Raw genomic sequence first — 144,179 nt, 5'->3', positions numbered from 1 at the left:
GCACTAATGAAAACAATCCTATATTTGCCAGGAATACTAAAAAATAGAATCAGCAGGCTTACCAATATTTTCTTCTTTTCGGAAGAATGAAAATACAGCTAAATTCAGTAATATATATTATTGCTGGGGAAAGAATTTCCTTTTTAGCTTTTTAAACATTGTCATAAATCTTAAGATACGGTTTTCAGAGTTGCACAGGGTACTTGGCTATTTGCTTTTTATTTCAATGGGAAATGAACATATAAATCCCATAGGCCTGGATTTTCAAAGCACCTTGAGGGAATGCTGATTTTATTCAGGTTTCTTCTTCACATTTAGGGAAGAAAATATTTTACGTGAGTAGGCCAGCAGTGGTGCCCACAAATACCACCATTTTGAAAGTATTTTTCTCTCTGTGAGAGAGAACGACACCATAAAATTAGAGAGTGGTGACTAAAAAGGCTCATATATAAATGAAACAGGTGGTCACTAGATTGCCAAAGTTACTATAGCCCATAACCGTGATTAGGACCCCACTACACTAGGTACTATACATACAGTACAAAATAATCCATATCCAAAAAAACCCCATAAAATCCACATGGAAATGAAGCATGAATGCAAGCATTACCATACTAACCTTATATGTGGGAAACTGAATGAACTGATGTGGAGGCTTTTAAAGTGCTACACGTTAAAAAAACCTTATTATGGCTTCATCCTTCGTTTCAATATTTAATTTATTTGGGAATTTAAGTGTCATGTTAAAAAAATTATTTACTGCAAGATCTTCAAAAATAATTAGCCATTTTATTTCTATTGAATAGGAGTCTAATAACTTTGAAGATCAGACTTCAGACTCTGTTGAACCTAAATCCATTTGATTTTCAGTTAGTCTGAGAGACTATAGTGGCAAGGGGACCTTGGTCTCGTAATGCCACACCTGGCAGATCCTAACTCATTTGCTTTGTCACTGCGTGGAAACCACAGCCAAAGTCCCTCGGGCCTGGCACGACACAAGAAAAGTCAGGCTTAGTGACAATATGCTGTGCAAAGGCTAGAGAACTGACCAAGGAACTGTAAAATGCCTAGAGGAAATCACAATGAGAAAGGCATAGCTTGAACTCATCTCCTTTCCAGGAATTAAAAGGCTGCCAGGCATGCTGATGAGTTACTTTTCTCAGTTCAGTCCTGAACTCTCCCTGGGAATCAAGCATTTCAGCTTTTTTCTGAGGTGAGGCCAATCGTCTTTCAAAAGATAGCAGAAACAGGTGCTCCAAAATCTATCTAATAACTCGGTAGTACATGGACTAATATGGGCTACAGACTTGAATTCAGTTCCCTCTTTTGTCTAACAAATGTTAATTTCTTCCCTCCTCCCTTCTCCCGCTCCCTTCTCTTTCTTTTCCCTCTCTTCCCACTTCCCCCTCCTTTTCCCCCCCTTCCTTCAACTTCTCTCTCCCTCCCTTCCTTCTGGTTTTAGTCATCAGCCAGTAAAATACTTTAGAATAATATATGGTCAGTCCCTCCCGCCTGAAGCTGCCCCACACTGAGTTGAACAATTAAATATTTATGGAGGTCTGCAAGAGAGAGAAGGCATGTTTGAAACAAGGGAGAGAGCCTACGGCCTAGTGATAGCATTAAGTTAGGAAGGGTGAGATATGCTTCTTATTTCCAATCAATAAGTAATATAAAAATTTAATTATTTAGTGGAGTAGGTATTAGGAATCTGATCTCTCTTTTCCATGTGACACTGATTGTGTTACTATTTCTGGTTCTCATTTCTCAAGTAAATTATTTATACTCTCGTGGTTTAACCCCAGCCGGCAACTAAGCACCACACAGCGGCTCGCTCACTCCCCCCACGGTGGGATGGGGGAGAGAAGCGGAAGGGTACATGTGAGAAAACTCGTGGGTTGAGATAAAGGCAGTTTAATAGGGAAAGCAAAAGCTGTGCACGCAAGCAAAGCAAAACAAGGAATTCATTCACTCCTTCCCATGGGCAGGCAGGCCTGCTCGCTGGTGGGGTGGGGTGAGAAGCAGAAAAGGCCTTGACTCTGTGTCAGCACTGCTCAGCAATAACCAAAACACCCCTGTGTTGTCAACACTGTTTTGAGCACAAATCCAAAACACAGCCCCATACCAGATGCTGTGAAGAAAATTAACTCTATCCCAGCCAAAACCAGCACATATATAATATATGTATGAGAATTTGGGTTTATTTATGTGTAAAGTGTTGCATGTGGGGAAGATTGTCCTACCTTCCTATATAATATAATGGGCTCTGAGGTGACCATTGCCATTTAGGAACAAGGCATTGGAATCATAGTATAGAGACGCATGCTATGCCCAGTGCTCAGCAAAGGTCAAAAAGAAAATCAAACATTAGGAATTACTTGAACAGGTTAAGATAATGAAGGGAAAACTTCATTAAACCACTGAATACATCCATGGTTTGCTGACACCAGAAATCTCGTGGACAGTTATGGTCCTCTGACCTCACAAAATATGTAGTAGAACTGGAAAAGTTTCAGAGAGAAGGAATTCAAAAGAATAAAATGACTTCCACACAGAGGATGACTGTGTAGGCTAGTGATCTTCAACATGGAAATTAAGACAACTTAATCAAGACAGAAGTCTTCAAAATCATGAGTAGCATGGTGAGCTGTCGTTTGTCTTTTCCAGCACAAGAAATCAGGACCATCAAATTAGGGCAGTAGGGGCTGACAAAAAAAAAAACAAAACAAAAACTCCCCCCCAAAAAAAGCAAAACAAGAAGGAAGTTGCATTAGACCTGTGAAATTCTTTGCTTTAGGACATTTTGGATGAGAAAATATATTGTGTCAAGAGGGGACTAATAAGTATTTGGAAGAGAGATTCATTGAAGATTACTTAGTAGACAAATACCAACAGGCTTTGGGAATTTTCCAAGCCGAAAATTATTGGAGGCTGGGAGAGTATTAATAGGGGAAATATTGCATATGCCTGCCTTGTTTGTACTCTTCCAGAGGTGCTCACTTTTGTTTATTGTTGGAGTCAAAGCAGTAAGCTGTGGTCTGAACAAGTATGGCTATTCTTCTGTTCTTCTGTAATCCTTCCTTGCACATGGAACTGCTTCAGCAGTAAAGATGGGTTAAAAGATTGTGCCCAAACCAAACCTTATTCCCTGATGACTAGACAACTGTTCTGAGACAACTGGAAACAAATCCCCTCATATAGAGGAGAAAGCATAGATTTTCTGCATCACGTTTGAATGACCTTAGTAACATGCACGAGATCACACAGGAAGCCTAGATCCTAACACAGGGCTCAATTTAAATCTTCCAGATCTCAGAATAATTCTTTAGTGATTGCCTGGCAGATTTTGTTAGTGAAGATTCTGTGGAATCAATGACATAATTTTGTTACCTGATAATTTTGTAGCCTGAAAGTTAACAGTAGTAAGGGTAAAACATTCTGATGTCCACCCACATGTTCACTGAAATATGTGTGTGTCAAATGAGTCAGCTTGATCCTCACAGACTTTTTGATATTCTTGAAAGTTAGAAGATGCATTTGGTTATTTAGAGAATAAAAAATTTTTTTAATGACCAGAAAACATACGGGGGAAAAAGAGAACAGATAAAGTTGTACCTGTCAGTCTGAAACAGCAGTTATGGAAAACTGCCTGGTATTGCCATACTTGGTCTAGACCCGAAAGGCAAATAGAGATGCATATGTTAGTGCCAAAGCACTAGCAGGCCCAGTTAACAGCATTATACTAATCACTTGGTCAGTAACATTTGGAGCAACCCTTATTCAGCCTAATGATTAATTCTTAGCAATTCTGCCTCAGGAATTCAGTGTAAAAGAAAACCAAGGACTGTTATCTCTATAACAGAATCCAGCTTACTAAAAAAAAAAAATAGTAATAGCATCATGTTGTGGAGGTGAAGTGATATTTATAGGTCTGCATTAAGAATATTTCCCATAGGTACTTTTTGGTCCTTTAAAAATAATCCTACATGTTGCAAGGACTAGAGATAAACTTGTGAATCCTCATATGTACTCTGCTGCCATTCAGACAACCACGTTGCGTACACACTTCCATAAAATGATCAAGCTTCATCTTAAAAGTATTAAGTTTTCTTCTCCTCAACATCCGTGCAGAAAGGTGTTCCAGGATCTCATTGGTCAGATGGTTAGACAATTGATATTCTAACTTTTATAAATTATAAATTAGTTTGTACTTTAGTCTTATCTTATACTGTCCCAGAGTCAGCCACTCTCCAGATTCCTGTTACCACTGAAGGATATTGAGATAAGTCAGATTTGCAGATTTCTACAACTACAGAATATATTCATAAACATCAGTAAGTGATGGATGGAGGGTCCCATTTACCCTCATTTTTAACAGAAATATTTCATCACTTTCTCCCCACAGTCATTGGTACCTTAATGTTCACCGTGACTCATTTTAAAGTCCTAATATGATATAATAATATTTTATAATCTAAAGTGTCTTTGGAATCTCTGTGGAGATTCTCAGATATATCTGTCTAGGGGTCTGGCTGATAGGTGATTTTTTCCATTCTTTTAAGAATTAATTTTGCTCTATGTGTAAACCAATTGCTGTCAACATACAGAAGGAACAGGCAATTTAAATAAAATATTTTAAACTTGCTGACATGCCTTCTGTTATTTTTTATCACTTGCCCACTAGCTCCTAGTTTAATCATAACCTTATTTTTTATTCTGGTAAGTTGTGGCTCTCTATCTTTCCAAGCGCTAGAACAAAGTCCATTGTACTGATTATATCTAACTGACAGATCAGTGGCATTTCCTCTTTCTTCGGGGTTCTCAGTGTTGGAGTTCATATTAGAGGACCTCAAAACCTTCTTTTCTAGACTCTACTCAGGTTTTGGATCCATCATATATTCTAATATTCTCAAAATTATCCTTGAACATCACGTTACGATAATATATAGTTTATTCTTTCTTCATCAATGTCATTATACTCCATTTCTTTCACAATCTGCTTTATGGTAAAGAAAGAAAAGGGGTAAGGTCCCAGTGGTTCATTTTTGGTGTTTTTCAAGAGTAAAGCTGTTTTTCCACCTTGTCAGCCAGCACTGACATTATGCAATGCTTTAGGAGGTGTTCTTTTTATGGACAACACCCTGGTGACACAAACCAGAGCAGCAGTGGCAGCAGCAGAAGCAGCTGAGGTGGTAGCATGTTTTTTAGTGGATGAAACAGAAGAACTTGCCGAACCTGTGAGAATGTGACCCATAGGAGAACTTGTGGCCAACTTTCTCTCTTTTATAACTTTTCCTCTTTCTTTTTCATTATATTTGACATTTTCCTGAGACTAAGTTTTGCTAACTGTAAGTAGCTTATGGCAATGAAGAGGAGAAATAGGGTCTGCTCTGATATGGAAAGTAGACAAAGAGAATATGCAAAAAAAACCCCAAACTTTTCAAAAGTTGGAAAAAGCATTTGTGAAGTGCTTATGACCCCTCCTTCTCTTCAGATGCTGGTAGAAGCTGAAGTTCTCCATTCCTTGCACGGTTGCTTATACACAGAATCAAATGTCATTAATTTCTATCCCTGATTAGAGCTGTTTTATTTTTCTCTCTCTACCTTCACTTGACAAAGAGTACCAGTCTTGGCTTTCAAGTTAGAAATTACCCACACTCTCTCAGCTGGACTCCACTACTATGTCTACAATCCATTTTGTGTGGTTTTTTCCTTAAAATTAACTAAAAATTGAGGAAAAGTGAAAAATTAGTTACTCAGCAGTGCTTTCACACTAAACCTATTAAACCTGCATTCATCACACATGCCGGCTTAAATCCAGATGCTAACTTTCACTTATGTGAAGAGTCAAAAGCAGGGTGTCTAGCAGACTACTTATGTAATATTGGTTCCACTTAGAGAGAAAAGCAAAGTTTTCCTAGGCTTTTATGGTGATGGGATCTCATCACCATTGTTCTTAACCAGGTGATGTGGGGTAAGTACTGACAACAGCAGTAGATTCCTGTGGAATGCACAAATGCAGTGTATAGGGCTGTGGGTGACTGTGTAAGAATTTAGTAGCTTTTAAAACAATTTTAATAATTTTCCTGTTTAAAATACATTCAAAGTTGCTATAGAGATGCTACTGGACCTTGAGAGGTCTAGGATGCAGATTTCAGAGATGGATTCAAACATCAGATGTAGAGACATGAGGTAAATTTAGTTAATTTGGCTGAGGAGCCAACGTCTTAGGGATTAAAAGGCAACCACTGGATCATCAGGAGAAATCCACCAGATTACTTCCATTTTCAGTACTTTTACATTTGCGATAAATTCTGATGGTAGACAGTAGCGGTAATATTACTTCAGTTTTTTGTATTGAATTGTTTCTGTATGGTTGGTAAGGGAGAAGAGGCCAGGCTTTTGTACCAAGCCCATCTTTCTACTCTTTATTGTATGTCTGGCTCAATGTGCAGAAAGATTCTGTGAAAAATCACTGTCGCAGGTTGTAATTGATGTGAAATAGAAAAAGAAGAAGCCCTGTTTGCCTCTATTGTGCAGAGAACAGCAACAAGGCTGCCTAATGAGCTTTGCTGCTCTACATGTTGCGAGCCACACAAAAACTCAGTAGTTGCATTAGCAAAACAGGAAAAGTGACGAGATAGGTACACTACCTCCTCCATCTCTTCTCCTTGCTACCCCCACATACATAAACAAACATCTTTTAATGAAGCATTTTGTATTTCATCCATCCTTTCATGACCTTCCCTAGTCACACACCAGGCATTGCTTTAGATCAACCTAAATGAGAACTTTAGAGAGAGGAGTTTTCTGATGAGAGAGAGATTGCTTCACAGTTAAAGACAAACTGCTTCAAAGCAAAAAGAGCTCTGCTCTCAGATGTAGAAGCTAAGGCACGGGCATACTCCTAAGCTTGAAATGCTTTCTTCTGTTTGATTAACTGGGATATTTTCTTTAGGCATTGGTGTTTAGGTTGTGACCAAAGACTAAACCACATGCTTAACTAATGGAGGTTGTTACTTCCATATTTGAAAAAAAAAACCACCAGAATTTCAAAGTCAGATTCATTCTGCTGTTTCTGTGTGACTGCATGAGTTTAATTTGAGGCATACAGATACCTTCTTAGCATATCTATCAAGTGCTTTCAGGACTATTTTACAAAGGAAATAATCAGTTATTTTTGTTATGATTATTTATGAAGTATATGCAATACTGTTTGCACTGTACAAGAAAGTAATGCAACTTCTGTCCTAAGGTTTTAAAATCTAATCAATCATTTGTGCACACTGAGCTAGTTACAAGCAAATGTGTTTTCAGTTATAGTCTAGATTGGGAAGTCTTGACGTGATCTTCCCTGTGCTAATGTTTTCACACCTAATCTAATTTAAGATGTACTGAACAAGGAAGTTCATCTAAAATTTATTATGTTATCTATGTGCATCTATTCATGCTTCTTTAAGAAGATGCTCTATATCTCTGCAACAGCTTATGATTATCATGTGATGCAGGAATTACCATGGTAACTACCTGTATGCATTTTTTACTGAACAACACAATGAGAAGGTAAGAAAAGCTGGATAAGTTGTTGGCAACACAAGTTACAGCTGCCCTTGGTTTGTGTAGCTCAGTCACTCACTGTGATAAAAACACTGTCATTGTCTTAGGATAGAATGATTATATTTTATACATTAAATCCAAAGGAGGCATATTTTATTGGAAAATTGGTTGGACTTCTTATATATTTGTGATTTATGGCACATAAGAATATACTTGCTTACCCTTAGGAAAGAGAAAGAAAAGAGCTATTTTGCTCATATATCTCAATGATAAACTATTAGACATTCTGTATTCTTCTGTAACATTTGTGCAGAAATGAACATATTTCTCAAAGAAAGGAATTCACAGACTGATATTCCTTGAGGAAAAAATATAAGTAGTGTTTAAAACTTTTTCAGAAATAAGAATGCAGAAAATTCAGTAAAATTTAATTTCCTCACTTAAGATTACTGTGCTTGCTCATGCATTTTTCTTTGAAATGCTACATTTTGAGAGGTGTAGAACCTGAAATGCAGATGTTGGGTTTTAGGGGATAATAGTTGTATTTAGAAATGTATATGCCCCTAGTAATATAATTCTAATATCTTCCTTGAGAGTTCCTATGTGTGAATGCTGCCATAGACAGCAGCAGGATGTGGCATGTAATCTCGTTCACTGGCAATTGCTCTGATCCTTCAAGGAGCATTTATTACTCATTCACTGCATGTCTGTAAAGCCAAGAAGCTCAGAGTGGTTTACTGAAGTGCCCAGTAAAATTTTGTTTCTTGCAATTCACTGCTTAAAGGAGAACAACAGAAATTTTATAAGTGGAAAAACAAGTCTGTGCCCTTGAAGGGAGCCTCCAAAAGAAGATAGAGAAATATTTTTCCCCGTCAAATTATTTAGAGCTCAACATGATGGTTTAGTTTTAAATCCTGTGAGCTGCTGAACGTCTTCAGTGCCCACAGCCTCATATTACAGAAGTCCCGTTTACAGAAATGAGATTAAGAATTGTTAAGTGTCATTCCCAGCAGGTCAGCCACAATTTCCAGACTCTCATGAGTCAATGCTGTGTCGGAATCAAGAATTAAATTGTGCTGAAATTAATTGAAGTCCAATCCAACTAATCCAAGTATATCTGTATGTGTCTATTTTTTTCTTCTTCACCAAAAAAGGTAGCATAGTTCAATAGTACATTAGAGCTGGCAACTGGGTTCTGTTCCTAGCTCTGCCAGTAGCCTACTGAGTGAACGTGTCCTGGTCCTTTCAGTTTGCTGTACTTGGATTTTCCTACCTGTAAGAGAGCATAATGCTTCCTTCTTTCTGTGAAGATCTCTTTGAGATCACTCAGGTAACACATAAACAATCAGTAGCTTTGCTGTCATCATCATGAAACAAAATACTAGACCAGTTGTACTGTAGCCACATCTTTCTTCTTTGCTATCTGCTCTTCCCACCATCACGGACCCAGACAAGTGAATCAGCCATTCTGCATGATCACAGAAGTGAGATCACTGGACCAGGACCTTTCCTGATCTCTCAGCCCGGCACATTCCACATCCTATCTCCAAAATGCGTGCCGAGTGACTGGCCATTTCACATAACAGAGCAACTTCCATAATGGAAAAGATCCCCAAGGAACATTTTCCAAAAGCAGTATAAAGAAATAAGGACTACTTACATTTTTCTCAAATATTCCTTTGAGGAAAAACATTATGATAAATGCTGCACTCACCGTGATTTGTGCTTGTATTAGTGTTTTGTATCAGGATTATCACAATTTCACATCTGCAACTAGAAAGAAATTATAATAATAAAATTTAAATTGCCCAGGTTCCAGAGTTGCCACACCGGAACCTAGAACAATTACCTCCGTGTAAATTACAAACTGGCAGAGGGCAAAGAAAAGGAAAAAGAAAAAATATTAGATCTCTCCCGACTTTGAACAGAGAATTCTGACTTTAAAAATAAAATAGCTCTTGCTTCTAGTCTTTCTCCTTGTCAACACCACAGTCTGCCAGCTGCCAGATTTAAAAGCCCCACAAGGCTGCATTATTTTCCAGTACGGAGACATGGGCTGACGTCACTCCTTATATAAGACCACAATTAACTGAGTTTTTTCTTGAGTTAGTTCCAGTGATTAAATTAGTTATATTGACAGTGTCTGCTGTACACAGTAACTGGCTCTACTCAAGTGTCTCTAATACTTACCAACGTGTATTTCTTTTTCCAAACGTGTACTGAATTTTATTTAGAGAAAAAGATATTACTATTAATCTACTAATATTTATTTTCTCCTCCCACTCAAGTAGCCTTTCATATAGCTTTTGAAAGTTGCCAGATATGACACTGAATTGTCAGGGGTCGTGACATTATGCAAAGTTTTTGAGCATCAGGTTACATACGCTACGTGCTAATGCTTTAAGGAGAAAAAGGAAGTTGGATGTGTCTGATGTTTTCTACAGTATTGACCATTCTCTGAGTGCTGCAGGGACCTCTTGGCAGGTTCAGAGTGGTAAAAGAATGTTCCTCTGGATGTAAAAGCTTTTACTGACTGTCAGTATAAAATACTGCAAAAACTCATGCAAAAATGTATTAAAAATCCTGTTTAAGTAGCAAATAAGTTAGGACTTCAAATATTTGAAAAAGCAAAATTTAGAATAGCTTTAGAGCTCTTAGCAATGTTGTCCTTGTGTACATTGGGTGTGCAAAATGAGTGCAAAATGTGTCAAATGATCCTTGAAAAATGTTATCGTACATGTACAGAAAGATACACAAACTGAAATTTCAGAAGCATCTATAACCCATGTATTTCCCAGATGTCAAGTGCTTAATTAAAATGTTCTTTTAAGAATAATTTTGTATCTATTTACTCGGTATCAGGTATCTTTAAAAGGAAAAAGTAAAACTAAATTATATTGTGTGAGATTTTAGCAGACCTCTCCTTGTATGGGGTCAATGGTGTGTAAATCCTTAGACAGTACGTAGCTGCCACTAAAAATTATATGGTAGCATATACTATACGTTGTCATCCTAAAAGGGGCTCAGCCCAAACAAAGAGGTGCTCAGCTTTCTTCTTCTGTTAGTGAAGGAACTGTGTTCTGCTAGGCTAGGTAAGAAATGGGCTGCTTTGCATATGTGCTGCATCAGACGATGAAACAATAGAAATGTTTCTTGATGATCTCATAGCATATCCTATTTCCCAGTCTTGATAGCTGCTCCCAGCAGTTTCCACAGGTTCTCTGTACAATATCTGATGCTGCTGGGACGACGGTGCGTGTCTATTCCTAGACTGTCCATGTAGTAAAATCAGTTGGCTAATTATTACTGGTAGTTGTCAGTATTTGTTCCTGAATAGCAAACACTACAGCAGAAAAATTAAGATTCGGTACCAGTGCATGCTTTGGGTAAATATGAAAATAATATATGAAAGAAAGAAAAAAAATTGGTCTAAGATTTTCCTCTCCATGTAATTAATGCACTGCCTAATGATAATACATCATATTCATAAAGTTTTCTTTATGATTATGATTCATAATCTTTTCTACAGATTGCTAAATGCTATTTCAGGTATATCACGTGTATAAAGACTACATAATCTATATTTTTACATATACTCTATTTTAAAGAGCACCCAAACAAAACTAAAAATGTGATGCAAATATAACAGCATAGCTATGTGGTGAAGATCTGTAAGATACATTTTGGAGACACATGTCTCAAGCTAATAACCTTTCACCTCTCCCCATTTCATCTGCACTTTGGCCTCTAATCTGCCTCCACTGGGACTAGTATTCATATTCCAAACCACAGAGCAGCTGTCAGAGAGGTCCCATTATTATAATTTTATTTTTAAAAAGGCAACTTGCCATAAAACATGCCAAGTATTTTTGAATTCTCACGTGAAGGGAGTGATGAGTAGCAGACACACGGTTTGAAGGCACTTCTTTTGTAAGGAATCCTTAGTTCTCCTTTGCTGCTCCAGTGACTAATCCCTTCCCCTCCAAATGCTGAATTTGTCAGCAAAGCATATGACCGGGGGGAGGGGGAGGAAGCCACGCGTGCACACTTATTTTTGGTGGTGCAGATTAAAAATTAGGTTGCTATGGATTTGCAAGATCTTTTTATGCCAGAGTCCTGAAAGTAAGATTTTGAAACAGAGAAAAGGGAGAAAGATTTGGTTTAATAAGCTTTTAGGATACAGGGGGAACGTGTGCTTGTGAGAGAATACAAGTGAAACTCAACACATTTGCGATATTTGATGTTGAATTGTGTTTAAAATTTTAGGTCAGGCAATTATTTCTCTTCATACCAATGTAGTCTATCTGAAAATTGAAAGGAATTCAGCTTGCTGAAAGGAAAATCATAATAGTTGTCATGTCAAGCTCCTGTCCTTAGTGTATATGATTCTATACCTAATCAACTCGACATAGAGTGGGTAGACTGGCAGCTTCCAGGAATCAGAAATGAAGGTTGCGAGACACATGTCAGAAGTATGCAAAAGTAGGAGTAGTTGGAAGTATGCAACTACACTTTGAGAGTTTGACCTTTGGCACATCGTGTTGCCAGCTCTTTTTTGCTGTTTTCTGATATAGTAACCACACTGCTGGTTTTGGTATACTCAAAAAATGTAGCTAATGGCATTTTTTCCTCTTCAAAAATAGCTGTTTAGAGAAACAGATATTACTAACTAAAAGATGGGGAGGCAACTCAGAAATACCAGAGACAGATAGATGACATAATTCATGCCTCTGGCATTTCATTCTTTATGTAAATAAAGGACAACATCTTCAAACTATATACTTCACCACCAGATTGGCAGCTTTGAGATAGAAAAATGTTTTCATATTGTCAGTTACTATTTATTTTATATTCAGTATTTTTCTCAGTATTTGGATGCCGAAATGTTCTTTGTCAGTTGTACAGGATGTACAGTTTTCCCCCTTTGCTCAGAACCATTCATAATTCATTGTCTGTATTTGACTAACTATATTTCTCATGAATTTACAAATAAGTGAAATTTCTTATACTCTAGTGGCTCCTTGTGGAGTTGCCTTTTTTAGACTGAACTCCTGCACATGATTCACTGTTTGTTGAAGGGGGTTTTTTCTACATTTACTTTAATGTACATACAGGTTTTGATTCTTGAGCAAATAGCTATGAAAAATAAGCCTGATATCTGAAGACAGAATCCCTTTATAAAGTAGTTCAGGAGTTTAATTATATTCACTTTCAAACTGATTTGTTTCTCGGAATTTTGCCTAACTTTTTTTTCAATGTGCGTTAACTCATAGAAAATGCACATAATGAAGCCCTCCAAAATTTAAACAGCAGATGTACAGGAGATGCTCTTACTCTTATTGAACTGGCCTGAATCATCTGAAGACAGTAGAGCTACTCTACCAAAGTTGAATGACTGTCCCATTGCAACCCTGTTGCTTTGTTACTATCAACATATCCCATCTACTTCTGTCCGTTTCTGCAATATACATGACAAAATGAAAACATTCTTTCACAGCAAACCTTCCAGAAATTGATAATTACTTACTTAGACAATTAAATCAATATGCAATACTTTAAACTTTGAAATTTTTGAAAGCATGCTTTCAGATATTTGGGCTCCACAGTAGCATGTACAATCATTGTATTTGTCCACTGAAATTTAGCAAAAGATGCGCCACTTCATCGTACTCAAATGCACAAATATTTATTTGCAGGCACTGAAATAAATTCCATATGGGGTTCCAGCTCATGGAGAATCCCTGTGAAAAGGATTCCACGGGTGATGTAGACCATTATGGCTGCTCTTATCAACCGCATAAAAGGGTTGGCATATGAGTAGATGAGATACAACAATTTTGCTATCCAAATGGTCCTCTGGACTAAGGAATCAAAGGAATTTAAGATTATGGGTTGGGACTGGTAATTGCAGTTTGCAGATTTGGGCTGATGGAGAGTGAGGCAAGGAACACAGGCCGGGGATTGGGCACTACTGTTCTCACCAGATTATCAACTAATTCATTACACAGAAAACAGTTTCTATAGATGAATAAAAGTGGCTTGTCGCATTAGTTGAAAAATGTGTGGTGACTAAGGCAGAAGACTGCTAGCAAATTACTAGCAAAAGGAGATGGTGTTTTATTTGAGACTGTTGAATGCTGTCCCAATGAACCGATTTCCTTTTTTCTTGTTCCAAAACTTCTAGACTGAAGCTAAACAAGTTATTAAACAAAACAAACAAAACTTCTCACAGTTATTAAATAATTGCATTTCTTATTTCCAGGAGGATAGTGTGAGATGATACAGTCTGGTTATGGTCAGATGATACATCTGATTGACAGCATTAGAGCATTTCTAACTGCAGCCGATATGGGAGGCTATATTATAAACTTATGTAGTTTTATTTATCACCAATTGTTCTGAAAAATCAGGATTAAAAACTCTCAGATTAGTGCCCTATAAATTAGTTATCATTTTTATTTTTTGATCTAGTTCTCTACCTAAGCATGCAATCAAGGCCCTCTTATATTACATAGGTGCTGAGGAAATGTGGATCAATGTCTGAAGCACTAGGACACTGTAGTAATGAGTATTACTGAAGAGTAAATAAGGAAATTAATCATTCTGTCTTCAAATCAGGATTTAAATGGGGTGATAACATTGAACAAGGAGGAGAAAATGACATATTCAATAGCTGCTCATTAGTTTATGTTATTCATTTGTGTAGTGAGTGACACGGAGGTCTCATGGAAAAATACATTAGTTCATCGTGCATTGTTTCAGAATATACGTGGAAAAGGAGCTGATTAGGGTTGTACATGCAAATTTTAATTCTGATGTCTCCTAACTGTTAATACTTGTCTTTGCAATCTTAAATCTTTTTACACACACTCATATGTATATACACACAAACATACAGTGTAGCAACCAGAATTTTTAGCAAGTGTATGTTGCGCATGCTCGGTTTGATGTCTGAGCATCATCTGGAGGCGGTAGAAGGCAGGAGGCATTACAAGGAGTATTTATTCTTCTGTCTGTGGACTTAAACCTGCTTTTAAGCCTCAAGACAAAAAGGAGAAATGATTTTCTGTTCTTTAAGGTACAATAAATCTAACAATACTAAGTAGTGATGTAATTGTCAATGTTAATGCAAAAAAACATAATGTGGACTTAATTAGCATTAATAAAGTTTTTAAAGTAACAAAGATAAACAAATTAGAACTGTTATTTCATGTAGACTTCTTCATTTCTCCCATTTAATATTCAGATTATGTCACATTTTTTGTGTCCTATCAAAATGGAGAATCATCTAAAACATGTCGCCTTTATAAACAATGTAAAAATGAATTAGTAAGAGAGGATCCTGCTGAAAGATGATGCTTGGTAAAGTCTGGTTTGGCTTACCTGGAAGCGATACCTAATGATAAAGTGTGACATGAAATTTGTGCTGGCAGCACAGGCAATCAGGCTCCTTATTTTAAATTGTCTATGGCCAAAGCTGTTCTTTGAAACTGTTGTTTCTCATGCCAAAGGGAAGAAAGGAGCACTGCTGCAGTAACGCTGCCCACACAGCTAACAGCAGCACGGTCTCAGAGGAAGCTTTCAATGGAGCTTCAGCTTTGCTACCATATGAGAGTGAATGTCATATCACAGGCTCAGAGAGGTGAGGGAGGAGAAAGGAAAAGGAGAAAGACATTGTCAGTATATAATCATATGCTAAATTACTATTTTACTACTATAAAATGTCCGGTTTTTTTCATTTTTACTATATTTTCTTAGTAAAGCATTTTATCTGCTGCAAATCAAATATTAGCATACAGCTAAATTTACCCCAAGCCCTGCCTTCTGTCAAAGTTGTTACTGACAGTCTCTGTTCTTGCTACAATTATAGAATAAGGAGAATGATGTCTGCAAACCAAAATGTTCACTCGCAAATGCCTTATTAGGAATATAATGCTGATTTGTTTTCATACGTTCAATTAATCACAAGAACAACAGAGGACAAATTAAATTTGTTTTTCTTTTTATTGCATATGAGATAAAGAGTGCTTTAGAGATTAACTGTAAACCTGTTCTAATTAGTGCCCAAAAGCAGATCAATAATTCATCTGTATATATCTTCCTGTACTTTGCTAGTAATCACAAATTAAATTAATGGCCACACACAGCAAATGAAATGAGGGACTCCAGCATTTTTCCCCGGGAGATCAACACCGTTTCACTACAGATGACACACAGTCTCAGTGGGTCCTACACTGTTTATTCAGGCAACAGAAGTCACACTTAATGGGATGTCAGGCTTCAAGCTACTCTATAAACACTTTTTGTTCGTATAAACACTAACATATGCACATCAAAAACATTTTTAAAAGAAAGTTTAGATGCTAATAAAAATTGCATAGACCTTTTAGTTTGGAAGCGATTGAGGTTTCCCAAAAGTGTTTGAATACATAACATGTCTATACTCTGTTATTAAGACAGTTAACTTTCAAACATCAACAATGCAATTTTGCTAATTGATTTTATTGTCTTTTCTGATGCTTGGTTTTGCAGCCTGTTTTGATGGTGACCTTTAAATCTCTCCCCTTAGTCAGCTGGAGGATTCTTTTCCATCTCATTCTTTCTCACACTTTCCTTTTTCTGTATGCCTTTTTGATTATTTTTATGAGATTATTCCAGGATGAATCACATGATTTATGATTTCATTGCAGAAAAAGAAAGCCAAAGTTGCTTGAAATGAAAGGAACAAGAAAGGAAATAGTAATCCCACAGGGAATGATTAAGTCATGCTACCAACATGTTGCTGTTAATCAACTTACATATGATCCACTATTTCGTTTTTATAACATAATTGAAAGTGATAGATTCACAAGATTAAATGAATCAATAACAAAAGAGAAAATAAACATTTCCAAGCAGTGCCTTCAGGTTCACTTACTAGTCAAATAGGGTTTTTCTTCTGATGACATAATGCCTCTAGGTTGTTTCATTTGTTATTTTATGGGATTGTCTTTCTTGTGTGACTAACCATTGTCACTACTGACAGAAACTTAGGTGTGCATTAAGGTGTATTACCTAGCTGATGCTGGAATCAGAACATCTGGAACATCTGCCCTTTGGGTGCCATGGCAGGCGGACACGGATACATCGCTTGGTGACCAGGAGCTGTACCTTCCCCAGTTCTACCCTGTGTCAAAGACATCATTTCTCTTTGCTTCAAATACCGTTACCAACTCATGCTAAGTAAACAGAAGAGATCAGGAGATTACAGAAGATCAGTTCAGTGACAGAAGGATTTGAACATTTGCCTGGAATATGAGAGGCTTATGTTTGAGGCTCTGATCCACTGCTGCAGCAGCCGTAGCCCAGGACTACTCTGGAGCTGATCCGCTTTCGTGGCGAAGTCCTGTGAAGATAAAGCTTTCATTCTGACAGAGAACTAACATACCAGGAGCTTTGAATGTGAGGAAAATATAGTTAGGGCATTGTCTCTGTTTCAGTTCTTCCATTCTGTTAAATGGGAACATAGGCTGAAATCTAGTGAGAAGAAGCACTGCAGATAATCTCCTACCTGGTGGTGGCTATGGCAGAACAGAATTTCAGTGCTTATAGTGTGGCTGTTACATAGTGCAGGGTTCAGTCACGGGCACGACAGTGGCAATTTTGAGAAACTTGATTTCTTTTCCTCGTATTGAAGTCAATGTCTTCAAAACACATTGCCTCCATAGGGAGCAGAACTGGGTATTTTGATAGAGGATAGGGCCCAATTCTCCAAAGTTTCGCGGTCTGTGCATTAAAGTATCAGTTAGGGAATAGATCTTAAATGAGTGCCAATAGTTAAATGCCAAATAGTGCTGGTATTCCAACTCCACAGCAATTATTTCAGCTCGTATGTTTTCTGCTAAGTAGCTTTTGTGTCCTCTCACATCAAATTAATGCACAAGAACAAATAAAACACTGATGGCCCAAAGGATTTTATTCTAAATAAAACATGAAGTATTTACATTTAGTAATATAAACAGTAAATGACGGTTGTAATAAGGCTGGCATTGTATGAACAAGTTTCTAGGCTAATAAAGACACTCTAAGACAAGAAAATAAATGAACTAGAAAATGCTTTTTAAACATATACCCTTTCTTTTTACTCATATGAAACACACACACACACACACACACACACACAAATGGCCTTTGAAATAATGGGCCTAAAGAGGTAATTCTGGTTTCTTAGTTTTTCATTTCTGTCTCATTCATTACTGAATGTGTTGAGTATATAAAAATGATTATTTGATTTGACAAGAAAGGTGTATTGATTTAAGAAAAAGTCAGATTTTAAGCTTCTCAGCGTGACCCAGACCATATCTGAAAAAGAAAGAGAGGTCTGGTTTTAATTGGGTAGGTATGATTATGGGGAAAATAAATAATAGATTATTCTACATCGGTGACCTGGAAAATGTAATGGTGGAAGTGTCAAGCAATACACCACCAAGTGTTTCCTGCCAATATCCCCATCCAGTTTTACAGACCTTTTTTAGGTTGCTGTTCTGAAGTTCCCTCAAGCTATCAGACTTCAAGATCTTCTCAGAGAGAACAAAGACAACCAGACTTCTTATGAATGATTTAAAATTTTTGTTACTTGTTGCTGATGTCCATGTTTATTGTAGATTGTAATGGTTTTGAGAGGAGACTTATGTAAGTGCTATTTGAACTTGCTGAGGATACATTAGGATTTTGATCAGGTCAAAAGAGAACTAAAATCTTTCTGTGTACACTAAGATTTCTCTCCTCTTACTGCTCCAAATATCTGTGTATTATGTACATATATATGTGCATATTGTATGTACATGTATGTGTATGTATATACAAACCTAGAATAATACTCTAATGTGGTTCATGTTAAATTTTAAGTGAAGTTTTACAATTGGATTAATTTTAATAACCATCTTTTTTGTGGACGGCTGCTATCTTTCTCATATAAGGTATGTTTACCATTTGAAATAAAATTCTTCCTGTTGCTGATTAAGTTAACCAGTTTATTTTGTTAGGTTGCTAATGACATATGTAATCTCCGTATTTTCTGAAAGAAAAGCAGTAGAGGAAGTAAATTTGCACATGTATAAATTATATATTGAGTGTTCAAGGTATCACAGTCAGAGTAGATGTGAATGAATTCATACTGCTTAGTATGAATTGGGATCTTGCTAAACCAAATATAGCTGTACTGTTTGTCCATGTCAAATGTTCATCTCATTCACTCTTCTTTGTGCACAGAACCTGCCATTTGATCCTCAGGGTACAAGCAACACCTCATCATCAACTCCTTGTCAGTCGTACAAGGTTGTGTGACTCTTTATAATGCCTTGATCGCCAGTTTTGCAAACCGTCAGTTTTAACTGCTGACCCTAGTTAGTGCAAAGATCAAGAACATCATTTGCATGCAAACTTTTGTGAGCAGACAGTATGCCATCGTGCAACAGTGCCCAGCCAGAAGCAGTGTAAAGATATATCGGTTTTGAAAAGCTAGTTAAAGTGCAAGCAAATGCTGATCATCCCCAGCAGAAGGACTGAGGATAGTAATAGCAGCTTCCTGTATGCAGTGAAGAAAGCTGGTAGTGGGTGCAAGGATGAAAACTTGATTCAGTTCCATCAAGACACACTGATGAATGAAACATAGCTCCTCCTGGAAAAGGAAACTGGCACCATGAGTGTATCCATGATGGCAGAGTGCATCTGTGAGAGAGACAGACTTTAAGTAGGAATCCAAAACCTACTACTAATGAAGCAGTATGCTCTGGCATCTGGCAGGTTAAATCTCCTGTCCGACATGTCAGTATGTTTCATTGTATTTTAAGAAAATAATAAGATCATTATGCACATTTCTGCTTCTTCAGGGACTGACAAAGGTGCTTAATCTCAGCATTGTGAATTGACCATATGTGAAGTTTAGCAAGTCTCCTTGGACTATCACCGGCACAACATGGGAAGTGTCCAACAGGGAGCAGGAAGAGCGGGAAGGACAGCTCACTAGGGAAATGAGCCACGAGCTGAGGGTGACCCAGCTGCTGGCTGTGCCATTATTGACCAGGGTGCAGTCCTACAGGGTCTGAGCAGCATGGGCAGAGCAGGGTGCTAGCTCCACCGACGGTCCCAGAGACAGCAAGGAATGAATCAGGTCCAGGGTCCATCCAGAAAGCCCTCTCAGGAGCAACAGGAGCCGAGCCAGAGGCAGGACTGCAGACAAGGACACAACATAAATCCAACTTCTATTCAGGAGACAGACCAGAGACAGGGAAGCCCAGGCCTGAGCTGAAATGGTGCTCCTGGGTCATGGATGGGGGTGCAAGTGGGGGTCCCAAGGGCAGGATGCTCAGGGCAATTAAGGTCTATAAGTGCCCTCATGGCCCTGACAGAGAAAGGTGTTAGAAACTATGGTAGGACAAGGTAGGGTGCAGCCAGAATGCGGTAATCAGCTTCTGAGCCGATTTTTGATCATACCTTAGACTCAGGATAGGGTGGACCAGATATTTAGGACTTCATGTTCAGTTTTTTTCTTCTCACTACTTCCATGACCAAAAGTGAGAAAATTTGGCAGCTCTTCTATAAGCTTTTCCTTAAATTTCCTACAACACTTTATTTCCTGTAATTTCTGACTTATCCCTATATTTTATGTGTGACATTACACCTGCCTTTCATACTTATTCTCTACTTACTTTCTTATAGATAAGAGCCTGCCAGAGGTTGGACTCGCTCAAAATCTTATTTTGTATTGTTTTCTAATGCCTCACCCATGGCAGTTGAGAGAATGTGGCTTCACCTAAAGTGAAAATTGCAAGGATTATGTGTTTCTGATGTTAAAAGCCTTACTGAGGAGGCATTTGCCAACAATCATTTTGTAACATTAATTCTCAAACGTGGAAGATACTGTCTAAGCACTTGACCTCAGTATAACTAAATACACAGGCTTCAGTAGTTGTACATATGTAAATATATAATACGTTTCATTCTTTGCCGTGCTTTGGGTTACAACAGAGTGAAAATGTGTTAAGCAAGGCCAGAATAGCAACATCAGACACATTAGCTGGATCAGAGAGGATATACGTAGATATCTAATTAAAATATCTGACTGTAGTTCTAGGTCCTTTGATTATTTACTCTTAAATCTCCCAGTGCATTGAAAATTATTCAAGCAAAAAACACAGACAAATTCAAAATAAGTACAAAAGCAGCTGCTGTTAAGTAGTTAATCTAACTTAGACTAGCCTTCAAACTCCTTCACAGCTTATCCTGAAAGGAACAAAACATTTCATCTTTCAGAGGCAGCAACTAAGACTGTGATGTTATCTTTCTAACAGTACGGCTTTGAACTGTGACATTTATTCTGACTTCCACATTCATTCCTATTCCTAGCTTCATGCTGAAAGAGGACTTCATTCATATTTGCAGATATTCTTTTGTCACTGTTATTCAACCTTTACCTTGAGGCTTTCTTTTCCCCCATAGAAAAGTGTTTTTATGAAATTTGGTCCATTGAATTTCATGATCACTTCTGAAAGCAAAGAGCACTTTATGATAGCTTTATCTCTGCAACAAAGAGTGTGTGTTAACAGAAGGGATCTGACCAATGCAGATTCAAATATTTTAAAAATTGTCGCTGGTTGAGAGATACTATCTATATGAAATCATTTGAGGACATAAAGGTCAACATTTGAGGTGATATTCTAGCCCATCTAAACTCAAAGCTTTTCTAATGATTTTAATGGAGCCTGGATTCTGCCCCTTCCTTTTACTTATTGTTCTTCACTGAAAAGATAACTAACTGATAAATAAAAATGTGAGTAACAATTCCTTTCCTTTTTTTTAACATAGTAAGTGAGCAGAGAGTACCAGATAGGGGAACAGAACAGAAATAGGTGACAGGACAAAATGATCAAGTGACTGTGAACACAGTCTGATTGATAAACGGGGCTGATTTGAGCTGCTAAGGGTTCCAAAAGAGGAACACTGCGCCATACAAGCGCAATGTGTCTGCAGAGCTAGTCTTTGAATCTGAGTGCAGAAGAGAAATCTCTGGGCAGAAAGGGCACAGTTCAGAAGAAGCTGAAGAGGTGTATGTTAGCAATGCTACTTTATAAAAATGAAGTAGCAAGGGAGAAACATAAACGTATTTACTGAGAAGAAATATAGGAGTTTAGATGAAGGGTCATGTCCCCTCAACTCTCCTTTTCCCTAAATCAGATCCAGCTGTTGCTGCTCGTCTTCACTTAATCATCCTTTGCAAGAACCCAATTATTTTCTCCATTTCCCCTTCTTCTTTGTTAGTCGTGTTCCTGATGATTGGTTCCTGTATTTTTCTGTGAATAGGAGTCTGTGAAGAAGTAAAAATCTTAAAACCTGTCATGCTCCTTTTCCTTCCCAGAAGAACGGATTCCTCTGCACTGCCATTTAAAGAGGAAGTAAAGGAGTCAAAGCAGAAGCAGAGAGCTAGAAAGAGAATTGTGGAGCATCTTAGAGTGGTGTAGCGTTTAAAGGCAATTGTTGAGTTCCCACTGAGTTGTGCATGGCTGAATGGTGCAATGTCTAATGCCTGGATGAAAGTCTCTCCTTTGTTCTAAGTAATTAAAAGGTGTCAGGCTAATAAGGAGAAAAAATTACCTGTATTTAATGAAAGAAAATTAATGAAAGAAAATTATTGAAACAATTTTGAAAGACAGAGAATCTGTAAGATTAGACTGAAAACTAAGAATTGATTTTGATTTTGTTAATTAGTTTTCATTTTCTCAGCTGTCCACTTACCATGATAAATACCGCTGTACTTTTATAGCCCCTATTTATCCCACTTTCCATGTTTTCCCAGTTTCCATGGCAACATCACACCAGTCCATCAAAATAATTAGCAGTAACTTTGTGTGTTACCTGACTCAGCATCTCGTGACAGCTAGTCTATTGGTAAGAAACACTGGGCCCATTACTGCTCTATCTAGTGTTTTGCAGCCTTTTGTTGAGCTTGGTGTTTCTACATTCTTCTACTTGGTGCAAGAAAATTATTGAAGAGTAAAAATTTTGTTAGAAAAAGTCTTACTTTTAATATATGATTTGTTGAATTTACTGATTCCTCTAGGGTCTGTCCAAAGATGGATGGAAAGTAACATTATGTTTCAGTTAAGGAGTCTTGTTGCAGGAGCAAGAAAGGAAACAAATTCCAAGAACAGCAGTCTGTGATGCCTTTCACTTTCTTTCGAGAATGCTGATCCATGCCAGCTCTTTAGCTAACACAGATTAGTCTGCCTTTCCCAGTTTCGCTGCATTGGCTGGCACATTGATCCTCCTGCTCCTTTCTTTTCTACGCCTACTCCAGCCAACCTTATGAGAGGAGGAACAGCAATCTAGAGTTAGATGCCTCTCCCGCCACACATTTGTGTGTGGTCAGAGGAGAGAGTAGACAATGCAGGACATTGGGTATTCAGCATACCTCCCAGCTGGGGCATAAGATATTATCTCCATGTCGATAGCAGAATTTGTCCTGCAGTGACTATAGTCATCTATATTAAAGTGCATCTAAAAAAATGACAAGAAACTACAATCGTCCTTTTTTATATAAAAGGATAAATAGAGCATTTTATTAACACTTTTTGCAGCAACAAAAGTGACACAGTCCACATCTTTTTCATTAAACACAGCAAAAGCTATGATCACATTTTACATCACTTTGAGGCACAAAGCAAAATATTTTTTTCTTAAGGTCAAGGTATGATTTGCATTAAAAAAAAGGAGAAGAAACAATCCTCAAGTTGTATATTGCGGTAGCAGGGTTTCCAATCACTAGCACAATACAATGAACAGACCAAGAATCCAGAATGGATTATTACATACAATAATAATCATTTGATTGAATTAAGAAATGGATCATTGTTGTCATTTTAGAGTATTAAGAAGTGGTCTGGTGTTGCTAACTTCAGTTTGGTTCAGTTTGGTTTAATCCCAACAACCCCAAATATATACAACAAGCTAAATGAAGGTTAATATATAGTCTAGAAGATTATGCACTTCGTAATGCATTGCACTTATTGCTTGGTACACTAATGTTGCAGTCACTGTTGAGTTATGCTAAAAAGACAAGCGTGATGCTTGTTGGCTTCTTTCAACCCAACACTAGTTATTTGCCACTTTGGTTTATTGTGAGTTTATATGTTACTCATATTCAGTGTCCATTATTATTAGGTTTAATCGAAAGACAAATACATTTTTTATTTCAGGGATTTCTAAAATAGCAACATTTTCTATAATTACAGTATCTTCAATAAACATATCTATGTATACAACTGTGGCACGATGTGTAAAAATATGAAAGCTATTAAGGGAAGAATAAGGGTTAAATTATTCTCTGTTTTTTCTATTGGCTTCAAAATATTCTGCAAAACAAATACATCCTTTTTCATAGGGCTACTTGCTCATAGTAAATTTCTCTTTGGAATTTTGTAAAAGACTATATCTTTTTCTAGGTTATATTGTTTTTTTCTCTCTCTCTAAAGACACCAGTACAAAGTTGGAGTATACTGTAAAGAAAAGAATAATAAAGCTTGTTTTCTGATAAAGGGATTTGACAGTCTGCATGAAAAGTCAGGCTTAGCATTATGTATTGTTTTTTTATTAGTTGATAAATGCAGGGAAGAACATGATAATGCCTATAATTTCATAAGATTCTGTAAAGAATAGAAATAAGAATTTGTGCCCAAACATTCAGTATAAAACTCCTAAATAATTCCTTTATTCATCACAGAGTAGCCTGCAGCATGTAATCACGATAAACATACAATATGCCCTATTTGTTCTTTGGGCTTGATACAATTACCATTAAAGGAACTGGATCAATCCTCTGTAAATGCCTAGGACTCAACCTTTCTTCTTTAAGAAAACTCTTGTCTTAGACTAAACACACAATTCTTACATTGCACTGAGTAAACGTGTGTATTTAACACAATCTCTTTCAATACAGTGTAACAAATATATAAGTGCATTTTTAATGATCAAGTAATTTTGGCTTTCTAAAAAGAGCATTAGATGTGCCAACTTGGTTGCTTAGTTGTGCTTTAATCCTTAGTTACGAGTTTTAGCTCTTGTATACTGTAAGTATCTAATTGCCTCTATAGTTTTGACCAGTAAACCCTTAAAACTCTAATGTTTATAGAACGAATATAACCTAATGAAAGTGATGACATGTCACAACTCATACAGATTGCACTTTAATGGATTTTTTTTACAGTAAGACCTTCCTGTTTGATATGTGTTTACATGTTTATACCACATTTTATTTCTGTGTGCAAACAATCACAATGAATTTAATCACAAACACTACAAAATATACCCAATATTTAGGTTTGTTATGAATAATCTCCTTCCTTGTAGTTGTATGAGTCTTGTACTTCCTCTTGTACAAATTCCTCTTTTTTCTCCCAACCATTAGGCCAGCCACCGTTGACCTGGGTTGTAGCACCATAAGACTTGGTGGTACCATAATTTACATAATTCTGAGTAATGTCCCCTGTCTCTTCAGCAAGTTCATCTTCATGAATAAAGCCACATTTCTCTTCACTTGTCTGTTCAGGGTCTGCCCAGGGTTGTTTCTCTCCTGAAGCAAATATGCCATAGAATATAACACCTCCATAATGAACTAAAGCAGCAATGAGGAAGACATACTGCCACTCTTCACGTGTCTGTAAAGAAGAAATTTGCTAAATCAGAGTAGTGTGTAGACTTATCTAACTCTTCTGAGCAGAAAGATTTAAATTAGGGATTCAGGCAGTGACAGTCAGCACAACTAGAACATTTAAGTGTCCAGTTTCTAATTATTTCTTCCTTTGAACAATCACTATTCATTAGCCTACAAAAGGATTGACCTAGTGAACATATAGTGAAGCATGCTTCAAATTTACAAGTTCCCGGATGCTATCCCCTAGAGGTCCCAGACTCTAATATGGATATTCTGGCAAGTTGTGCTATGGAAAGGTCTTTTTCTTGAAACCAATGGTATTAAACTGGAAGATTTGAAAACCGTATTGCCGTTTACCTTGTTCTTTGTCATTGCTCCGACAATTATAGGGCAAACCATTCCAGACAAGGTCCCGACTCCATTAGAAATCCCCATTAAGATGCTGGCATACCTCGGGGCAATGTCTAAATGGTTGACATTGAATCCTGCAATACAAAGGTCAGCAAACATTCATACCAAAAGCAGAGCATTACTTCAGTTCTGAAAAGTAAGGCTATCACTTGACAATTTTACTATGACATATTTGGGCTGTTTAATAACATTTCTTTTTCTCTAAAAGGCTTATAATGGTTAAATATTCCTAGAGAGACTCTGGGGTTTCATTTTCTTTTAAAAATATATTATAAAAGGATACCAAATGTATTTTCTTCCCAAAATTGCAGGTTTTAGAAAAATCCCAGTAGTGACTGTGTGGAGTAGAGAACCCAGAAGATATTTAGGCAGGGAGAAAGTTTATATTTTCGTAGTGTCATTCATGACCATTTCATGCTGTCAATAACACATCATTTCTTCTTCCAGCTGGTACCACTTTCCTCTCCTATTGCCCACATTTTTCTTTTTGTCACACAGACCAGCAGAAGGGAGTTCCCTTCTGTTCTTGAGTGGTAAAATGAAGGAAGTAAAAAGACAGTATGTATAAATGATTTATGAATTATTTTTATAAATATTTCTTTGTTCTTTTGCATTTCGAGCAGCTTAATTCTGTTCAAATTTATGCAGTAGCTATTTAAATAATCTTAGAAAAAACACATGCTTCTCTGAAGTGACAGAACTCATTGTCCCCAAAATAAGCACTTAAGTAAGTGAAAACAGAAACCAAATCTTTGGATACAGAAAGATAATAAAAGGGAAAAGGCAGGCAGTATGATATGGATAACTGTTAGAGAAAGTGCAATACACTTTTCAAGTTGTACAAAACAGGTATAATACCTTGCAGAATACGTGGGATTAAGGACAGATTTGATTAAGGAGAGTTTAGATGTTTGGCACAAAAGAAAAGAGAGCCTGTTTTAGACATAAGGAACCAGCATGGGAGAGGATGCGAAGATCACAGTGGGAAAACAAGGGAAGGCCAGGTGACTTGTGTTTGGGAGAGGCAAAGGCAAAGGGGTTATATATATCAGCAGGAAAGGGGAAGAGCTGAACTTTAAATCAGAAAAAAATTGCTAGTAATTAGGTCCCAAAGTAATAAAAAAATGCAACACTAACAAAGCATTAACTAATATACAGTGGGAAAAAATAGTAAAAAGCCTATATTTAAACAAAGACGTGTAAATTTAGGTATCATTGTATAATATCAGTCCATTTGTGTTATGTGTTTGATTTCAAGAAAAATCTATGGTGTACATTAACACCTTACTGAAAAGAAAGTCTAATTTGCTGCAATGAATATGGAAAAGATTGAAGCATTTCAACAAAAATAATCTAATATAGAAGATGTGGTACTGATTGTACTTTCCTTTGTAATGATCAGAAATCATGTCAGTTGGAATTCTGAGGATTGTTTAAATTACTGTCAATGAATAAAAACCCAATGAGATATTCTATCTCTTAAGATAAAATAATTTACTAATAACACTAATATAATCTTACCAGATATGGCAAATCCACTAAAGCCTACAGCAAGCACTAAGAATGAGATAGCCACTCCTTTACTGTGAGAATATCCCACCACGAGAAGAAGAGTTGCTTCCATACCAAAACCTGGGGAAATCATAAAGAAAACCAGGCATCAGATTTAATTCCCTCTCAAATATTGCAGGCCTTAGGATATGGTAATATTTCATGGGAAGACAGCAGCAAAATATTACCTCAGAGTGGAATATAATCAGGTATTTCTTTCATCCCTAAAAAACACATGTTCTTGCTATCTCACATAATCCTTATTTTATTCTTCGGATGCTAATTTATTGTTTCTTCCTGTCAGTTTTAAGATGAAAAGAAATACTTGTGATTTGGTCAGGTCATTCCAGCCAACCCTAATGGGAATATACGCTTAACCTGCCTATGAATTTTACAACCCTTATCACAGTGTCCTGGTTTCGGCTGGGATAGAGTTAATTTTCTTCCTGGCAGCTGGTACAGTGCTGTGTTTTGGATTTAGGATGAGAATAATGTTGATAACACACCGATGGTTTAGTTGTTGCTGAGCAGTGCTTACACTAGCCAAGGACTTTTCAGCTTCCCATGCTCTACCGACTAAGAAGGCTGGAGGTGCACAAGAAGCTGGGAGGGGGCACAGCCAGGACAGCTGACCCAAACTGGCCAAAGGGACATTCCATACCATGTGACGTCATGCTCAGTACAGAAACTGGGGAAAGCTGGCCGGGGGGGCCGCTGCTCGGGGACTGGATGGGCATCGGTCGGGAGGTGGTGAACAATTGCACTGTGCATCACTTGCTTTGTATATTATTATTATTATTACTACTATTATTATTACTATTATTATTATTAGGATTTTATTTTATTTCAATTATTAAACTGTTTTTATCTCAACCCACGAGTTTTCTCACTTTTACTCTTCCAGTTCTCTCCCCCATCCCACCGGGGGGGGAGTGAGCGAGCAGCTGGGTGGTGCTCAGTTGCCCACTGAGGTTAAACTGCGACACACAGCCAGGATTCAGCTCATGTGACTTTAACCTCTCGGAAGTCAGATATGTAATCTCAGGTAGTTGTCTGGGCTCTCTTAGTGCAGAGGGTGTTTAGATGAAGAGCTCAGATTCAGTAAGTAGCTAAGGGTAGGCAAATTACCCCCAAAAAGCCCATCTGTTTCTTTAACAGTCTGAATGCTTTTTCAAATACCAAACATCTATATTGAAACTGAGAACAGGAACAATCGTGTTTACTTTTATTTAGTAACCACATCTGTAATACACAAAAAATGCACAAAGTATTGATTCATAAGTACATAAAACCGCACAGTTTGTTTGTTTACTGTATACAGCATACTATATGGACATTGAACCTGTACAAGAAGCTTTTTAATAAAATAGGAAGACTTACCTCCACAGTTCATTATCTTTCTCACAGTAGTGGTTGAAAGAATCTGCCTGCTTCTTAAAAAGTCTGCAATTTGTCCCCCAATAGGAACAATAATTGTCATCACTAAATGCGGCACAGCAGATAAGATACCCACCTAAAATGATCATTAGAATTAGCAGAGTATAAACTGTAAGAAAACATCGATTCTTCATTTTCTGAAGCATTCAGCAACGAATTGTTTCCCTTCAATTTCAGGCTATGTGCTAAAACTAAAAATTTTAACTTGGTTTATTAAATGAACAAAACTGGTGATCTTAAGTTGTCATTGTATTTTATGAAGGACAGCCAAAGTTTTTAAGAACCTCTGATGCCGTGACACTTTTTGTTTATAGATTGTTTTCACAGTTTATATTTAAGCTAATGGCTTTTTTCCCCTGACTTACAGCCCCTCTGCCCTTTCTTTTCAGAAAATTTATGATCAGATATGTTGAACTGAATTGCTACATTGTTATTGGTGATGTGTTTGGCGTAGCATTGCCCAGCAAACCCAACATGTCTAGACAGATTCCCTGTGGATTACATCCTCACATGCATAGCGGCCATTTGCCTTTGATTTCTGACCATCCCTCAAGCTTCAAATTTCACGTGGGCAAAAGATATGTCTGAGAAACTCCATACGTAGTGAAAGATAACATACTAAATATCCATCGACAACATTCAAAGTGCTATACATACTAGCAAAGTAAGACATAGTAATTTTGTGATGACTGTTCCAAGATATAAGAATATATTTGAAGACCATTCCTTCAAAACAGGATAGGGTATCTGTGAGCATGGCACGAACTGCCACCTGCTATCTCCTGTCAACATAACTGCCTTGCAGATAGTTTGGTTTAGTACGCATGGCATTTTGTTCTGATAGGGAATTCTGTTTATTGTGTATATCTGAAAAAGTGCTTAAGCACAGGGGTTTTTGCATAATTCCTGTCTGAACAGTGTATCAGCTGGCCTGATGTCTGACTTGAGTTACATTAGCATCCGGAGCAGACTGACTCCATGAGAACAAAAAGAAAACAATTTTCTCTGCTCTTCAATTAAAGTTGTGAAATTGTGTATTTCACTGCAGTTTATATATGTGACAACTATGTTGTGACAGCTAGCTTCATGTTAATAGATGTTTATCCCAATAAGCCAGACATTAACTATGAGGTAACTATGGTATTGCAGTTACTGCTTTGAGGTGTTCCTGACTAAATAATAACTATTCATTTATGAGCATCCATATCCACAGCAGGTGAGAACTGACTTTGCTGTCATCATTTACAAAGCTCCGCATTTCTTTGAATACGCTCTAAGAAAAGTCTTCTAGAACAAAATGATCAGTTTAATTCTATAGGATATGACCATTCTTATTGCATGCATAACAGATGATGTTTCAAGCATAGCAAAGCTTCTTAAAATAGCTCCAGCTAAAGACGGAAGCCCATCTTTAAATGCAAGGTGGCATTACGTAATTTCAACAATACTCCATAATACGGCAACACTTTAGAAGCTACTCATCTAATTGTCACTTCCACCACAATTTAGGGTGCCAATACCTCATGGAACAATATCAAAAGAATACAGGTCTCCCAAAAGCACAAGCCCCTGTCACTTTCACAAGAAGGAAATCTGTATTAGTCGAAAGCTTCCTATACACTCTGAAGGCTTGTTTGCATGTATCCATATTTACATTACAGGTCTGATCCAAAATTCATATGAATTATGCGGAGCCTTAGATCATCCCTATTTCTCATATTTTGCCACCATCTCTTTCGCTTCCTAAGTGAAAAAGGGGGAACAGTTCTCACCACATTAAAGGGGGATATAGAAAGTTGATAAATTGTACTATCCTTCCTAAAACTAGGTTGTCCTGCTTTGTAAAATGCACCTGGAAAAATGGAACCACTTGTCAAAGTTTTCTTTACAGCTTCAGTGGGATCCTGCATCCCCTGGGGTGTCAGGGACAGAAGTGTAATGCTTGTCTCGATACCTTTCTAATACCATGCATGATCTGGTTTCAAGCACTTAACTGAAGGTCTTTTTGCAATATGGCCCCAAGTAAATCATCACTAAATCTCATTCCGCCTTCACCTTCCTTTGTCATTGTTGTTACTTCACTTAGATGTGCTGGTCAAGGGAACACTAACTGGGAGGGATAAGATTTAAGACTTGTAAACCCATGATAAAGACACAGAACACTTTTCTTTCCTCCTCCTAATAAATAACACAAACGTAACTCTGATATTTACTTAGCTAAGATAAAAGCTTTATATTATTTTTACATACCTTGCTTATTTCAAATCCAAACACTTCCTCAAAGTAAGCAGGCTGACTAATAAGCAGCAAGTAAAAAGTCCAGCTTCTACAGAAGTTTGCAACAATTATTGCATAGACTGGCATAGATGTAAAAAATTTTCTCCATGGAGTTTTGTATTTCTGAAACATAGAAAGGGGGATCCAATCACCATTTGATCATTATCAACTGTCTATCTTCCCTTTTCCTATCTGTTATTTTTACCTATACTCCAACAAGCTCATATATGCACCGCTTCATGTATCTGAATTCCAGTGACTTCAATTATCATAAAGTACATGCATCAACATTTGGATGATCAAGATTTAATTTAAAACATAAGCAAGTAAAAATTACTACAAAATGCACAAGTGGAGAAACTCAGTGATACCTAGCTGTATCATAACACTTATGTACAAGTGCCATTATCTCAATCGTGTAAATATGAACACACTAAGTCCAAAATAATAATATGACTTTACAAGACAATGTTGCTGTATCTAAGGCAACAGTCAGATTTTACACTGTAAGTACACAATTTCATCCAGATTTATTTTAAGGATGTATTTTAACATTTAAATCTTAATCCCAGCATTTTGAATAATTTTTTTATCTAACCTCAGCTGAAACTGCTTGGTCAATGTATTTTTTTGTTTATTTTCTTGTACTTTTAAAATGAATTGCATAATAAATAAAAAAAAGACAGATGGACAGAACTGCAATCCTGCTGAGTCCCAGCACCTCTCCATGAGCCTAGTGTTCTGCCCATCTGTGTTGATCCAAGTACGGGATCCAGACCCAGATGAGTGTTTGAAAATCGCTTCAGCAAGGTTTCAGCCTGAATTTAGTCTACTGTTGATTTAAATACTGGCTTTTCTTCAAAGAAAAACAGCCCATAGATGGATAGATGCAATACCTTGTATACCTATTAAATTACACGTAAGTGAGAGCTAAGGATTAAGTATGACTTAATTAATGTGGAGCCAGCCAGAAAAGCTAACTTGATACTATGGGAAAAATTTCAGCCTAAATATTTTAGAAGCAACTGAATGATACAAACTAATCACTTCCAAAAAATGTTTAATTAAAAAGCAACAATAAAAAATAGACAGAAATTATCCAGCCCAAGTTAGAACTATATGGACATCCTTTGAATTATCTCATTTCATGTCAGATTTTCAAAAGCATTTATAGGTACAAGAAACCATGAACGCTGCTGAATGCTATTGGATATCAACCCAGACACTCCCTCAAAACACCTAAAAATGTCAGCTATCAAAGAAATGACTCTGTAATATTTCCAGTTCCCTATTTAATCTCAATCAAAGGTTTTTTACTAAGAGAAAAACAGTTTATTCCTGAGTTCAATCAAGAACCAATATTCTGACCAATTAGAAAACATAATGAAGAGTGGTAGCGACGGTCTACTGGGAATGGGTGGTCTAAAAATTTGAGCAGATGAAGTGAGGCTTAAGAACCAAAATCTTTTTACTTTCTTGAGTTCATAAGCATGGTGATAGTTTCTTTGAAGCTTTTCAATAGTTAGAGAAATAAGAAAATTATTATTTAGCATGATAGGATTATTAAGTGGCTAGAAAATTCTCTGAATTCATAGCTGGTTTTTTAGGAGCTCTTGAGAACTAACCCAGTACAAAACTGAGTCAGATTATGACAGGCCTGACAGCGTGTTTCCGGCAAAGTTACCATGATAATGGGGAATGTTCCTATGGCTCTCCTAGCATGCTCTGTTGCAACTTACAGTCTTTCTTGCAAATGAAACATAGAATAGTCAGGATTTGCTTTTTTTCTGATGTTCTGAGGACCTCAAGAGACACTGAGTAGTGCTTTTCCTCCAGTGTACTTTTAGGAAGAGTTCCAGGAGGGATTATATAGGAAGGAAATTAACCACTTGAACTCAAGGTACTATGAAAGTGTCAATAAAGCTGCAATTTCAAATGTAGCTGTAGGGTTTTTTTTCATACTTTGGACTAGAAAAAGAGGCATAAATTCCATGAGTGATCTGCTAGAAGAACTGGAGACCTTATTGCGGCCTTTCAGTACTTAAAGGGGGCTAACAAGAAAGATGGGGACAAACTTTTTAGCAGGGCCTGTTGTGATAGGACAAGGGGTAATGGTTTTAAACTAAAAGAGGGTAGATTCAAACTAGATATAAGGAAGAAATTTTTTACAACGAGGGTGGTGAAACAGATTGCCCGGAGAGGTGGCAGATGCCCCGTCCCTGGAAACATTCAAGGTCAGGTTGGACGGGGCTCTGAGCACCCTGATCTAGTTGAAGATGTCCCTGCTCACTGCAGGGGGTTTGGACTAGATGACCTTTAAAGGTCCCTTCCAACCCAAACTATTCTGTGATTCTATGATCCTCTTCATGCAAAAGAAATATCCACTCAGAAATCCATCAGCAGATTTCAGATCTCCCCACCCCCAAAAAAATTCAGTTGTTTGAAACATGCTTTTCTGTCTTAAAGAAGAAGGATGTTTGATTTTTTTTGTTGTTTCTATTTGGGTTTTTTGGGTTTTATTACTATCTCATAGGAAACAAGTGTATGAGTAGTATTCTTACTTCCATTGCACCTAGGAGGTTGGCACTCTCTCCAATGCTTTCTTCTATGTATCTCCTTTCTTCATCTGTGATCGTAGGATGCTTTGCAGGACTCTCATATGAAACCAAAAGCCAAAACATGTACCAGACTATACCAAAGCTCCCTTTGGAATGGAAAGAAAGACTTTAAAAAGATGCACAGTAAAGCAGCAAACAAGGAAAAAAATCTGTGAACGATTGTAACAAATTTAAATGGCAATTGTTGTTACTGCTCTTCTACTGAGTCATTCTAACAGACAGTCAGATCCTGCAAACAATATTTGTGCAAAACACATGCAGAGCTGGACCACAGTGAAGTCTTCTTTGTTTCATTTACAGAATTATTTCACTCTAAGTGAATATTCACTGATATTTTAACATCAATTTGTACAATGCAATGCAATGAAACAGCTTCTATTTCATTTCACCAGACTGTAAATGAAGTTCCATTCTGCTTTAAGCCACTGTTGCTGATTACTGCCCTAAATCTTTTACCTGCAAAATACAAGATTGTGGGATTGTTTTCAACATAGCAATGCACTTCCTGAGTAATTTATTAAATTTCTCTAAGGTTTCCCCCTAATTCACATCAATTTTACACTGCAGAATGAACTCCTTTGGGACATTTTTTTCCATCAGTGTAAGTTAAGGTAGCACAACTAGTGTGAATGAAGTTATGTTGGTCTTCAGTTAAAAATCAGGGCATCTTAGTCAGGGCAGGTACTCTAAAGTTACAGTTTTATAAATGAAAGTGCGACGTTACATGATCTGAGATTCTATTGATCTGCATAGTAGTTTGCACTACTTGTACTGGAAGTGATGAAGGTTTCACCATGAACTAGCTTCTCTTCTTATTTAACAATGTTGCTTTCCTACTCTCTCCTTTAAATTCTGTTCTTTCATTGTCCTTTTCTCTAGACTGTATTTTTAGCTTTACAGACCCACTTCTCTTTTTTTCTGGCCTCTTAATTGTAGCTTTTACATTTTTAGAAAGGGTAGAGTAAGGTCATACAATATTGGAGTGAGATGAGCAAAAATGCATACCATACACATAGAACACAGAAGACCACCCTGTATATTGCACTAGAATTCCAGCTAAAGGCATTGCAATAACAGCTCCTGCATAGGAACCTACAAAACAAGACACGTGTGGATGAAAAGGGAGAAAAATTCAGTCTCAAAATACTTTTACATTTCAAATGAAAGAAAGACATAAAATAGAAAGTTACTTACCACAAAAGGAAGTGGTTGCTAACCTACTTCTTTCTAATGGGGGGGCCCACTTGCTCCAAATACCATGGCAGGCAGGGTAGGTGACCCCCTGGGGAATGGGTGTGCCACAAGTTAGCTAATGCTGATCAATCACTCAGTTCATTGTCTTTGCATGATTTATTCTTTTTTAATTGCTACAAACAAGAAGTTGAGAACGCTTTGCATTTCTATAGTGAAGTCTGAGCACAGCCATAGAAAAACTTCAATTTCTATTAAAGTTGAAATGGGTTTTGTATATCACTCCAAACCATTAAAGAGGCCTTATGAAACAGATATAAAACATAATTATTTCCTTTTGCTCCCCGTCCCCCTTCCAGGAAAGAACTGCAAAGAATTAAAAAGAAAAAAATCTTAATGCACAAGTACCAGAGTCAAAGGAAAGATGAAAACACTGGAATGTTTTCTGGAGTCTTTCTAACGCTGGGCTCATTTCTCCAACCCTCAGCTTTGGTGGCCTTCTAACGTTTTTTGATCTAACATTTAAAGTATAATTTAGGAAATACAGATTACTGTTCCACTGCTCTAAAACTAGAAAATAAGATCAATAAGAGCTTAAAAATACAATGTTAAGAGAGAAGTTTTTCACTACCTTTGTCTTTAATGAAACTTCTAGAGCACTTAAAACAAATAATTGGCTGATATTAGTTGGTTTGATTTTAAACCATCTATATTTAGAACTCTCTTCAAAACCAGCCTTTAGCTTAATGATAGGAAGACTACACAGAAATCACAGCGTCTTGCAGTATTGACATTTTAGAAAATTTAATATGAAATATACATTAATTTTTCACAAAATTCATGCTTAAGAATTATGATGTATGCATAGTTATATAGAGTAACTTTTCTCTTAATTTAATGTTTTGTTTCCTATGCAAGAAGTAGAAAAAAATTAATAACTTTTGGCAAAGGAATGGATCCATATTTACACATGTATACTTTAAGAACTTGATTGAAGGTTCCCTAACTTTCAGGCACATTCTGCACCCTCTTTTGGAGTCTTTTTATACAATAAAGCACATGAGTTAAAATCAGCTCATGCAACAGAAGCGTGTAGCCCTGAGGAACAAAGAACCAGTGATCACAGGCTTAAAAATCTATTTTTCAGTAAAGACACAAAAAACCAAATAAATTTAGAAGGCAGGCTCAATTTTTTTCTCTCTTAAATCACGGTAAATCTCTCATTCATACCAACAAGAGCATGGTCAGGGCCTGTGATAGAATAATTCTGTGTTATAGATTTAATCTGTGAGGCTGGACAGAAAATAACTCTTGAGAATAACACCAGTATAAACCCTATGCAGTACAGGATTTCAGTGAAACTTCAGTATTAAATACATATCTCACTGGCTTCTCAGCAAGGGAAAACTTTGCTGTGTAATTTTATAGGTGAAGGGAAGTCAGATAGCTGTAATTCATACATTGAAATCCACTGCACCAAAAATCAGTAATAAACTGAAAGCAATTTTTATTTTCCCCTGAAGAGTTACAATTGCTAATTAAAAGCTAACAAGCTTCTATCACATTTACTGGTTATTTTATAACATATTTTTCCATACCTCTACAAGGCCCTGCAAGATCCTAACAAAGATGACACACCCATAGTGCACCCTGGCTGCAGATGGTATTAACATGTTGAGGGAGGATGTCAGCAGTATAGCAGCACCAAATACTCTGCAAAGGTGGGGGAAAAAAAAAGAAAGCAAGTAACTTCAGTGTTGTTCCAATAGACTTATTCCACATATGCTCACATATCAATATAGACATATTTAAACATATGTTCTTTATGTAGGGAATATACTAACTGCTGGACTGGATTAGTGTCTGCTTCCATCTAGTGTAATAACCTGCCTGATAAGACCCAGACCAAACATGGACGTATACATCTATTTAGCGTAATTTCCTAAGGAAATTCATCTTATGCAATCACAGGTATAGCTCTTACTCTCCCTATAAATCCCCACTCTTTCCTTTAATTTTCACATCTGTTTCAACCAAATCTGATTGAATTCACCATCCCCTACAGAAATTAGAAATTAGTTCTCTAAATGGTTTGTGAAAACAGGTGGCCAAGTAAAAGAGAGATTCTTATTAGTACTTTAATTGTAAGAAAGGGGCACCATGCATTTACTACTTATAAAGCAGAAGAGAATACACTTTTATAAATGCCAAAGCAGCAGCAAGAATTTCAAACAGAGCTGGGATTTTCTTAGACACAAGAGTTAATCTGGAAACACATATCCATAGAAAACAGAGCGTTCTTTCTGCTGGTTTTTCAGAGGCTACTCATTGAATATTGCTGATTTTGACTCCAATAGCATCCTAGGAATTACTTCAAATAAGGCACTTTACAAGGTCTAAATAAATGTGTGAAGCGATGATTCATTTTCAAAATTCCACTGCTTTGACTGAATTTTAATTTGATTCAATTAATATCTGCCCCTTGTAGGAGGAAGCCTTTTCTCCAGCATTATTATATCATTTTTTCATGTTCATTCATTCCTTTATTGTGGAAATAATCCTTCCCCCCCCCCCCCCCCCCCCCATTTTCCTTTCAGTGGAACTATGCAAAGGGATGAAGCCAGTAGCAATGACTGGCCTCTTTCTTTATGCAAAACTATGTAATGCTAAGATAAATCCTGGAGATGTCTTAACATATGACATCACGGTATCTGATGTGGAACTGATTTGACAGGAACCTTTAACCTTAGCATGTGTTCTTCAGAAATTGGTACAGTGCCATAAGTTAGTGAGAAACAGACCCTGGGCTAAAGAAGCAGGAAGCAGCGATAAGTTTCAAGACGAAAATTCTTCCCAAAGACATCTATGTTTCACATTCTCTATTTAGAATTACAGCCTGATACGAGTCTTTAAATAGCAAACTGAGTATACTCCACTTCTATTTGACAAATATTAAAGGGCAGCAGAAAAAAAGCTTCTTGGCATGGTAAGGAAGCTTTGTTAAATAGCTCTAAATCTGGTCTCCTCATTGTGTTCCCTGTGATCCCCATCTCGTGTTAAACAAGATCTAGCTGGCTGTGCAGCACATTTCTGGCTTTGTTTGGCACCATGTTCAATACATTTACTGGAACTGACTGGTGCATGTGTTTGTGTTGCACTGTGTGAACTATTTTGGCCTGAATTCTGTCTTTACTCTTAATTTCTTTATGTGTATGTTTCTACTCCAAAAGTACGCGCAGTTCATTTCCTTACATGTTAATACCCTCCATATGTTCACATAAACCACAATGGTGTCTTAGTTTTCATTTGCTTTTTTTCTTTATTTATTAACGAGAAGAGTTTGGGACTCATAGGAGCTTTGCTTGTGATTTTTACAAATTATTTTTAAAAGTTAGATGTTCCTGTTAGCAATTTTTGAAGAGCAATAGACTGTAACTGCTCTAAAAGTTCGACGAGAAAATCCTTATTTGCTTGTAAGCAAGAAGAAAGGACTGTTTGGTTTGTAGCCTTTCCCGCTTCTTTTCTGAATAGATCTTTAGCTAAATGCCTGATGCAGCAATATGGTTTCAAATTTGTGATTGTGCATAGACTTGCTGGAGCAGATTCTTAGCTAGTGTGAATCAGTGCAACTCTTTCTAAATCACTATTCCTGTTAAAATCATGCTAAGATAGAACATTAAAAAATGCCATCTCTTTCTAAGGATGAGATTTGCGAAATTGTTATGATATGTAACTGTTTCTTCGAGGAAATTTACTCTAGTTTTTCAATTCTGTATCTGAAATCAGCTTCTGTTTGCCACAACTGAAAACTGTGCTTCCCAGAATTGCCTTTGTTCTCATGTTCATTAAAGAGAAGCTGTTTCCTTGAGTCTGTTCCTTCTAGAAGAGAAAGGAAAATGTAATTTAAGGAATGATCAGAGACATGCATCTTCCAAATGAAAATCTTGCCTGTATTTAGACACACAAGTACCAGTGAATATTTAGTTACATCGAGGAGCACATAATGAAATAATTCCACAATGTCACTTGTAAGTCAATTCTCTCTCAGAATTATGCTTTATCAGGACAGCCTTTTCAAAAACAGATCAATTTTTCCCCAAAAAATCTATGGATTTAAGGGTAGAATAAATTAGAGTTAAATTATGATTCCTGTCAGAAATGGCTTTTTTATCCTTTTTCTTGAATGCATATTAAAAGCAGTACCATGAATTTAGTGCATGCCTATTTTAGTGAGTCAGTTTCCTCTATCACTCTTAGTTAAGAGCAAATACACCTTCCTACATTTGCTTTGCATCTCTCAATGCACATCCATAAATATAATCAGCATTTCTCCTTTGTGCTCTTTGGTCTTGTTACATTTATTTCACCTCCATAAATATTAAATTCTTCTTCCTAACAGAGTACTGTGATATAGTTCTGGGTTTTGTACAAACTTACTGTTTTATTCCTTAAAATATCTCAGCTAACTACATTTATTACAATTTAGGTCAAATAAGAATGATTTTCAGCTACAATAAATCTAAATATATTTGAATGCTGCTCACATTCTAATATATTTAATTGGGAAATGGAACATTCTGATTGTTCCTAAGGCATTTCTAAGGCATTTTACTGACCCACTCATCAAACCTCAAAATTGTGTTGTTCTTTTTTTGTGCTTACATTTTTGTTATGTTTATTAAGCTAGTGATTTTATAATCTGTTATGCGCTTTAGTTTCATTTATGCCTCTCAAACAATTCTCATTTGCTCAATTTTGCTGCAATGTCAACTCCAAACATGGGTTAGAAACCATGTTTTTCTTTAAGATCCTTATGTTTCCATGGCAAACTGACAGTATGTGGCGTTCCATAGTTGTATTTATTGCAATTGAAGACAGATTATGTTCATTCTCAGACAGACATGGTTCCCTGTTTAAAATAAGACTTTCAGCCTGTTTGGGAGTGTTCATTCCTATCCCACACCCCACTGCATTTTTTATACATGTATCTGTTTGTCCTCTTGATATTCCGGTATCATCTTGACCGGACAGGTGTGGCCCTTATGGGATACACAGTCTTAAAGCTGCTGTGCCCTGTTGTGCATTTCTTTGGTCATGCCTTCTATAGAGGCATGGGCTTATGGAGAAGGCTTTATATCTCAAGCACAAACACCACTAGAGTTCACATCTCTTACAGAGTCAGCCAACTCTTGCTGCGTGGTGCCCCTTGGGGTGAGCCCAGCCTAGGAATTCCATGTAGCTGTGCTGTCGAATTTTCATTCAGAGGTATCCCTGAACATCCATTTCATGCTGGGCACACTCCAAACCCCACAAAACATATTTTAATGCCATGGCACAAATGAAGAGCTTTAGCAGATTGAAGGTAAACTCTGGGAAAACTACAGTATGCCACAGAGACAGAGCAGGAGAGGCCAATGGCATTGCCATCATTCTCTGCCCTGGCATTAGGAGGGAATTAAAATGCCCTGACAAGCCTTCAGCAGTCCCTAGACTTGGGGGAAATTTCCTTTCTGACCCAAAATCAGCAACTGTATAACTATATATGGAAGAAAACAACCACATACAGAAGAAGACAAATGAATAAATACAGTAGTAGTATGTCAAGGAGAGGAAAAAAAGGTAAATCATGGTCCTCACAAGTGACCAGAATAAGCCCTGAAACAAAGAATTATGCTTTGCTTATCTATTTCTATTTCTAGACTCGGTAGACTCAGTCCCAAAAGACAGAAGCTAACATCGATCCTCAGTGTTTTACTGACATTGGCATTATATGAAGGTCATGAGCTGTGACTTAGTCCTCCTGTAATACAAGTAGTAATAATAGCAAAATCATATTTGACTAAGAGACGTTTGGGATGGGAGCAGAGGAAGGAAATGAGTCTGACAATTCAGGAAAAATGCTTAGAATGGAATGAGGTTGCAGGGGGAATTAATCTTTTTGGGTTTCAAGCCAATTGGCTCATTTTTCTCTTTGGGGACAAACTAAAGAGAAAGCAATGTATTTATTTTCATCTCTGGATTTCTAATCTCTGCATCTGTGCAGCCCCACTATTCTCATCTACCTTTTCCAGGCAATTCATATTACATGGGCATTCTGCATGGAAGCGCGTTACAGATATTGTTACTCGGTTGGAAGAAGTGCCAGCTCAAAAACTGGGCTGAGAACAGTGGGAGCACAGATGCATGCCAAATGCTGAATGCCAGATGGGTGACACACTGGGTTACGCATATGATATCTGAAAGTAAGGGGTCCTGGTTGGAAGCATCCTTTTATCCCAATGACTGGGAGTGAAAATTGCTACAATGACTTGATAAAGCTAAAATCCCTTTCATATGTGTATGGGGAGGAGTCAATCCCTCAGCTGTCTGAATCCCATGTATTTCTATTTATGTCATTTTTTAAAAAATAATTGACAAATTCCACAATTACCTATGTCTCTTTATGCTCTGAATAAATGGTCCAACTTTGTGAAAATGAAACTGTTACGGAAACCAAATAATATGTCTGTTCTAAAGCATATGAAGTACCTTAACTGAAGTTTATCCTTTAAAAAAATAAAAATCAAAGAGTAATTCTGTTTGTTCAAACCAGCATTTTTTTATATTTATTTAAAAGAGAAAATACTGTAGGTTTAAGATGCTTAAATATATGCTGTATCAATGAATTATGAATGCCATTTCATTAAAATCCAAAATAATTAAAGAATAGTAAGTGTTGGTCACTGATAACTACAAAACAAGATTGCGGATATTTTAATGGATTTACATTAAGAACTATGAAGGCATAGAGGGTTTCTCATCACTTTTCATGGTAACCTAAAGAAGTTTTCAACAGCTTCAGTAGAAAATTCATTCAGGACTGTAACTGAATAGTTTTCACCTCCAAAAAGCCACTGATCATCATTTCATGGAAGACCTATGTACAGAATAGGAAAGTTTGGTTATTTTGTTAGTTTTCTAGGGAATCCTGGGGTGGGGTGGGGTGTGTGAAAGCATTTCACACTGCTACAATAAATTAAATAAAAATATTATAAGGTGGTTTATTCTGACTGTAAACAGGAACCTATGGCAAATGTAGCCCACGTTCCTTTCTGGGACATACAATCTCTGCACTTGACAATTTTACAGTAATACTGATCATATTCTAGAGGACATTATTTTCATTGGGTAAAGTATCTGTATTGAACAAATACTTTATTTGTAAACAAAGATAAAACATTTTTCCTAGTTTTAGATGAGAGTCCTCTGTTAGTTAAGGGTGGAAACTAAAGAGGAATGAAAACATGAGTTTTCCTTGCAAAGTTTTCCCAACCTAGTCTAAAGATGAGATGAAAATTCTGTAATTAAAAAAATGAAATTTATTTGGATTCAAGTTGGTGAGCTGGTTATTGCCATTCCTTTTCCTTACAGAAAACACATAAAATATGTTGAACAAGCACTTATTTTATCAAACATCTATAAAAAATAAACTGAGTCTTGACTATCCTTTGGTGTTCTTTCTTGAACAGTGCTTGTTTGGGAGAGTCCCAGAGCAGCAGCAGCTCTGAGCAGCTGAACATGTATTGCGCAAAGTGCCTTTTTAGACTGTTCTGTCAGCTCAAGATTTCTAAAATTTATTATCTTTTACTCTGACTCTACCTACTATCATTCGTCTTTGACACACCTCCTCCTGCAAAAGGCCAACAACACAACATAGAACTGATTATGTTATATTTCTATACAACCCAAAGAATTCCTTGTCTGAGTGGAACTGCAAGGCTGAATGCTGGATTAAATGCTTAAATTTTTGAGTAAAACATAATGTTGAGGGAGAAACAGGACAGGAGCTAGCTGGAATGCCTGTAGGCATGCAGCAGTTTTTCAGAATCCTTCCTTCTGCAAATGTTGCTAGCAATGACAATTTGTGATCATCCTTTTTAACTTATTTTTTTCTTTGAGTTGTGCAGTGACTGAATATATAGAAATTTCAGGGGGTTAGCTGCCAGTTAACACTTCCCTTCTTACAAAGCGTATCTCTACCCATATCAAGTGTGACGAGGGCCATCTAAGACTTTGAGACAGAACATGAACAATTTGATGACCTGAATTTGCTGTGGTTTGATCTGCCAGCTTTGAAGATAAATAAATCCCAAAATATTCACAAGTCTTTTAGCAAAATGGACCATACAAGGACTGGATCAAGCACCAGAGTGAAATGCCATGCCGAGACTAAGTCAATGTGTACCAGAAACACAAAGTCCCTTTAGCCTTCTGCCTTCTCCAAGCCCCACTAATGCCACTGACTCACACAGGTCAAACCAAGACCCTAAATAGTTTTCAGGCTGTGCCTTCCATTGCCTGTTCACAGACCTATTTTTGATATGTCGGTGTGTATTTTACGAAGAACTTGGGCACTGTTGGATGACAGCGTCATTGCAATTGATGCTGAATGTGAAAGACTCCTGGGTCATTAAATTCTGATCATTGCTCTTACCAGCAAGTGCATTACATCATCTTTTCATAAGCAGACCAGGTTCCATCTCAGAAGTAATTAGCATTTGCCCTACTTATTTCAGAAGCTTTTCCAGCTTGTTACTTCCTACATCCAGTAGATATCTTGTACCCATGCTATTTCATTTTAGCGGTTTTAATCCCTGCAGTTTACCCCAATAGCAATCCTATCCTCTTTCTTTTGCATCGCTAAGCAAGCCAGGCCCTCTTCACCTCGTCTTCTTTATTCTTCATTCATTTGATCACCCTACCAACCCTCTCTCTCCTGTTTGAATTCAGCTGGGGAATCTCTCAAACCTGCAGTTTCATTTTACAACTCATTATATCCATATATGTCTAGATAAAACTCTGACTCATTCCTTCTAGCTCATTAGCTTTGGGATGGCTTGCTCTTTAAATATCTAATCTGCTAGATCATGTTTCAAACCGAGACCATCTTATTCAAATTACCTTACCAAGTTCCAGGGCTTAGGCTGTGATTCAACTGTCTCGATTGATTTAGTGATATATAATACACTTATCAAAGAAATCATCTGTGTTTTTAACTTTAAAATGTTGTGTGGAGCTGGTTGGGAGGACAACTGCTATATGTTGGACTCAAAGGCTACACCTGTACTGCTTTGTGGAGAGTTTTCTGACATACGGGCCACGTGTCACAGCTGATTGTACCTGGACTGCTCAGAGCAAATGCAGATTCCTTCAGAGCAAAGTGACTGTGACATTAGTGTTTTTATGCATCCAACCTAAACAGCATTTTGTTGCATGAAATCTGGTGTACGTATTGTATTGCCGTGAGGTTTCAAAGCAGGTAGAGGTGATTAAGGTTACCTGTTGGATAGAGTGCCTGGAATTAACTATGTCAGAAGCATACCTGGGTTTTGTTTCAGAGAGGATCAGTCTTTTCCCCTCTGAAAGGGACCCTGGTTATGAGGTGTTGTACACGCAGTAGGGATTTATGGAGGCTTGGGACCTGGGAGAGAACTGGGAGCAAAGTTATTTGACAGTATTGGCATATCTGGATGATATAATCCCAATAAATAATGTTTCTTTATCAGCTTGGTCTGAAAGCATCTGGTGTAATTTTATGTAAAGTGTGTAGCAAATTTTCTACAGATACCGATTTCAAAGGATTTGGATCAATGGAGGATGGGATGCAAAAATAAGTCCAAATTTCAGACATAATCCTACTCTTGTTAGTTATACCTGAACAAGCAGGGCCAAATTCTGAAATTTTTATATTTAGGCCTGAAGTAACTTGTCAAGAGTAAATGTAGTTCTCTGCATTTAGTGTCTTGAGGATCACTGTCATTCTATATCTAAAGAGTTCCAAAAGTCCACATTTGTCAACTGAGAGTTATACAGGTGCTTCTCAGTAACACAGAAAATAATATTTTGGCCTATGATGTTCTTGTTTGAGGGTTGCTTGGAAGCTAAAAATTTAGCACCATGAACTATGGTTTACTTGCTTCCAATTTATGGAAATATAAACAGCGCTCTTACCGACTTCTGAAAAGATTCTTTTTCCTCGGTAATAGAATGTGACAATTTTTTGCATTTTTTCAGCGGTTCCCCCGTGCATCAGTGGTTACCTCCTTGACTGTGAACTGCGAGTAGCCACTCATTTGGAATATGTACATTACCTATACTGATGTTTATTAAGTATGTACCTGTCATGTCATTTGTTCATCTCCTTTGTAACCTAAATACTCCTGATAATATTTCTCTTACTCTAGTTGCCTTTTCAGTCTGTAATCATGCTGATTACCCTTCTTGGGACAACGTCTATTTATGTTTATGTATTTGAAATGGACTAAGTGAAAATGAACCCAGTATGGGGAGACACTGTTTAGCTATTCTGCGACACATATCATCATTCTGACTTTTCTCTGGTATAGGCTAATTTCCTGATGACTCTGTTGACCCCTCTACTGTAGACATATTCCTGTGAAATGCTCACCCTGACAGTTTATGGCTTCATAAATGATAGACAGAATGTAGTGGTTTTCTCTGAATCGGGCCTTTAATTTGCATAAGGTGGCATAGGGCTAACAAAGCTGGGATTATGCCATGAATATTAGAGTGGTTGATGAACTCAGCTGCCCAGCAAAACAGATCGAATAAGCTACCTTTGACATTAGAGAGGAACACTTATTCCCAAGTGCCAGTCTTAGGTTGAATGTGCTTCATGAGAGAATCGCTTAAAACCGATCCTCTTTAATAATAGTCTGTGGCCAGAAGCCGTAGTGTAGCAGCTTTATTTGGCTTTTTTAAAACGTGATAAACCAGGTTATTTTCATTCATATGTGTACAAGGGAGGAGGGGGATGTGTGTCTGTGTGCCCTTCATACTAAATCCTATTATAAACCCTTCATGAAGCATTAATATGTAAAAGCCGACCTCCCGCCATCTAATCTAGTATAATAAGGGCTTGGATACATTATTAATTTTTGTCACACATCTGAGGCCCCCTTTTATCAACCAAAACCCCCATCCAAATCCCTTGTTGCATCATTAAATTGTGAAAACAGCTTCATCATTCATGACAGAAAAATGGAAGGACCCTGAGCCATATGGCAGAGGGAGCAGCAGTACCAGCCACCCATAGATGTTTCCCCAGTCCCCTTCTTGCAGTGACTGGTGCTTAAAAGACCCTGCAGTGCAGTAGGGTGACAAAATCGTCTTGGTTTTTTGTGCAATATTGGCTTCTTTGCCTGGAAACAGACGAACCCAACACCAGTGCCTGGGATCGGAGCCCAGTTCAATCTGCAGGATTTTGAACTGAACGCGAAAGGCGGGGTTGGCAAGTACAACTTCGGGGGTTCTCTCTTACGGTGCAAGTAGGCAAGTCAGCTTATGTCTTCAGAAGTTCAGAAGTTGGCTCTTGCCTAACCATCCACAAATCCCCTGGTCATGCTGTGAATTATACACTGTTTGCAAATCAGAAAAACACACAGTGTGTCTACCTGCTAAAGGGGAGTGAATGATTTCTCTTTTTAAAACAGAAAAATGTAAAGATGTAAAGTTCTAGGAAGTCTTTGTATTTCTAAACCAATACTTTACCTTACATTTTTTATGCTTGTTGTCATTAAGGCTGAGTTAGGGAGAAATATTCTGATTTCCTGACACACTAATGACACAGTTTCAGTGAAAATCTTTGGGACTCTGAGCTGAGATGCCCTGACATACAGTTGTCTGAAATATCATTCAGTTTATTCATGCAAATAATCCGATCAGATTACTAGCTGGGAAGAAGGATTTAGCCCTTAATAACAAGATGAATGGCACTTTAAAAACAAAGATGAATTTGAAGTGAAAGGTTGATTTATATATTTTCATTCAGGTTAGAATGTGACAATGATGAAGAGTTCAACACAGATGAGACATAATTGCATTGTAGAGAAATTTAGTATAGTTATGTAGTGATGATTCTTAATGTGAATAGTGCCAGGATTTGCGGTTTAACAGATAAGGAGAAATGTATGTCATTATCATAGAATTATAAGGTGACTTTAATTTTTTAAAATTGTCATTCTATTCTGCCCTTTGTATTTCTTTGTGTAAGAAAGTTCTAATGTTTGAGCATATGCAAATGAGCTAAAATGGTCACTCAGCTTTGTTTTACCAAAAAAAGTCTGTGATTATTGCAGATCTGTTTTTGAAACAGTACTTGGCACATACAGTCAAAACCTGCATTTCTATTTTAAATATATAACTGCAAACTTGGGAACTAATTCCCTATCCTGTGTAATCTAACAATGACCCATTAATTTCAGAGAATCTTTCCTGATTTACAGTAAGTATTTAAACTGTTCACTTAGGAAATCAGTGAGGAAATACTGCCACAGCATTTTGGTAATGCTTTTGATAGGGCAAGGGGTTTATTATAGATTTCCAGCATGGTTTTTAAAGAATTTTTAAAGAGTGTATCAGAAGTTAAAACATAATGATATTTAAATTATCCTGAGATAAGGTGGTAAAAACCAGTACAGTTTCACACCTTTCCCTATACGTGTGACAGCACAGCAGGTAGTTTATTCACAGACAGCTGCAGCTTTGCAATAGCATGAATGTGGAATAGGAAATATTAAGTAAAATTATTATATTTCTAGATTAAAAACAAAACAAGTGCTTAGTTTTAAGGCCATCTAGCCTGACATTCACTATGGCATTAGCCCTTATGTTTCACTTGATTATCCCTTATATTTTGCTTAATTATCCCTGTACTAAAAACATGTTATAATAGCTAAAATATAACTTCCAATATAGGAATTTAACACCCAGTGGTGGCTAGTCATTACTGTTAAGATTTATGCTTTTTTTCATTTATATGGCTGTCATTTACTGATTCTTGTTATATCTTTCTGTGGGACTAAAGCACACATTTATACCCAGCAATTTTTTCCAGTGGTTATAAGCATACTTTGTAATCAGATTACCTCCTAGTATTCTTTTTTAAATACTGATATCCTGAATATATAGTTCTTGCTATTTCTTTCACTATGTGACATTATATACTATCATCTTTTAAGTAATTAAAGATCTCGAAATCAATCTCTGATTTTTTGACATTAATATTCATGTACCCAAATTACCCTCAACAATCCAAGGTCAGTGTCATTGACCTAAATACACTCACTGCACTAGATACAGCAAAATAAATATCCCAGGATTGTATCGCCTTCCTTATCAGAGCATCATGTTGGAAGCTCATGATGGGTTTCTAGTCCAGCATGGCTTAAGATCCCACTCATCGTGACTGTTTTCCAGGGTGGTCCCCTACTCCCAGATGTTACTTTGCACTTGAGTGTCATATATATTGAACAGAACCCAGTTTACCAAATGGTATTTAATATAACATCTGAATGTCTGGTCCTTTTTGTACCCACAAGTTTATCAGCATTTATACATATTCCCAAAATGGCTGATGAAATGTGAAGAACACGGTAGATCTCGTTTAAGGACTATTCAGCAGTATCCTAACGGTATCTAAATCTTTGAAAGGTTCATAAACACTAGCCAGTTAATCATCAGTCTCCCAGTGTGATAAATATCACTAGTCCAGTTACAGGCACTCACTTGGTTGTGCAAAACACAAAAGAAGGGGTTTCATCACACCATCACCCCAGGCAAATACCCCAAGTAACCTGGGGAGCCTGCACAGTAGACAGGCAGACATACGTATATTTTGGGAATGACACAATACACCTGAGGTCTGAAGTGCTCGTTAACTCACTCACTTAGCTAAACAATATAAATCTTCCTGGAGGAGCTCAAAGCCAAGCAAAACTGCACCAGTTTCCAGTTTGCTGTTTCCAAAGCATCAGAACAGCAAAATCTGTTTATAATACAGTTGTCAAGATACTACAAAAGAATGTAATTATTAAATGACATTTCTGAATTTCATATCAGAATATTGCATTCATTGCATTGTTTCAAGACATTTAAACATCCTGGCTATTGAAGTTTAAATGCATTCCATTTTAATCAATTTTGAATGATAGAGTTGAAGAACCACCAAACCACAAATTTCTTTTTCTTTCTTTTAGTAAGATTTCAGTCACTGAGAACGATGATTGGTTTTTAAAATTTGTAAAGATGAGATGAATTCTGATTAGCCCTAGCCAAATTTCTTTTCATGGACTAAGTAGAAATTAAGACGAGGTGGGGTTGGAGGACTGTCAGCATTTCATACCCTTTCTGTTCACACCGCATCGTAATCATGTAATGACAACCCCTCTGGTGGGAGCCTCTGTAATGCTGACATTAAAACCTGCAGTTTAAAAGCATTCAAATGAGATTTTACGTGCTTTTAAATGGCATTAACTGCCATTATGAGTAATAACAGCTCAGTCAATTAAATAGTGTGGATACGTGGTATTAGGGCATCACACTTGAATTTTCATGTTTTCTTGTATTTTTCAAGGAAAAATACTTTTAAACAATGCAAAAGCAACTCAGTTCCTTCCTCCTGAAAACTCTGCTCACACTAGTCAAAATCCACTGTGATTTAGCGAAAAAAATAGCATTGAATCCCCAACAATCTCAAAAAAAAAAAAAAGTCACTCTTTATTCACTTTTTGGGGAGAAAGCTTTGCTATTACTAATCAGAAAGGGTTGTAACCAATAAACATCTATATTATTTTGGATTTGTCTCTGGAATCTGCTTGTCTATTCTTACCCCTACAGTCTCAAAAGCTCTGAATCACAGCCGATTTTCTCTCGATAAAGACAGTTACGTAAACGTCTTTGTGGGGACCATGAATTCTACTCCCAGTGTATTGCAGCCAGGGGAGAAGGGTGCTTTTTTTAGTGTAAAGCTGTACGTATGTTCAAATAGAAGTAACCTAGATTAGTTGCAAACCTGGATGTCCATGTGACAAGATGCCTTCTCTGTACTACTAGAGCCCGCTTAATACTCTCTGCTATCATCATGTCATGCTTAATCGATGGCAAGGTTAATTGTTCACTGTTCATTGAGAACTTAACCCTGAGAAAAGGTATAGCTGTAATAAACCCTACCTATGGGACTCCGCACTGTGCTCCCTTTGTTCCTCCAGTCTCCTGTGGTCAGTTGCATAGTGGTTTCATACCAGCATCTTCCAGAGGCAGATCCTCCTCTGGGAGAAGAGGTCTCTAGCCTTGTAGCAAAAGGTAATCCCCTTCTATTTTCACACACTACTCAAGGGATGCAAGTTTAAGGCTTCTCTGATTGCAAATGAGGGAGCACCTGAGGCCCAATCCATGTTTTTTGAAAAATTATGTTGTCTTGCAACGTGCTGAAGGTTCTCCATTTCTACGGAAGTCAACAGAGGTTGAAAGTGTTCAGGAGCACTGACCTTTGTAACATACTAGTCCAACTTCTATTGACCACCTGAGAGGTAAGTGCTCGGGAGACGTGTTGTTTCTGAATGTTCTCTGGAAATTTCGAACATGGTTTTGTTTTACCTTGTTGGTAGTACAGCAGTGTAAACACACCTCTTTTAAATAAAGCATTTTTCTTAGTGTTGGGCTGAAAATATAATGGAAAATTCTCAGTCAGGCAATATGAGATAAATTGAGACCCAAGCTATCAAGTGTTAATTCCTGAGAAACTCCGTTTACTACTTGTAAATGTGTAAATCACCAAATCTGATCCGTCAGAAGTAACGGGGAGCTATGCATGATAAGAGCAGTGGGTCAAGACGTAGAATAACTGCAAGAATAACTATGCAGCAGCAGCCTTGAGTTCTACAGTTAGCAAAGGATCTCAGTAAAATGCTACCCATTGACAGATTCAGTTGAAGAAAATATATGAGAGAGTTCAGAGCTCAGGGTTGCTAACTCTTGATTGGCAGTAAGCATTTTAAAACAGGGGCAGAATCAAAATAAAGGGTTCCAGCCCAGCTTGAAATTAATGCATTGTGTGTAGAAAGGTTTTCTTGATACCACAGGAGGGTCATTTCTTCTATATGCTATACCTTAGTGAAACTTTTGAATTATGTCAACCCAATTTCTACAATTGGTTGCTAGACCGAATCTTAATATCAAGCAAACCCAGTGCCGTACACTCAGCAACTCCTTGTCAATAACAAATTAAGCTCACAAAGCACACCTTAACCTTCTTCCCAATTTCCTTCCTCTCAGCATCTTGGAGTCAGTTTTTCATTCATGCTATCTTTTCCATGTAATCATTATTTCCTTCCCTTCCAGGGAATGAAGCTCTTGAGAAGCTCCCTTTTTCTTGATCTCAAGACTGAGTTTCTCACAGATCATCTTGAATCTGGTGATGCTACTCTAGAGTCTATTATTTTTTATGTAGAGCACATCCGAACTTTGTTTTTCTGCATAAATTCAGACTTGCTCTGAATGCAAAGGAAACCATTGACGCCACAAAGATATTCAGTGAGGTTTGTAAAAAAAAAAAAAAAAACAAACAAAAAAAGTTACTTGGCTGTCATCCACCACAGTGTGAAGGGACCAGTTGTGGCTGTAGCACGAGACATGTAAATCAGCAGAGACTTTTATAGTAGCTCATATTCTATTGGTGCTGTAGGCCTTTAGGCCTGCGTACTCACTTGTCTGACTTTTTCTCATGCAGTTTCTTGGAAAGGGTACGGACATCAAGGCTTGCACCCTATTTTGGGTGCTGCTTTACCCTACAGTCATCCTGTTCATTTCAAGTTGAACGTCTAGATGTCAAAACCTCTTTGCAGCATTCAGGAACTAACTTGTGTTTTCACCTCCTCAATACCCTGTTATTCCAACCACTACATCTACCCACCCAGCACTCTATTCTCTGCCATTTTTATCTACAATCTAAATATAAATCACAGCCACTATCCATATTTTACTATTTGCAATTACTGGCATGTATGTCGTAGCTAGTTCCTTAATTAAATCTGTGATTTACATAGTCATTTGCCTGGTGTTGGAGTTGTCTCAGAGGCTTCCACAATAGTAATAACTAACCACTAATCTGTGAAAATTGCTGAGTTAAAATACACCCAGGTTAATAACTGGAACTAGTCTTCATTTACTGTTGTAAATGTAAATGTTTGTGAAGAGGAGGAAATTTTGATTCACATGTGCCAGGTTGTGTTTCTACTACTGAGTTTTCCTGGGAATGTGTCTGCCATTGTCTTGCAAATCTTTGTAGTTGCACCACTTTAAATCTGGATTGATTCAAATGACTTTACTGATGTTGCTCGGGTGAATAAAGGCGGATTTTTGATTCTCTGAGTCAAATTCTGCAGTCTTTACTCAAGCAAAACTCCAATTGATCCTGAGGAGTTACAGACTGTGTAAAGATGCAAAAATGCTCAAAGAAGAGAGAAGAGGAAAAGAACCCTTTAACTGGCAGTTAATTGTTATTTGAAATAGCCTTTTACATTTCTGAACCATTATCAGAAAGATGGCACTTGTAAACAGGCAATGGAAACCCTAGTTTAATAAATGTTGTATTTTATTTGCTTTAAAAGGAGGGATATTTGGGTTATCTCAGTTACAGAGCGTCTCTCCATTAGTAAATACTCATTATGTTTCATGTAGGTCTCTGTCTAAAAGGTATTTACCTTGGAGAGAGCATTTTTGCCATAGCTCCTCTCTCTCTCCTCCCCCTCTTTCTCAAACAAACACAAGTAAGCTTGCTCGCCAGGCGAAGCCTCTCTGCCTATCCAGGCCTACCTTTGATGTTGCACACTCCTGAGAAAAGTTAAAGGTATATATTGCTGATTTTAGTATCCATTTGCACTTAGTTTGTTATTGTTTTGAAGGGTGGCACTAGGACCTTCGCTACTTCTGCAAACGATGAGCCTATGGCATTAAGCATGGATGTGAAAGCCTCATGTGTCTTGAATACTCAGTGGATCTAATTAACAGGTAGAATCGCACCCTGGGTGCTTGAAAAATTGCCAGACACCATAGAAACGAGTCCTTAAGTCCCCGCACCATCTGCACTTTCTTTTCATTGTGGAAGTCTCATTGAAACATGTTTTTCGACCGTTCTAAATTCATTTGTGCGTTAATGGAAAATTCCCGCTGATGGTTTTCCTTGTCATTAAAACAAAAATCATAAAATTCTTTCGTTCGAGCACGGAAAAAAAAAATCTCTCAAGCTTGGATGAAATACTGAATCTTTGAATTTGCCTCTGAATACGGGTTGTTTGAATACCCTTGCCACAACCTCCTTAAGTGACTTTTTAAAGGAAAAAGAAACCAACACGAGATATCCCCCGCAAAACCGCAAGGTGGTTTGAAGATAGGCGATCAGTGCAGCGTCGCGTCCGCCTTTCCAGTTTTCATGCAAGTGTTCCTTCCTTTCCTAACGCCACTGCCTTTGAACCGGGGCGGGTTGCTGCAGGGGTGCCGGGGAGCCCCGGCTGCGGCGGGCCGGGCCGTCCCGCCGTGCCCCCGGCTCCCGGGGGGGGGGCAGCGGCTGCTCCCCCCGCCGCCGCCGCCCCGCGCTCCCCGGCCGCCTCCCGCTCGGACTCGTACAGGACCCTGCGGCTGTTTAGGCCGTCGTTACCTGTTAGCTGCCAGCCGGGACGAGATATACCCGCCGGGGATTTGGGTGATTATGTATCCCCAGAAAAAAGAGCCGTGGATCATGCCAACTGTTTCAGGATCCCAATTAAACTTCGCTTTCTTCCAACGCAAGGGACCGGGAGAGAAGGAGAGAAAGAGAAGAGGAAGGCTGTAATCGTGCCAGATGATTAAAGCATTCACCCGCAGTAACTTCATACCGGGCGATCGAGGCGGGGTGGGTTCTAGCGCCGGCGGTGGCACTTGGCGGCCGGGGCACAGGGACAAGGGCGCCGGGCGCCCAAAGCTGCTCGCTCTGCCTTAGCCCATCACAGCGCAAATGCTCCGCCAGCTAAATAAGCAGCAAAACAAATTCGATAACAGCGATAAAACCAGCACCGTCCGTGCCTCTGTGGGACACGAGGCGGGCAGGGTCGTTCATGAGTGACCAGAGCCCCGTGCGCCCTGAGCCGCTCGGCCGGGCAGGGTCCGCGGGGCCGGGCCGGGGCAGCGCAGCCCCGGAGAGGCGCTGGGACCCGCCGGGACCACCCGGCTGCTGCTGCACCGCCTCGGGGCCGTCTCTCCTGGGCTCGCAAATACAGCCCTGCGCGGGCGGGGGCGGCGGGGGGCTGGCGGGGCGTCGCCTGCCCTCCCTGCCCGCACGGCCGTGGCTGTGAGCACCTACCTCTTGCCTGTGCAAGGAGGAAGCTACAGGGGTTTGTTTGTCTGCGGACTTGTATATTTAACACCCATCTGTATTTAGCATTCACCTCTTTCTCACTACGCTGTAACTCGCTTTAAAACGGGTCTTATCATCGAACGCCTTTTATCAAAGCAAATTCTTCCACCCTGGTGTTTTCAAACATTCCTGCACAACCTCCCCGGCTCCGTTACAGCGCCGCGCATCCGCTGGCAGTCGCTTATTCGACTCCCTCCTTCCCCCATCCCCTACATTTGTTTTACGAGATATCTGCGTTTTTCAAGGTTCTGTGCAAAAGAAAAAAAAAAAAATAAATAAATGTGCCCGCGAATTAGTACCGCAAAGTGGGGCTGGGAACCGAAAAGGAAAAATAGGAATAACCGGTAAAAATGGTTTCTCCTTCAAGAACGGGGTTTCCGTCCTACAAAGGGCGGCGGCGGGGCCGGGCCGGGGAGCATCGCGGGCCGAAGCGGGGGGAAATGCCGCGAAACCATCGGGGCCCGTCTCGCCTGCGCTAAGGTGCTTGACCTGGGAGTTGTACTGGGAGGACATGGGATTTACGAGGGAAGGGTTCCCACCTCTTTAATAATTTTTCCTCCTCGGTGTATGGTGCTGTTATTGACCATGTCCACGATGGCCACTCCCAAGTTACATCGGATCCCGAAGGAAATGCAGAATCCCAGTCCACTCATGATGGCAATGATGTACCTCCGGGGCAGCCCGAAGCAGGTACAGTCGCACAGCGGGGCTTTCTTCTCGGGCATTTCCATGGGCTTTCCATCTTCCGTCAGCTCGATGGTGTCCCCGGGCTTCTGCCTCTTCTCTAGGACTCTGCCCGACACAAGAAGGGAAAGTCAAGCCCTGGCCGCCTGAGCACAGCCACTTCGGGCGGCTGAAGGCTTAAGTTCACCGCTCCCCCCGCCCCTTTGGCTCGGTTTGGATTGATTTGAGGATTTATTCCTTGTTTTCCATTCACCTTCAGCTGTTCTTTAGCAATGACCTGTGGGAGTCACGATTAGTCATCCCCAACTCCCCCCACCACCCCGCCGCAGAAGCCCAGGGAGGAGCTCTAGCTGAGAATTGCTCATCTATCATTAAAGACTTCTGCTTAAATATGTAGGGCGCATTAAGAAGGCATCATCTGTAACCACTGCAGAGGCGCCATGTTGGGTAGCCCAAGAGGCATAGTATGGAAACCGAAACAGCCTTTTGGAGGAGGTTTTATTCCCTCCTTGCTGTATTAGAAACACCAAGGGGGGTGATCTCGGTGCGCACCTCGCTTCAGGTCTGGGAACAAAAGAAATATTAACAGGAGGGGGGGGGGGATATTGCTACTTATTTTAGATTTGCAAAATGGCTGTCACATGCAGTGGAAGAAAACATGACCGTCTTTAGAGAACTGGCATCTCCGGAGAAGTCTGTCCAAAAGATCGCATCTGCTCAGCTACACGTTGCGAGCGTGTGATCGCTTAGCAGGTTTAACCTTCCCAGATCGGCTTTAAGCTCGATCTCATTGCCCCCACTCCCTTGTTTTTACATGAGAATCCTATCTCCTAGAAAACAATGTGCAGGAATCTGCAGGGGAACGGTTATTTGCAGCTATTTCGAATCAACAGAAAAATACGGACGGGGACACACACACACACGGACACACCCCCGCCATCCACGAAAAGTGACTTAGAACATTTCGGTTTATTTCTTCTTTGCTGGAAAAGCTTTACAAATGCCGTGTCGGTAGTAAGAAAGATCGGGTTTATCGAACAAGTGTCCCATGCTGAGCCTCTTCGTCTTCTTTTGCAGTCACTGAGATATTTAAAAGACAGAAAAACTAACCGCTCCCATCCTAGCTCCATCGTCTTGAGGAGCGAGTATGTGACCGTTTCCCGACACTCTGGACTCTCCTCCCGCTGCCCTCACCCCTGCTCTAGGAGTGTTTTCTCACGTCAGAAATTCTCCTCGGAGGAGCATCTCTTTGAGGTTAACTCATCCGGCTAATGGGGCAGTAACAATTAGCAGAATAAGCCTCAAAAGGTTCTCTGTGTTTTGGAGAAAATACAGGGATTTTCTCCAATAGTTACTCAGTTGAAATCCTCCCGATTTTTCTTTGCTGGGAGAATTATTTCCGTGCTTAAAGACCGCAGCGTTAAGAAATGTCTTAAAGTTGTGAATAAAATAAAACACCGTGGGTTTTTTGTTCAAAATTCGTTCGTGCGAATAAAGAATAATGCAGAAGCATCTTCTCCCTGAATGGGCTTCTTGTCTTCGGGAAGACACTGAGGTATAAGGGACAGGAAAACTATTTTAATTCTAAGAATCGGAAGCAAAATAGTTCGGTCCCGTGCGTTGAAAAATATTAGTAAATCGCGCATTTGTTAATCAAGGGGGGAGTTCAAACGGAGTTTTGCTGGAAAATACAAACACCGTTTCTCCATTATTCACTGTGTGACTGTATAAAAACAGTAGGCATGACCGTTTTATTTATATGTTGTAGAGTCTTTTAGGGCGAGAAAGAGGTTTATTCCCTTAATTATGTTTTAAGCAGTTATTCTAGATTATCAGTATTTCTTTTTCTTTTTCTGATCATTGAAAATGACTTAAATATGACAAAAACCTGTAGGATATTCACTGCGTTGTTGATGGCTTTGATTTTGCTTTGGGCTTTTCAAAATTGTACCCTTTCTACTAAAATGGAAATCTTAATTTTGTCTTTATCACTTCGCTGATATGTCCCCTTCCCTGAAAATGGCAGCAGAAGTTGTGACTCATGCTGTGGAACAGCCTTGTGCCTGTGCCCAACACTGCCGCATAGGTATGGAAAAAAGACTTTTACGTGACCTACCTAGGCAGATAAATCCGCAGTTACCTTTAATCTGTAATTCGGAAAAAAAAAAAACCAAAAAAAAAAACAAACACCTTCGGGGTAATTTCTAGCAGACAGGACAATCGAAAATACATTGGAATTTCACAGACTATTCTCAAACGTCCTGGAGGTCACTAAAGTCGCCAGATTGGATGGCACACGGTGTGTCAACTTTAGTGCACACACTTTTTAGGTACGCGAGAATTTGGGCTTGTTTATCCGTGTGTACAGGGCTCGCAGACCGTAGAAATGTTCTCTACACACAGAAACATACTGTTGAGTGATGCTTTTGAGTTTAGCAATTGCAGTTGTGTATTACTTATAAGGCGAGTGGATGCTTCTCAAGGCAGACGGATGAATAATTAAACACATCCTTCTATATGTTTCAGCTTCAGGAGAAAAAAAATCGTTCGGATATCAATTATTTATACATCTCCATGTTTATCTTCCTCTGACGACGAATTACACAAGGGACAAGACTAATCGAAACCAGGAAAGATTATTATCATTATTATTATTATTATTATTATTATTATTATATGATTGGTAAGGGCAGAGGGAAAGATCTTGTGACTGCATTGCAAAATTAACACAGAACAAAAATACAGGGAGCTGCTCTGTCCTGCTTATGTTTTCAAGATGGGAACCTGTGGGGTAATCTTTCACTGCATATTTACTGACACTATCTACGAATCAGACAGAGAAGTTACGAGGGTGCCATATTGAGAAGCTTCAGCACTAGTTTCCAGGATCCAGATTATATCAGCAGTATCTCAACAGCTCCCAGCCCCTCCACCACTAGCCTCCCCAAAGCATTCGACCTCCTTCAGCAGCTGGCTGTTAAGAAAAGCTTCCAATTATTTCTAGGAAGTAGAGCCCTATAAGAGATCTCAGTCTTACCTGTAGAGTTGACCAAGCGATTTTCCGGCAAAATTCTTCAATCCCTCCTTGCCAGGGGTCAAAATCCTTTGTTTTACCGACTCCATTCCTGCAGGGGTGCTCGCTGGATTCTGCTCTGCTCTGGATAGGGCACTGCTACGAGCAACGATGGTTCATATTGATTTAATCTCTTAACTTTTCCCCCTCATTAAATGGCTACCAGCGCACCTCCGGGTAAAGGGAGAGTGAGAGAAAGCGTGCGCGCGTGTGTGTGTGTGTGAGACGGCGTGCGGAGCCGGGGGGTGGAGAGGGCGAGGGAGCGCGCCTGTGTGCGGCAGCGAGCGGGGAGTCTGAGAGCGCTGCAGGCAGCCCCCGGGTTTCCCGGCAGCGCGGAGTTGCCAGGCACGGTCAGAAAGTCTTCTCGGCCTTGCAGGGTTCAGTGGTGGCGGGTGGAGGCAGTGCCATGCCCGGCTGGGAGGGGACGGAGATCCCTGTGCGGGAGCGTTTCGAAGCAATCGCGGTTTGGCGCTGGCGGTGTCCCCGGCTGTAGAGCTGGAGGGGGAGGGGTGCGATTCGCCGCCGTAGGCAGGCAGCTGCGAAGCCCCCCGCGCCCCGGAGCCGCTGGCTGAATCCCTCGGACGGCGAGGAGCCCTGGCGTGTCCGCGCTGCCCCCGCCCGCCCACCCGCGCAGCGCTGCTCCCAGCGCGGCCGCGCAGGTCGCGCCCCGAGGCGGCGGCGGAGGCGAGCGGCACCCTGAGGGCGCCTCGCCTCCTTCAGCACCGCGGACAGCGCCGCGCCCCGCTCCAGCACCGCGGACAGCGCCGCGCCCCTTCAGCACCGCGGACAGCGCCGCGCCCACTCCGCGCCGCGGGGGCGGGCTGCGCCCCGCAGCCCACGGGGAGCCGCGCCCTCGCGTCCCGCCCGCCTCCGCGGGGAGCGGCGCCGCGCAAGCGGGGCCTCGTCGGGGGCCATCGTCGCCCCCCTCTCCGGGGCCAGCTCGGGGCCGCGGGCAGCGCCGCGCCGCGGGGTTTGGCGCCCGTCGGGGCCAGTGTCGCTGATCCGTCTGTACTGTTCGGGCGGAGAAAGGACGTGGCCTTCGCACAGCCAGTCGCGCTGCTGGGGAAACAGGGCATTAACTGCAAACAGTACTGCTCTAGGAACAGATTGCGTCTATTCTAAAGGTGCATTTATCTCTATATCCATATTTGCTCAAACAGCTTATTTTATGTCATATTAGGCATCCATTAGTGACTGCTTTCTCTTAAGCCTTTAGTATTTCCCACCTCCTTGTGTCCTCTGCTTTCGTGCCTCTGAGTAGGCCAGCGTAACATTTAGACTTGACTTGTGATATTTACAGCACTGGAATGAGCTGGGCACATTCTGAAGAGAATTAGTTTTCTTTCCAGTATCTAGTAGTAATTTTCTGACTTTAATCACTTTGAAGTAGATTGAAGATGCAAAATGTAGTATTTCTTTCTAAGTCATAACCGTCATATTTCTCTTAGGCTTCATGTTAATCTTAAAGTTTATGTAGATTTGTTAATTAAAAAAATATATATATAACTTGTGCTTTAAACAAAACCTTCCAAAATTATTAAGCTCCTTCACTTGCCTAGTTGGTGACAAAATGTAAACAGCGTATTTTAAAAGTAAGATTCCCTGATGAAGACGTGTAGCTGCAATATCCTAAAAGCAACTGCTCTTTGGATTTATAGACATGTTTTTTTCTGATGTTGCCCTCTGGTGGAGGGTTAATGAAGTTTTACAGCGGCGAAGCACGTTTATACAAGAAAGACCAATTATTTTAACATTGAAATTCCCATAATGAGTAATCCGTGTAGAATTTCAATATTTCCTTTCAAAGTTGTGAAAGAACTACAAAGTACTAGAGTCGAAAATAAATTAAAACGATATGTAATTGAAATGTTGCTAATTAGCATCATAACACAGAGCTGATTTCTAAATCATGGTGGGTACTGAATGTGGTTTTCGGCAGAGGTTTCAGTACAGCATCTTCACTACCATTATGCTGCCAAAAGGATTTTTCCCAGTAGAGGCAAAGCTGCGCAGTTATAGAAGCAAGTCTTCCCAGTGTTTCATGGCTCCAGCGTGCCATTGCAGATGCTCAAAGGAAACCCATATTAATAGATCTTTCTGAGGGGCAGCAGGAGCAGGAAATGGTTTAGCAGGGATGAAATGGGATCGGATTCCGTAACGCAAGCCTTTCAGAAAAGTACTGAGCACCTTTTTGAGCTGGAATTTGAGACTGTAAAGTCTGCAGGGCAAGGGTGCTTTGTTTATTTGCACACTACGTGCAAATAAGGAGGTCTGGCCCTTTTTTTAGAAAGCTCAGCACTGGCATGTTTTTGATGCTATGGCTACTAAGTAGCAGCAACAATTATTAGCAAAATAATAGCATTTAATAAGTTAATGATGACTGATTTGGGAAAGATAAATAATTTATCATATCACACGAAAATTAATTTAAGGGCCAGATGAGACATTCCTGGGTGTAGACTCTTACTAGAGGAGAATTAGTTAGTCCTTAATTGAATAAAATATGCAAAACAGCAAACAACCCTGGTATAGTAAAATGCTACAGTGAGTAGGCTGCTGCTGTAGCCATCTGAAGTAGAAATTTTATGTCTATCACATGTTATATCCGGATATTACTGAGTCACATCCTGATCAAAGTCAGCTGTTTTGGTTTCACACGAGGCACTAATAAGAGCAGTAGAAAGCTAATGTCGTTAGTGTTATAAAATATGTACAGATTTGTCAGCTTTTTTAACATTATATATTAGTTATTTAACCTTGGTAGAATAAGCCGTTTCTAGAAGAGACAACACATAGCATTAATATATATTACCAAAATTGTTATCAATAATTATTTCTATAATGAATACCTGTCACAGACAGACTCCTCTCGCGAAAGGCCTAATTCAAACTCCAGTGAAATCACTGTGGGTTCTTTCCACTGGTGTCAGTAGCAGGTGAAATAGGACGTTATGCAGAAAATTCTAGTCCAGGTCTCACTGCTAAATGTTCACGTATTGACCAGAAGGAAAGAGATTCAGTCAAAAGTCACCCAGTAAAAAATGCAGTTCTGAAAAAGCTCTAAGAATATCTGTGGGATGATATGGTATGATGCAGGATGCTGCAGATGCTGCAGTTTTTCACATAGAACGGAAAGCTTATTGTTTAATCCTGAAATCTTGTAATTAAATACAATTGTCGTCGCCTGATAAGATTTTCTTTTTCTTTTGCTTGAGTGAAGGCTAAAGGATTGAGTCCTTACTTGCCCTTTTGTTTCTGTAAATAGTTCCTTTTTACAAGTTGCTGACTGAGCTATTTCAACAAGTTAATTGAAAGAGATGAAGAATTACAGATGTGGTTCTTAGCTCGGTTTTTCTTATTGCTATATACCTAATCTCAAAATTTTTGACAATAACCCTCAGAATAGTGTTTAAATATAGCATAAGCCTTTTAGAGGACTACAAAGTTAACAGAGCAATATACATTTCTCTTACCTAAGTTTTAGTCTTGCTGAAGCAAACTACACCCTAAGCTAAAATTTTCATCAGTGATACATACCAGCGACTTAAAAATATGAATTATTTAAATTCAATTTTTGACCTTCTCTTTGCTGCTGATACACTGCAATACGGATTTGCTCTTTCCCAAGTGCCATGCATGCAGAGCTTATAAATGAATACATATTTTATGATCCATTTTGAAAAATAATCATATATGTGTTACTTCAAATTCATATGATCATATAGATAAAATCTAAGACGTTTTGTTTTCCCCGTCTACTCAAAGGTGACAAAATACTGCTCTTAATGATACAGTATCATCTTCAGAAATAAATTGTGTGCTTAAAATCATAGTTATGCCATTAAATGCATGTCTGTAATACAGAGCCATTTGGGACTGAGGATAGCATAAACATGCCTCAAAAATTATGATCTAATTCTCGCTCCTATTTATGGCAGTTGTCCATTGAATCCAATGGAATTTGATGTCACCTTAAGAACAAAGCAATTTTTTACCTTCTTTGGGACTATGGAACTGCAAAATCCCAAAGCAATGTCAAAATAGTGGTCTTGCTTGTCAGGCCACCGGGAAGAAGGTTGTCTGGAAGAAGCAACAGCTGTGTAAACTCTTTTTCAGTAAACTACTTATTGAAAACAAACATTCAATATTTCAAAAAAAAATTGAAATAAAATCTTGTGCCAAGCCCTTGACTGAAGAGGCAGAAAAGGGGGACAAAGAGATTGTTTTAAACCAGGAGCTTTCTCATTCTCCCTGAACATTTGTGAGGGTCACTCCCTAGGACAACTTAGGTGGGCTTTTGTTTTATCCTCCAGTGTCATGATGGGTGATTCACAGCAACAACTGGACAAGTCTCTTGAAAAATCACACAATCAAGCAATTTGAGGATTTAGATGTAGTGTCCATGTGTTGACACATTAAAGACGTGTCTATGCTGAATCCCGCACTCCAACCTGTAAAGATTCCCGAAACCCAGCTAAAACTACATGAAGTTGAAGTGACAATACTTTATAGATGATTTTGCCTTTTGAAGATATATCCAGCAGTGGCTAAACACATATTTTATGAAATGGCCTTGTTCTGTTTTGTGCATGTAACTCCAGAGCTAGGTTGTGTGCACAATGTGGCTATTATATCCCGTTGAGAAGTGTATTACACAGCGGTGTTGAAAGCAGTAGCTGTAATGTGCCGTAATGCCAGAAGTTCACAGAATTTCTTTCTGTTTCCTCCTCATCTGTGTTGCTTACATCTTGAATGATATTTTAATTTCCTGAACTGTGGGCCAGGCTGGTAATTTATATGCTAGAAAACAAACATGGCAGAAGTTGAACTGTTGGATCAGATCTTGGCTCTGTATCTCTACAACAGCGTGAAGACTGTTTATCTTTCTTGTTTTGTGTCCCAAAGAGAACAGGCTTGAGCTGAAACATGCTAAGGAATGCATGCGTCTGGGCAGAACATACACATTCGCACGGAAGGTCACTCTCAACCAGCTCGTGCTTCTTGGAAATAGAAATCTGGAACTTTGGGCCAAGATCTCAGGGACAAATAGAAAAATCTAGCAGGAAGCTGGCCGCAGAGACAAAATAAACTATGACTGTGGATTTTTTCAAGCAAAGTTGTGTAGCTTTTCCACCACTTCAGCTAAGTGTGATATATAACAGCTTAGAGCTTGCAAATTGGGCTACTCTCTTCCAGATGCCCCCATTCAGTTGCTAGAACATTATTACATTGCTTTGCCAATAGCCTAATAAGCACAAGAAATGACACATAATAGAGGACAGAAGTTGCACACTAATTTTTCAGGGTGATTTCTAGTTTTAAGCCAAACTGGACGTAGTTTGCCCGGAAATCTCTGCACTAACATAAATGATGAAATACTTTAATGACTTGCTACAAACCCCAGTATTTGGAAGGTTGCTATTGCTTTCTGAGAAGGTAACAGTGGTCATTTAAAAAAAAAAGAAAAAAAGGCATAAAAGTATCTGAAAGCTGCACTTTTTTGCGTTAAGGAATATCTTGTTTTTAAGTGTATAAATTCATAGTGTTAATGGCAATGACTGATTTTCAGACAATCCAAGGTGTGTTTGGCTCACGTAGGAGGGCAGGTTCATTACGGTGTTGAGGCTGTTGCTTCAGCCCTCTAGTGGTAAAGGCCATTAAGGCACTAGAAGTGCAGGCAATTTTGATGTTCTACTAGTATAGCAGATTTCACTGTGAAAAAAAAAAACCCCAAACGACTAGGTGATTTGCAGTTACCATATGTGACTACGCCATGGCTGGAAATTTTCCCGTTAGATTACATAAAGATTTATTTATTTCCTCCGTCCTCCCTTTCCTGTCTAAAATCTAGTTTGTTTTTAATATTAGCAACTAGATTAAAAAAATTAAATCATGAAAGCAATGATATTCGTATTAAAAATATCTCTTTTTTTTGGTATATCTGTGGAGAAATTTGACAGTATTGAATATATTTATCTTGAAAGTAAATGGGGATGCTTATCTTCTTCCCAGATATTACAGGAACATCTGTTCCTTTGAATTCCTGTGCTGCTCCATGAGTTAAATGTAAAGGATCCCGAAGGACCTCAAGCCATCTGTCATGTTACACAGACAGAAATGCTCCTACCTCTGGGGGTGAGCCGGAGTAACGATTCTCTTCGTAGACGAGAAAGCTGTGCAACACTTGGTGAGTGGGATGCAATTACCCACAATGAAATTTAGCCAAGGATTGCAGCATATTATCCTATCTTTTATTAATATGATGGTTAATGATCTTTTATATGATTAATCAATCATTATTTTATTGTTCCAAGATGTCCATCATTGGACTGTTTAACAGCTTAGGCAAGGCTTTTACGCAAGTGTCAGTTTGGTCTTAGCGATAGTCAGGTCTTTTTTCACTGCATGAAAAAACTTGAGGGAAATGTACAAATTGAAGACTGTATTATGGTGCCTCTTTATTGCTGGAATTAGAAAATCAGAACCAGATTTTCTAAGGCTGCAGTAGTCCTTTCTTTTCTGTTGACTTGTCTCTTAACATTATTTTAAAATGTATTAAGAGAAGTTTGGGAAGGAATTTCTGTTGATTCAGATCACAGGTCGCACTGATTTGAACAGGGCTTAAATCTATTATAGACAATCATTTGCTAGGAGAACTGTTAAAGAGATACCAAAAGTAACGTCAGATACACCATTTGATCAGGAAACTACTCCTGGTGGGGGAAAACAACCCAACACCTCTCATAATAGATATTTGGAAAATAGTTGTGCTTAGTACAACAGGGAACTGACATCTGAGTTTGTGGGCAGGCTCCTGGACTACAGTGTTGGGTCTGGGATAGATATTACAGCCTGAATTTGTCACTCATTTTTTCCATGCCTCAGTTTTTTTGGTTATGAAAGAGGGAGAATAATCCTTTTTTAGGACAAATATTGATTTGTCAGTAGACTAAATCAAACCAAAATACATAAAATGCTGTGTAGGAAGAATGTATGGAGATTCTATTACATGTAAAGAGGTTTCTCTAAGGAGAAGCACATACATAAAACTGTAATGAGTAGTCTATATCCACAAAGTATAATTTGCTGGTGATACAGACAGCCAACACATTTTTGCCTTTGCCACTAGACTCTACCAGAACAGGTTCCAGTGATCTCAGGACGCTTGTGTATTTTCAACTGCTATACCATAGCTTTTCTATGTAGAAGGATATTGAGACAGCGTGTATAACTGTAGCAAAAAATAAACAGAGAGGAAGCATGTGTCTTTAGTTGATGTTTGGGGTTAGGGGAGTCTGTAGAAAGTGATTCTCATGCCTTCCCAAGAACGAACTATGTTTTTCACTAAGGGAGGGTTCCATTCATCCCATATTTCCTTCTTTAGTTTTATTTCTTGACAAGCTGACAACCATCACAGGAATTCAAGAGGGAATGTAATCACATTTCATCTCTTAAATTTTCTTGGAATCAGTCTAATAGAATTGTCTCCAGTCTGGATCCAAAATAGCAAAATAAGGAATCTGGGGGGGTTTCTTATGTCATATGTTTGCATCTGCATCAGATAACACTAATCCAAGCTAGCAATGCCAGCATATCCTCAAATGACTAGTATTTTAATCAAAAGCTTCCCATCATTTTAGTTATAATATAAAATCAAATATTGCTTGTTCTATGAGCATCAGAATGAATGTATCTGGCTCCCTGAGGCTTCCTGTCTTCAGTAACCCTAGTTTTCTATTGCCCCGTCCCCACACCAGGCCCTGGTCAGGATCTATGAGAACTCCAGTCCTCCCCTGCACGTTCCCTAATACTTTCCTGTCCCCATCCTTAGTTCCTGTCATGTCATCAGCATGCCTTTTCCCTCTCCCCCATCGTGCCTCTTTTATATTTCTTCACAAAACTGCTGTTGGTAAACTATTTTTCTGAAAATTGTAGGGAACTCTTAACTCCGGCAATTTCATGCTCCTGGAAAATTTGACCGAAATAGCTTCAAAAGGGATTATGAAGGGGAATGGACACCAAAAAAAAAATGTGTAAGTCTCATTTCATTAGAAAACTGGACTGAAACAATCAGCGTTAGATGTTGGGTTTTTTGTTGATCTCATGTTTCATTAATAGCAGGGGTTATCTTTGATATTACTCTATCTTTTGAGAAACAATTCCTCTGCTTTCTATAAACCACAAAGGTCTCGCCTCTTTTATAAAATAAATACTTCAGAAGTGCTAGGTACCTTCTTTGGAGAACATGTCTATGGGTATGAAGGCAGAAAATTCCAAATGTTCTTTTTCTTACCACAAGATACAAAGGAAAACCAACGACTAAAATGTTTTGAGGGAATCTGAGCACAGAACCGCTATTCCTGTTCGTTTATTGAATACGTAAGATGTTCCTCATCCCCTGGAAACATTAGAGCAGCACATAATTCAAGACAACAGGAAAACCTCTGCTTTATTTTAGGGCACTGCTAATGAGCTCAATGGTGATTACATTGTGTTCCACAGAGCAGGGAGGAAGATCGGGGTATCACATAGCTAGCTTCAGGCCAAAGCACTCAACCCATCCATTTCAAAATATCTGTGATCTCTAAGTGTAACCAAAAATATCAAGTTCTCAGTTCAGATCCCTTTTCTAAATGTCACAGGGAACACCCTCAAGCTTAGGCTTCATGTGCGTTTCATTTTATAATCTGGTGTTTAAGAGTAAATATTTTATATCTATTTTTTCTTATTGTTTGTTATAAATAAATCATCACAGAGCTGGTGGATTAACTACTTGATTTCACTGATGGAAGCTGTGGCTCCAAACACGTTGTGTAGTGCCATGGGGTGATATTAGCTTTGACAGCTACGCTACAATGGCACTGCTCTGGCATGATTAGGCTCTACAGGCACAAACTGAAATGGGTGGAGTGCTTCTGGACCCTTATTTAGCACCTTAATTTTATATATAGATATACCAGATTAAGGACAGGCACATCCACACATTTAACAGCATGGTTCTGATTCACTTCCAAGTCTGTCCTTCCTCTTCCTTCCCAGGTTCCTCTGGGTGTAGTTAGCCAGAAATTCAGATGTTTCAAGGAATGCCTCTGGCTTATTCAGTTCCACCTGGGTCAAACTGAACCCATCAATTCTTGTGTGACTCAGTCTCTGTATGACCATTTCTGATGTCTTTAGCTATGCCAGGGCTTCTCCTACAGGGGAGGTGAATTTTAATTGCATATTTAGTGGTCTATTACAAGACTTGGAAGTTCAAACAGTTCAAAAGACTTATGCTCAACTTTCAGCCCCTACCAGGCTCAGGGTTTGCTTGTCTGTCTCTTAAGTTGGCATTTGCATCGTGAAAGCCAGGAGAAGCTTATCTGTCTTTTGATTTTCAGCCCAACAGCCCTCAGCTTAACAGCTGACATCTACTGGGCCTTCACCATGGACTTTTACTGCGTTATGTCTGATTATTACAACTCGTTCTGTACTTGAGGCACTTGCTGGCTCCACTTGTGGCAAAGATTTTCTGGCTGCTTCCCTTTTCTACCCAAAGGGCACTGTTTAATGGGCAGTTCTTAACCGGCTTTGTTTCTCACAGCTGGAGAAGTGATCAGTATTACCATTAGTGCTATCTCTGTATGCTGTGGTGCGTGATCTATGAATCCCACTCTGTTTGCCAAAGCCAAACACTAAAGTGTAGACAGAAAGCTCTTATAAGGCGATGCTACTTATTCTCTGTTTTAGCGCTACAGAAACTTCTCAATCTGTTAGAAAATAACAATTTAAAGGGGGAAAAAGACAAATGTCAAAGTCTCTGCTTGGGCTGTATTCCTACCTAACTCAGCAGGAGGTGTGTCTCTGCAGAATACCAGGAAAGGAATTCAGGATTTGGCCTTCTGTATGGAACTAACTTTAATGTGCACATTGCATTTTACCAGTGGTCTATCTTTAGCTGAGAACCCTTCCATACACAGTTTCACATCCTCTATGCTCTCCTTTCAGAAGTGATGCCGGTTCCTCAAAAATTTTCTTACCATTTGGTTGTTCTAAAGCCCTTTTGAGGAATAAGTATTTCTTAGATATTAAGCCTGCTTTATCCATGAAAAATATGCATTACGCTACAGCCAAGCAAAGATCAAGACCGAGATGTGTATAAATACGTAAGCAAAGGTAGGCTACGAGCACAGTTCTATTGCTGTTTGCCAGATGTCCTGAGATCACACCCTGGGGGCTGCAGCTAGGTAATTAATTTCTGCAACACGTAACTTGTTAAATTTAGCTGTTTGTTTTCTTGTTCTCTCTCACTTAATATTTCCCTACAGTTCCAAACTGTAGGTCTTACTTTGTATATAACTCCAGTAGAATCACTGGGGCTATTTCCAGAGCAAAGGATCTAAATTTTCTTACAGTGATCTGAATCATGCCATATGTTTTCTGTGCAGATTATTTTTTCCCCTTATCATGATAGACTGACTTTTAACTCAGTGAGGAAGGTACTGGTTGTACCTATTTTTGTTTTATTTTGTTTTGTTTTGGAGGGATGCATGTGTCCAGTAATTGGCCAGAGACTGCCAATTCATTCACACTTAACATGTTGTTATATATTCCTTTTTTTCTGGGTGTCTTCTGCTTTCTGAAGGGCTGAACGCATCAGAAGCATTACAAAGGCTAGCCTTTGTGGCCTTTGGAACAACAGGGTTTATGCTTTTTTTACTTTCTGTTAGGAATAATCATATAATAATCAAAGCTCTGAAATAACTACATATCCTCTAACTGAATGGCTGGAAAGCAAGTAGTCCTTAAAAATCGATTCTGTCAGTCACGTCTTCTTCACTTCCAAATTCTCCTTTACTATGAGGCCCCCATGGCTCATGGAAACACCTTTCCCCGGAGGTCGCTTATCTTAAATAAAAATCTCCATTGAATCCATGAGTTCAATCAGTCTCATATTACTGAGTTACTCTTGGTGAATTGAGTTGGTCTTCTACTTTCACAGACAAATTTACTTGGCAGGCTGCCCATTTCTTTCCATTTATGACAAGAATATTAATCACTCTCTGAATGGTGCGTGCTCCATCATCAGTGCACATCATAAATCACTGAGAGGTACTTTTGCATCTGGTTAACATTACACCTAAGGGCTTCGTGCAGCACATGCTTTCCCGGTCTACATGGGCATCTTTACTCTGCTCGTGTCTTGTACCTTGACTAGTGTTCTCCAGAAGGCTTCATAAATCGATTGCTTGTCTTTCAAAAGCTGCCCTATACTCTCCAGCACTTCTAATAGACTTCAAAATGATCCTCATTAATCCTTCTTCACTAAAAGGATGGGTGACCAATCATACAGCTTGAAGGAGATGGGAAAATATGACCAGTGAGGGAAAGAGAGAGCAGGATTCTCTCCTAAGTCCATGTGGAGCACGGGGGAGGTCAGATGGTGTAAAAAACAGCCCAAGTTTCTCTACTCAAACTCAATCTCAAGGAATATGTCCTTAAATACAATAGAACTTTCTCACGAGTGCTAGCATTTTTGCAGGAAATCTCACAACGATTCACGTTCTGGAATTGCTTTCCCATACCACAGGCAGGTTATCAGCCCGAAAGTAGACCATAACCAGGCCTTTTGTGGGGGGGGAAGTTTCACATATATAGTTTCACATGTGGGGTTTCTGTTTCACATATATATTCCTTTTTTCCAGAATACTCTATGCCTCATCATCCCATGCCTCATCTACCCCATTTCCCTGTAGTAGGGTAAAAAGCAATTTATGGATCCAGTGGTTCCCAGTCTATGAATGAATGTCTCTTTATCAGCAGAAGTGGGATGGCAAACGTACAGGACAGCTGAATCACTCTCTACTCCAAGCCTTTTCTTACTTTAATCCTTGTTATTTCACAAAAGGTTAGAGGGACATAAATAGAAAAAGATCACTTTCAAAATTAAAATAATTCTCAACAGTTGATCATGTTGCTAAACATTTATGCCCAATTCTGATACCCTTAACAAATACTTGACCAAAGTGTAACTTCATCAGTTTTTCTGCTAGTAGAGAAATCAGGCTCAGTTGTTCTTAGTTCTCTGTGCATCAGGAGGGAAGACTGAGTAAACCGAGCATGTGCAAGAGTTTTTTTCTTCTTGATTACGTTCAAAAACCTGATACTGCACAGCATTTTTTAATTTATTCTTTAGGACTGAATTGGCCTGAGAATAGTTCTCCAGCTAATATGAATAGGCTACTAATGATATATGATCTGTCTGATATTATGGTCACATGGCAGCCCGCAAATGCAAGTAGCTGAAATGCAACTTGAATGTGGGAATTGGTAACTCGGTCTTGCGGAACAAGATGGAAGATTGAGAATTGCAAGAAGTGGAAAACTTTTTGCTTTTGATGATAACCAAAAATAATGAAAACTTCTGTTCTTAATATTTTAAAATATTCCCAAAAGCATACTTAACAACCGTTTAGAAAATTTTGTATGATTTCAAGCTTTTTCAGTTTAAAAACTCTCCACATAGAAGTTTGTTTTTCATGAAAAATCCTATTTTAGAAAAATCGGGTTAACAGCCAGGAAATAAAAATAAGGGACAAATTTAATTTATTTGCCAAAAATGGTGGGTCAAAATGTGCTAACTTATTTCACTGGCATTTTTAATAGTACATGGGATGTATTGAGGCAAGAAAAGAAATAAACGAACAAATCTTGATGAAGAGATCAGTTGTGAGCCTTCAAAAAGACAATTTTGAAAGCGTAATTTTTGTCAGGGTTTTAGTTTCTCTGCCAGCTCTGTTCATTGCCTACTTCACTTTGTTCAAAACCACAGAATAGTCAGGGTTGGAGATTGACAATTGCGGCGCCTGAAGCCGTTTTGCATGATCCCTGAAGTTGCCCAAATTAGTAGTTAGAATATAAGCATGAGTGTCAGTATGTTTCCTACATAGATGGTGTAATCCCATCTTGGGAAGTCCATGGGGCTTTGCTATTGATTTCAATGGCAGAAAAGTTTTAATTTCTTCAGCTAATGTTGTGGGAGGCTGGAGTTTCACTGGTTATACAGATGCCCTCTGCTGCTGACTTTCTGAATTGTGCTGTTACAAAATGAGGAGGCTACTCGGGTAGCAACCTGTTCTCAAAAATCCCCACCAGCTAAGAAGCAGAAGAAAGGATTGATGCAAGTATTTAGGCTGCACGCTGCCGTCTTCAGAAAGTAACCACCCACCCAACGGGTTTCCTGGCAGTGGGGCCACCATGCTCTCAAAAAGATGCAAGTTTTTCTTCACGAGGGTTAAGGAAAACAAAGGAAGGCAAAAATGATCAGAGTGGAATACCTAAGTTTGGTGAGTTTATTCCTGTTAAGAAAAGGAAAGGAGGGCTCCATTTGTGAGCATCCTGGTGCTGCTGCAGTTAAGAGTAGCAAATGCCAACGAAGGGCGGTAAGCAGCCTGAAACTGCACAGCTCAAGGAAAGGGGGAGTGCTGGAGAGGTGAAGCTGGACACTACATAGAAGCAACAAATAGCGGTGGTGTTTGGAGACATCTGAGCACTGACAACGGACGTGACTGGCGCACTGGTCAGGGTAGTCATTGTCCATATGGGGAGGCAAATCAGAACCCACCACTGTTTAACACCCTCAAGGATTCCAGTGGATGCATCAGGGCCAAATAGTGATCCACGATCCGACATGTGACAAAATAGATGTTACTGTAGTAGCAAACATGGTGAACCGTCCTGGTTATCTGCAAAAAAAAATCTCGAAAGATACAGTGCAGCTGGCTCAAATGGCAGACAATCAGAAAGGGAAGGGTTCGCAGCCGCATGGGTTCAGCTAAGACCAGGCTGCAAGGGAAAATCATGCTTTCCTAGTCCAGCATTTCCCCTGGAAGATGAAAATCCAGATAACACAGATGTTCAGTCAGCCCCACAGATGGGATGAAGAAAAAGTCCCTGGAAGGAGGGGCCTGTGAAGAGTGTCCAAGATGGCATCTGCATTTCCACAAAAATCTGTTTCTGTTTTCTGTCCAAATGCAGAGACATAAAGCACGATGTTTCCACTTTGCATGACAGACGTCTCCTCTCTGCGTTACAGTTAACGTGAACATCTTGTGATTGCCTGTACCATTACTGCCAGTTCTGAGAAGAGATTTATGGTGGGACTGTCTTCATTTTTCAGGTGTTTGACATTTTACTGACAAATCACTATGGGCTGATCAAAGGCATTAAAATGGACAGAGAAATTCCTACCTACTGCTTTGGACTGCCCCTATCAGAACACCTCCAGGTTCCAGCATGCTTTAAAAAGCGACAAGGAACATGTTCTTTGAAGAGAGTGATCCCGTATCACTTGCTTTTCTTATAATATCAACCCTTTTGCAGGATAGCGGTTTAATGATAAAGTTTCAGAATGACTGAGAATTTTGTGCATTTGTGTGCCAAATAATTGGCATTTATTGCAGAATGAAGAAACTCGCCAAGGTAGCCTTATAGGAAGTTGTAATTGTTCTCTCCACAAAAGAGACTGAAGTTACCTTGTTCAGCATTTGCCCCATTCTCATCGGACACCCTGAGCTCTTTGGAAAAGCGCTTGCTCCTGTGACTGTCTTTGTGCCCAGGAATGAGTCAGGTCCCTGCAATGACAGATGCACGAATAAATCACTGCTGAGTGAGTGGTGTGTGCGCAGGAGAAGGGGAGGCTCCTCAGTGCACAGGGAGGTGTCTGGTTATGCTGGATAGACATCTGAAGCAGAGTTTATCCTAGTACTGAAAGTGAAGCAAATGCTCCAAATGTTTTCTTTGCGTTTAATTTCTTCCAGGTGCAAAAGCAGAGGAAAGCCTGTTTTTCCCTTCCCTGCAGAATCAACCGCCCGGATGCCCCATTTCGGTTCCTGTATTAACTGCTAACAAAATTGGCTCCTCTCTCCCAGGCAGGGGAGACTTGCTGACAGACTAGCATTTACATTTAAAGGCTTCTTCTACACATCTGAATATTAACAAGTCTCCATAGCGGTTTCTCTACATGGTCTGGCTTCAAGCCTGTCTGGTGCCTCAGTTTTTCTGTCTTCTCCAGTTCATGAGCCCTTATACTTCCATTTATTTGCCCTCCGCCTTTTGAAGATAAAGTCATGAATAAGGACTTCATAGTTCCTTGCTAAATTCAGTTCCCTCCACACGTTCAGCAGGTAACCCTAGCACTTCGAACTTACAGTAAAAGTACAAAGCAGGTTTCTTTCTGCATTGATTCCCTCTACCCATGTCACCTCCTTCAGCTCTAATCACAGTAGTGACCCCATTAACGAGATCATAATCTTTTCACCAATCCCAGAGAGAGTACTTTCATTGGATGAAAAAGTTGAATGCCGTTCATTGGTACGTGGTGACTTGGCATATTGTGGCATCTTCTAATTAAAACATGAGTCATTGTGACAGGCTGGTTGTGGCCACGGAATCATTTGCTATTTTCACATGAGAGCACAGCAACAAAAATATAATGAAAAAGCATTGAGCCACTTATTGCTTACCATAAAACACACAGGATCTTGTTCCCTCACTCAAAACATGAGATTTTTCTACTTAGAAATCTTTGTGAAAAAAAACCAACACACTTATGGTGATATATCAGACTGTCCCATTTAAAAAAAAAAAAAAAGAAAGAAAAAAGTAGGGGCCTGGAGTGTTTGTCTTTTGCCAAGGCAACACCCCTGACACACCCCACAGGATCATCGCTCGTTGTTTCTCCAGCCTGAACCTACCCACACCAGCTTCAGTGGAGTTGGAGTGGCAGGAACCATCATTGACGCAGAGTGCCTTGAGTTCTTGGCTGATATACAGGGAATATTTCTTGAAATGTTCCTGCAATGTGGCATCAAGACGAGTATCCTTCTCCCCAGCACAATTCTCTATTGCCTGACATGTGCCCCTTCACACTCTGCAGCATCCTGGGAGGATGCTCTGGGGGCACATGAATCTCGCTTCTAGCTGAGAAACCAAAATCCATGCCAGGAAGCCTCTGTTAGCAGATGAGTGGAAGTGTGACCTGGCACCTAGGATTCGGTGTTTGGTACTACTGCCGCATTGTCTCCTGTACTGCTTCTGAGGAAGCCAAAAAAGCTGTCATGACACAGAGGCAATCCTGTGTGAAAGGGGAAAGCAGGGAATCCTTCCTGATTGCAATGCGCCAGCAGCTTGCTTAGAGCAGCGTGAAGTCTAGACACCTTAAAATTAACGGATTGCCATTATATGGTGAGCTGTATGGAAATCTCTTGGCCCACCTATTTCAGCTGGTTTTTTTTTTACCGGGATCTTTGTTAGAGAAATGTTGCAATCTTGGCCACGTCTGAAAATAGTAGTACAATTTCCGTCAGTATAGACGGAGCCAGGATTTTATCTGAAGAAGATAGATGCCACAAGCAGAAAACAGGATTAACTGTAGCATTACTGTTTGCTGACACTCTACTAATGGGCTAATGTCAACAGAAATGTTTATTCAAGAGAATCCGACAGCAAAACTGTCTGTTGTGATGAGGTTGTAACATGGCAGAGAATCCAGCCTTCCCATCAGTTTTGCTTGCTAAAACCTTCCGTCTGGAGTATTTTTATTCCTTTTTGAAAACATATTAAAAGAGCCAGTGAGCACGCAGCCCATGCTTCTTGAACATTGGCTTCCTTTTCTATTGCACCAAGCGCTAGTTGAGGCAAATGAGTAAAAGCCATCAGCATGGGAGACGCCTGGAACTAGGGGCCATCAGAGACAGAACTTCTCCACCATGGTTTTTCATTGCTGAGGATGGTATGGTTCAGATATACTAGCAACGTCAAGCATTTCAAACCTACTGTGGTAAGGAAGGGACAACATAACAAACCCCCCCGTTTATGTAATGCCTCTTGACTACAGAAGTAGTTATGATGTCCCCTACATCTTTCTGTACCAAAACTGAAATGCTGAAGAGCGTTGGATGTTTAGAACACCCAAGGACAAAGCTAGGTCGGTCAGTAGTTTAAATACAAATGTGCTTCTGACTAGCTAACAGCACCGGTTTGTTGAGGAGTTGAAAAAAGAATTAGAAAGAATCATACCCTTACTAAATGTTTCAGACTGACTCATTTCTGACTGAGAAAGCATAGTCACTAATTATTGCAGGGGAATGTGCATATGCGCCTTCCAAAAATTGATACGGCTGCTGAATTTCACATCCTACTCATCTCCCAGCAGATTTCTCGGTACACATGCTTACATAAAAAAAACTTCCTGAGCTGCATCTGAATGATGTAAGTGTTGGGTAGAGACAACGGATTATTTAAAATCAGAACAAGACTTAATTTAGCTATCCCTTTTTAAGGATGCCAAGACTATACCGCAGAGTTGTTGTGACCACCCTGAGCACGCAGGCAGACAAGAAATAGTAGCTGTGGCTTAATGAGGTTACAAAGTAATTCAAATATTCTGGAAATTATTTTGTTATCATTCATATGGTAATGCCCATCATTTTTTTTCCCTTTATTTCTTTCCAGCTGTTTAGGGAAGGAAAGCTTTTCATGTCTAAATGAGTCCTTTGGGAGGGCTGCCTTTGCCCTCTCTTGGTACACTCTCCTTGCCGCACCAGACGTTAGGAACCCCGACCCCATCCCCCGCGTCTCTCCGCCATGCGTCGTTCCAAATCTCCTTCCAGTTACGAGCTGGGCTCTCAGATTGCAGCAGCTGCCGTTGGTACGGTTGTGCTGACCTCAGTGTATTTTCAGTGCCACGTTTAAGACGTTATTTTCAGAAACACTGGTTTTCTTTTAATTTTGACCGTTTTGAGGAACATTAGACAAGATTTTATTTGTGGCAGAGCCCACACATCTGAAACAGACATGAAATGTGCAGACTTCAGATGTTGGGATATCGTTTCTTCCACATCTTGCCGTTCTTTTCCACTGATCTGCTAGTCAATGGGTTACATATTTTTCTACTCCTGTAAGACAATGTATTTTACACCAGTTTGATTGAGATACACGTTCAAAACATTTCTTCTATTTCAGTGCTCCCTACCATTTTTTTGCATGGAATAAACACAGACTTATTTTTAGAAAGAGCCTTTAATGCGGGTAGACGAAGACACTGAGCAAATTCGATGCCTTACCTATTTTTCTAATGCAAAAAGTACAACCACCAAAATTTCGGTGCACCTCTTCATTTACTGCACAAGATAAATGAAGGAATTAAGACTTCTGAAGGGTAGCTGCAATTTCTGATCATGGGGAGAGCCAGGTATGTTCTAGGAGTTGTGAATGTCTTCACAAGTTACCATGCTACTCTTTCTTATAAAATATGTAAGATGCCTTTGGATCAAATTGTACCCCCAATGGAACTTCACTACCCATTTACCACAGGCCTCAACGGAGGCAAGGTTTAACCTCCAAGAGCAGAGCTTGGATGCACCTGAACACTTTTAACACGTTCATAAGTTTCCCCTATACCCTGCGTAGCAACAGCGCCTTCCTTTGTCTGTCTTTTTTCCCCCTCCTTTCTCACTTTCCTTTTGCTACCACTTTCTTCTCCAACTTTCTTAATGCTTTATTTTTCCTTTTGATAGCTAATTAAGTAACCTATGCCACCTCAGTAACCAGCACAGCGGTAGTAGCATAATACATAATTGCACAGTGCTTGTTTTGTCTTTTTTCTTTTTTTAATATAGACAAGATATTGTTTCATTCATCTCATACATTTCTTTCATTTGATTACTGCTATTGCAGCTCTCAATTTATCATGTCAAAGTTACAAAGGAAGTGACCTGCCAAGTCTGGCAGGTGACCCTGTTCCCAGGGAAGTTCTGATAACGTGGTATAACAGGAGAGAGAACATGCTAATGCTGTCTGTTGAGAGCACGTCATAAAATTGAATCCAGATTCTCTGACTTAATCCAAAGCCCTACACTGGTGCCACAAGTGAGTTTTAAGAAAGATTAAAATATGTAGGGGTATCTATGAACAGTAAGACTTTCCCAGTCCCTCTGAAAAGCTTTAGCTCTGCCATATTTTCCCGTATATGCGCTCAAAGCTATTTAAATGCACGCGTGTGAACCACTCGCGCTGCGTGTGAAAGCTGCGTGTGTGACTGACGGAGAACTTGAGAAGTCACCTCAGGTCCTGGCATTGCAAGACTAAAAACTGTATCCAGAAAATGAAGGGAAAAGCAGCCTGGCTGAAAATGAACGCCTGTTAACACACTGTTTGTACCGTACCTAAAGGAAGATGAAAGTGCCGAGACTTTTTCACTGAACTGTGGTCTTCTAATGTAAGGAATTTGCAAAGCTAAATTCCCTCATGGGCTGTCACACACTCGTGCCATCTCGGTCCACATGCGTCGCCTACAATGTATGCAGAGCCTAGTACAGGTTTTCCTCGGTAATTCATTCTCAAGACGATGCACGAAGACAGAAACGACAGTTACACGATGTGATTATCAAGTGGAAGATGGCGGCTTTCTTCAATAATCTAGGAAACTTGTGAAGTTACAAGTGCAGGACATCTATATACAGCACCCAAATATCCTGCAATGAGTCGCAGAAATCTGTATGAATACTTCTTTCCATGGGGGTCTCCGGGCATTTAACTTTTAATACTTCAGCTTCTCTCCGAATTCTTGGAATTTTCAAAAACAAGCTGACAGCACATTAAAAATAAACACTGCTTTATTTGCCAGATTTAGATCTTATTAAATGTACATATATAAGTTAGCCGAATGCAATGTTTAAAAAATTTATTCCAACATTAGTGTATCATATATATCAGCAACATACTTAGCAGACAAAAATGCTACTCGGATTACACGACAGTACAAGTCAAAACAAGCAGTACACATAGAACAGTAGGGAAGTCCACCTATTTTCACTCCGTTCTGTTGTCTCAAACTGATAGTATTACATAAAAAAGTAAAAACATAACAACAAAATCTTCTAGAAAAAACAGTATAGTGTCTTATAGTAGCACTCTTATTTTGCAGTCATTTGCTTAGAACATACCACACTAAATCCTTCCAAGGTAAAAATACTACATTTTAATTGGAAGAAAAATAATCCCTGATTGTATTACACTTGAAAGGCCAATTTTCTTTTTCTAACCAATTCTAATGAAGCAATCTACTGTTGCTTAAATTACAGTAGTTCCAACACAGAACTATCTTCACCTTGGTTAAAGGACACTTTTAGATACTTATATTAAACACATCAAAATCAAATATTCCAACAGTAAGAATAAGCACATCCCCAAACTGACCAGTCCTTTTTTCTGATTTTTGTCACTTCTCAAGAACACTTCAGGAAATGTGTACGTATGTGAACCATTATAATCCTAATCATACTAATAATCTTTTGTCAAAATACTGCTTAATGACAAGTAAAGGCAAACTATTACGTAAAGAGGTGTTAGACTTATGTTGTTACGTGACATTAGCTCTTAATATGACAACACATTCTCTTTTCAACAGTTTCTATATACGAAGAAGTAATGCTATGAAGTGTAATGATATATTTTTAAGATACATATTTCTTTTTAAATAAGCTGATCCCAGATTTTTTCCACTTTCTATTGTATGATACAACATATGCAAAACATCTGTTTGTATAGCATTAAATAGGAAGTGATCTCAAAAAATAAGTTTGAAAGAAGCAAGAAGTAGGGGTCAAAACATCAGCTCAAATTCAGGGTCTGCAGGCAGGGCTTCTGCCTATCAATGCTGTATCCCAAACTAAGGTATTTCCCTGTTTTCCTCCATCTTGCTTTTAAATAGCATTATTCATTCTCAACACATCTATTTTGCTGACATCTTTTCAAGTGTAGCATGTGAGGACACTTTATTACAGGACCTGAAGAAACTAACGTTCCGTAAGCAGGAACAGTGCATCTAATGCTGAGTTTTCAAATCTGTTTTCAGCGTCAGTCAGACTGTACGTTTTGCATAGAAATACCATTTTGCATCTCCCCACCTTACCGTTTGAAGCAATTGTTTGCATTGCTAACAGTAGCAAAACCGTGAAATCTAAATTAAGCAGTTTAGTTAACAGTGTATGTGTAAGAAGCAGCAAAGTGCTTGCATTGTGTAAATTCTGGTGTCGCATACATAGTTGTGGTGACCGATACTCTTCTTTGGCTTATACGTTACGCAGCAGAGCTATTTTATTTATATCTGCATTCCTCCAATAAATCCATTACTTCAAATATATCTGAATATTCAAGAACGTGGTCAATTCATCACGAACGTGAATTGCCAATACGCTCGATTTATCAAGCAAACTTACAGAACGAAGCTGAATAACTTACAGTAACGAGAAATGTACATCTGCTTCAACTCCTTGACTGGCAGCCAAACCATGTGATGTTTGTTCGAGGTAGGCACTTCAATGTTAAAATGTTTGCTAATAACGACGGTTCCACCCAAGACATTGATTTAAAACTGTTACAACGTTAAGATTACTAGCCAAGTATTCCAAGGCGTAGGCTAGGTCTGCTAAAACAAAATATGGAAACCTTAAGTTGTGGATCTAGTAAACAGTACATCATTTGGCTGATAGGGAATACAAATCTAAATTTTTTTGTGTATACTTGCAAGGAAGTATACACTTTCAAAGTGCAAATATAGTAAAATTTCTAATCTCTGTAGCTAGTGTACTTCGGCGTGAGAGAACTCAACAGTCTGGTGCTACTTTATCTAAGCAGTCTAGGTATGAACGGCTCTCTGTCAACCGTTCGCATAGCACTAACAAACCCAAGTGTGCCCAGGCAGGCATGGTTTGGCTAACGCTGTACAGCTATGAGTGCAGGTTCACAGTATCACGATGCCTGCAAGCACACTTCGGAAATATGCATTTCCCCATAGCGACCATTTTCACATCTTTCGCCAAATGCAAATCAACAAGGCACTACGCATGGGAGTGTCGATATGTTTTAAATATACAGCAAAATCATAAAAATGCCTGCTTCAAATTATAAAATGAGGGCACATTCATAAACAGCTAGTAGCTACTTTGCACAAGTAGTTATTATGTATTTATAAACTCAGTAACTTCGTATAAAAGCCTCATGACAAAACAGAAAAAAAATCCTTGAAGATTAAAAAGAAAAAAAAAACCCAAAACAAAAACCAAAAACCCCAGGCTCCTACATATAAGGACAATAACAATGTAAACATACATTATTTGGCATGCTTAAAATCTTCTGAATACAAATCCATGTACAAACCATCCAGCTAGATCAATTAGTGTGGCGGTCCAGCTCCCAGTCCACTGCACTGTGCGGTTACACTCCATAGCACGCATCGAGTGCAGACACATAGCTTTAGCCCTTTGTTGGCATTCACGGAGAATCCAAACAGAGAATCCAAACAAAGGAGCAGCTTTGGCCAAAACTAACGTCAAGCATGATCTTCCAATGGCAGTTTTTGAGACTGAGAAAGAAATTAGCTGTATTTCTCCAAAGTGTATACATCTTTTCGAAAAACACTGTCATTAGATGATTCCACAATATTTGCCATTAAAGAGCAAACTCTTTGGCAGATGGTATCTTTACGAAAGTAAGTTATGGGTTTTTTTTCCTTCATTAGTATGTATTAACTGAATTCTGTGCCTATAAATAATTCCAAGTGGAATTAAGCCAATATAGCTTTAAAAATCCATTCCTTCTAAAAAGTGTATAGAAGTTCAAAGCTGCAACCAAACGTTTCATAAGACATAGTGGATACAAAAAAAGCCCCAAACCCTAACCCTTGTATCAGGAGCATTCTCCTATTTAAATGATCATGTCATAAAAATAATAATTCTCAGCATTTTCCACAGCGGGAGTCCTCTATGAAATCCTTTTCATTCAGCTGGGATGCAGCCTGGAACTTTGCATTTAGCAACAGGGGGAGGGCTTGGTGGTAATGACCTTACATCCTGTGAGCCCTTTGAGGGTAACATTCCCTATACCGGGAATCCAAATTCTAGGATTACAGGATTACACTTATTACTCAAAGTGATGGGTAAATAGGAAACAGTGCTGAAGTCATACAGTTAAGTAGCTTTACTAAACCTAGAATGCTCAGTAAGACTTTTAAAGAAAAGTCTAAAATCTTTGGAGTGAAAGCAAAGGGTTGAAACCGCCCTAGAGCTTTCAAGATGATGCATACTGAGCAAATCACAGATAAAAAAAAAAGCTAAAATGAGCTAAACCCCAAACAGTTGTTTTTTCAACTACATTGCTCTGGATAACTCCATTCTCCCTTCTGTGGCGATGAACTCCTTTTCCGTGGCTCGTTTATCACCTTGACACAGTCTCTCCTTCAGTTTTTCAAGTTCATACTCATGTAGGATCTTCTGCGTTAAATACTTTTCACGTTTTATTTTGGCTTTCACATCTGCTGGGACATCAGGAATCATCCATGCTACAAAGAATTTGACGATGAATACAACATGCTGCCAAAAAAAAAAAAAAAAGGAAGCCAGGAGAAATGTAACAACTCATTATCAAATGAAACACCTATTGTTTTATCTAACACCAAATAGATCGCTTCTCTTTTTGTTCACAAAGAGAATACATTTCATTTGGCTGTCCTGGAACAATACGTAACAAAGTAATGTGTATCTGAGATGTGCACGAATATTAAAACACTTCATTTTATGCAGAAACTAATTCCAAACTCCCTTTTCCTTTCAGAACTTGCAAGACAGTGGCTTAACACTGAAGTGTCAGTTATCCAAATTACTGATTTAGCTATTTTTAGCCATTTTTTTTAGCCAATATACATCACTGCAAAATGCCTTCTGGATTTTGAATACAGTCATCTCGCATACACCACTTTAATGAAAGCAGGAGAAGTGAAAGTGCTAGTCCTGGTGGTTCATGTCTCTTCCATCTGCATGAAGATCTTTTTTATTCTGCTGTTTTATTTCGATCAAATCTAGCAGTCTCCTCAGCTGTTTTCACTGTTCTTACTCTGAGATTAACTTCCTGAAGTTAAAAGACCTATTTATAGTAATCATTTAGGACATGAGTAAGGGTCTAGAGCACAGGTCTTATGAGGAGCGGCTGAGGGAACTGGGGTTGTTTAGCCTGGAGAAAAGGAGGCTGAGGGGAGACCTCATCGCTCTCTACAACTACCTGACAGGAGGTTGTAGCGAGGTGGGTGTCAGTCTCTTCTCCCAAGTAACAAGTGATAGGATGAGAGGAAACGGCCTCAAGTTGCGCCAGGGGAGGTTTAGATTGGATATTAAGTAAAACTTCTTCACCAAAAGGGTTGTCAGGCATTGGAACAGGCTGCCCAGGGAAGTGGTTGAGTCCCCATCCCTGGAGGTATTTAAAAGATACGTAGATGTGGTGCTTAGGGACATGGTTTAGTGGTGGACTTGGCAGTGCTAGGTTAACAGTTGGACTCGATGATCTTAGAGGTCTTTTCCAACCTAAATGATTCTATGACTATTTGGTATTACTTAGGGAAGAAACTATTTCATACTCTCAGCAATTCTATTTTCTGTAACAATAGTAACTACCTAGACAATCTGTAAGGTACCAATTTCAGAAGGAAACTTTGTAGGGAACATACCTCCATAATAATTATAAAGGCCAGTTTTGCAGCAAGAATGTGCCAAAACTGCATAGTGTGTAAGTATCTCCGCTCATGATCTGGAGGATATCGATAGTCTCTGTACCTGTTGGATAGAAAGACATGCAAAGGTGAAGTGTCATATTCAGTCTGAGACAGACTACAAGCTCAGTGACACTTACAGGCAAATACAGCTGTCACTTAAGGAACCTTTCCATCTTGTTTTAAATGGTCTGTTTCCTTTTGCAGAAAAAGGTTGCCTCTCAATTTGTTTCTACCTTATGTTAGCTTAAACACCCTCATTTTTACAGCAACAGAGGTGAGGATGTGTGAGAAGCAAAATTTTGTACATCGGTTACTTTTTGGGGGGACAATGATCAAATAATACAGGACAGAGTGATGGAACGTATCACACAGTAACGGACAAGTATTGAACAAATGCGACAGATTTTGACCGGTTACGTACTGGACAGATGCAGGGTTTAATGGAAGGACAGTCTTGAGTACGTGTTCTACACTCACGTGTATAAATGGGATAAAGACTCCTGGGGCTTTAAAGCTAAAATATCATACAAATGTAGCTGCTTCTTAAAATGTTGGGGGGTTTTGTCTGGTTGGTTTGTTTTGGGATTTATTTTGCATCAAATCAAGTACTTTTCTTTTACCATGGACTTCTCCAAAGTTCTTTCTCAATTCTTCTAGAACCTCCAATGCTTCTTCTAGCGAGAAAGGACTATTTTTTTAATGAAAGCAGGATGGCCCAGATCCTTGGTGGTATCCAGCTCAGTAACGATTGACTTTAAATACCATATCTCATTTTCAGCTTTGGAATCTAAACATCCCCTTAATGATACTTTCTTGTCCACTCAGGCATTGCAGCCTAAAAACCTTTGAAAATATAGGCTGAAGTTTGCAACCTTAGGGACATAAATCTCCTCCATCACTCAAAAAGCAACAGTTCAATTAAGTAACAAACCAAAACCAAACAAAACCACATTAGCAATGAGACTCTCTTAAAACAACAAAAAGGTGATTTTTTTTCATTACCGTCTCTTACCATCTCAAGTACTGCCTTGTTAATAACCTAAGTATTACCTCTCACACTTCAGAATGATGAGAATGACATAATTTAATTTCTAGTGGACTACTTAGATCTGCATTGACTTTTTATGCTGTATTCTAAACAAAGTGATAAAATATTCATTACTACACCAACACCAACCTGCATATGACAAAGTTTTCTGGATTCAGTTTAGGCTTGTTTCTGTCAGGAAAATCTGAGATTTGAAACACTGACAAACTATTGTTTATGTACCCAGACATAGGCGAGTCTTCATTTTCAGAATAAGCATAGTAGTAAACTAAACGAGGAATCATATCTGATGTGAATGCAACAATAAAAGCCTGAAAAAGAAGTTGGAAAAAGAAGTTAAGGAATTAGCACACAAAACTTGTGAGCAGATTCATAAAGGGGTTTTGGTACCGTGACTCTGTGGCATAATCCAGGATCTTTTAAGCAAGGGTGAGCATGATTAGGGCACTTTACCTTGGTAAAGACGCTGACTGCAGCCTCTGCTGCAAGGACCAGCACTCAGTGAACAAAATATGTGAACAGTCAATTACAAGAGGCACCAAATCCCAAATATACCCTTACACCAAACTGTCTTCAATCTGTGATAACAGCACTCCTTAGTGAAAGAGGAGATGTGGTTTTGAATTCTTGTGAGAAAGGATGAACTCAAACCCAGTGTGTGATCACTTTATGAAAGAAGGGGAGCCATTTTCTCCAGCTGTATTTAAAAAGGAAACAATGGCTACCAGCACATTTTGCCTGGAAACGTGAGATACTTAGGATGCTCAGGTACCTTGCTAATTAGGCAATACCTGCAAGTGGGTTTGTTGCCTAAGATACTTGCAGATCTGATACTGTTTACTATTCTACATTAAAACCAGGCAACTCTTTTGCTCAGCAGTCTGCTTTACTTTATACTTAAGATGAAATACTAGCATAGCATTTAGTTTCCAGTTTATAACAAGTACTCTGAGCCATTGCCCCCTTAGGGGCATCCAGAAGCAGCTGAACGAGCAGAATCCCCACAGAATAGGCCTCATAATGACAAGACAGAAATGTCATCCGGCCGACAGAATTAATCCACCTCTCCTGTCCCCTCTGGACAATCAGTGTGCTTCATCAGGCTAAGCTTCAGACTGACTTACGCCATTCCAAAACACTGGAAAAGACAGACAAGTGAATGAAAGATTATGGTTCAATGAAATGTGGATTGGGAGCTGCACATCGTCAACGTTCGGAGAAGCCAAATGGTTTGACCCTATCTCCGTAGGGTAGCATGTGATAAAGTGAATACTGTTGATGAAGGAGAAAAAGCATCAGCTGATTTTTCAATCTGCAAATTCTGAGTACACGGAAGAATCAAAGTTGATGCAGCACAGTTAACGTACTTACATTGGTGACAACAGACAAGATGGCCATTCCGTTAAGGATTTCTTGCCAAACTCCTATGCTATGTGCTTTTGCAGCCACAGGTCTCCTGTACTGAGTGGTTAATTTCCAGGAGTCTACTCGAATCTCCAGGATATTATTCATCAGAGCAAGAAGGGGAGCCAGGGGAAAGGACGCCACGAAGAGAGTAATGAATCCAAACTGAATGACTGCAAGGGAGAAAAGAAAAGTGCCAAAATCTGCCCCGAGTGCCAAAATCTGCCCCTACAAAAGTATCCTCAGGGTGACAATGAAACATGCAAGTTGCCACTCGCAGACAAATGGCAAACTTCTGCCAGGCTGCAGAACAAGACACCTCCAGCCCTGGCCTGAACTAAGTGACAACCTGCCCCAGCCCCAAGACACTTCTCTAGTCTCTTACGGCTGCCATTCAGCAGCACCCAAGGGAACAGGGCATTCAGGTCCTGCCAAACGGTGCTGCCAGCAGTGCTGGATACTAATTCTTTCGTGATGCTGCAGTTCTCCTCTCGTGAATGGAATATAACTGTAGGGGAATGGGAATGTACTCATACATCAAATTTCTGAATTACAAGAGGAGTCATTTAAAATAAAATAAAATGGCTAGTTTTCCTCTCCTGCAGTTTGTATATAGAGGAAGCCCATTCTCCTAAATGAAAAAGAAGAAATACTTTTACTTTTATCACAGCCTTACCTCCACCTACTGTTATTGGTTTAGTCAAAATATTAATACCAAATCTGTATATAATAGTTCCACTGTGGAGTCTTAACATTAGTTTAAGAATTGCAAATAAAATACGCAAACGATCCCTTTAGTCATTACCAAAATGAAATGTCTCTTGGTACAGAATGTGACAGTCCTCAGTGCAGAGCCAATACTGCCACTATATTTTAAAGACAGGAAATAGAACATCTTGTCTGGTTTAGGTAGTGGATAAAAATAAATCTCCATACACCAGTCATCAGCTTTTCCATTATTTCAGCAATCAGTTCTTCATCTTAGACAAGCAACAAAATTCCTACTAGCTTAGCAGCCCCAGGACAATGCTGGAGCATTCTGGTTCAGTTCCAATTCAGGAAGAGCAAGGACATCTATTAACAGGCACGGCTGACAACACTGATGGTTCTTAGCGTATGAATTTCACAAGATCACAGCCCTGCATGAAATATCATGAAGTGTATGAAGTGACAACAATACAGTTGCAAAGCTCTAGGCAAGAATTATTTCTGTACAAATAAAACAATACAAGGGACCACTTTTCAACAAATTTTGTCCTTCTAATAGACAAATACTAATATTTTTTTAGTGTCTTTTACATTTAGTTTGGCTTCAATTTCTAGTTTTAGTCTCTCAGGTTTTGTAAAGTAATTTCATATGCTGACCTGTTCACATTACCTTGGCAAAATCCTATTCTGTTACCCATGCTCCCTCTGCTGGTCTACTGGACTGTATTGAAGCACTGATCGGTGCAAACCTAAAACTAAATGGATTCTCTCTGATCCAGATCTGCAGTACCCATCCTTACAGCATATTTGGCACTCGTCCCATACATACAGTTCCACTGACATCAGCTGAGAATATGCTTGGGAACGAGAACAGAACAGACATCAAGACAGCTGGCTGCACTGAGAATAATGTTCCCCATTCAAATGAGGGAAACAGTCTTTGCAGATTTCTGTGAAATTCCCTGCACTCTAAGATGCAAAGGCAGGTTGGTTTTTTTTTTTTAATTGGGTCGACCTATTTAATGATTTCCAGCAGTTAATCATCTACTGTTTACCAGATGAAAGCGGTGGCATCAACCCGTAACAATTAATTGAGAAGCTATTTTTTTGGAACTGTCAGTACAAGGTGTCTTGTCCTCAATTCCAAATGTGTATTTTTAAACTTACCCATTTCTAGATATTCATAGAACAGGCCTAAGGCTCCAAATATCTGCAGATCATGGTCTTGCTCCCAGCGACTGTATAAATTTTCTGGATTATTTCTGGCTTTCCGGCGACCCCACCAGTTACAAATCCAGCTGTATATGCAGAAAAAAGTTAACAATGAGAGAAGCAAATCAAGTATCTTTCTCTAAGCAAACTCCTTGTTGCAACGTGCTTTTACAAGCACGGCTTTCATAAAAAGAGGCCAAAAGCCTCTATGAAATGAATTTACTTGTCAGAATTTGTGCTTAATTTACAGAATTTTTCTTAGCTTCTTCATATGGCAATACTTGTTATCACTCCTTCCAAGAATTTCCTCTGTCTATAACATGGGCATCTCTGTGTAAGAGATAACTTACGGTACAACGGCCTCTTGGATATTTCCCCAGATCTGTTTGCCAGCCATGACAATGGTGAGCTGTGTCGTCAATTCTATCAAACAGCCCGCAGGATCGCACTGGCAGAGACAAACTGGGGGTTAATGGACATTAATAATGGACATTACCCAGATAAACTATATTCTACTACTGTATAAATGAAAGAAAGAAGAAGAGTTCTTAAAACTTGTTAGGACAATACTTAACTTTCACCTGGACTGCCAGCTAAGATACCCCCTCAGGAAGGCTGTTACAGAAGGGCTTTCAATGCTCAGTGTGCTTGAAAAAACACACACCAAAACATAACGACCGTTTAAAGAGAGAGTAATTCAGAGATGCTTCAGGCTGACCACTGTGCAGATACACAAAGGCGGGGCAGCAGGATCCGCATGCAGCAGCCACCCCACAGCCCCAGCAAGGTGAATCTATGGCGCTCGGCTAGCTCTCAACACCAGACCAACCCTGACCTACCAAGCACCTGCATTTTCTATTCACAACCCTACACCAGAGGTATTTAAATACCTGCCAGTATCTGGTCTCTGCTGTTTGCTGAGAACACTAGTTTTGAAGTTTCAACTCTTCATTGAGGCCTTCTTAAGAATTTAGCAGCCAGACCAGTATTAGGAGATACTCCATCAATAAGTGCACTGCATTACTTCATTGTGTTTTGCATGAAGTTTTTCCTCCGCTATTGACTCCCAAGCAATGCTTCACATTAAATATTGTCTCATCTCTGTACAAACAGCATAATGAGCAATGAAATGAGGGAAAAAAGCAGAAGCTTACAGATGCGCCTCTTACCAGATGGTTTCTCTGAAAATGTAGTGCCTCAAAAAGCTTACGAAGACACCCATAAGCCAGAGACCATTTCCATTTATACTCGCTTTCTTCAACCTAGAGTATCACTTTTAAGACCTATGGTGAGATCCACTGGTATTTCAGGAGAACTGGGGCCAAGGAAAGCTTTTAGATTTTTCACCCTTGGGACCAAGAGCCACAGATTTTCACTGCAGGTGTTTCCCTGACTAGCAACAGCAGGAAGAGTCCTTGGAAACCCTCCATCAGCCTCAGGATGGCCAGCTGAGGTCCAGCTCATTCCAGACCAAACCTGCAGCTGGCAATTTATGACTGCACAGGTTGGAGGGGATAAAGAGTTTAAAGTAGTTTATTATTATTCAATCCACCTTAATCAAGAAAGTCCTACCTCTTCGTTTCGCCAGCGATTAAACATGTACGTGTAGGCACCTGGGTAACCAACAAACTTCCCTTTGAAGAAGGCCACATAGAAGCAGGATGAATAGTAGTTGACAAACTGGAACAGAAACATTTTCATAGTGAGCCTGTTCTCATACTCCATATGAGTTCTGGGAATCTCTGAAACCAGAAAAGAGTAGTTTTATTTTCCTTTATTCCCTTTAAAAGGATACAGATTCATAAATACTCATCACCCACACTGCCCTTACATCCCAAAGGGGCGGGGGGGGGGAACCACCTACAAACAGTTCAGCAGATAGAGCTCCGGCTCTCAGACACCCGATCCTTAATTTGCAATGCAATGTTCTGAGTAGGCAGGGAAGTGAAATTCATTCTTGAAACGTTTATAACCTTCAACTTCCCCTTCTTTGTACTGTCCACCAGCACTTGCCCATGCCCAAATCTTACACTGTTTTTAGGAGATCCAAGATGAATCTCACACATTAACTAGCAGGGTCTCCTAGACGATGAAAATTCCACTGTTAGCAATGCACATGATAAAGAATTTTTTTTTCTTTGTGGTAGAGAAGTATGTTATAGTACTGATTTTTTCAATATGCTGTATGTGTGTATTTTATATTGAAATCAGCAGAAACTGGATGGACCCTGTGCCTCTGAAAGATGAGGCTCATAGTAGGGGGAAGAACAGGGAAGGATACAGGCATCTCGGTGGTACTGAACATCACCAAGCCTTTGCTTAAGATTTTGCTGCCTTTGTAATCACATTCTCCATCATGTTTGCATTTTTAAAGGTAGCAGGAAGCCCTAAGCACATTATTGGTAAAGTGTGCTGTTAAATGATAACATATAACCAATTCAAGTTGGGAGAAAGGGGAAGAAAATACACCACAGGCATTCAAGACCCTCTGAATTGGTCAGGACCTGGCAGATGTGTTGAACTCACCTGCCCTATGGCAAAGTTATTTCATAGCCGAGTAACCTAACGCTTCCAAGCTTGGCATAAGTTTGCATGACAGAAGGTATTTACTGGGAACCCGCTATAGAGGAGGCAGTACTCGGGTGAGGTAGTCTGCCTAGGATGCAGCTCATTAAAATATTTTTATTGGCAGTGAGCTGTTCAATAGTTTATGTCAGACACTCAATGTCTAGAGCACCAGAGATAGGTTATACCTGCACATCTGAAAACAAAATCTGGCCTAACCCTTTTAAGGAATTCAAGAGTAAAGGGAGTTAGAACAGACGCTCCTGACGGCTGCAGCCCACATTTCATACCCTGGACCCAACCGTGTCTCTAAACCTGGGCCAAGTGTAGCTGCCACGGCCGCCAGAGGAGGGCAGCAGTCCCATAAAAGTAAACATTTATTTTTCCCTCTGTAACCGATAACCGCAGGTAGTGCTGACACTTAAGAAATTAATCCTCCATGCTTGCAAGCAGCAAAACAACATTGCTGAGCCTTGATGCTTATATAATTCATGCCCTTCGAGAAAGAAAGATTAAAAAATGATGATTTTCTGGTTGGTTTGGTTGGTCGTTGGTTATTTTTTTTGCTAGGGGCACTTTTACTTATTACTTGTTCTGTCTTTGGTCTAATTTGGCCCAGTGAGAGAAATAATACAGATCTCCGAGACAAGAGATGCTTCAAGATAAATCAAAATAGAGCCAATGCAACATCCCATTAAGTTTCTGCCAGAAACACCTTCCAATTCTTGATTCCGCTTGTAAGACTCCATAAAAAAAGATCACCCAACTGTTTTTATGACAGCTGTACAAACTACAAATACATAATACTTTCAGCTCTCCCCCTCAGCTGAATATTCTGCAATTATTTCTTTCTATAAAGCACCTGCAGGGACTTGTACATCTAAATCATCAAGGGCAAACAAAGGAAAATACGTAAGAAGGGCTCTAGGGAAGGATATTTCCAGCAACCAAGCAACAGTCAAACATAAAATCTGCTACAAAGCCAACAGATCTTTCTGGGCCTACCTGCCTGCAGGCTCCTCCAGCTCTGCAGTGAGCCTACCGCAGGTAACGCTACCAATGGCTACAGCCACAATAACATCTTGGGCTCAACTTCTCAACCTGCTCAATCTTTGCCTTCAGTCTGTATTAACTCCAAACCTGTAAATCCATAGCTAAGGGAAATGGTGCCAAGAGAAAACCCTGGAAAATATACGGCCCTATCCCATCCCCCAGCCTCCTACCTTTTCCCCCCAAAGTAAGAGACATGATTATTTAGCCTTTTTTTGTAAAGATGGCTGTGAAAGCTGTGATCTATTTTTTAAAAATGTATCTTCAGGATTTCTAATTGAAATACTGCTAAACCAAGACAGTTTGATCTTGCTTTGGTGGCTCTAATATACCACATGATAATTTTTAATTACGTTCAGAACTCTGTTTGTCTCTGTATACTAGTTTTCATATAAGCAAACATTATACTAAGAGAAACCAGCTTATGATAATTATTCAAATGCAGGGAAAATGTTCAGTATGGCCATGGATACAATGGAGTCATTGCTGCAAGCTACAGACTAACGTCCTAGTGCTCCCACTGCGCCCGAGCTGAGAACAACTACATAGAGCACCTCTAGATGGGTTCTACCTTTAGTAATTCCTTGAAAGTTTTGTCTTCAAGTACACCGCTTACCCATATCAGTAATCCAGATGGCTATTCTCTCATATAAGAAATTCAGTATCATGATGATGACAAAATTCAGGCATGAGGCTGTGACTGAAGTTGCCAGCTGAGGGGTCAGTAATCCACTGATGGGCTGTAAACTTTGAGTGTTCTCCATCAGGCTGGCAAAGGCAGCATACACGGCAAGACGATACACAATCACAGCTATCATGCTAGCTATAATCAGAGACACCTAAGGACAGGACAGAAATGTGAAATACACTTACAGCTCGGTATAGCTAGATGCATGCAACTTTTGAAATAAGATGTAAATCATCATGCTTTATAGTGTTTAAATTTTGTTCTTTATGGGTATGAGATCAGCAGCACTGAAATGCAAAGCACACAGGCAAAATGCTTTGTTATATTAGATACATTAAACCTAACAATTATTTTGTTAACACAAGAAAAGCAGACAATCTAATACCAAAATTAAAAAAAAAAAAAAATAGTGGAGAAGGATACAGACTCATAGAAATGGAGATGGAAGGGACAAGTCAGATTGTATTGTCCACCCTGAAATTCACTCTGCAGATATTTCTACAGAGGAATGTGTAGATATTTCATTGTAGTGAGTAATACTTTTTTTTTTGCCTTTACTACAATTTTTTTCAGTATGGTCTGTTAACAGCACATAAGCCAGAGAAAAAGTTATCCCTATGCTAAAATGTCCAATCAAATTACTAATTAATGACAGATTTCCAAGGTCTTTTTTTTTTTTTTTTAATCTGAATTGAAGCGCATTTTGCATGACAGCAGGAAATCTGCAGGACGATAATAAAAGCATGTGTTAATATCATAGGATTAAAACCAGTTTGTGTTAATGTCATGATTAGTGATGATCAGCAACTCTGATGTATGTTAAAATGATGATTCAAAAAGATGCTCACCCAGAACAACACTGTAGTTCCTGAGATGCAGAACCGCACAGCCTGGCTAGTTATAGGCAAATAAGGCTCCATCTCCTGAAACAGTCAAGCAAGCACAGCACAGTTCACAAATCCATAATCTTATTCTAACATCAAGCGGCACACAGAGCTCTCATCAGCTGTGTGAAAGTGCCCACATCTGAGGAAAACCATTCAGAACTCCCCTCTCTAAAAGAGCAGATAGGACATGATTTTGAATGTGCTGGGGGGAGAAAAAAGATCAGGACAGAAGTGGCCATAACAATGCCAGAAGTAAAGACAGTACTGGGAAAGAATGGTTAAACCTTCGCAAAAATCAATCAGTAGCTGAAAGAAAAAGACCACCTCCTTCGTTAGATGAACAGGACAGAACTATTACTGTAATGCTACGTCAGCTGTCATACAGCTCTGCGTCCAAAACTGGACTGAACTTTAAGAAATTCTGCATGTCGAGATTTATTTGGATGTACCGTGTTTTTCCACACAGCCAGAGAGCATTTTTCTCCACTCCTTCAATTCTTTTTTTTTAATTGAAGAAATGGCTACATTCATTAGTTGCCAATCTCTGCTGCAGCATCAGGCAGCTAGGTCTTACCCAAGCGAGTATCCCCATATAGCACATGAACAACTTTCCATGTTCGTGTAAAGGTCTCTTTTTTGCAACCAACTCTAATTCCTAAAATATCAGATTACACGTATTAAGAAAGGATCATTTAAGAACTAATGCCAGTGGAAGAATATTTAGTAAAAAAATAATCTGAATTTGATAAATCTTTGGGACAAGGCATTGTAGTATGCTTACGCTCCTCTTGGACACAGGGGCACCGATTACTACAGGTGAGCGCAATATATTATATTATATAGTATATATATATAGTTATATTATAATAATTATATTATTATATATTATTATATTATTATATATTATAATTATATTATAATAATTTAATATATTATATTATATAGTATATATAATACATATTATAATTATAATATATATTATAGTATATTATCAGTAAGTATATTGAACCAGGAAATGCTTGTTTTGACAACAGAAGATACTGAACCTGTAAAGTGGTGTTGAAGAGAGTTTATTTCCTGTTGCACAAAAGCCCAGAACGTGCCGAATGCACTGGTGTAACGCAGTGTAATTACGCTGAATACAACGGCCATAACTGAGCTGCACATTTCTCCCTGACACCACCAAGCAGTAGCAGTTGTTTTACAAGCGCGGCTTCTCGATGGCGATATTCTTCAGTCAATCGGCATGCTCATACCGATGTGATTTTGTTTAAAGTGCAACGTGCTGTTCTCTCAGGCGAGATATACTGCCTGTATCTGCCTAAATATACTTACTAAACACAATTATCAATACTGTACTCTCGAGTCACAACAAGTTGTTTGATGATGAAAACAGTTAAAGGCTCTATTAACAGAACTATAAAAAACAGCTGAAGATAAGATACAAGCACAGATATCAGGTGGCTTTACATAGGCTCATAACATTTTATACCTATTACGTATTAATAATACATATATTCTATACTAAGAACAGACGTTTCGCACATTCTAGACTATTCAACAAGTTTTCTACTTTAGAACAAAATGTAGGCAATAATGTGCAATGACAGAGCCCAAATTTGAATGGAATGCTTCATTATTTATGTAAATTAAGATTCTACTGTAATCAGCAAAACCAGATGTTAGCTATGATCTAGCTAAATAGTTCAGCATTGTGACCACATGAGGTGTTAATTAAAGCCTCAAGATGGGCAATTTCTGTTTCAGTGCACCTAGAACTTGGAATCGAGGCCAGGAAACAATTTTCTGAGCAAAGCAAAGCCAGCCTTGGGACAGAAGAAACTCAGTGACCCGTATCCATGTTATCTTATCAGTATGCAGAATTAAGTTACTTGAAATCACCGTCCTTTCCCATGTTCAGTACTGCACATTACCTAATGAAAGGAAATTACACTACAGTGTGGCCAACCCGTATGGTTTACTATAACTGGGTATTGATAAGGATCACTGCTAAACCCTGCCTCACAAAAGCTTCTGAAAATCCACCAAGGTAATAAATTGATGTGTCATAAAATAAAAGGATTGTACAGTCATTGAATTTTTATGGTAATTGTTAATGCATACTTAGAAAGCACAAAAAAGTGCAGTATCTCACTCTGAGATAAGAAAAACATACCACGGTCCAACTTCTGTTTCCAAAATAAAGTCCAAATAAATCATCCTACCCAAGAGATCTGCATGAATTTAGAGAGAACAATCTTCTCTCTCAGGACAGCTATACAAATGCACCTCACCCATGCCATCTTTGGCTGCTGCTGCAGCTGATTCACCTCCCCAGACTATGGGTTTTGGTCCATGCTGTACGTAACCACTGCCTACGGGTCAGCCCATTACTTCCCTGTCCTCACACAATTACCCTCTGCTGCAGCCCATTATTTCAGAGCACACAAGGGCCATGCCGCCTGTGCAATTTCCCCGAGCTCTTTCCTTCAACTGCAGCAGAACCACAGATGGTTCAGCTGGTTTTGGTCACTGTGCAGCCATGAAAGGAAGTGGAGGTTTTGAGCCTGAGCATACAAAGGGATGCAAACTAGCAAATAATACGCAACAGGCAAGGATCTGTTTTCAGTTAGGTGAACTAGCTAATCAAAAAATGATTTACCTGACTGTTTTCCTGAGCATGCAGAAATCAGTACCTCGGCAGAACTACACTCAAAATCACAGTGCATGGTCATCAAAGATCTCTGCATGACTACAGCGTACAAGAAACAACAGCATTACTGCTGCATGTGCAGAAGAGGAAAGAGAGACAGAAAAACTGCCTCTCATGAGAAACAAGATTAGTGTATATATTTCCTAATAATTAAGGAGAGAAACCCTGAAAGACAGGGCTACTGTTTATGTAACAGTGCTGCTTCCCATGTTCTGGCTAAGCTTCTATTTCTTTTCTGAAGACTGTGTTATCTAAGTCTACCTATGACTAGTGAAAACAAGTTATTTATATGCAATTCTAGGAAGAGGAAGGATGATTTAAAAATACATCAAGTTAAGATGGTAGATGTTGTATTGGAATGCAACCATCTGATCCCTAAATTTGTCAACTAACTCCTACCTAAATTAAATTTAAATGAAGACAATTAACATCTAGTAGGTATTTACATAGAGCATTTAACAGAGTTAAGTAGTGTGGTTAATTGTATCTCAATTAGATTTTAGACAAAGGGCTTCAGCAGCCTTCATCTCTCTAGCATTCCCCAAAGTGGCTGTATATCAGTAACAAAACCACAGCTAGTCCCACTTTTGTATATTTAGATCAAGACAACTGCTCCTTCGTATGTTGTGCAGGGATGAGAAAGAGTGCTTTTAAAGGCACGAAGATTTCAGAGAATGCTACCTTGAAACGTGAAGGACCCTGTAAAGATGGTGTTAGCCAAGTGAAAGCTATAAACTTCGCCTTTGTGTTCCTGATTTAATATATCACTTTCCTGTGAAAATTAAAATCAATAGAGGATACTTAATGAAAGTTATGCACACTCCAGAGGCAAAAACCCGCCATGTTCTCATTTATTCTGTGTCAAAAGCCTAGGTAACAAAAGACATCTGCAGGCAGAGAGCCATGGTCCAAGAGATGGGGCATGCCTGTCACGTGCAAGAGGAGGCTGAAGTGCTGAGCGCCCTCGGTTACTGCTACCTTCAGACTGGAAAGCAGGACAGCCATGCCGCAGTGGCCCTGCGCCAGGGTAAACAGACCCTTGAAAGGCAGGGCTATCAGCTCCAGAACTTACTGATGCTAACACAGCTACGCTGCTTTCGACAGTTGAAGTGTTTGTGTCTGATACTAGTCAATCAGAGCGCAAACCTCAGCACTCATCAACTGGACGCCTTCAGTGAGAAAACAATGTGTTACTAAATCCTGCTTTGATATCAAACTATCTTTCAGCACACAACTGAATTTGCATGCATGTCAACCCAGCAGGCTCATTACCTGAGTTACAGGATTCTTCTTCTTTTGGGTACATTTTGCCTCGTACTCAGGCCTCAGCTGGAGTTGTTGCTGTTCCTCTTCAAAATCAACCAAATCCCACTCATATTTCAGTCTAGCTTGCCGTCTCTTCCAAAACTCCAAGAAAAGTGTAACTGCAATTTGGAAATGTTAAAATACAGTTAAGGGAGAAGTGAACAAGTTCATGAACTAAGTTAAACTTATTTCTGCACTGGCTTCTATTCTGCGATCTAGCATTTATCCTCACAGTGTGACCCATCTATTTTTATTGACTACCTATTAAAGTTCACAGCTAAGATGACAATATGGATTAAGTAATTAATTAGCTAACTGAATTCCAGAAGTGGATGACAAGGAAGATGCCAAGACAGAATATGGGTATTTCCATGGTTATGACGACCATGTTCAATTACAGTTTAACTACTTTTCATACGCAAATAGCAACACGGAACTGACAAAGGAACACGATGATTCAACTAATTGCTTGTGTATAAACCTGTAACACATGAACAACTATTACAAATAAGCAGAACTGTTTTCAAGTAGTATGTTCAAAGATTTCTGTTGCTTTCTGATGATTATTTGATATCATGGTCATTTTAAAGACGGTGAACGTCTGATGCTTTTCATACGATCAAGAGTGAGGCTGGCTTAAGAAATTTTTAAGACACTAGAGAGAACTGATTTCATATATAAAATAAACAACTATAAAAGTTATACTATTATATAACATTTAAAAAGCCCTCTATAAACTACTGTAAAATGTAACCCTTTGGTAATCTGATTGTTCTTATTTGAAGTGGAGAGGTTTTACGGTTTACACAAACACAGGAAAGCTTATCTTCTGCAGTTCTAAAAACATTTTCTGGTACTTCCCGAATGACTAATCCGTGTCACTCAAAGGCTAGTGCTTAAAACCAAGAAAAGTTTAGGAAAACAGCCATACAACATCTTATTCGATTTTTTGGTTTTTTGAGAATTTTCTACAAAAAAGTTAGTGGCTAGGTCCTTTGATAACAAATACACAAATAGGTTTTCTATTAGCACACAGAGATCTTTGTGTGTTAATGAAATACCTATATTCAAATTGAAGATTTAATGATGATATTTCATACAAACAGTATGAAACAGGAGACAAGGTATTTAAGGAAATAAGAACAATAACTACATTATCCTGCATCTATAAACCTTCACACAGTTTAAGAAAAGAACATGTATTCAAGACAATACAATCTTAAAAGTCTGAACAAGTATCACTTGGTGTGAAACCATGCATATAGAGGGAGTCAGGAAATCCACCTATTTCTGCATCATCAAAACATACGATAATGTATGAACTTCATTGGCATAGAAGCCAACTGATTCTCATCCTAAAAGTGCTGCTAATGAAGTGGTAGTGCTGGACCACCATCCAGTGAAAGGACACAAAAGCTCTCTACTCCCTCACAGGGACACTGATCATGTGCAGGCCTCAGCAGAGAGGACTCTTAGAAGGACTGTGTAAGGCTGGACCACTCTGTTTTAGGTTACTAAGGAAAGAAACAAATGTTAGCAGTTAGAGTATGCAATGCTTATGATATCCTAGATATCTGCTGTATTTTGTTTGGTTTTGTTTAAGTCCAATCCCTCTGTAACTTTAAATTACTTTTACTCTTTTATCACTTCTGCATCTGAGGCAGGATATTAAAGCGAAGCCATTATTCCTCTTCTTCCCACTTCCAGGCTCCCTCAGCAGTTTGGCCAAGATCTCCTTACTGCTTGACATAAAACTTATCAAATGTACTCACCCCATATGCCCATGAAAATGGCAAAAAAGAGAGTTGCCACGTTGTCAAACAAATGGGAATACTGCAACAGAATACGCAGGAACAGGTCGGTACCAAAAGAGTTTTCAGTATGAACAAAAAAGACAAGTGGCTGGAGAACCAGATACAGACCTCTGAGGACTCACAGGTGGTGTTCAGTCTCCAGTACTCACACTCTCGGTCACAAAGAGGGCACATGATGATCTCTCCTCCAATTGCAGGGTCACAGATTTCTTTGCTGAGGAGAAAATATTGTACAGTATCTGTTTTCATAGCATCTTAAGAGCTGCTATATGAAATTTATTTAAAAAACAAAAAAATTAACAGCTTCATTTGTTCAAAGCTCAACATCTGCAGCTTCACAGAGAAGATGCCAAGTCTTGTCACATTCACTGGTGTTAACCTGTAGCTGGTCAGGGCAAGCCAAGAAATGTAGCAGCTGCTACAAGGAGCAGAACTAGCAATTCACTTGGTATGGGCTTTCCAATTCTATCGGTAATGAATCGGAAGCCTGTAAGGAGCTGTACTGCACATGCACTGCTTTCAGGTGAGACAGAAACCATGTTATTTCTCATCAGGTTAGTAATGTGTTCAAAACACCTTTTCTAAAGCAGAGGTATTAATTCAGCTTTGCTATCTACAGTGAAATTTGCTACTTCAATTTAACTACTACAGTGGGAGAAGTTTACAATCCTATGGTGGTCCTTCAGTATCCAGAGAAATCTGAACATGTATAGCAGTATTCCCAGGTGAATTCTGAACCTAGCTAAAATGTAAGTCTCAAAATGACGTAATTCAATGGAATGGGTGAGAATTTTAACTTGTTATTCATCTTTTATGGTTAAAACTCAAAATTTTCTGGAAGCCTTCTTATAAAAAAAAACAAACCAAAAAAAACAGTGAGCAATGAAATGTCAACCCCCCCCCCCCCCCCCCCAAATCCTTGAATACAATAAATCTTGGGACCCTTGAAGAAACAAATGCAATGCTTATTTAAGAAGAAGCAAACTCTGATTTCTAAGATACTGGATCCCTCTTTGACGGGAGAACACTGCTGATCTGTCCTGTACTCGTGCTTTTGGTAGTTAGTACAAATGACGACCTACACAAAAAGGTCAACGGACTACTCTGCAAGAGAGATTAAAATAGAAAAGCTTAAGGCAACAATAAACACTCAAAACAATTTTGAGAGATGTCAGTGGTACTCTTAGGACTTTATGCATTGCAGGTAATCCAATATTAAAAGCTATTGCCAAAAGGCAATAAAATATTGCTTTTCACCTATAAATTGAGTCTTACTAATTAATAGTCACAAGTTCTGCATAGCTGTCCACCACCACTTCAGTCAATAAAGACAGATGAAGAACAAATTTGCTCTGACAAGATTTAAAACCTTGTTACCTGTTTTTTTGCAAGAACAAAATTTTCACGTTGCTTAGCTTTTCCCATTATAAGCCCAGGAGATTCTCAGCGTTACACTCACCTGCTCATATTTTCATCCATTGTAAACAAGCCATAAAGAAAACAAATTAAGCCAACAACTGCTGCAAGGAATAACATCTCGGTGTAAAATCCTAGCCAGGCAAAATAGATTCCAATCTTCTCACCATAGTACTTCCTGAATACAAAAAAATGCAATTAATAGGAATACAAAGCAAAGTTTAAAACTGCAATAGAGCAAACTGGCCAGAGTCAAAATGAAACACTTGGCAAAATTCTCATTTAACAGAAGAGTAAATACACTAATGTACACTGGAAAAATGGGGTTTGAAACTAGCTGTGAGGAGTTACACAAGCTGAATGAACACAATATATGGCCTTTTTTGACCCTTTTTTTCCTCCTAGCAGAAGCTCCAGCTTTAAAATCACTCTTTCCCCTTCCCACAGGATAATGTAAATGAAGATTTACTTTTTTGATTTTCCAAGGAGTTATACAAAATGAAACTGGGCACAACAGTTCTGATTCATATGGTAAGAATGAGTGGGTAATTCCCAGAAATACAACTGGTTGTGTAACAAACGGGGCAACTGTAAACCGTGAATAAAGTAATGGTTTTGTTATATCATATGAACTGAAACAAAGAAATCTTGGGTAAGGTTCATTTAAATTTGCGTTTAGCACTGAATTAAGAGTCAAGCTGCAGAAACTAATTTTATCAGTGTTTTTTCAAATCTCTCTTGAAATTTCAAAATTTCAAATCAATCTTTAAAAACTGTGGCAGATATTGCTTATAAAATGCAAGGTATTCTTCGTACGTGTTCCTCTACAGCTGAATTATCTGTAAGATACCTGACCCCGGCAGCACTGGCTAGATTGAAGGAGGCTTCATTTGAGACAAAGCTTTTTCTAGTTGCTAGTAGAAACCTGTGTCATGTCCTCCAAGGACCTAGTGCCCCATTAAGTATCCAATTCTCATCGGATCTTAAAAGTAGTAAAAATTTCCCAGCAGGATCAAGCTACAAATGAATACACGCTTGTATTACAGTGAAAGCCAAGTAAATATAATAAAACACAGGCAGTATTTTACCTGATGAGGTCCAAAGGCTGTTCTTTGTAGAACCGCAAGAAACGGGCCCACTCCATGTACAGCGTGTATCTCTCATTGTCACAGTTTGGATCATTTGCCTTTTTCCAGTACTGGCACTGCGAGCAAATCAGAGTAAAGGCAAAACACCTCATCGACAGACTCAAATACTACATTAAAAGAAATGAATATTAATGATGATGTTGCATCCCTCTTAAGATTATGCCAATTAAACTAATTTGTAATTCAAACTTATCACTCTACTTCACCACTTTAAGTAGAACCCTTTTTATATATGTTTTAAGATAATACACATTTTCAGAAAGCATTTATCAATCTTAGACATTAAGTCAACCTGTACTGTAACCACATCATGTTACTTTACACCAGTGTCGGGCTAGTACAACATACTCATTTGCACCGGCAGATTACTGCAGCGAGCGGTTTGTTCCCTTACACTGGTGTAGCACATGCAATTGCAGAAGTTCAAGCTTCCCTACAGTAGAAAACCACCGTTTTACTCCCGCTTCATTAAAAATAATGCAAATTTAAATCCTGTCCTCTGTACTTCTGAATCAGGCTCTCATTGTAAATTGCACAGCCAAAAGCATTTCACCGAGAGATGTAAACTAGGGGATATAAATTAAAGTTGTTTCCTGCCTCCAGCCACAGCACTATAATGTATGCCATGCTGCGGTTTCTGAAGTTGTAATGCAAGGATATGCAAAATGAAATTCTGACGCTAATTAACTTCAGTGGTGTTCATCACTATCATGTATCCACCTGTCAAACGCTAAGAAAATTTTGGAACTTCATCAGTTTCCTAGAAATTAAACAGCACAAAATAACCGCAGTTTCTGACAGCTCTTGTAATTTTATTTTGTGTTGTAGAACATTGCCTTTAGAAATACTTGGCTATATCAAATATTCAGTTTGTGATCTTGGTTTTCCTTTGTTTCCTGAATGTCTCTCAATCAAAGAAAAGCATGGAAATTGGTTTCTAAATAGAAATCAAGAAGTTTAAACAACCTAAAGTTTGCATTTTTAAAATATTTTAAAAGGTTAAATAGTTATTTTTTAGACAATGATTTGTGAATCTGTCTCATGATTTTGGAATTTTTTCATAGGCTTTCTTAGCATTTAAGGTTGGTTGTACTTGTATAGAAGAGATTCTAGTACAACTGCTTTTTATTATCTGTGGTTTTGGTAGTCCCAACAGTACAAACAGTCTGCTTCCCAGCCTAGACTAATCTTCTACAGCCTAGACTCTGATCAGCTAAACTTTCCCCCTGAAAACCTAAAGAATGTCCATTCATCCATTTCTTTTCATTTTCTAAGGGAGAGAAAAATATTTAAAAACACTTAAAAATATAAATCTGTATGAAGTATTTAAAAATATCTTGTGGTAGAATTCACAGATATAAATAAGCAATTTAAGTTCACTAAGGCATTGTGACAAATCTCAAATAATTATTCAAAAGAAGGAGAGAATTTAAGATTTAAGCAACAAATTAAACACAACATTCAGAAGGGAAAATAAAGAAACTAAAAAAACAGAAAAGAAACAAATCAGTAAAATACAGTAACCCATCTCTCTCCTTTTCTCTAAGGGATTTCAGGGCTAAATCCGCAAATGTTGTATTAAAAATTGACCCTACAGCAAAAATAAACACTGGTATTTACCATCCTGACCATACTTCCAGTATTTGCAGTTGCTCACCAAAGCTCACTAGGAGATGGACAAGCGACCACCCCACACTGAACTGCAGGGCTCATGCAACTCATCTGACTTCAGTCCCAACATGGTATGATCCCAAGAGTGTTTACGTAACTACAGTATATATATGTACACACCCTATACACACACACACACTGCTGAATGTATGCATCTGCAGGAGGTATTCATTCCTTGTTATAATCTTTCTAATGTACTACCACATAATCTGTACCATAAACGTTATAGGAATATACTATGGAATAAGTCTCTTACACATTACGTGACTGACACATAAGTATACCCTAGAAACTCAGCTCCTGTATGCATGCATAGGAAGAAACATTTCAGCACATAAAAGCCAAATAGTAGGGCTGGCAGATACGTCTTGCGTATTATAAAACAGAATCAATTACTGGGACAAATGGAAGGGTTTGAGTGCATTTTCATTTCTGCTGGAAACAGCAAATGTCACGGTAGGTAAAAGAGTAAGAACACTGGGAAATGCTCAAGGGAGCAGAAAGCTAAAATACTTACATCATGAAGAGGATATGCAGCTGAATAGGTGCCATTATTTAGCAGCCTCTTAATCCCAAATTTTTTCTTCCCTTCTTCTGTTCCATATGGGCAACGTGTAAGAATATAATTAACCTGAGATTCAAACACAGGGATTTCAGACCTTTCCTGCTTTAAGGCCATTTAGAATCATAGAATCATAGAATCATAGAATCATTGAGGCTGGAAAACACCTCTAAGATCATCGAGTCCAACCGTCAACCCAACACCACCATGCCCACTAAACCATGGCCCTAAGCGCCTCATCTACTCGTCTTTTAAATACCTCCAGGGATGGGGACTCCACCACTGCCCTGGGCAGCCTGTTCCAACGTTTCACCACTCTTTCAGTAAAGAAATTTTTCCTCACATCCAATCTAAACCTCCCCTGGCGCAACTTGAGGCCATTTCCTCTCGTCCTGTCACTAGTTACTTGGGAGAAGAGACAAACACCCACCTCGCTACAACCTCCTTTCAGGTGGTTGTAGAGAGCGATGAGGTCTCCCCTCAGCCTCCTTTTCTCCAGGTTAAACAACCCCAGTTCCCTCAGCCGCTCCTCATAAGACTTGTGCTCCAGACCCCTCACCAGCCTCGTTGCCCTTCTCTGGACACGCTCCAGCACCTTAACGTCCTTCTTGTAGTGAGGGGCCCAAAACTGAACACAGTATTCGAGGTGCGGCCTCACCAGGGCCGAGTACAGGGGCACGATCACTTCCCTACTCCTGCTGGCCACACTATTGCTGATACAGGCCAGGATGCCATTGGCCTTCTTGGCCGCCTGGGCACACTGCCGGCTCATGTTCAGCTGGCTGTCAACCAGCACCCCCAGGTCCTTTTCTGCCGGGCAGCTTTCCAGCCACTCTTCCCCAAGCCTGTAGCGCTGCATGGGGTTGTTGTGGCCGAAGTGCAGGACCCGGCACTTGCCCTTGTTGAACCTCATCCAGTTGGCCTGGGCCCATCGATCCAGCCTGCCCAGGTCCCTCTGCAGAGCCTTCCTACCCTCGAGCAGATCAACGCTCCCACCCAACTTGGTGTCGTCTGCAAACTTACTGAGGGTGCACTCAATCCCCTCATCCAGATCATCGATAAAGATATTGAACAAGACCGGCCCCAGTACTGAGCCCTGGGGAACACCGCTCGTGACCGGCCGCCAACTGGATTTGACTCCATTCACCACAACTCTCTGGGCCCGGCCGTCCAGCCAGTTTTTGACCCAGCGCAGAGTCCCCCTGTCGAAGCCGTGAGCCGCCAGCTTCTCGAGGAGAATGCTGTGGGAGACGGTGTCAAAGGCCTTACTGAAGTCCAGGTAGACCACATCCACAGCCTTTCCCTCATCCACTAGGCGGGTCACCTGGTCATAGAAGGAGATCAGGTTGGTCAGGCAGGACCTGCCTTTCATGAATCCGTGCTGGCTAGGCCGGATCCCCTGGTTGTCTCGCTCATGCCTTGTGAGCGCCCTCAAGATGAACCGCTCCATAATCCTCCCCGGCACCGAGGTCAGGCTGACAGGCCTGTAGTTCCCCGGATCCTCCTTCCGGCCCTTCTTGTAGATGGGTGTCACATTGGCAAGCCTCCAGTCGTCCGGGACCTCCCCCGTCAACCAGGACCGCTGATAAATGATGGAAAGTGGCTTGGCGAGCACCTCCGCCAGCTCCCTCAGCACTCTCGGGTGGATCCCATCCGGCCCCATAGACTTGTGAGCATCCAGGTGGCGTAGCAGGTCATTGACTGCTTCCTCTTGGATTACGGGGGGTTCATCCTGCTCACCGTCCCTGTCTTCCAGCTTGGGGGGCCGAGTACCCTGAGGATAACTGGTCTGCCTGTTAAAGACTGAGGCAAAGAAGGCATTGAGTACCTCAGCCTTTTCCTCATCCTCGGTGACAATGTTCCCCCCTGCATCCAATAAAGGATGGAGATTTTCCTTGGCTCTCTTCTTGTCATTAATATATTTGTAAAAACTTTTTTTGTTGTCTTTAACGACAGCGGCCAGATTGCGTTCTAGCTGGGCTTTCGCCTTTCTCATTTCTTCTCTGCACGACCTAACGAGATCCCTGTACTCTTCTTGAGTCGCCTGCCCCTTCTTCCACAAGTGGTAAACTCTCCTTTTTTTCCCGAGTCCCAGCAAGAGCTCCCCGTTCAGCCAGGCCAGTCGTCTTCCCCGCCCGTTCTTCTTACGGTGTACAGGGACAGCCTGCTCCTGTGCCTTTAAGACTTCCTTCTTGAAGAACGTCCAGCCTTCCTGGACCCCTTTGCCCTTCAGGACCGTCTCCCACGGGACTCTCTCAACCAACGTCCTGAACAGGCCAAAGTCTGCCCTCCGGAAGTCCATGGTTGCGGTTTTCCTGCCCCCGGTTTTGCCCCCCCCCTACATTAATACATTTAACAGAAACCTTTAATGGTTGTGCACTGTGTGTAATCTGCAAGAGTAATACGCAAAAGCAAAAAGTGTTTCTTCAGAAGGCTCTACCCTGTATGAGACTGTTGAGGGCACGCTTGCTTTGTAGACATCTAGAAGATCCATTCCAACATATACTCTTCCAGATTTGTAAGAAAGATGCACAGGCATCTAGGCTTCCTCACATTTACCCACAGATATCACAGTTTATATACTCCTTCCTTGCATGAATATTCCTACAGGATGGTGTAAATCTACACGTAAATAAAAGTAGACAAATTCACATACGTACTATTCTGTTTCTCATGGATGGTGAGAAGAAAGTGCTCTCGTCATTAATGAGGTATAGCTCCTGCTTCTCCTTGCTGAATGGGGCCGTGAAATAATCCGGTTCAGGGTGCATCACCTTCTCGGGAAGCCTCAGCGGTGCAAGCAGACAGTCCAGGGGGTTCTCCACCGTTGAGGGAATGTCATTTTCCTTGATGGGAACTTTAATGTTCAGCACTTCTGCATACGTGATCAGAACCTCCCATGGGGCATGGATCTTCACAAAATAAATCTTGCCATCTTCAGATTCCTGCCCCAGAAAAGTTAAATCAGACATCAGACTAAACTGTGTTTTATTGCAAGATTTATGACAATAGTTGCTATACAAAATATATTGCCTTGTGCATATTTTTGAAAGCTTTAAAAAAAAAAAGGGGGGGGAATAGGGAGATTTTTATATTTTTTTTTTTTTAAACTGAAAAGCTTATCCGAGTGGTTGGTTGTTCATAAAGATAATCTTTGCACTACTAAAAGCTCACAAAGGCTTTTCAAACTACATTAACCTTGTACACTGAGGCCTGAAAACTCTCATTACACTCTGAGTGCATCGGAAACGCAAGGGTTTTTGCTGTGCCGGGCTGGCCACTTGGCAGCCCACGCGTCCTGCAGACCACCGTGCTAGACTGTAAAGCTGTTCTCTTTCCTGGAGGGGGCAGTTTTCATACAGCGGAGCAGAGCATGCAAGACTCCTTGCAAAAAGGAGTTACCAACCAGAGCTCAGATCTGTTACAGCCTCACAGCTATGATAATGAATAATCTTATCCCAGGCTTCACCCCGCAGTATTATGCTCTTCTAGCGCTCCTCTGCATAGACAGGAGAAAATGGCAGTCAGAAGGTATTTTTAACATGTTGCTCAATGAATCCCCATCTATGGATGTTACAGAGCCTAAACTTCATCAAGAGTTATTCTGCCCCACTCAATCTCTGGCAGAAAAAAAGAGCACGCTGACTGAAGAAGTCAGCATCCCGTGTTCTTCAGTTATTAAACAAAACAGTAACACTAATCAAACATCTTCAAGTTGTTACACCAGAGTCCTTCCTCATCGTAATTACAACATCCAGTGGGCATACGCTAATCTATTCATTGGCTTCCAAACATGTTACTAGTTATTAGGTGGAATTAAATCTAGCTGTGAGCATACTTCCCATTTATATGTGTTTAAATGAAGTCACAGCTATTTTGGAACTGCTTTCTTTTTGTTATGAAATCAAAAGCCATCACTTCCTCCTGAAGTAAAAGTTACTTTCCACAATTCTTATGAACATATCTGGAAAAATAACTCAAACAGACACATTAAGCTCGTTTCACTTAAATTAGTCGTACTCCAATGGAATCTGCTAGAAAAATTTGTAATTTGTCTCAAAGAAACAAACTGGTGTACATTAATTAGTAATTTGCAGGTCTATTTCTTTGGTCCTAATTTTTCTCTTTTTTTTTTTTTTACCTTCTTATCTTCCGTTTCTAGTTCCAAACCAGCCTTTTGCAGATTGCTCTCAAATTCTTTTCTTCTTTCCTGAAGAGAAATAAACACACTTTATTAACTGATCAAGTTAGCAACTAACTGATCACTTGCTGATGACTTCACCGAGTTTCACTCCTCCTAACTGCCCCGATGACAACCCCTTAATGCTATGCGACCTTTGTAAAAGAAAGCAGACCAACAGACAAGAACCAGCTGATGCATACCAGGCCACTTCTGCGCGATGGCCAGCCTAGCGATGGCAACACATTGGGAATTGCGTTGACTAGCAACAGGAAACCTATTTGTTAGTTAGGAATAGGCTCATAAACTGTCCAATCTTGTTAACCAGAGCAGTAAATGAAGTCATGCGTCTTGAGCATTTCTGACTCTTCGGGAGGGTGATGTGTGTGGTGTGTTACCGTTCGAGTTTAGCTATATTGCTAAGAGAATGTTAAAACCAGACGGAGAGAAAAATTCTGGAAGACTGATCGCTTATAGTAACATCTATTTACCAGTTTAACAATCATGCTGATACCAATGTTCAAGTACTGATTACAGCCGATTCAAACAGTATGCTTCACAAACAACAGAACTGTAAAACCAGCTAAGACTAACAAATCATCACATGTAAGCTTACTTTATGCTTAGCTTGCATAAAGTCACTGTGGACTTCATGCAGAGATAAGTAAACCTGCCTGTGGCAGTGCACGATGGCTCCATGACCTCTGTGAGTTTGAGACTCTTCTTGAACTCTGTATTTTGCCAAGTAATTCCTAGGTGATGCCTTTAGGTAAGAACATTTTCTTCCCCTCCTTCTCTGTAGAATTTTTGCTCTTATCGGGAGACTGAATTAATTTCCCTTTAATTATATAAAATTTGCTGACAAACTGCCAGAGTAACTACAAGTTAAGCTAAATATTGAGCCATAACCTCTTTAGGGTAGCTCACTAGCTAGACTACCAATTTATTTCTAGCTAAAACGTGCAATGCTGTATGATGTTTTCTCTATTGAAAGGTCTTAAATTTTTCAAACACACTTAAAAAAACCCAAACACCGTAGTTTTCAGCCAATTTCCTTTTCCTGCATGTCTGTGAGGAGCCAGCTGCCCTATTTGCATTTCAGTTTGCATAAACTACTCAGATGAATGAATACAGGCTGAAGAATAGCTTTAATGGCCCTCAAATCTACGTTAAGATGTATTGATATATTTTCCTGTGTTAGTGGCCTTGCATTTTTACCTGTCACATCTGACTTTGCCAAATATTATTAGATATTAAATTAGACACTGTCCTAGATAAACTTGCAAATGTGATAATTCCTGAGTTCTAGTACATGCTGCGGACAAATGCAATTCCATGCACTATTTTTTAATTAATCTATCCCACAAACCCGCCTACATGCACCTGTATAAAACACCAGAGAACTCTTGTTTGCTGACCTGCTGATCTAATAGTCAACAATACAACTAAAAGGTGATTACATTTGGAAGTGCTATATGAAAGCTGACATTCAAGCCTGGTATCCAAAGCTATGTGCTATTCTGGATTACATTTTCTCCAAACAAAGCATGCTGGCGTGCGTTCTTTCCCCAGCAAACACTGGAGAAGAGCCAAGCGAGTCAGCTCAGAGGGTTCTCTGCCACCAGAGACACCAGCCAGCTCCTCCTCCAGCTGTGTAGCTTAATAACAGACAGAGCCAAAGGCTCTGGCCCCATCTTACTTATCTTTCCTTACTATACTCTTAGCGTGATAAATTGCAGTGCTGTAATAGAAATTATGTTCTTTTTACCACCTTGCTCTCTTCCCATAAGCCACCTTCTCTGAAACCCATGCCAATGTACTGTACTTTCCAGTCACTTGAAACAACCATCTTTAAAAGGCAATCCATCTGCTGCAAAAAAACCCAATGCTCCCCCTTTTCTTGCCAAATACCAGATTTCTTCACGTCGCCGTCAAAGGCTTAAAATGGATAAAATGTACCCTTGGACCAGTGCTGGTTTTTTTTAATGTGTACTTGTAAGAATTTTAAGCTTACTGTCCCAAACCTAAAAAGCTAGACCTGGTACATGGACTTGTGACTCCGCTATAGATGCCACTCTGCAGTCACAGAGGGAAGAAGGAAGCAACATAAGTAGTCACATTAGTGAAGACCAGTAATAGTGGGCTAACGCCCTTCCGTTTTAAGTACAGTTCTTAAGTGTCTCCAAAGCATCTGTAAAAGACTGAAACCACATTTTCTGAGACCACTGTGGCCTATATAGGTGAGAGGCCAGTAGAGCATTCACCTCTCCAAACACCGCTGTGGGTATCCCACATACTTGTACAGAGTAACTTTACCATCTAACGTACGCTTGGCTGTAATGAACCATCCTGATAAGATTAACAAAGGAAGATCCAAAGTCCAGCGGTACTAATATACCCAATGCAGATGCAACACTGCATGATTAGTTACCTAAGGAAGATAGACAACTGTTACAAACCTGTTTCCTGATAACAATGCTGTTACTGCTAGTAACAACAGTCAATAAACAGCAGAATAAAATAATTTTATGTTTACAACATACTATTCCTTAACCACACTCCTCCTCCTCACTTTTCCCCTTCCTTTAGGCAGGGAGCGCCAAGCCTGCAAAAGCTTTTTACATATGAGGATGCTCGGGGCTTATTCTAACTGCAGGCACGTGTAGGATACTGGGAAATAAATATGACCTTTAGGAACAATCATATGCTAGTGTAAAGCATACAAGAACTCCGCTCTTAGCTGTACCCTGAGAAAACACAATTCACTTCACAGGACTAACACTGATGGGCTCAGTCCGGGCTCAGGCTGCCCACGCAGCTCCCTGGCGAGAACGGTTCAGGTGAGACAGAGCCCATTTAGGAAAGGCCCCTTGTCCTGCCCCGTGACCTGCAGCCACGAGAGCAGGGGGCTGACAAGATGGATGAGATAACTGGCCCTACCGCAGTGCCGCAGGGACTGCCTGCATGGCTCGGGAGCGTGCTCTGCGTGCTCTCCAAGGTGCAGGAGATGCCAAACACCTTCCTTCTGCAAGTACCAGCCAGGCTGCTGTAAAGCAGCATGGAGAGGTGCCCAGTTTGGATCAAGCCCAGTTTTCAGCTGCTCCTGCAGAGCTGGGAACACGGCTTCTCCCAGTCGGCAGCCTAACAGGGTGCAGGAGGAGCAACAAGCATCTGATTTTTTGCTGCCCTGGCTCCCTAACTTTGGGCTATCTGGTGCCTGTAAGAGAGCAGAAGTTTCTGTCTGAGATGATGAAAATGGGAAGGACTAGATAAAATTTCTTTCTGTATCTCCATGGCCCACCAGGGATAGGGGGACTTTGCTTCCAGTAAACATAGGAACAAGTTACTTTGCGCAGAGATCTGAGAGTCCTAATGCTCTGGAGTTTCTTGTGAAGAAATACACTTACGGACAATGAAGATCATGTCCTGGTCATACATGAATAGTTTGTTAGATATTTTTTAAAATTACATTTATTTTTCCATGTTCACGTGTATTTCCTATGTGGGTAAAATATTTACACTTATCTGCTAGAGGCTTTGAGGAAAAATATAACGTTTTGTCTCACAAAAATGCATTCCTAATTTTTGTTTAGAGAGGCTTTGTGGTTAGGATTTACTCATGTAGCTTATAGAAGGCAAGCTCAAAACAGAGTTTTAAGCTGGAAAGTTTCTGGGGAATATAAAGAAGTTAATGCATTTGTTCTGCATGAAGCTAAGGGAGAAGATGAACAGACCATCTCCTACACCTGTATCAGGGCTATGTTGAAACACACAAAGAAGTTATTCATCCCTTTCTCTGAAATGCACAATAAAGCTGTTTCCTTGAGACAAGGAAACAGAACCCTTTGTCACAACTGTTATTCTCTTCCTATGAGCATTTCTATTCTTAGCTGTTCCATTTTGCTGTATCATTGTACTACAGTAAAAGAAAGTCACATTTCTTTCCTGTGATGACTGTACAATAGCAAGTACAGTATGTCAGACGAATTCCAAAGGCTGCAGTGCATCAATATTTAAATCTTGTTCCCACAAAGACAACAGCACAGCACTTCTATGCTAAGAAGTCTGCATTAATTTACAGGCATGTTCATTGCATAAAGGTCTATGCTGGACATAAATATAGGGCAAATTTCGTTTTCTTAGCAGATTCCCCAGGAACTGTGTAAAAACTGATGCGCTGTAACGTTGATATCTTCATGCCTGCCCGTTCTGCGACCGCAGAGCTAACCTACAGGGCCACAGACCAAACGCCTTCTTCCATGGGGCCATAAACTCTTTTGCGAGTAACAGACATATACAGAATTAAATCTCACGAAGCTTGATGCGGCTGTTCAAGCCTTTTGCAAGACAGAAATCTTTCTTCCGAACTAAGTGCATTTTTACCTCAAAGAGGAAGTACAATATTAGCTACTAACTCTTGGGTTCTTCCCCATGTGAATCCTTCAGTCAATAATGACACCCATGTACATGGTCTCCGGTCTGGCAAAGATTCCTGCTACCTCCTAATGACCTATAAAGCAATGAGAAGGAAATTGCTGCACACAATACGAATGAGTGACTAGACTGAGCATCTGGCTCATTTTCCTTCCCACTTGAAACATTACCTAAATAGTCTCCATTTCTTTCCTCATGTTATTTGAGTATGACTAATGGAAAAGTTTATTTTAAGAGTTGCTTTAACATATTTTGCATGGATATCTTTCTTTATACACTGACTGGTCTCTTCTTCCTTCTTTTTTAAATGCATTTTGTTTTATGGGAGAAGAAGGAATCTAGCTAGGATTACAGCCTGACAAAGAGTCCGTGTGGGTTTGAAAAAGTATGCCTTTATATAAACCTATGGTACCATAGCTATAATATAACCCTAGTCTCCCAAGCAAATCTCCTGAATGTGGCTAGCTAAGCAAAGCTGACTGTGAGATGCTTAAGCTGGAAAAAGCACCAGAGACGACGACAGAGATTCTTGCTTCTTTAGGGTAACAAGAGTAAGATGCAGGGGCTGTGTTACACACTGGTTCATATTTGGATGCAAGTATAGGCAGCATAAGTCCTTAATGAAAACAGTATTTCCTTCATAAAGGAGTGAAAGCAGTAAGCATCTTTTTTGAACAGCCCAATCTTGCAGTTTTTGTTCAAAGGAAATTATCATTTTTAATTATTAAACACTTTAATATGACAAGATATAGATGAGAAACGTTCTTTACTTCACAGACCTTTAGCTTTTATCATGATTTTGTCATAAGCCTCAGTATAATCAGTTTTCTTCAGATATCCTTATCTTTCAGAATAATATGATTACATGAGAATGAAGGTTTTTTGGTCTCTCTCTCCTTTTTTTTTTTATTATGAACAAACTTTGGAGACATATATTGGAGAGACTAGTTTGTAAATGTAACCTCTCCTGGCTCAGAAAGAAGGCAGCAAATAAAGAGAAAACAGAATAATCAAAATTCCTGCAATTATTATTATTTTTAAGTATTGTGCTTTATATAAAAGTTTATTGTTTGTCTTGACTGCATCTTATAGTACTGGTGTTTTTAAATAGCTTGAATTTATATGTTAGTCAAGTTAGACCTCGAGTGTCAGTGTGAGCAAGGAACAAATACATGTCATTTACTGATTCCGTCTAACCTACTGTCACCGTTCGGGCAAGCGGATCTTGCCGGGAGGTTCGGGGATGATCACTAACTGGCATTTTAGAGAAAGCTTGTACTTTGTGCTCTGTTACATAGGAGGTCTCTTATCAAAGCCACTTTAAATATTCTTCTAGAAGAATGAATACACATATGTAGAGAGCAACTCAAGCACAGGGAAAAGCTCAAAAAGGAGACGCTGTGTTTGTTTTACTCAGAATAGATATTAAAAAAAAAAAAGTCTTAAAAGGAAAGCGGCATGGATTCTTGGATCTAAGAATCTATTCCTGCTCTAACTGAAGTCAAAGGATGGGAAAACAAAAGTTATTATTAAATCTCATTTGGATAATGCTTTGCTTATTTAGAAGAAACCTCCTTCATTTAACAGTATTTACAGATATTTCACCAAAGCCACAGCTAATGATAAGACTGTTAAATGAAGAAAGCAAAATCATTTGGATTACTTTGCATTGATTGTATAATATATTGACCAGCCTAAGTGATGGAGAGTGATCAATTCAGTAAACAAAGCCCCCAAAATCTAATAAAATTGGGTCCTGACGCACAACAGTAAATTACACAAAAATTTCAGTACATGGAATGGCTTTTCACACAGCTACAAAATTTTTAGCTAAATCCTATTCCAGCTGAGTGTAGTGATTTGAAAGGCTTAGTAACTGATATTCAGGTTATGATAGGTAAGAATTAAGAGGACCTCAAAAAGACAAACTTACCAACTTTTTTTCCCATTCCTTATTAAGATCATCCACATAGGAGAGAACAAAATCAATTCTCCTGACACCGTCCCTGAAGAAAATAGAATCTTTGCTTTGATGTCTTTTATCAATCTGTGGAAGATATAGGCATATGATTAAAAAAACAAGTATTGCTGTTACTCTAAAATATAACAGAAGACAAAGAAGTTTCCCCAAATTGCCTCAATTCTTCAGTTTCTTCATAGCTGAAGATATACCTGGGCTATATCCAGTTAAAATAATTTAAAAATTAACTGCTTATATCTACGAATACTACATGTAAATAACTGGTATATTAAGAATAAACGTATGTTAGTGTAGCAATACCTGTGAACAATGCTGCCATTTATTCTTTCACAGTCTTTACAGTGTGTCATCAATGATTAAGACAAGTGTTATTGCACAGCATGATTTTTTTCTGCAGTTAGTCAGAATGCCACTCTACACAAAAGCCAGCTAAGGCACAGGTCATCGACTTAAAGCAGGTAGCAAAAAGTAAATTCCATGCATTTTCTTCTACGTAACAAGATTCACTAAATCAATCACCACACAGAAATATGTCCCAGCAACGACCACGTATGGAAGTGGCACACAAACAATGCAGGGGTGACATTTCAAAATTGAGCATGTACTTTCTTGGGGTTGGGGGGGCAAATCTAACAGAAGGTATCAATGCAACGGGGTAATTAGTATTCTAATTGATCTATTAAAGGTCATATTTTCACTTATCAGCATGCCAGAAGGTCGTAATAACAACATTCATCTTTTTCACTGATTAGGCTACAGCAATTAATGTTAAGCAAATACAAGACTATTACTTCACTCTCCTAGGGAAACTAACATAATATTAGGTAACATTATTTATTATCATATCAGTATTCATCTCTACCAAATTGTTTACAAGACTAGAGGTTCATATGGCAAAGTGCTCTCCATAGAAGCTAATGCTCTGGTCTAAATTTAACTCCATCCTAAGGAAGGTCGGTGTTGGGTTTTTTAACCACACCCATCAGCAAAAGTGTATTTGTATAGGACTGAACTGGGTTTTCATTTTATTAGAGTAGGAACAAAAAAGAATAATTCAGCGGGTTATGTCTCTGTCTTCTCCCTCTTAAACCATGCAAGGATGCACGTGAAAAAGTTCTCTGAGAAAGCACAGAATATTTATAACTGTGAACCCTGCTCCCAGTTAACAAAAGGCATCACACAGTGAAGCATGTTATTACTGCAGCCATCCAAGCCACTTGCAATATCATTCATCACTGTTTTACCCTGAGACGTCGCTTCAGGAACAGATTATATCTCCTTCCACTCTGCTGGAATAACCAACAAGTAGTTAGCAAGCCCGCTGTTCCTCTCCAAGACCCAAACCAACTGCTTGGAGCACATACCCCCCAGCTTAAGTTAGCACGAAATCCGTGTCCTTAAAAAAAGCCAGGAAAAGCCTCCAACTATTAGAAAAACACAAGCACCCACAAACATTACGACTATAATGTCTTTTTTATTAAAGGCAAAGCTGTGCTGGCATCCATTTTGATAATAAACTCAGGTGTTTTAAAATAATGACTCCTATAATGCTAATTGCTATCATTTGGATACTTCAGCAGATTTTAAAAAAAGAACAGTAAGAAAATTTCTTTGAATGTAAAGCTAAGATAACAAAACAAGCACTGGCTCGTGAATAGTGCATGTGTGTTTCTGTTACGCTCACGTTAGGTTGGACCCGCTGGGACATAAAAAGACGAATGGCAACCACATAATTCCAGAGCTGACAAGATTACAAGCAATAATATCCACATAGTCCAGGACATGCATTTATCTTCAAACAGGCTCAAATTTAATTTAAAAAAAAAAAAAAAATTAAAAATCCCTATTGTTCCACAGTGTTGCACAACTTTATGCGTCTTCACTAGACACACTGGTAACTGCTGAAACCAGATAGTAGCCTACTTGGACCACCCGTGCATTACGGAGAATTCCTGTGCTTCTGAAGCTATCCTAGCCTTTGAGGAGCTACAAAACACTGTGTTGCAAATCAAAGTAACACAAAAAAGCTAAAAGAAATTATTTCCTGAAAATGCTGCAATCCTCTTTGCCTTCCCTCTTTGGCAATTCTGTTGGGTTTTTGTTGGTTTTCTTCTTGAGAAATATTTATAGCAGCTCAATTAAAGTAGACTACTTTGTAAGATTGAAATCGGGACAGCTACCTCAGAAAATGCTTTTGCTTCCAAATGCAGTACATAATCATGCAAGACTAAGAGGCTCACAAAAATCACGGAATCCAATAGAAGAAAAGAAACCGCATTTTCCTATTCTATTTTGTGCTCACAGGTTTGGGGGTTTTTTGTAAATATAATTGTGACTACAAGAAAATTGCAACTGTTTAGACGTTAATTTAATCAAATCAACATAGTGCATAGAACCACACCGACATCTACATAGCATCAACAGTACTGTAATTATTCAGCATTACAGTAAGTGAACCCCAGAGTGCATTCTAACAACTTACAATGTTGGAAATTGGCCTAAAAACAGACCACCCCAACCACTAATTTAAAAAGACAGAGATTGTGCGAGCACAGATGTTGTCCTAGTGAACTAACAAAATTCATATACACAAAGAAAAAAAAAAAATCAATAAATTTTTACTTCAAAGAAAGCTCCTGCCAAAGGAGTGTCCAAAATCCTTTGGGTAGCATAGTTATAATTAGATTATTCCATCCAATTGAAGTAATACTTTATCTTTAGTGCCATCAAAGTTTGCTTATTTTCTAAGATATATCAGAATCCGGCTCAGTCATTAAAGGTCTGACTAGCAATTTAAGAAGATGCAGTAGTCATCGTTGGATCTTCTTTGAGAAGGGGAATACTTATCACTTCCCTCTCCTTCTGTACATAGGATTATTCATCTTGGATAGTGATCTATGGATTATTAAACCCATAAATTAATTATTACTTTCCATTTTGCTGCATTTGGATTTCACAAGAAGAACAGGATCAGTCTTGCATTTTCATGCAATTCTCTGCATACAGGTGTACTTACAGGTTTAAAATATATAAAATGTTAGTAATTTGCATTGGTTGCATCACTGAATCAGAAAACATTACAGATTAGTACATCTTATTTCTTAACAGCTCTTTCCAGAACTGTATTCAAATTAATTTATCTCAGACAACCTGCGGTTATTAAATGAAGTTATACCTCATCAGAGCAGATGTTGTGTGACGTGTACCTTCTGGAATACAAGTAACCAAATTAAAACTTCCCAGTGCAGCACAGATAGCAAGCAGAAGCTTTTGAATAATTGACTAATACCAAATGAGGAATTACAGAAGAGACAGAGCCCCAAGGCGTATGGTGAAAACTCAAGAGGCAACAGCCACAAGTCGCAACAAGGAAAATTCCTACTGGATTTGAGGGTGTGGTTGAGCGGGAACGGGTACAACAGGTTGCCCGGAGAGACTGCGTAATTTCCATCCTCAGAGATCACACAGCTTGACCAAGCAAGGCCCTGACTGGCCCTGACTGAGCAACCTGATCTAAGTTTGAAGTCAGCCTTGCCTTGAGTAGGAGGTTGGCCAAGGAGACCTCCAGAGGTCCCTTCCAATCCAAGTCACTGTATGATTCTATGAAATGGTGTTACTGCAAGCGTTCAGCATTTACCAGCGCTTCCAAAAAGCTGAATAAATCCATCAGCTACAAAGCAAGTTTACAAAAACTACTTGTTCAAAAACAAATACTACAGGAGAACAGGAGGGCAGTAACTTTCCAGTTTTAATAGTCTAATTATCTCTGTAAGAACTAAGCAACTTCATAGCCTGTGGACAGATGTGCTAATTGAACGCTATAGTGGTCTGTCATGAAGAGCTAAATTTTCTTTTTACTTGGCTAAGTAAGTGCAAACTTACTGAATTCATACGGATATATTAACATTTCTAGTGACCCCATAATTGATAACTTTTGTCTAGACATCCAGCGGAGGTCAGGGTATTGGACCACGTTCAACCAAACAACCCTCCAAGTACCTAGACTTGCAATCCTCACGTTAGACACGAACTAAAGCCCTGCAGCAGGAAATCCTGGCTCAAACAGGACAGGTTACAGGAAAGACCAAGGTGTCAGTATGGACATAAACAAAGCACAGCTCAAGACGAAGTAAGGCTGTAACACCCCACGTTCAGTTCTGCCCAAACTGGTTTGGGTAAAGCGTGTAAATGCTGGCTGGTGGTCGCACGCTACATTCAAATCCATCAAATGGATTAGACAGGTGTACTCTGTGCTGGGTCAAAAACTGGCTGGACGGCCGGGCCCAGAGAGTTGTGGTGAATGGAGTTACATCCAGTCGGCCGCCAGTCACGAGCGGTGTTCCCCAGGGCTCAGTACTGGGGCCGGTCTTGTTTAATATCTTTATCGATGATCTGGATGAGGGCATTGAGTGCACCCTCAGTAAGTTTGCAGACGACAGCAAGTTGGGTGGGAGCGTTGATCTGCTCGAGGGTAGGAAGGCTCTGCAGAGGGACCTGGGCAGGCTGGATCGATGGGCCCAGACCAATTGTATGAGGTTCAACAAGGCCAAGTGCCGGGTCCTGCACTTCGGCCACAACAACCCCATGCAGCGCTACAGGCTTGGGGAAGAGTGGCTGGAAAGCTGCCCGGCAGAAAAGGACCTGGGGGTGCTGGTCAACAGCCGGCTGAACATGAGCCGGCAGTGTGCCCAGGCGGCCAAGAAGGCCAATGGCATCCTGGCCTGTATCAGAAATGGTGTGGCCAGCAGGAGTAGGGAAGTGATCGTGCCCCTGTACTCGGCCCTGGTGAGGCTGCACCTCGAATACTGTGTTCAGTTTTGGGCCCCTCACTACAAGAAGGACACTGAGGTGCTGGAGCGTGTCCAGAGAAGGGCAACGAGGCTGGTGAGGGGTCTGGAGAACAAGTCTTCTGAGGAGCGGCTGAGGGAACTGGGGTTGTTTAGCCTGGAGAAAAGGAGGCTGAGGGGAGACCTCATCGCTCTCTACAACTACCTGACAGGAGGTTGTAGCGAGGTGGGTGTCGGTCTCTTCTCCCAAGTAACAAGTGATAGGACGAGAGGAAACGGCCTCAAGTTGCACCAGGGGAGGTTTAGATTGGACGTGAGGAAAAATTTCTTTACTGAAAGAGTGGTTAAACATTGGAACAGGCTGCCCAGGGAAGTGGTGGAGTCCCCATCCCTGGAGGTATTTAAAAGACGAGTAGATGAGGCACTTAGGGCCATGGTTTAGTGGGCCTGGTGGTGTTGGGTTGACGGTTGGACTCGATGATCTTAGAGGTCTTTTCCAACCTCAATGATTCTATGATTCTAAATCTCTCCCACACTGCTCAATACTAGACAAGCAGGCCTTGGCCACCTTGCTCCCACAGGTGGCTCAGATACGCTTCTCCAGGGCCAAAGCAAACAAGGCAGCCACCGCGCACAGGAGAGGGGAAGCGAGCTGCTGGATGTGGCATCAACCGCTGAACACCGTAACAGAAAGTGCTTCAGAGAAACGACTTTGGATTGAAGCCGAAGAGACTGCGGTAAACATTTCCGTGGCCCTGCTCACCCACCAAAGCACCCAGACAGCTGACCTTGGTCAGTACAATCAGCTAGCCCTCAGTGGTCTAGCAATATCACAGTACCTGAAAAGCAAATATATTTTGCAGCTTACACCTGAATGATTTATTCCTGTATATTTTCACAGGACTCAGAGGGATTTCTATTTCTGGTCATCCACCTAACAGGAAATTTATGTCCTTCCAGGCCGCTTAGCACAGCTCTCTCCTTGTAGGCGACGGAGCTTCCTCCAAATGCACCTTGCTACTAAATATGCCAGCCCTCTCCATGTCCGTACTTCAAAGACGGAGGAACTTGGCTTAGAGCAATACTTTTCAGATTCAGTCAGAAAACTGCAAGTTTCTTAGGGGCCCACATTCAGAAATGCACTTCCCAAATTCAATTCCCCCGAGTTCAAGGTTTCACAAGTATCCAGCCTCGCAGAGCTGGGACTGCAGGTTCAGAGCTCAGCGTCCTTCACCTTCTGCTTTTTGTATCTCAGAGTGGGAAGATGGTTTAGAGCAGCAATTTCAGTAGCAACGCAGTAAGTAACCAACACTAGTCTGAGATGGAGGAACCCAATACATAGCCTCATTAGAGTTATAGCACAGTGAAGAATCTCTGGCTATGACTAATGGGTATGCCGAGAAGTTACGTCAATAACGTGATCCCCATCAGCACATCTAGGAGTTGTATTATCATAGTCCTACATTACCAGACAAGAAAACTGCCTGAAATTACAAGATAAAATTGATTTGCAACATTTTGCTTAGTTACAAGATACAGTCTACAAACCAAATATTTATTTTACTTACTGCATACCTTTGATAATCGTACAGGCAAATTAGTTTTTATCACAATGTAACAAACCAAAATAACTATATTACAAAGCAATTAGTTAATTTATGAATTAACAATCCACTGCAGAAAAATTTTCAGAATACAGAAATGGACAAAAACATACGGGTTTGAAAGGTGAATCAAAAAACAAGAAAAGCCTCCATAATTGCAAGGGTAGGAAACATTCAATGGCTTAAAAACAAAATTATCACCCTCACTTAGATCCCCAGTTCACACAGAATATTTATATACCCCCCCTTTTCACAGAATTAAACACGCTTACAGCTATAGGAGAAACATGCTGATTCAAGTGCTGCTGTGCTAAATATAACCCTTTGATGATATTTATTTCCAAAAGCAAAAAGCTCCTGGAAATGCATTTCCACAACAGATGAAAATATACAGGCACTCTACTGAAAATCAAGAAGGCAAATTCCTGGTTTACACACAGTAAACTGAGTTCCCGTTATACCAGAGATCCCCTTTGCATGAAGTTCTCTTCAATATTCTTCCTTGGAGGAATCCACACAACTGAAGTGCTTACCCACTTCAAAGAAGTGTATTAACACTCTTAACACCACACATTCCAATTTCCAGTTATGCTTCATGCAGGCTGCAAAGCTGCATACAAAACTATAACCTTTCCCATTCAAAGAAACACAAAACCCCACGTATTTCTCGTAGCTAAAACTTGCGAGCTACTTTTTGCACCTTTATCATACTTGCGTTTCAATTTTGAACCCCGTTAAAGTCTGAAAGCTTGAAAACATGCATTTCAAAGCAGTTTAAGACACCAAGATGTTTGCACCAAAATTTAGATGTGCAGAAAAAGCCTCTCTGGATAAAAGAACACATTAAACAAGAATGGAACAAAGAAAAATAAAAAATATGCTAAGAGAGCGTAAGTGTTAATGTAAGACACCAGAGCCCAATGTAAGCAAGCAGACAGTTTAATATACCTCAGCATGTACTTCTTCAGTTATCTTAAATGAGTTTTTGTAATTTTTTTCCTCCATAGAACAATGGTTATTTTAAGTTTTCTGATATATTTGACAATTAATACAATTATCTTATCTGTGAATTTCAGTGAGAGGATATTTTGAGCCTTTCCTTATTACTTACTCCAATAAGAAAAAAAAGGCAACACATTTCAAACGGTGTCAGTGTTTGTTTCTCGCTCTTTAAAACATTTTAAAGTATCATGCTGACTCAGAGAGCCCTCCAGGTTATTATGATAAAAAGGAATCCCACATTTGTTAACACCACCATAGTCAGAATATATCCTATATCCCATCAAACCAAAACAATGATAAAAAAAGCAAACTTTCCAGTTTACTCCACCAATTACTTAACTTTTCAATTTTGTCTATTATCCTTTCGATTTGCTTGAATTTATCATTTAAGCCATCACTAGGAATAAACTCAAAAGCCACATTCATTTTTAGAGGCTAGAAAAACAGTTCTTTTTGGAAGGATGGCTTCCTTGAAACTGGAAAATTGTCTGGTGAGGGACTTTTTGGCATACAGTAATAGAAGACGCCACACAAATTCATGCAAGGAAGCATGAATATTGCTTACTGCTTACCACTTGATGTTCAGGGATGAGTAAAGTAGTCTCAGTGCTGTTTAGGCCCTGCCAGTGGCATTACAGGAAAAACATAATGTTGTTAGCGATGAGGCAAAGGATGCTTTAAAATAAAAGGCTATTTCAGAAGAAACAGTGTAGCTTCTGGTTTAGGTCACTGAAAAGCTATTCTGAGTGATAGCTGGATTTTCAGTCTAGATAGTCAAAGCTTAAACAAACCTCTGCTTCCTCAGATGAGCTGGGTCTCTAGCCTACGCCACTGACTTTTACATGGCCCATATTGATTTTTAAGTATTAATAAGAATAACTTTTTATTAAAAGCTATACAGTATTCCTCAGCATTTCCATTATAAAAAATAAAGTCTAAACAACTTGGCACAGATTTCCATTTACGAGCTGATAAAGAACAACTTTTAACAGTACTTTTTGCTATTTTAGTATCAAAGAGAAAACGTACATAGCATAGATGGCTGCACTTGCATTCAGAACAAACGTGACACCCTTTACTTAGCTATTTTTTCAATACAAACTGAATTTACACCACGTGAACTGAAGGAAAACAAACGCGAGGAGACAAATTATTAATCTCATAGCGTAGGCAAGGCAAATTGGTATCGGTAATTGTAGTTGTTATGCCTAATGAGACTAGTGAGGGCTTCCCAGTTTCCAGTTCTGATCCACGCCTGGTGAGGCCCTACCCTGATTTTCATTGTACAAGGTCTGGCTGCTCATTATTTTCCTGTATTTGGGCCCGGAGGGTGCTGCGACGTCCTCTGGCCAGACTCCACACAGGGGTGACAGGAATACCAACGGCAGAGGACTCTGCAGAGCACAGCTGTCCTACGACATGTCCACAAGCCATCGGGGGTACTGGCTCACAACTGTGTGACTGCACGAGCAAGGGACTGTGAGATCAGGCTTCGCTATTGGAATGAATAATGGTTTGCAATATCTAAGCTCTTTTGCAATATCTAATTCTGTTAGTCAACAATTTCTCACACTGTTTTTTTGTTTTGCTTCTGAAAACAAATCACAGACAGGTTTAAACAGTGCAACCAAACAGTGCGAGTGCATTATGAAAATGTGGCAGTTCTCTATGGAATTAAATTAACTTTCAACAGAAGCAGAATACTGACTTCATCTCATTATTGTATCATCTTTTATTTGTTTAGAGTTGTAATATTTCAAAAAGTGTAGTTCCCAAAATCCAATTTTCATGAAGTAGTCTGTGATTTTTGAAATTAGAAATGAGTATTTTTCACTTTTATTACAATTTTACTTGAGAGAAACCACACAGGTCCATTCCTATAATTTTGTGAAACAAACACGCTATTTTTATTCCTGTTTACATTGCAAGTAATACATAGCCACATCTTTACATTCTTTCTTAATGATGTATTTGAGTATTTGTATTATCTGAGTATTTGCTTATCTAAATAAGATAAAAATGTCCTTTTATTCAGTCAAATAAACACAGAAAGATCCATCTGGTTTTTGGCAAGGAATCCCCGTAAGAAACAGTGCAAATATAAATAGCTGCACTGTGCTCTTACCCTAAGATAGTCTGAACTGGGTTTAGAAGTCTAAATAATGATGCTACTGATGATGCTACTACATCACCGATGCTACTGGAAAAACCTGCACCATTTGTAGAGAAACAAGGGCTGAGACACTTAAGCAGAAAGCTTTCTCCATTTATATACTGAAAATATCTGCCATGTAAAGTACTGTACAAATTTGACATCAGTAAGAGTGCAGCCTTGCTTTTCATTGCTGCCCTACGGCTCCTGACCTCTCTCCATTGCACACCTGCCCTCCCCGTCCAAGCTGGCGCCCTTCCATCTGCTTTTCTTCCACCTCTCCGTCCCATACTCCTCCCACCCACGGCTTCCCACCTCCTCCACGATTAGATGTAAATACGGGTTTTAGCCACCCACTGGCCCTCGTATGCTGCCCACACTGCTTCACGCCAAGATAAAATTTTAATACATGTAGTGAAACACTGAACTGTGGGATGAAGACACACAGCTGGCAGCATCCAGCTGCCAAAACCCCTTTGTACATTCCCATGCGTTTTGTGAAATGCTTTCCTGTTAAACTAGGGAACTTACCCTGCTCTCAACACAACCGCCTGAAATTAATTAGCTCAAGTCATGGGGGTGAAGTATTGTAAAACTGGTGATAGTCAACATATACTTTAAATGTGCAGGAAAAGGTAAGAACTCTTGTACAGAGACACCACTTTTTCATTATATGCCAAAGTCTACGTACAGCACAAAGGGGCTCCAATCTTGATAACGCATGACCCCCAAAACAAGAACCAACCAATGCTTTCAGAAACACTCAAATAGTCCAACTCTGTTGAGATGAAGACCAAGAATAAAGAAGGTTGGCAGTGGTGGCAGCAGTGTTGGGCTGGTCCTTCATACTTTGGAATCCACTCTCGAAAGTCTTTAATACATTCTCTCTCTCCCCAAAATACTCCTCAGATTGTGTTTTGGAGTTACACTCGAAAGAAGCTTTTTTGTATTTCCTTCTAGATTCTGAAACTGATTTGGTCTGTCTTCACAATACTAATAATGGTATTTTATGCTTCTCTACTTGAAAACCCACTGGTCTGAACTGAAAAATGAACAAGCATGAGAAGTAATGTACATGATGATGGTTCTTCAGGAAAAAAAATCAATTCATTTGCAACACCTGCAGAACCTGCTGCTCTCAAAAAAAAAAAATCTGTGTGTCATACCCCTAATTTTGGTAAAATGCATTGCTTTAATTCATTTGATGGAGCTCTGCCAATTTACTTTTGCTAACCTGGTTTAAATAAAGACTGCTTGTTCTTAGATTTTCTCACAATCAAATTACCATATGGAAAATTCTGATTAGCAGAAATTTTTAGTGAGCATTTCATTGGTGTGAAATTAACAGGAAAGGTGAAAATTTCATACATAACTGTGCAAAATTAATTCCTACCTTCTCACAGCTAGAATAGGGCACAATCCTGCAGCTTTACTCAGAGACTAGTGCAACCACCTGCCTTTTATGAGGGTGAGAAACTCAGGGTCCACATACATACAAAACAAACATTTTAAGTGACTTTGTACCACTTAACTGGAACAGCAGAGACAGACAACTAGTCCTCAGTATACATCTCTTACAGATGTCGATAAACGACAAACTAGTTAGTGATTCAATCTCCGTAAGATCTGTACTAATTTTACAATTATCCCACTTGAATGGCCTAAAACTTTACTATCAGGAAATTTAATATAAATTCAATTTTTCAACCTTTCTTCCAAACTTGAATTATTTAACTGACCTTCCTCCCTCTAAGAGTAGGAACTCTGTTTTGTCAGTGGGCCTCATCCTCATTTACTTTGCAACTTGAACAACTAGTGATAATCACTGAACAGAGATGTACCATGCTATCAAAACAGAACTGTGCCATTATATATTTTTCTAGCTCGCTCTCTGCATAAACATAAAGCACAGAGGAAAAACAGGTTCTCAGTTTTTATTTCATTCATTTCCCAATTTGCTTGAAAGGACTCTCAGAGGCATTTATGTATTTCTTGGAACAGGAACTCCATAAAGACCAATTCAGGTAGATTCTAAATAGAGACTCAATTAGGACAGCTGCCTATCCCTAACAGAAGCATCTGTCTGAATTACTGATTTAACAATGACATAATTTGAAGCAGTCCCCACTGCAGCACCTATTTGAATATATCCCTATCATATCCTTTTTTTAATTTCCTCTCCAGTCTGCTCTTTGCTGAAAACATCTCCTTGCCTCCCTGCATGACAAAGCATCTAGAAATGATGCATGCTAGAAGGCTTGCAATATGAAAAGCTCTTGAACGCCAAGCCATCCTGTTTATTTTGTCTTTGTGGGACATTAAAAAGAAAAAAAATAAGGAGATTCAACAAGAAGCAGATAAAATTTTAAAAAAAGGGTAAAAGTAGGGAAGAAGCAGTGGATTAGAGCACAAATGTGAAATCATAAGGAAGGACCAAATGCACCATTGATTGGAGACTCAATTGCTTTGAGTCCTGGACTTCATCTGACTTCTGTATATATGTTGGCAGGCTTCACTACAGACTGTTTTTCACCTTCATTTTTGTTTTACTTGCATCATTCCTTAAGTACAAATCACGTATTCCTTTATGGATTACAAAAGAAAAAAAAGCCACTGAATTATGGACAGGTAATGCTTTCTGTTCTCCATATTTGAATCTAGATTTCTTTTTTTCCCCTCTTTTGTTGCTAAATCAACAATAAGGCTTTTTCTCCCTACTGCTGAGCAGAAGCATACTGTTATTGTATGTTAAGTTTCTTCTCTTCCAAAAGAAAAGACAGCCCAAGCACAATGAAGTTGTGACCCGAATGCAAATGCATTTAACTCTTTCCCAATGGTCTTTTTATGAATTAATTCCATTTCTATTGTAAAATTACCTGACTTAAATTGTTTTAAGACTTCCAAGCGTTCGTATTTTCCAATTGCAGGAACAAAGTTAAGTACATGATTAAGCAACAAGAAAGTTACCAACCTATCACCAGACTAAAGTTATAAAATAAAGAAATGTAGTATCTGTCAAAACAAGAACAAAGCATGTTGACCTGAGCTCAAAAGGGTCTTGGTGAAAAGAGGAGAAACCATGGCTTGTCTTTCATGCCAGGATAGATGACCCTGCTCAGTTCCTACGGGAATGCATCAAGGATGACAAAAGGCAGCCTAGCGAAGAACTGAGGGAAAAGAAATTCTTACAGTTTCTAGAGAAGAAAACTCAAGTTGTGACAATACATGATGATAAAGGATTAGCATTATATGAAAAAAAAAATCAGGGCTATCTTACTGTTGGCATGAATTCACGGAAAACCTTTAAGGATAGACTTAACCTGAATATCTAGGACATTAATCATCAAGAACTAAGCCTGTCACGGCTGATAAGAGTGTGAAACTGGGCAAGAAGATTAAGAGTAACTCTGTAACTATGTCTGGTTAATTTATAGAAAGCAAAAATCAAATAAATGAGACTGTATTAGGGGACATGGGGTAGGATAACACAATGCACAGAAAAGTACTACCTCAAATGTAAGCAAACATCAGATAACCAGCTGATCTGGAGAAACAAACTATCTAAAGCCAAATAAGCCATCTCTTCTTAGAGGGAGAGAGGAAAATAACAAAACAAAAAAACTGAGTCATCAAGTCAACTACTGACTAATATTGCTAATATGACAATACTTTGTGATATTTAAGAACAAATTATGAAGAAAAATAATTATGTAAGGAACCTGCATAAGTAGAAAACAAGAGAAAAGGCAGCATGAAGTTACCAACGAGAGGTTTTTGAGAGGGTAACCAGATATATTTTTCATAAGGAGACTACTTCCCAGACAAGAAAGTCCTGAAGATCAAAGCCTCCTTTCCCACCCCATCATGAATCTTTCACCCTTCAAACAAGGTTCAAATCCCACGTCTCTACATATGACACATGCATTGCACCCTTTCTCCCATGTTTCCTGCCTTTTCCTACGTCCTAAGTCATCAAGTGAATTCTTTCAGGCTTTGGTGAAATAGGTCATCTCCATCTACTCAGAGACACTCAAAAGGAACTCAGAATCAGCTTCAGACTCCAATGCTTATCATGGTATGATGATTCATATGCTATAATTTGAGATCGTATCTGCCCCGCGTTCAGTGAAATATTTGATATGGCTGTTCACTGAAAATTTTCCCAGAGAAAAAGATTACTACAACTCCTACAATAGATTGAGAAAGTAGCAGGGTGAACACACTAACAATTTTTAAGATGGAACTGGCAGATTTATGAAAACATTTAGATGATATGGTTGCATGTGCTACCAAGATAAAGAGCTGTGTAACCTAGGAAGCACTTCCGAGTTCTGTCTTCACAGGACCATCTCCAAACTTGCCTCTTAGAGGTAGGTGAGGACATGTTTTACTCTTAAGATGTTCAGCAGAACAACTACAGTTTTCCAACACTCAATTCAATAGATATCATTTCTGATGAGTTTTCATGGCGAGTATGAGACTACTTTTTCCTATCTAAAACTCTTCCTATCTTCCTCTAAGCATATAATAACCATAATAAAGAAATCAGACAATAGAAATTAAAATATAATACCAATTTCAAGAATGCCTATTTTCAATATGCTTTTTTAACCTGTTCCTTAACTGAATAGTAACCACACACCGCTGTCTATTTAAGCTATTGTGTACTGTACATATTAAGCAATGAGGTACTGTGAAAAAATGAATAGCTGATGATGCTATTTGGATTGCACACGTTGCAAGGAAGAGGTATTCTTATAACTCAAATCTTCATTTGCTCTTTCATAAATCTTGCTGCACTGTCAAAAAGTTCCTAGAGCAGAGGAACGCAAAAGTGCCTTGATTTCCTTATCAAGCCAGCAACATAATACACAGCATAAAACAAAGTGTTGGGTTTGTGCAGAAGCATTATGTTTTTCCAATTGCCAAAACATTAAATGATCATGTGAGTCTCATTTCAAGACTGATACTGGAAACACTGTTAAGCCTATACTGTTTTCTACTACTACTGTGTTGTAGCGCTAACCCTTTAAGTCCCTTATATATCAGTGTTACTTTCATTGTTTTGCTCTTTCAGAACACTAGAGGAAGAAAATGTTCACATGGATAAAAAAGTAGGTATAAGACAATCTAAAAGAAATATTAGTTTTAAAACTAATTCTCTCTCTCACAGCAGTTGTTCCTCTTTCTTCCTACCAGTAGTATGTTAACACCATCTGTACTAGACCTTACCTCCGAGCTGCTTGGGACTTCTGATCCTGCAGTTGAAACAGTTTCACATAAAGGTCCATTGCATTCTTCCCCTAAGGAACATTGAAAGAAAGATTCACATAAATACATTCCTTATTTTAAAATATGATTGTATCTGAAAATGAAGTGAACCTTGAAGGCATGGAGCTATGAACAAACAAAAGCAAAAGCTGGAAAATAATACTCCGCTACATAAAATCTTCAAGAATGGTTCTTTGAAGGGAAAACGCTGCGAGACACAATACACTCAGTCTGTACTACCTGGTTGTAACCTTGCAGTCACAGAAACACATTTTTAAATGTGATAAACAAAAATCTGTCAGCATCACGTATTTGATGAGATAAAACTCTTTCTTGTCTCAAATGTCTGATAGGTGATTGTCTATGAGAGTCTCACACCTGGAGCTTTGCTGCCTCAGTTATGAAAGTTCAATTATCTCTGGGGTTGCTTGCTAGAAATTGAACATTTTTTTTGTTGCTAAGGGATTAATGGTGTATAACCTCAAGATTACAGACGCCCACATAATGGAGATATGATGACAGGATCAAGAATAGTAATATCAACTTAAACTATCAAGTTTCTTGTTGTTTAAAAAAAAAACCACAAACCAACACCTCCATTTTAGCAACAGTATTGAACTCCAACATGACTTTCCCGCAAATATAGTCAGTCCACCAAGGACACTGTTACTGAAACGTTAACATTATAGGGAAAAAATCACATTGAATATCTTCAGACCCCTAAACCATACTGAGAGATTTGCTGGGTTTGTGGCTCTGAGCCTACTCTGTCAACAATTCCCTCTGGAGAGCAATTCAGAGCCCGTAAGCTAGGCTCCTGCACCAAGAAGTTTTTTTAAACAACCATCTCTCTGCTGATTAGACAGACAGACCAGTCTCCTAAATCAGGCATCTAAGTAACTCCACCACCAATGGAAAAGGATAAGCAGTTTTGAAAACAGCTCGTCACAATCTAGAGCAGGCATCTAATAAAGTTGCCTCTTTCTTCCAAAAAAAGGATTCATCATACTCCTTTCTTCATGAAACAGCAAGGAAGTATTGATGGGTATAGCTTAGACTGAACAGACTGACTAGCACAGCTTAGACTGGACCACTGTCAGACAACTATGGCTAGATCAGTCCTACCAATAAAACCAACCTACTTTTTTTTGTAACCTGCAAATATTTGATGTCAAAATTGCATCCAGGCAGGACATAAACCAGTTTTTCTAAAACCTATAATAAGCTACTTAGACAAAAGAAAAAAAATAGAGAGAACAAAAGGCTCTCAAGCTGTCTCTAAGTTCACTTACAGAAAATGGTCTCTGTAATTTGTAACTGTACGCATACATGATGTGACGAGAAACTGGGCAATAGTATATAACGGTATATAACATATAATCAAGTTTCTGAATGCTAAGACATTCAAAGTTGTCGCATGCTATTTTGCTAAAGCAAACTATGCCTACAAAATCTGTATTGGTTGATATAATTTGAACATTTAAGTTTTATTCATGCACCTGTAGAAAGATGTTTGCATATGCTGATACAAGTTGGGAGACCAGCGTTAAGCCATGTCTAAAACATTAGCGTGGAAGTAAGTAATTTGGGATCATTCTGCCTACCAAAATATATCATAAATGCTACAGGGGCTACGCTGTAAGACAGACCACCAAACACAGAAAAGGTTTACAGGAACAGCTTCAGCACAAGAACTGAATTCACTTCACCTCCCAACACAGCACAAGCATTCAACATGTACGAGAAACAAATAGAACATAGCGGGAGAATATTATAGTAAGAACACAGAAGTCTTGGCTCAAGAAACAACTATCAAAATATTCAGATTAACTTACTTGAGAAACTGTTTCTGCAAGAATAATCCTAAGCAGAGGGTCTACCTTCATACAGGGCTGGCTCTGTGTGCAAACGTGGCAGCTGCCCAGGGCAGCAGCCCGCTGCCTGATGAAAGAAAGGGATCATCACCTCACGCTCTGCTGCCTGCTCTGCCTACCGCCCTGGGAAGCAGGGCCTCTGCCTACCTACCCTTCGGCCTAAGGTAGCGAGCCCAGGAGCTGAAAGCCCAAACATTTGGTCACACAACCCTCCACGGCAGGAGCCGCCTGGCACCTGGTCCCTGGAGCTGTAATGTTCAATTTGCATATGCTGCTGAGAGGACTCGAACTGATTCCATGGCCTACAACAGCTGCCTTGGTGGTTGTTTTTTCTGGATTATCCTTTCTGTAGTTGTGAAAGTTTGAATCGTGCTTGCTCCTGAGGTTAGAGTTGTACATGTTAAATGCTCTCCGAGCACCACAGCTGATTACTTCTGCAACTTGTGAAAGGAAATTGTCTTGGTATCTCTGATCCAGGGGAATAAAACTGAATAACCCTAGTGCAGCACGCAAGAAGGCAAAAAGAGAATGCAAAACATTAACTAAGAAGCACAACATACTTAATACGTTCACTCCTCAAAAAACACACATACAGGTTCCCAAGCAGTGTAAGAAATGCATATCCAAGTCATGTAGGAAGGTATAAAGGAGCCGCAACCCAGAACTGCAACAAGCACCAGAAATGGAGATGCCCAATTAGCTCTTACCCAAGAGAGCTGCCCACAGAGAGCTAAAAATTTACTTGTAAATAGCACTGCAAAAAGCTTGGCTCATATGTGATATCAGTGACTCATGTAAATTTAAATCCAATAGCCAAGAGGCCCTCAGCAGGAAAAAAAAGAAAAAAGGACAGAGAACACACACAAAAGGGAGGAAAGTGTAACGCCGGTTAGTACAATACCTTCTGACCGCGATGGCTTGAACTTGGTGAGAATCGCAATGTCATCTTTAAAAGGAAAAAAACACTTCAGTAAGAACCAGAAGTAAAATCCACTTCTAACATGAATTCATTTCATAATTCTCCTCTATCCTTTACAATACGGCCACTATACCCAAACAAAAGAACAAGCCCTGGAAACAAGAGAGACGGGCCTAGACAGAAACAACGGAGCAGGTTCCTCTTGAAACATCGACATTCACCTTTTTGTCCAGGCACCTTATTCAGCAACACAAACAAGGATATCACTTTCCCGTATCAGCAGCAGGGGGGACAATCATAGTTTCTGCTAGACAAGAAAACGCCTTTAAAATTCTTCAAGAAATTACAACTTCGTATCTAAAGATGGAGTAAAACAATAATATTCTGATAAAACCATCACATTTAAGGGAACGGCCTTGTTCTTCAACACTACACGTTCTACTGTATGTAAAGAGATCTAGAAATGCCTGCACACCAAGAACGAATGAGGACACCTACTAAACATAAGTGGCCTTTCAATACAAAATTTGTTTGTACAAATTGCAGTCACTCCTTGCAAATTGTTTCAAACCTATATAATTTTAGTATTTATTCAAATCATGGGCATGCACATATCCCATCTGAAAGAAACACCTCCTTCCCAATGTAACCGTTGTCTCCAACAGCCTTATAGTTCTGCACACAGCTATTTGTAACTCCTTAAACACGTGCGTCTTGGGAGTTTGCACATTATTGGAAATAAGTGAGCTTCACGTGGCCTATAATTTTGCAGTATTAACATACGCTGTCCCAAACTACACCCTACCGCAGGGCAACCTACTTGTAAACTTTCAGTATGCCACCCCTAAGAATTACAGACCATTTCTATTTCAATTACAGACCCAGATGATCCGATCAACAGTAATCCAAAACAGCTCACAGAAATCAACATTCAGAACTGAAGACAGGAGAATATAATCAAGACTGATTTCGCCTCTTAAAATACAAGTAGTTTACCCCACCAAAAAAGGTACTTTTATTAGTGCAATCTTATGATTTCTGTAACAAGCATGAAAAATGGCTTCTTGTGTAATTAAATGATTAGTCACTCTACAATAGTTTAACTTTGTTCACAGTGCCTGAATCACTTTCTACATGGCAAAATTGAGATATAATAATAAAAAGAATTTAATTCCATGTCTGGACCTACCGGTTAAAAGAAGTGGTTTAGTATGATTAGTATTTCAGGAATCAAAAAGCTGTCCTTCAAAACCTTCCTATTCATTCCATGATGAAAGAAAAAACCCTTAGCCTTCTAGACGCCAACACGCTCACAGTTTTTCAAAGATGCTACTGTAGCTGCAATTTACGGAATTGGCACGCAAGCTATTCAAGTACGACTGGCTGTCACGTATTTAAAATCAGATAAATGGATGGGAGACCACATGCATGACCTACCTACCCTTTATACGACAGTATGACAGAAAGTGGAAAATTCTCTTTGATGACTACAACGGTAATACAGGCTTTATAAAATTAAAAATTGAAGTCACCTGCAAGAAAACAAGCAGCTCAAAACAAATTCTGTTTATTTTGATAAGTGCTGTTTAATTTCATTTATAAAACCTCATAAAACACAAATAAGTGTACTCAGTGCTGTCGCAAAAAAGTAAGGATGCCGTTGTAAATCAAGGTCTCCTGTAGCCCCTTATTTTCTGAGAGCTGGGGCGAGCTAAGTAGCACGGCTCAATGTCGCCACACGACTAGTGATCTATCCCTCTGCACCAAAAATGACCTGCACATTCTCTGGGAGAAGTGCAACCCGTCACAGGACACGTCCTGGTCACAACAGCTGTGCCTCAACTAGGAAAATAAGAGGTCCAGGACACGGACGCAACCACAGGACTGCTCACTCTAATTAATTATTAGTGCACTTTGTGGAACGGTTTTTGTCTTCTAGCACTCTCCCCGACAGAGCAGAAACACACTCTGGAGGACACCACAGGACGAGTTCTGGTCTTTGGAGAAGTCTGCCCTGCTTGGGAAAGAAGGGAGTTCAGCCGTACGGACATGGCTGGACTGTGCTACTTGCCCTCTAGGCCAATGAAAAATCCTCAGCTTTTTTAATTACTAGCACAGGCACAGCCCGGGATGCTCTAGCATCTTTAACAGTACCTAACCAGCAATTTCCCTGGAAGATGATGATCTATGTCACTTCAGCACCCTTAGGTAAGCTGGGGTCTGCTGGCAGATGGGAAGAAAAAAAAATCTCGGCCGATGCTGCTGCTCTCAAGGTACAGCTGGGCACAGAGCAGCTGGTGCGTAGATGCTGCAGTCTGGCACAGTTCAGAGCAACTCTGCGTCAGAAAGCAGAGCAAGAGAAGGCATTTAAGTTTGCCTTTCTTTCAACTTCTATCATCCTGATTCATCTGCACCAAGTAGAGCTCTTGGTAGATGTCTTTCTACCAGTAAAAATGTTAACATATTAGGTGCTTCTAAAGCCAAGTGGCAGCTGAATAGACAGTTTTAGGGATCAAAAATTTCATTTTGCCTCTAAAACTAGAAAATCATCTGCACTTGCACACCTAAGACTTCTGACAGAGCTATTCCACAGGCAAAGTCAGAGCCAGGATTCTCAGGCAGGTGCTGACAAACTGTTTATTGTTTAGCAGCAGTAAGACAGTGTTACTACTGGTACTGCTATTACTTTCAGCATCGTTTCCAAAATACTGCTTCCATTTATTTCCACGATTTTCTTAGACACAGTAACAGCATCCCTTTCAGTCAACAAAACCAAGCAGGTAAAAACAACTTTCAGACCTGTCACACTGTCCTGCGTATGTCTGATGCCTTCGGCATATCAGTTTACACACATACGTATCCCTAGAGCAAATTTTTGATGGTCCCTGTAAAAAGGGGGGGGAAAAAAAAAAACAACCAAAACCCCAACAACCTAAAAAACCCCAAACTTACATCGCAGTTGCTATGAGGTAGCTACTTTGCACTACAAAGAAGCTTCCTAATATTCATTCTTACCAAGCAATGAAAGAAAATTTTATTCCTAGGTGTCTTGAAGTTACCATCTTAATAAAGCCCTGCCATTATTCAATAACCTGGCCTGCCTGACAGAAAAAAGAATTCAATTTAAAACATAATTATTTATTACTAAATCAATGCGCTATTTACGGTACTGTGTCCTTTGCTCCCAAAAGATCACCATGGGATTCCTGCTGCAGTGGGATCTACTCTGACCCATTTCCATCTTTGATAAGGAGTCTGATTCAGCACTGAGTCACTAACAAAAATGCATACTGAACAAAGATGTCTCCCGAATAGGGTCACTCATTCCAACAAAGTTTCATAATGACTATTGTAAGTCCTCCCATATCTAAGAAAAACATTGCTTTAAAATGACTTATTAACTAAATTTATGTGTATATTGACCATATCCTCCCAGAGCTGGATGACTGAGTTGCCTAGGGGAACCGAGGACCCACCTAGTATGCTGGCTCCTGAGTAAGTAAAATAAGCGTTATTACTTCACCTGGCATCATCTGAAGAGTAATAACTGCACTGCTGAACCAAAGATTCCATCTCAAAATTATGCTTGAAGTGGTGGTTTATGCACACTCAGAGCTGCTCCTAAAAATTTAGAACTATTCCTTAACAATGAAGACATTAAATTTTCAGTAAATCCAAGAAAATTTATTGGGAAAATTTTAAAATAACTTTGATTCCTTTAAAAAAAAAAAAAGACTGCATTCAAGTATAGTCTGCTTCATGGACATATTAATTTTCAGCATGTGTTTTACTATTAAACAAGTGATTCCAGAGAACAGGTACTTATCAACACACAGAAAAGAAAAACCCCACCAGTATTTTATATAGGCATAAATATACAGAAGAGAAAACTGTTCCCAACAATAAGAAAATCTCATTTACCATTTGGAAAAGACATGAAGTCCTCAGTTCTAATCTTTAGTATAGTAAAAGGATATTTTAAATCAGAACAGAGGTTTACCCTCAGCTGCCTTCCTTTTAAAGAACCATAAAACCTCCCTTTTGATTAAAAGGCACTGGGTTAAAAAAAAAAAAAAAAGAAGAAAAAATGTTGTGTAAATCTGTTTTTAGCAAAAAACCACAAGCATAGTGGTGTAACTTGAATGGCATTTTAACGCGGTTAAGGCAATAACCATTACCGTATTGTACGTACCAGCATAGACAAGTCTTAAAGCATCCTGTGAGCACTGAAGTTAGCACTTACACCTTTCAGGTATCATCATTTTGCAGAATGACACACGTAAACTGATTAATAGGTTCAAGTACAATTAAAAAAAGAAAGCCCAGACCAGTGATAGCTGGATAAAGTCAGGTATTTTTAAATTGTGTAGCACTGAGATGCATGTTAGTAAGGGGAATAGGATGGCAAATAAACCTCAGAAGAGCAGAGTGGTAAAATACCAGCCAGACTGCAGAAGTCCCGACAGCTCATGAAGCGCTATGGCTGTGTTTGTTTGCACTCAGACTATTTATATGTGCAGAGCTGGATTTCATCAGCACCATCTGACCACAGAGGCAGATAAACAGCTCAGGCAATGGCCTGGCACATATACGAAAGTGCCAGGTGCACTCACCTCTCCTTCAAGGAAAGGTGAAGAAAGGGGAATGGTGGTATTTCCGAGGGAATTACAAGCACTTCAAAAAGCGTTAGGTATAGACTTGCTTTCCTAGTGTTAGGTATAGACTTGCTTTCCTAGTGTTCCCAGAGGTACATTTAAAATCTTATAGCATCCTTCTATGATTCATTAATGCATTTCTCCAACTTCCACTGAAATCACTGATGTAACCCTGAAGCAACACAATCTCTGATATCTTTTGGCATCTGCAATACACAAGTTTTCAACAGTAGTGGAGGGCCCAACGTACTATTCATTCTACAGACACACAGCACATTCCCATCCTTGTATGAGAGATCTTCTATAGATACTGTAAGAGAAAAGCGACACATGAACAGGGAACTAACGATAAGGAAACAGTGAAAAGGGCGGGGATAAGTTTAGCATAAACTAGGAACATGTATGACTTGTGCATTTATTAAGAATGTAAAAAGCAATATATAAAAAACTACACCTCAAATTTACTGTCCTCTGGCAGTATTCCTCAGTTTCATGCTACCTGGACATTTAATTTCAGATGGTCAAGTTCATACGCATTTTTTTGTTCCTTCTGGTCCTCATGCTCTACCTAGTTCAATACTATTTTGGTTATGCTTCCAATGAAATGTGTCATTGAGAATTTTGCTACTGTATTCACTAGGACGAGTATTTCATTTTCTCATATTAAACAACATAAAAATATATGAAACTATAGAAAGACTTTTTATAAACAAATCCCATCAAATTATTTTTTTTCCTGAAGTACGAATTTGCAAGACTTAACATTTTTCTGTCCAAATTACTTTAAAGACAACGGAATGACTCTGGAAGTCATACACTGACCCCAGAGAGAAACAGTTCCTATCAATCAAGAAAATGAGCAGGGCAATGGACCATGGCTCCCATCACTTAGAGGCTTTTATGTAAGCACCAGTCGATTAACAGGACCGAAGTACACAAAGGCATCCAACTTGCCAATGGCCTCAAAACCACGTCTGCTAGTCATTACTCCTTAGCATGGTATATTTCTAGCACACTTTAAGTTGTGCAAACATAGGCTCTCTGATTTCCTACCTGATAGTTAAGAAAACCTCTTTGAATAACAAACCACAGGGCCCTTTCTAATTTAGGGCTAGTGCAGAAAATTAAAGGCCAGCCATCTGCATCACGAGCCCTACCCACATGGCTTGCTGGGGTTTTGCTATCTTGCCAAAGGCCTCAAATTTCACTTTTACCCTTGGGAGCCTGCTAAGGAAGACAAGGGGATCACTTGGGATTTCCAGTTATAAGACTGTACTTCACCCAAAGAAATTCTCACTTCCTAAAAAACAGCGTTTGGAACTTCGCTACCTCTACTGGTCCTCACTGAGAACCAGTGGAGAATGGCTCTGACTGTACCAAAAGACCCAGACAAACCCACAAGATGAAATAATGAGGTGCTTATATTATACTGTTATGTGTAAATGAGTGATCCACGTACACTGGAAAAAAAAAGTCTGATTTGAAACAGTAGCCTAGAATGAAGTCTTTTAACACAAGTAACATCAAATATTGGTCTATTCTTAAATTATTCTTAATGGTCAGATCTGTAACAGACTACTATACTACAAATGCAAAAAAAACCCAAACCAGGTAGTAAATCCCATAACCCTTTAATCTATAGGATCTATTGAAAATTCCAGATTACAACTGTGCAAACAGGACCTAGGACAATTTCTCTTCTCATTTCTTGGGGACCTGTTACAACTAAAGCGGAAACCCTACATTAGCAGAAACCAATGATGAAAACGGGCTAAAGAGAGAGACCGAAGGCAGGCCTACAATGTGTGAGAATACGTGCTAGTTCTGCCTTGATGCAGCGTGAAAAGCGTGATCCAAATTTACACGTGGATGTATTCTGAACACACAGAAATAGATTCAGAAGCCTTCACTGGATCACTGCAATATGAGTATTGCAGGTGTGGAATTAAGGTATTCTCTCAGCTGTTCTGGAGAACTACACTTACACAGATTTCCATATTACATCCCTCAGCCTACCCAGATAGGCAAGTTAAGAACTGTATTATGTTACATTAAGAGAGATATTAGTGCTTACAATGCACGTCAGCACAGTTGCACAAGACATGAAGTTTCCAGTGTTGGTTCAGGCGTCCTGCCTCATTCTCCACCTTTTTATCAGCAGCAGCCAACTAGTCTGCTAGCACGCCTTTTCTCGGCATGCATCAGACTAAAGCAATGAACGCCACAGGTTTAACAGCTGTAGGTTCTTGCAGGAGGCCCTTCAAAGAAAAACACACACCTCTATAGTACAGTCCAAGTAACCAAGTCCCAACCTAGAATCAACTCCTCCCCCACAAAACGTTTAATCTATAAATAATTCCTGACATATTATTCAGCTTTCTGCAGATAGCCGACACCTCAAAATCCTTCCATAACTATGTTATAATTGCAAGAACTATCCCTAGCAATACAACACAAGGATCTTCCTTCCCCTTCGCGCATTTATACGCATGCGCACATGAAAAGCTACTACCAAATATAATGAAATTACTGCTAGATAATGAAGCACAACCTGGCAACTACACTGCTCTTCAGTTCAACCCCCAGATAACAATAAAAAACTAGCGGAAAAGTTCACTGCATTATTACCTTGTCACTTAACATCTGACACAGCAACTCTGGCCACATTTTTACATTACCTATAACTTCTTAATTACACGTTTATATTAGGTGACTGTACTTCTCCTCCATGTGTATAGACAACTCATTAATTAGTTTACAGATACTAAAGACAATGGTGTTTCGTTTTCTGCTTTTTGGGTTTTTTTTTTTTTTTTTTTTTCTTAAACTAAGTATCTGCCAACAGTTCTCAGCATAATTTTAAAAGCACATTTTCAGCAGCGCCCTTATATCTTATCCTAGTTTTTCCTTGCGTCATAGTAATTATTAATCATTTGTACATAGATGTTAAAGCGCCCTTCCATTTTATGATAGTTATCTCATTTCTGCAGAGGCTTTTCCAGAGTGCAAAAACTCGCATTTCAACACAGCCTTCGGTTCTCAACACGTGCTGCTAATGCACCTGTTAAATAAAAGCTTGAAAAGCAAAGCAACTGTGAATTTTGTTTGTAAGTTGAAAAGAATTGCTTACAAAAACCTTCCAGGGTGCGACACCATACTTAGGGCACAATTTCATTGACCAGCAGCTGGAAACTTTCCAGCTGTAGTTATACTTTCAAAATTTTGAATTTTACTCCGATCCAAAGACAAACTTTGATTTAAAAAAAATCAAACCCCTATGCACTCGAAACCTGCCTTTCCATTAGTCCTATAAACACCTCAGAATGGGACACCACACCAGGCAGTACCGTAGCTGGAAACTGCCTGGGAGGGAAGCGCTGAGAGAACATCTCTCTGCCTTACACCACAGTTGGGTTTCAGTTGCTTCCTTAGCATTTCTTTGGCATCCCCAGCCTGGAACCTCTGCCCACAGCTGGAACCAAGCCCTTCCTCCAGGAACCCCTGCGAGGGAGAAAGAGCTGCAGAGCATTTTCTTTCATTTTCTCAGCAAAAAAAGTGAAGTTGCAGACCCCTTTTTTAAATAGAGGCTAAACAGCATTTACCTGCGATGGGCGGGACAGTCACTCAGTTCTTCCCCTGAGGGAATTCAGCCGTATTACCCAGCTCTCCAAAGTGTGGCCTAAGCTTCCCAGATAATTGCTACTGGGTTAAGAAGGCATGCGAGGGACTTAATCCCTCCTAGGGCACTGCTCTGCTTTGCCACTCACCGGGCTGTAGAGAGAGTGACTTTAACCTCATTTGCAGGATCCTCATCTAAAAGGAAAGTGTTGTAAGTCTCAAGTCACCAGTCCAAGGACTTTTTTTTTTTTTCTTTTCTTTAACTGAGACAACCTCTGGATAAAATCCATATTTAACAGCTGTGGTGGAATGAGTTTGACATTTATTTTCTCATTAAAAGCACCACAGCATGTATACAAAAAAATATGTAAGGCGATATTATGCAAGTTGTTGGGATCAGCTCCCAAAAGCAGGCTTTCCTACTACAAACTGGAGTTTTCCGTTAAAAGGAGGTTTACCTTCTGATAACCGACCTGTTTTTACACTGTGCCCCCGCAGTGACGCATCGCAGCCAGTAAAGAAATTCCACTCAGGAACTACACGTTGGTTGGTCTAAGGGGGCATTTTCTCCCCTGCCTTTTATATTCTGAACTATGTCTAAATTTCTCGGAGCTTTCATTTTATTACCCAGGAATAATCTTTAAAAAAAGCTTTCACGTTAACAAACCCTCTGCTTTAGCCCTGTGGGAACACGATATCCCGTTCAGCGTTTCCACAAATAGATCAGAAATTACTACATACATTGCTCCAGTAAATAGAGACAGATGTCGTTTTGAACACAGGCCTGTATTTTATGTCACTAGTATGAATCATAATAATTCTGATTAAATAAGTGAAGTATCATTCTATTAAACGACAGCAGTATTTGGCCCTGAATGCTGAGGCATTGTGAGAAGCCAACACACTGGCACAAGCGCCGTTTGCGAGTCACGCCATCGGCTTTTCCCGATGTTTTGCTGCCTTTCTCAGAGGGAACATGAGCAAGATGACAACCCACCTAAGTAAGCGTTTGAGTTTAGGTCAGCCGTAGAGCATGTCGAGTTCAAACCAGACTTCTGGAAGTTTTGAAAAAGGAACCATGTGTATAAAGGCAGTGTATTTCAAATCATGGCATGGAGCCAATTACGAGTTTCCAGAAGATCCACAGTCTTGGGGATATACCCCAGAACACAGCTACTGTAGCATTAACATTCCACGCTGGAAAAAAAATGCTGAAAGATAGCGTAGACATAAAGAAATATTCCTAACAACATACTGTGGTCTCCTTCCTCTGATATTTACATTCCAATTTTGCAAGCTGACTTTTCTTAGTTTTTAATAGTTGAGATAAATGCCACACATCTTCCAACACAAAGCAAAATCACACACACGAAAATGGAAGTTATTACCTCACGCGGGTGTAATTCAACAGGAAGCCAGAACGCTTCCTTCAAGGTAGAAGTTTTGGCACACGGTCTCTAAACACAGACTCTGCAAGCTAAACTTTCTGCTGCTGGTAAGTAGTTTTTCATCCCCACAACCTGTTCCTCAGCATTCAAGTTTAACAAAATGCAGTAGTAAACCAGAATTAAATACACACGTAGTATCCAAATATGAACATATCTTTAAGTGAAATAAGTAGCAGATGTTTTTTTCTTCTGCCTTGTTCCTATTGACTCAACAGACCCTGCTTGTGCACGTCAGACTTGGAGCCTCCTTAAGAGGGTATCTGTTCCTTAAAAGCACAAAGCAGATGTTTAGATCTACGAGAAGTCCCAGTGGCAATATATGCACACTGTTAACTTTTCTAAACCATAGTTTAAGGAAGATTTTTTTATTTGTTTTTTTATCCTGGAGAGATTTTTAGACAACAAATTAACATAAACTTTAAAAAGTCTGCTCACTTGACCCCATATTCAATTTTTCTGTTTTAGAAAAGCATTTGATTAAAAAAAAAGAATTGAACTGCTGCAAGATTTTGTACAGACAGTTATGTGCTACTGTATGGTAAGTCCTACTACATCACCCTTGTTCACTGAAACCCCTCAAATCTCCTTATATTCGACATTTATGACTATAAAAAACCCCCACAAGACGCTCATGGGAAAACTGAATGCTGCAGAATTCCAACAGCTTCCAACATCATTCCCTAAATGGTTGTCACATATTTTGTAAATATTTTTTAGTCTCAAGCTACTCCAGAAGAACCACGACGGGTTGGAGCAGCTCAGCCCTAAGCACTTCTCATGGCTCACAGGCAGCGGGACGGGCGATGACTCAGGCCTCCCCACAAGACTTTGGAAATGCACTGCTGGCCAAGAGGCTGTAACACCCATCTGCTTCGGTTCCTGAGCAAGTCTGCCAGCTCCACCCGGCTCTCACAGAGAAGGCAAACGTTTGTCTGACACTTGCTGGGGACGCCTGCCTCGCCGCAGCTGGACACCGCTCCTTGCTGTCACTGTAAACGGCTTCTTTTGGATAATTTTCATAGTCATTATCTGCTGTCATAGCTCTCTGAAACAAGACTGTCAAGTATTTTGAAAATCGTGATTTTACACTAGTACTCAAGGTGTTTAAAACGGCATTGTATGTTTTTCTAAAAGAGACGGTGTAGTCAAGCTGTGAGGGAAAACACACAACCCAAGCAGCCAACCCAGAAACTCTTAGTGGTTCTTTCCTGCTTTAAGATCCTCACTTCCAGGACTGCTGGCAAAGCATGACTCCCATAAAGAAATTTTTCTAGGTCAGAGTTTTTTCCTTTGTTTTTCAGTATCTTAAAATCTTTCTGAAAATATCAACATACTTTCGTACATCTGACTTGATTCATGTTGCCAGGTGAGGTACTGATAAATACACACTTAGCATTTGAGTAATGTTATTCTATGAAACCACACTATTACCGCATTTATTATAAGTAATTACAGTCCACACTGACACGAATTGGAAACTGTAACCCGGCTACTGCAAAAAAGCAAGGCCCCAGCACAAACCCACCGGCTGCACTGCAACTGGCGCAGAGGCCTTACACAAAGCTGACCGGGTACCGGCGCATCCCGGATGGAGCGAGGCAGGAGAGGGGCTGCTCCCACCTTCCGAAACGAGGTGACCTTCAGGTGCTCTGAACCTTCCTGTGATGACAATCTCAGCTACTGGTAGGCAGCAGCTCTTCTCAGCCTGAACCCAGCTGGTGCTTCGTGAAAGGCTAAAAGTTTGCTGTTCGGCAAAGACAACCTTGGCACTTGAAGTGTATTTAAAAATAAAAATTAAGGGCTGTCTCTAGTATTGGTTCTGAGCAGCGTGCTGATGTAGGAACCGTTTTTTTCAAGGTTTATTTAGGGTTAATAAAGACCTAATCAAACTACGCTCAGGCTCATGCAAACGCCTTTCTCGCTTGCTGTTTTCAGCGGAAGCCGGAGGATAAGAGACAGACTCGGGAAGGCGTCAGGAGCCATCCGGGATAAGCCCCATCTCCCAGTCGCCTGCCTGCAGAGGCCCGGGGCGGAACCGGACCCCCTCCTCCCAACACCCCACCACCGTCAGGCTCGCGTCCGCTGCCGGGACGGCCCGCTGCCTCCCACCCGCGACCCTTCCACGGGCTCCGAGCCACCGCCGGGCAGGAAGCCCCGGCCGCGCCCGGCCCCGCGGCACCCTCCTCAGCGGGGGAAGGCGGAACAAAGCGGCGATCCCCCCCCCCCCCCCCCCCAAATCTCCATCCCCGTCGCCTCCTACCATCGGCAGACAGAGCCATCTCGATAAGGGTCTCGTTCGCTTTCTTCCCCAGGCGATTCATGGTGGCCGCCTGTTCTCTCCTCCTCGCCCGCGACGGAGGGGAGGCGGCGGGGATGCGGGTGAATGCCTCCCGGGAGCGCGATGGGAGAAGAGGGGGTGAGTCAGGGGCTGGGCGGCCGCCCTCTTCATGCGCACTGCCCGCAGAGGCGGAGCGCGGAGAGGGGGGGACCGGAGGAGGGAGGGAAACCGGGGGCCGCCCTCGATCGGGCGCGGTTCCCGCCCGGGGCGGCCGACGGGCGGGAAACCCGCCCGTCGGCCGCCCCGGGCGGGAACCGCGCCCGGCCCGTTCCCCCGGGGGGGAAAGTCTTTGCCTCGGTAAGATCTCCATTAAACCCTTTGCTTTCCCGCTACGTAGAGAGAAATGACCGAATGCAGACTGGGAAAACATCCAAAACCTGAATATTCATTAAATCTCCAGCGTTTGCACGCTCCTTTAGTGGCATTTTGGAAGAGCAAGCCCTTTGTACAGTTTGATTTCTTCGTTTAGCGATAGCAAAGGGTTTGCCTTTTTTTTTGTTTGGTTTGGGTTTTTTTTTTTTTTTTGCCTGTCTGCATCTTTTATAATAGTTGATCTTTCATGAGGGAAGAGGGGAAAGAAAATGGGGTAAAATTCCCTTTGTGGGTCAGTGTCGTGGTTTAACACTGGCTAGCAAGTAAGTCCCACGCAGCCCCCAGCTCACTCCCCCCGCGGGGGGGAGGCAGAATCTGCAGAGTAAAATTGAGAAAACTAGTCCATTAGCGTAAACACAGTTTAATAATTAAAAAAAAAAAAAAGGGAAAAAGATAACAGAGAAAAAAAAACCCAAGAAAAACAAGTGATGCAAAAGAAAACAATTGCTCACCACCAACTGACCGATGCCCAGCTGGTCCCCTGAGCAACGGCGACATCCCCTGCCAACCTCCACCCCCACCGGTTTCCTTTCTGAGCATGTTGTCGTATGGTGTGGGATAGCCCCTTGGTCAGTTGGGGTCAGCTGTCCCAGCCGTGTCCCCTCCCAGCTTCTTGTGCCCCCCCAGCCTGCTCGCTGGTGGGGTGGGGTGAGAAGCAGAAAAGGCCTTGACTCTGTGTCAGCACTGCTCAGCAGTAACCAAAACATCCCTTTATTATCAGCACTGTTTTCAGCACAAATCCAAAACACAGCCCCATACCAGCTACTGTGAAGAAAATTAACTCTGTCCCAGCCAAAACCAGCACAGTCACTGATTCTTCTTTACCGAGGATAAATTTGCTGTTACTTTTGATCCTGCAGGGATGTTGAGAACAGCACGCAGGTCTCCTGCCTACAGGGCAAATTTAAGCTGGTGTCAGGCAATAAAGGATAATGCTGGTCGCTGTCCTGATTACAGATTCAGAGCGAGCAAAAACGATCCTGGGTTCTTTACAAGAAGTAGTTGGGAGAGAGAAAGAAATAAGAATAAAGCCTGAGGAACGGGAAATGAGGCATGAAAA

At 39.7% G+C, this 144,179-nt stretch overlaps 2 protein-coding genes across 9 annotated transcripts; both read right to left on the bottom strand.

Annotated features, from left to right (window-relative positions):
- Positions 1-23,115: 23,115 nt before the first annotated feature.
- SLC17A6 (solute carrier family 17 member 6) lies at positions 23,116-58,293 on the bottom strand. 2 transcript variants are annotated; one of them, XM_076343836.1, is made up of 12 exons: positions 57,675-58,292; positions 54,493-54,745; positions 53,219-53,337; positions 36,324-36,438; positions 34,729-34,816; positions 34,540-34,626; positions 33,478-33,620; positions 30,890-31,039; positions 28,583-28,715; positions 27,173-27,283; positions 25,598-25,725; positions 23,116-25,244 (listed from the first exon to the last, which is right to left on the bottom strand). In XM_076343836.1, exons 1-12 carry the CDS (start codon positions 57,758-57,760, stop codon positions 24,912-24,914), a joined length of 1,746 nt encoding a protein of 581 aa, XP_076199951.1. In that variant the 5' UTR covers positions 57,761-58,292; the 3' UTR covers positions 23,116-24,911. The 2 variants fall into 2 exon arrangements, with proteins under 2 accessions (XP_076199951.1, XP_076199952.1); XM_076343837.1 differs by lacking the exon at positions 34,540-34,626 and having other exon boundaries at positions 57,675-58,293.
- A 19,054-nt stretch (positions 58,294-77,347) lies between these two features.
- On the bottom strand, positions 77,348-142,872 carry ANO5 (anoctamin 5). 7 transcript variants are annotated; one of them, XM_076343834.1, is made up of 23 exons: positions 142,670-142,872; positions 130,671-130,715; positions 127,857-127,927; positions 121,045-121,092; positions 114,324-114,368; positions 113,032-113,145; positions 106,626-106,694; positions 105,145-105,429; positions 102,440-102,553; positions 100,192-100,358; positions 99,147-99,281; positions 97,796-97,901; positions 97,646-97,706; positions 95,841-95,992; positions 91,817-91,891; positions 90,897-91,119; positions 88,238-88,407; positions 87,016-87,113; positions 86,621-86,751; positions 84,713-84,918; positions 83,471-83,652; positions 82,249-82,354; positions 77,348-81,121 (listed from the first exon to the last, which is right to left on the bottom strand). In XM_076343834.1, exons 1-23 carry the CDS (start codon positions 142,728-142,730, stop codon positions 80,900-80,902), a joined length of 2,886 nt encoding a protein of 961 aa, XP_076199949.1. In that variant the 5' UTR covers positions 142,731-142,872; the 3' UTR covers positions 77,348-80,899. The 7 variants fall into 7 exon arrangements, with proteins under 7 accessions (XP_076199949.1, XP_076199947.1, XP_076199943.1 ...); XM_076343832.1 differs by having other exon boundaries at positions 100,192-100,307; positions 142,670-142,802; XM_076343828.1 differs by having other exon boundaries at positions 114,324-114,365; positions 142,670-142,802.
- Between the last annotated feature and the right edge of the window lie 1,307 nt (positions 142,873-144,179).

Source organism: Aptenodytes patagonicus, chromosome 7, assembly GCF_965638725.1.
Source record: "Aptenodytes patagonicus chromosome 7, bAptPat1.pri.cur, whole genome shotgun sequence".
Taxonomy (NCBI): domain Eukaryota; kingdom Metazoa; phylum Chordata; class Aves; order Sphenisciformes; family Spheniscidae; genus Aptenodytes; species Aptenodytes patagonicus.
This window is presented reverse-complemented; position numbering and strand designations above follow the sequence as displayed.

Coding starts and splice junctions, on each gene's coding strand:
- SLC17A6 (XM_076343836.1), bottom strand. CDS start 57,760: ATGGAGTCGGTAAAACAAAGGATTTTGACCCCTGGCAAGGAGGGATTG. Junction 36,439..53,218: donor TCCCGGCTGGCAGCTAACAG/GTAACGACGGCC, acceptor CCACCTTTGCAG/AGTATTTGGTGCTGCTATAC. Junction 34,627..34,728: donor AGCAACCACTTCCTTTTGTG/GTAAGTAACTTT, acceptor CTTGTTTTGTAG/GTTCCTATGCAGGAGCTGTT.
- ANO5 (XM_076343834.1), bottom strand. CDS start 142,730: ATGAATCGCCTGGGGAAGAAAGCGAACGAGACCCTTATCGAGATGGCT. Junction 91,892..95,840: donor AGAAGAATCCTGTAACTCAG/GTAATGAGCCTG, acceptor TGACTGTTTCAG/GAGATGGAGCCTTATTTGCC. Junction 87,114..88,237: donor ATCGCTGGCGAAACGAAGAG/GTAGGACTTTCT, acceptor TGTCTCTGCCAG/TGCGATCCTGCGGGCTGTTT.